Source organism: Uloborus diversus, chromosome 5 (assembly GCF_026930045.1).
Source record: "Uloborus diversus isolate 005 chromosome 5, Udiv.v.3.1, whole genome shotgun sequence".
Taxonomy (NCBI): domain Eukaryota; kingdom Metazoa; phylum Arthropoda; class Arachnida; order Araneae; family Uloboridae; genus Uloborus; species Uloborus diversus.
This window is the reverse complement of record NC_072735.1, coordinates 126,180,473-126,287,010: the sequence shown is the minus strand read 5'-3', so window position 1 is coordinate 126,287,010 and position 106,538 is coordinate 126,180,473. Positions and strand designations below refer to the sequence as shown.

The following is a 106,538-nucleotide window of genomic DNA, read 5'->3' as shown; positions in this document are numbered from 1 at the left end:
TTAAACGTACTATATAACAAGAATATACTTTACATTATAAAAATATTCTTTGTATTGGTTATTAGACTTATAAGATTTTTTCTTGTCGATCTATTGATTAGAACATGCTATGAAACGTTAAAATTTGAGAGTGAACATAGTTCTGTAATTCAGAAAAAAACATTTTCTTAATAAAAGCTACTGTGCAATTGAAACTGACAGTATAGGTTACAAGCCCTTGAATGTAATTAGTATATACGTATATGCTTCGTTGCAACGAATTTTTTGTTGAAATATGATGCTCGTCCTGCATTTTTCAATCGTGTTCACATGTGCCCCAAGCTTGTTCACATCTGCCCCCCTATAGAGGCACATGTGAACAACTGAAGAATTTTTTTTTTTTTTTTTGAACTCTCATAAAGTATAGAAATATTTTTTTAAAAAATCTGAAAAAATTCCATGGCACAAAAAAAAGACTATTCAATCATGGGGACTCTTTTTCTGTGAGAAATTGGAAATATTTTCTGAGAAATTAGGAAATGAAAAAAAAATTCACATGTGCCACCTTTACCCCTTCCTGTCTTTAAATACAAATTCTGCTCTTGAAGTTAAAATTTAAGTGTAGACTTGATTTTTTTTTTCTTTCAAAAACTTCATTAGGGCTGTTCGGAAAGGGTGTCCCAATTTTTTTCAACATTTTTGACCCCTTCCCCCTCATTCCCTTCGTTACAAGGTGTGACAAATCACCTTACCCCTTTCTATCCCATTGTCACTTGTCACGCTATTTTTATTCATATTCTCATTAAAAAATCCGTGATGTCACATTTCGTGTTGCCCCCCTCCCTTTCTCCCAAAATGTCATAATTGAACAATACCCGCATCCCTCAAAGCGTGACATCATTTGTGGGCAACCCCTTACTTGAAAATGTTAGAATGGCTTGCACCACTGCCATTTTAATTACGACAATTGTTGAAACATTAGTGCTAACTTTATTTAAGAGGAAACAACTTTGCTTCGGTGAGTTGAAAAAGTGAATGCGTGAAAAGCAGATCTTTTATTTTCGAAATTTTATTTTTGATTTGTCTTTGGCAAAACAATTCTTTTGTTGCGGCAGATAAGCTCATTTATTGTTCAGAAGTAACAACGAGCAAGAAAGACAATAATTACCATTTGTTCAAAATAATTAAGAAAGAAAGAAGACTATTAGGAATTATATTACGAATAATTGTCACAAAAATGCTGTTTCCGCAAAAATGCTAATTAAATTACCCCGTTACTTAGTCCTCGGAACCGTCGAATGTATAGTTAATGGGGTAAAAAATAGTTTACTTAACGTGAAAAAAAAATTAACACGAAAAATGGGAACAATTCCAACAGCGTAGCCTAACACAATTAGTCATAGAAATCTTTGAAATTCTAACTTTTAAACTTTTTGTGTAATTAAAACCTTTCATTGCTTTCCATTCGTCCAAAATGTACGGGTTATAGTATATCACATCTGAGAATCAGATTATTTTTAGTTATAGTTCCATTTAGGATAGGATTCTCAACTGCTGGACCAGTCGGAGAAGTTTGACCGGTCCTTGGTGATCTTTATCTGTCCGCGTTAAAAGTTATTCAATTGAAATAAATAAACAAATAAAATCCTCATGCATAATAGTGAATGATCAAGTAACTCTTGACGTCATCAACAATAAAACTCGCTCCACGGCATGATAATTTGATAATGTTTAACATGCAGGGAAAGGCATTATCGTGACAAGGCTGAACTGGATCCGGTATCTCAACTGTTTTACTAGAAAGACGCATTTTAGGAGAATAAAGAAATGAAAAAGTGGTCAAAAAGAATGCGATCTATTGAAGTTTAGGGTTAATAAACTGGAGTTAGGGTTAAAATTTCAACTATCAAAATATCATCAAGCAGGCAGTTGCTTCGTTCAAATGTTGAAGCAATTTTCACCCGTCATACCTTGACGGACGATTTTCTAGTAAAATAACAAAAATGATAATAATTTTGTTTCATAATTTTTAATTTTAATATTGTGACTATATGATCTACTTTTCTGTTATTTTCTGAATAGTACATTTACTTAAGTATAATAATTACTTATTTTTGTGTTTAAGATTTTTTTTTTTTTTAATTTGGACAACTTGTCATAATTAATGTCTTCAATTTTCGTAAAAATTTTAGGATGTATTAGATAGTACTATGATAAGGAAAAGAGACATTTCTTTTTTTTCTTAAATCAGATTGGTTTGTTCTTGAGTAGAGGTCAAAGTTTGAGGTCAAGAATATTTCACACCCTGGCAAAGAAAGCGACACAACTCAAAAAGACAGGACTGGGGAAAATCAGTTTTTCGAAATAGTGGTTTTAAGTGATTTAGTCTCAATTACTACAATACGCATAAAAAAGTTATGATGTTACGTTAACAGGTTAGTTTTGCTGTGTAAATTAATGAGGCACGCTTTAAGTTAAAAAATATTTCCAAGTATAAAAATTTAATGACGTATCACTATTGATTATATAGTTTTTAAGTCTCCACGCTCCTGTTATGTATGCAAGTTTTGTGGCAAGAAAAAGCATTAAATTTAGATTTTGAATCAACAGCTAATACCAAATTTTGAGTTTTGTCCTTTTCTTTGCCGGAGTGCAATACGGTGTTGGTTTATGATTGTTTGGCTTCTAAAGCAATGAGTGTCATCCCAATTTGTTAAGTACGGATACTGCGTGATACTAGGTACATGATATCATAAATAAATTGGTTAGCCACTCAGTGATTAAGGGCAAAGACTATTCGAAAATGCTGTTTTTATGGTCTTTACGCTATGTTCAGCTCGAATATTTGTTGATGGCATGAGCCGATCAGTTGAAGACATTGGCATCTAATCAACTTTTTCAATTAAATGGTCTCAATTGGAAAAAATTTAAAAAATACAGATCGATTAGTCTATAATTTATGAGTTAGTAACTTTGAGCAAAAGCTTTGATTATACTCCATGCGGTGTAATTTTCTATTCAGGTTGAAAACCCATGGGATGAAATCAATTTCCGTATTTAAACAGTCTCAAAATTGATAATTCGTTTTTTGAAGTTAAAGTTTCAAGATCAATTACTCTATAAGTCATGATTCAATAACATTGGGCAACAGCTGTAATTATACTTCATGTGGTGTAATTTAAGGTTCACGTTTTGAAATACACTCAGGTGACAAAAGTCATGGAATAGCAATATGTATTCAAATATACAGACGGTAATAGCGTCACGTAAAAATTTATATACATATATACAGTTCATTGCTAGAGTTTTCATTTGTACTTATGTGAAACGGTTTCTAACGTGATAATGGCCGAACGATGGGAATTAACAGACTTTGAACCAAATTGGTAGTAGGGTTCAGGTTCGTTGGATTTTTCACTTCCAAATTCGTTACTGAATTCAACAATCTGAGGTTCTCATTGTCAAAAGAAAGACGAAAGTTCTTAATTTCAGGCAAAATCTCCCCCTATGGGCAATACAGTGGCCAACCGCTTGCACTTAATGACCAAGACCGGCTAATTGTAAAGGTTAATGAACAAGCAATACTGCGTGAAATAACTATAAGAATCAACGTGGGGTATACGACGGGCATATCCGATAGAATAGGGCAGCAACATTTGGCTTAAATTAGCAATTACAGCGAAAGACTGACTTTAGTGCCTTCAAAACTTGCTCATTTCCTGTAACTCTTCTCCTCTGCTCGTGATCCGCCCTAGAGGACTGGAAAGACATGGCTTGGTCGCTGATCAGTTGAGTCCGGATTTCAGTTGATAATAACAGATGGTAAGGTTTGATGGATGCTTTACCATCCTGTCTTTGCCACCGTGCAACCTGATGTTGACTCCATAACGGTATGGGCTGCTTTGAAATGGCACAGACTGAGTCCTATGAATGACTAAAAAGGGTTATATCAGCTAATTACGACCACTTGGAGTCATTTATAGACTTTATTTACCCAAACAACGATGGAATTTTTATTGGAGGCAACGCGGAATGTTTCCCTGCCACAAACAATTGCAGTTGGCTAAGAAACATTCTGGAAAGATCCAGCAAATAATTTGACCCCTAAATCTCTCAACTTGAATTTTTCAATTATTTGGGACATAATCGAATGATCAATTTGCAGTAGAAATCCTAAAATGGCAACACTTTCACAATTATGGACATTTGTAGCAGCGGCATGGCTCAATATTTTTGTAGGGAGCTTCTAACAGCGTGTTGAGTCCTTTTCACATCGAATTATGTCATTTCTCCGAGCAAAATGAGGTCTGACACGATATAAGGAGTTGTCTCATCACCCTTATCGTCACTGTAAATAATAATAAAAGATTATAGTAGATAATAGTTTACTTACATAACGGAAATGCAATAGTTTAATTACATTTCCATTAAAAATCCTTTTCTAACTAAATTCAAACATACTGCACTAAAAAATTTGTATAAGGTAACTAGTATTAATGGGTACAACGTCACACGAATTCTAGAGTATGTAGTATCATTGTTTTAAAAACTCAAATTGTTAGAGAAACCTTGCACTATAGTTTGTGTAGAATTCAAAGCACATCCATAAAGATCAGCATCGGCGAAGAGCTGATAAACTCTTATTAGCGAAACGAAAATCGGCCCTTTGTGGTCGTGCTGTAAAAACGCTTGCTTTGAGACCTGTTCGTGAGACTCGCCATTCAGGTGTCCTGGGTGTTATTTTCTCTCTTAGGGCAATAAAAATGTCTTAATGATACAAAAAATTAATAAATAATTGGTATATATTGGTTGTGAAAAATCATGAACTTAATAATATTGAATAAACGAATGATTGAAAGCAGAGGCGGCAAATAGGGGGGAGGGCGAGAGGGGGTGGTTGCACCCCCAAATTTTTCACTCAGAATTTAAAAAAATGGTCAATTCAATTAAGATAACTTCGAAAATCATTTGCCTGCATTTTCAGAACAAAAAAAAAAACTGATAGAGAATAATTGTTTTCCTTAACTAAAGAATAGGGTGGGCCAAAAAAAGGAAATTTTTGATAAGGAACTTCTAATAGAAAAAAAAAGTTGTGTATTGCTAGCCTAAACATGAGAAAAACAATAAAAATAATAATATTTATGTCTTCAGATCGCGCATTAGCAGCAAAGTTTGAAAAAAAAAGGTAAAAAATGGTCAATTTTCAAATATTTTTAGAAAAATCCAAATGTTCAAAATTTTTGATCTAATTTCGTTTAAATGCTTCCATTTAACTGTCTTTTAGTATATCTTTGAAAATATTTACATTCCTTTACAGTTTTTAGTTCACGCATAAGCCGTGAAATCAATCAAAAATCTACGTTTTTAGCTTATTTTGTATATATTGCAGCATTTCTTCTTTTAGATCCCGGTCCCGGTTATATGTATTTTTACAGTAAAGGTGCACTATACAGTTCTTTGCTGGACCTGGAATTATTGTGTTGCATTAACAACCCAGAACCCACACCAAACTGGTGGTTGCACTTTGTGTTCTACCCTGCAGTTCCCAAAAAGAATAGTTATTGACAGGACTCATATATTTGTAAAGTAACTTACAATCATAATAACTACTTGGCTTTAAACAAATTTCTACGTTTCGATCAAGGTTTGAAAGTTGAACCTGTGACTCAATTTTTGCGTTGGGGATCGCGATTCGCGAGCATAAAGGTTTTCACATTAATCAATATCTTGTTTCATCCCAAAACACCCTACTCTTACCGACTCACTAACCAGTTTAATAACCCATTCCACAGCCGGAATGTAAAAGAGGAACATTTACTGATTTATGGGTAAAGCATAAACTGTTTTTGTAAATTGTTCACAGTGTATTAAATTTATTTTCCCCAGAAAAAAAGATAAAAGTGAAATGAGATTATTTCTCTGAGAGATGAAGGCACTAGAATCATAAGAAAACTGCTACCTTCACATCCATAAGCTCACAAAATTTTTGTGTTGCTCCTTGTAACCCAAAATTACGTGACAGCAAGGCTTTGTAAATTTCTGCTTTTTATTTTTAACTAAGTTTTTCTTTGTCTTTTTATGCGTTAATGTATTTATTTATTTTTAAAAGGAAATTACTTAGTAGTATACCCATATGTTAAGACGAAAATATGTTAAAATACATTATTAAATGAATAGGAGCAATGCTTTTCTTAAATCTTTAGTGTATCTAATAATTATAGGTTACATGGAAAATGATCAAATAAGCTTTGTGCTAAAATATGATTGAAGTGAAAAACCAACGTGAATAAAGCACACGTTTTCTTGATAATTTGCTTTATTCACGCTGGTTTTTCCATTCAATCGATAATAGATTACATTTTAAAAAAGTTCTTACTTTGATATAACAAAACACAAGGCAGTGTTAAAAAGCATCTATCAGCCGCGCTACTGTATCAACGCACCAATTAGAGCATTAAAGTTCCCCGTTAGTGTACATAAGTCATAATTGTTGTCATATTTTAGTCAAAGTGTGCACTTTTGCAAAGAAAATGATACGAACATATAAACCAATGACTGAAAAATCGAAAATAAATGAGCACAATGTCAACATGCAATATTAGAAGATGTAACAAAAAGACTGCCCGTGAGAAAGACAACACAAAAATAAGGCATCCTTGATTTGACATTGCAACACGGATTTGGGAAATTCTGAAAAATTAGAGAAGAAAATGAGACCTTGTCTTTTGCATCATACAACACAAAATGAACTGCCGCAAACAATGTAAACAATTCTTGCAATCTCCTAAAAACATGTCTCTCATATTAAAATTCAGTAAAATGCCCTTTGGATTAACCTTTCAGCAAGTCTTGATCTTAAAATACCAAATTTACAACGCTTATATTTACCGAAGTATAAATGTACATTGTCCGGGAAAAAATTGGAGATAGTAGTTTTTCTACATCAATCTTCCCTACTTCCACTATATATTTATATGCGTAATTATGCAATTAATAGAAGTCAAACACGTGTCAACACTGCATTTTAACGTGTATAACTAATTTTTGCTCTGCAGCACACAGTTTAATAATTCTTTACAGTTTTATTACTTACGAAGCGGCAGCTTAATGTTTTCCTTGGCAGATGAAATCGGAACTGAAAACATTTCATACTTTTGCAATGTCGTATGTTTAAGTTGAGAAATATCAATTAAAAAATTCAAAGCATGAAAAATATCTAAAACAATGATATATTTGTTTTATTTCTTATCATAAATATAAAACTTAATTTAGCGATATAGAATGAAAATGAACTAGTGCTTAATTTAAATGTTATTTCCAGAAATTCGTTGACATTACAAAAAAATAATTTCCACAAAGCCAAAAATCTTGAGTGCAATTTATAAGCTGTACACCCTCTTCTCTGATATGATTCCTATCATCAACGTTTGGATTTTAAATACTGGTCCTTGAGATTGAAGTAGAGATTTCTGCGCACATTTCCATGTTCCTGAAATAGAAATAAATACTTTTACCTTAATGTGATACAAAAGTAAAGGCTATGGAATAATAACGGTACTAATGCATAGAAACTTCGGTAGCTCGACATGCGGATAACTCGACTACCTCGGTAACTCGACATGTATTTCTCTTATGGTTAGCCCAGTGCTGATTCCGATGGGCGAAAACCTCTCTAACTTGACACACATTTCCAGGAATCAATGTAAGTCGACACACAATTTCTATTCAAGTCCAATATTTGCTACCAACAATCTTTCATATTAACTTTTTCTCAGAATTTTTAGCTACGTTTCCCTGGTCAGTTAGTCCTTTTCTGGAAAACTCTTTTAGAGAACTTTGTCTTTTATCCCGGAGAGTCAGCCACCACACTCTGTGCTGTTAATGTATTTCAAAAAGGGTAGGAAAAAGTTAAGATAAATGTACATCTCTTGAGAAAGAAGGCACCGTGACATGTTTTTCAAACAAGTGTGAGCAGGACTTTTTATCTTTAACAGATCTGACAGAAAAGAAGCTTTTATCTCTTTTCAAAACTTATGTATTAATTCCTGACGAGGTATCCAAATAATATTAGTGATTTTTGTATTTTTCAAAAAAAAAACGAAAAAGAAAGAAAATTAATTTGCTGGATATATTTATCATAATGTGAATGATAAGCATTAGTAAGTAAGTGATACAGAAACTCTTAAGGAATTAAAATTAAAGAACCTCAGTAAAAATCCACTTAAGTCGACATGCTTTCATGTTCCTTTGGGTGTCGAGTTATCGAGGTTCCACTATATATTATAATTATCTTTACTTAAACAAGAATCAGAAGTTTACATCAGAAAGTTTGTAAGTTTCACACTTTTACTCTTATTGCGCTACACATGTATAATTTAAATCAAAATTGGATTAGAAACGGAACTTTTCTTTTTTCAATCGCTGCAGTTGGAAGAAAAATGTGTGTGTGGAGGAGAAGAGGGGAATGCTCACCAAAAAAAAAGTAACCAATTTACATTCATATGTATTATTTTTACAATAAAAAACTCAATATTACCCCGCTTTAAACTACTGCACTGAATCAATGCAAATATAAATATCTAGAAGATTAGTTATGAGTTGCGAAACTCGTAGATCTATCTGAAGATTAAGAAATATGACCGCATAGTAGAGTCATAACTATTATTATATAGATAGAGTAGAATCAGTTGTTGCTGTAGTGTGCCAGATAGGCTGACAATTTGAGGTGCGCTGCTTCACTTTTCCAACTGTACAGTAAATTGGTGTGAAGTTCTATTTCTACAGCCCCAGCCATAAGGACCCGTTTATGGGTCATTCTTCAAAAAGTGTAACTTTTCCTTCACACGCTTTTTACTGTAAAAACGTTAAGGAACAATTCATTTAACAATGATTTTTAATTTCATCAAAAATATGCCGATTTAACCCTGCCAAGAAATTTTTTAATAATAATTTTTATTTTGGTATATTTTTGGTTTACAACATGCGAATTCTCACCTCCGTTGCATGTCACACTCCTTGCGAGACTGTTTATGCTGCTTAATAACTTATTTATTTAAAAGTATATACTTTTTTATTTATTATCCCTTTCACAAGTGTCTTAAAAACTTATTGTTTTGGTGTATTTAATTTTTTAATATTGTGTTTTAGTTCGTTTTAGTAGGATAAGGAGCCATTACACACAATAAATTCTCACCTCCGTTACCTAAACTTAAAATGCCGTTCCTCATTAACACGTGGCAGCAATGACATCAAATTTTATTTTCCATGATACAAGAGAGACCCCTTGTTTATTTTCAGCCATAAAAAATTGTGAGATTTTTGTTGAAAAACAAGAAGATAGATTTCGCTTTAAAAACTAATATAAGTGTAGTTACTGTGAATTCTCACCTCCGTGAACTTGATTTTCAGGGATGTAAATTAATGTAAAAAAAGAAGTGAACACGTTTTATATGCTTAACATGTGCAGATTGTAACAACGAAGAAAAAAAATCCCTGAAAAATGTATACATTAGGCCTATATTAATGGAAAATTCCTCACCTCCGTGACAGACCTTATCATTGCCATTATTTCTGAGGTGAAAATAAATGATGGAGGGAAAATACATCAATCTTAGGCACTGTACCAAAATTATAAACAGTCAGTATATTCTCAAATTTACTAAATACTATTTTTAACACAAATTTGAACAAAAAGGATAACTACTAACTAAGCCGTACTTTAGTTAAGGGATCTTAATATTAAATTCCCACTATTCATTAAAATAGCTCATTGTTTTCACAATTAACAAAAGTACTACTTCGATATTAAATTGGCCTCGATTTTTAAACATTAAAAGTTTTTTTTTCTTTTTTTTTTAATTTCCGTGAACAAGGCATTTTTTTATTTTTTTTATTTACGAGTAAAATAATTGGAACTTAGATGGGCCATTGTTTATGGTTGCTTCTAGTAGTTAACACTTTCATGTAAGAATGGAAAAAAAAAAAGGTTTCGAAATTGAAAAATATTGTAACGGATTCGGTGTGACTTCCCCTTTCTTGAAAGGACGACACAGTTCTTGAGTGAAACACAGGAGATTTATTTACACTAGGTACAGGAAAGATCGTTGACAACTGCTAAGTTAATCATCAGCAATTAAGCTAATAACAATCAACACCGTAAACTCAACGGTTACACATGTATTTTCATCCAAATACGAAAAACCAACACAGCGAAATGCCTTGCAAAAAACAGAGCTAGTACACTCTCAGAACAAATTCTCAATCGAAACTGACTCATTCACAAGACGCCCGGCGCTTTATACCGAGCGAAGAAATCTCTAGAAAATCCTACTAAGTTCTACACATTCATCATATCTTCTTTTTATTCATTCACGAATCTTATCAATGAAAAATAGGGTGACCGTATTATTCAGCCGAATGTACGGGAGCTATATATTCATTACAAGAAACTATTTACAGGTTACGTTACTACAATAATTTTAGATGAAAGATAACTTAATAAACGCCAAATTTAGCGAGATTACGACAAATTAATCACAAAAATAATTACTACTTACAGAATTTGTAACAATATTTACATTCAAAAGTTACATTTTCTGGAGAATGACCCTTATAGGCACATTCACACAAAGAAAGGACAAGGACAGGAGAAAGAAATTAAGTCCATGCCCGAGCCGAGATTCGAACCCGAACCATCCTATCGCTGTCAGACTTCACTGAACCCCAGACAAGACAGGTAGAATCAGTTGAAAGCAGATAATTAAACTGTGCGTCAATTATCATGATTTTCCGGGTAAAACTAAAAATTTTAAGGGGAAATGAAAATTTTAAAAAATTTAAAAATCTTCTTTCATGCCATTGAAAAACATTACAATTTAAACTTTGAAAACTGCTAAATTTATGAATGAATAAATGTTACAAGTGAAATATACTAATGTATTAATTTTTTATAATGTTTTGCTCTTAAAATATATGATTTAATTTACTAGCTTCCAGCTTTGGAGCAGAAAGCTAGCCCCCTCCTCATCTTTCCCCTTCTGGGAAAGATGAGGAGGGGGGTCGTAACAAGCAGGATGTTTGTCTAATTTGGTCATAACAGTCTTTACATGGTCTTTACATTACATAATAGAAAATATGACTTAAAATCAGGGGTTCTTATGTGAGTTTAACCTACGCTCGTTGTGCCCCTGTATTTACTCTCTCTCTTATTTTATAGTACTGTACGGATGTTATTGCACTTTCTATCCTATTAATCTAAAATTTATTCCAATTTCTAATTATTTCATATTAAGTAAGTTCTATTATATTACCCCATTTAATCCATTACAATGAATCAAGTATACAGAATATTAGATCCTTAGAGTTGGGATTTGGTTCATGGAACAGCTTTATTGACCCTCGCGTTAGAAGACATTCAAGTGGTGCGACAACCAGTTAACTTCTTTTCATTTAATGCAGAGGTCTGATTAAATTATTCACAAAACTCATACTCTGTGTGCAAAATCCATTGAGGAGGTCTGTGCCATCTTAACGCTCCAGAGAGACCACATCAAATGGGCTGCCATGGCGAAGAAGGTAATTTCGTTGAGTATCACATTCAGTTCTGACTGAAAATCCTTGCCTTTCAAATTGCCATCTTTTTTTCAATTGATTTAAATAGGTAGTGATGAACTCGATCTAGATGGAATGAATAAAAGTAACTAAATAAAAGAGTTTTAATTCACAAGGTATACATAATTTTGCACAACATTTTACTCGCACAATTTGCCACTATTAGTTAATGCAATCAGTAGATATTTTGAAGTGAAACTTTTTATGCGAGGACTTTGAAATTCTGATCCGCAAGATTTTTGTGTGACGGAAGTGGGCGTAGTTTTTTTTTTTTCAATTGTTGCCAAAAACAATGAAAAATAATAGATATCATAAAGTTGAATCACTTCCGCTTTTTAATTGTTGCCAAAAAATTTTTTAAAGATGATAGTAATTATGAGGTTAGTTTTGTTAATAAATTTAACAAATTAGTTTCAATGCTGAACGAAAGCAAGCACACATTTGTGGATTTCGGGCATAACTTTTCAAATAGAGCAGTTTTTTCTAAGATTTCTTGATTCAAGTCAGGTGATCAACATTTATAGCGTAATTCACATTGCTTAAGTTCAGCCTCGAAATTAGTTTGTAACCTTCATTAACTAATTAACTTTATAACTAAGTACTGTTATTTTTCATTGTTTTTGGCAACAATTACAAAGCTGATTTCGTGTTCAGTTTTCTCGTTGTCTAAAATCTATTTTCTTCATTAAAATGTACAATTTTATTGCAAATAGGCCTAAGTCAAGCTTATGTTCATACAAAATTTTATTAAAATCTGTCCAGTAATTCTGGAGATCGTAGATCAAATATGAAAATTCGCTTCATTTCTTACACCAATGTAGACATTTCTGTGCAACATTCTGAGAGTTCCGCGTGCTTTCAAACAATTGTTTAGGCGTCTTCATTGCTTGAAGGCGACACTGAAAAAAGTTATTTTAAGTTTATTGATCTAACATTTTCCTCTTCAACAGATCTACAAATGCTAGTTGCTGATTTCTGCTAGTTTTACTTCTCATGCATTGTTAAAAACTCAGGAAACGTTTGCGGTAAATATTACTGTAAAATGGAGTGTTTACAGTACATAAAAAAGTTACGGTAAATTGTACCGAACAAAATAAACGATTGCATTGCCAATTGATACACCACGTGACTTACAAAACAAAGATAACACTGTATTTCCCCTCACTCGATGTGTCCTAACTCACATGGTGAGCAGCAAGGCCACCTGCCAATCCAAAGGTCCCGAAATCGAACCTGCGACTCGTATTTTGCGTTTTTTAACTATCTTTTATTCTACCGTAAAATTTTACAGTAAAATCGGATTTTACGGTAAAGGTTACTCGCAACATGGATGCCAGTAACTTTCACCGAAATTTCAGGATTTTTTTAACAGTGTGTAGAAGGTTACTAAAAACGTTTATTTGTAGACTTCACCTCCCAACTAATTTCGATGTGCGGCTGAGGCGTTTCCAGCTGCCACATAAATCCTGTACTCTAGTGTAAATGAAAACAGCTAAGTTTTTCAGTCTTCCAAATTATTTGTAAGATTACATTTCGATGTAAATTACAACTTTGGGTGCATTTTACATTAATTCAGCACATAATTATTATTTATTTTTTTGTGTGGTTTTTCTTTTAAAACGGTGTCAGATTACATTTTGAAGATTCAACGTACCGCATGCGACGTACGGGCCACAGTTTGAATATTGTTGGTGCAGAAATTCTTAAGTTTCTGAACTGATTGTATAGTGCGATTATGAACCTATATCAACCTCATGAGGAAATAAATGGGTGTTTCCAATTACCCCATAATCTCTGGAGTAATGGGAAACATGATTTCAATCGCAAACAAACAGTCATAAAGCTGAATTTCTCATCCCCACTTACTCTCAGAGAGTTCTTAGTCGATTTTTTCATACCCACTTACTCTCAAAGAGTTTAAATCGATTTTTTATACCCATATACTCTCAGAGAGTTTAAAGTCGATTTTTTTCATACCCACATACTCTCAGAGAGTTTAAAGCCGATATTTTCATACTCACTCACTCTCAGAAAGTTAAAAATTTATTGTTTCATACCCACTTACTCTCAGAGAATTTAAAGTCGATTTTTTTTATATCACTTACTCCCTGAGAGTTAAAAGTCGATTTTCTCACACCCATACTCTCAGAGAGTTTAAAATTGATTCTTTTCACACCCACTTACTCTCACAGAGTATAGTTTTGGACACAATGCACGAAGCTTTACCCCTCAATTCATCCCCCAAAAAGGGAGGGTGTAGAATCTGAAGTAGAAACATTGAAATTCAGTTCCCTTATATCTACACTTACCTTACCTAAAAATAAGTTTTTAATGTAATTTTGTCCTTTCCGGACCTCATTACTGTGGCACCTTCTTACACCCCCGTGTGGGCATCATGATTGAAGTGCACGAGTATACCTGTATGGTTGATGAAAGAAAATTGAAATTCGTCAAAAACTAACATCTTTCGTCAATAAGGGTGGAGAAAGTTTTTGTCATAGATTTAAATTTATTTTAAACTAGTGGTATCCGCACGGCTTTGCCCGTAGTTGAAAATTAAAAGGTCATTCGGTTCGCCTGTATATTTACAAATAATGAATGACGAATTTCTCGCCAATTGGCTATGTTCATTCGTTCTCCCATTCCACGTCATGATAATTTCGTAATTTACTCGCCCATCTTACGATAATTTTGCTCCGGAAAATGTTCTTAAAATTGAAATAGAAAAAGAACAAAATCGAATTTTCAAAAAATCGCTTCGAGGTGCACGCTCCCATGCTACAAACTAACTTTGTGCCAAATTTCATGAAAATCGGCTGAACTGTCCTAGGCGCTATGCGCGTCACAGAGATCCAGACAACCTACAGACATCCTCCAGAGAGACTTTAAACTTTATTATTAGTTAAGATCATAACGAACTACATTTATATGAGTTATTTTTTTTTTCTTTACACTATCAATTTTAAAGGCATAACTCAAGCGTTAGAGAAAAAAGAAAGATAATCCTACCTGTTCCTCTCTATTCGGGAATAAGTTCCAATCAACTGTAAAGTAAGGGTACTTTTCTGTGTTGTAATCAAAACACCATTCACAAAAATGATTTGCTATGTCCGAAAGTTCTAAAAAACAGAAGATTTCTTTTAAATAAAAGCTGTTTTTAGCATTTTTTGTGTTATACAAAATGAATATCAGAGCATTGTCAGAGGATTTGAGACTAAGGTTTTAAAATAAAACATGCATATTTATTTTAAAACTTAGCTTTATGAATATGAAAATAAATCTTACTGCAAAGGAACAAATTTCAAGATTTTAAGGTCTTAAGAATTGAATCTTACGATTTGTTCATAACTGGTATCAAACCTATTGCGCAAAGGCTAGATGCGTCAAGCGGAGCTGACCCGTGTGGCCCGTTGTTTTGTTCAATATTACAAATCGAAAAATACGATTAGTGCCAATGTCACAAATTTGGAGCCAAATATTCAGAAATTGTTTTGTGGAAAATAAATCCAAATAATAAAATAAGCATCAAATAATGATAAAAAAATTCTTGTTTTGCAATTTTTCTATCCTTTCCCATTTTTTCCATGATATTTTAATTTTTTTTTCTTTTTTTTATATGTTTTTAAATTTTATTTTGTGTTCTGAACCACGTGAACTTTTTTAATGTGATGTTTTCTCCCACGAGTAAAATAATGTTGGACACCACTGAAGTAGACTAATCATTAGGGAGATGCAAAAAAAAATAGTTTTTCGAGTCGCTATAACGCGAAAAAGTTGCGTTTGAGAGAGAATTTTTAAAAAATTTTGAAGTTGGATAAGTCTTCCGACTGCGATAAGCTTCTAAAAAATTAGAAAAGTGTAGTATTACAACGTTTCTTTGGAATTTTTTCAAAATTTGACGTCAGTGATTTTTTTGATGCTATAGAATAAAAAGTTGCAGCGGGTACTACTATATCTGGAAAAGTTATTATTTTTTCTGTTTACAGATTACTTTTCGATTTACCAAATCCATTTGATAGAAAATGCTTTTTTTCTTTCTTATTTTTCCTAAATATTAAATCAAATTTGTCAGTTTTTAAGTTTATTCAATGACTCAAGTATCACAATAATTCAAAAGCTTTACTGTGAAAATGTTGTGATTGGTGATTGACTAAATTACCAACAGCATTTATTGAAATCGGATATCTTTCGACTGTACAACGCGCTTCAATATACAAAGTATATGCATATCTCACATGTACATCAATATACAAGTATGTGCATATCTGTAAATATCTGTAACTTTCTGCGGTCATAATTTTTTAATCCCTCCAAAAACCACGCAAAAGACATTAGTACTTAAGGAAAAGAAATATTTAGATGAGGGGGGGGGGATTAGAAGGCAATATTGAGCAGGTGTCTTCCAATCGCGAAAAACACATAAGCCTTATCGTTTTGATCTTTACTAGTTAGCCGGTTTTATAAAGAGGTGTGTTTTTTTTTAATCTCTCATATAATGCGTCTTTATTTTAATGTTGTTCACTGTACCTTGATTTAAATCCTCATCTGTCAAGCATATACGTTGGCATTCACAGCCAACGTTGACTTGTACTCATTATCGCTATCCGCGATGACTGAACAGTTTGAATTTATTTCATGTAAAAAAATCGCGTATAATGGGGTTGTTTCCTTTAGTCAAAAATAGTATTTTTAGTCACTGAAAGTGATAGAATAAGCAAAAAAATAACATGGACTCAAAAAATTCTTTCATTTTTCCAACAGTTATTTTTTTAATTATTTTTTTAAAAATGTCCGATTTTGCAAACAAGGCGTGGTCTTGATGACGTCACAAATGATGCTCTTTGGCGCATTTTGTACCGCGTTTCCACGTTATGATAATCAAGAAGCGAATTAAATATTGTGCTCTTACGCTTGCTATCAACCCTATCGTTGCCAATACACGTGAGTAAAGATGCGAATTAAATATTTTGCTCTGTGAATGGCAACACAGAATGGCATTTCATCATTTGTGAAGTCATCTGCAAGAAATGTAAACAATGAAAGCGCAACCGATTTTAGTAGTTTTTTAAAAATATTAAACTTAAACAAATTATTTAAAAAATGGTTAGATCCTATGTTTTTAAAGCATGTTCTTTCAGAAAAAAATACCTTTAAAATTTTGGAAACGACCCCATTGCTGGAATACGCTTAGGAACTTGTCGCTTTGAAAGTGTAGGTTTTATTTAAAATTTATTTTTAAAATATTTTGCTTCTTTTTTATCTGAAGTTCCTTTTTTCCTAATGAGAGTGAAAGGAATCGTTTATGGTTTTTTCACAGACGATAGTCATGTGAAGTGCTAGGCATATGCTTGGCATTGCCCATTTACTGACACAGTCCTGAAAGAGTTTACTTCCTTCCATTTCAAAATACCAGTCTTTTCTTCATCGTCGGGATTTTCTTTGCTTGGGTTATAACAGTGGTTCTCAAACTGGGTGTTGCGGCATCAAGGGGTGCCGTAAGAAGGGGTGAGGGGTGCCGCGCGAAGTGTCCGTTGTACTAATATATATGTAAGGTGAGTGCGCTTAATAATGACCGGTTGACCAGTAAGGAAATTCTCCATTTTTTGATACAGTACAACAAAAATTAACTAGATCCTGTTTCATCGTCATCAAAAAGCCTAACTGATGATAAAGCGTCGTCAACAACCCATTTTTAACTACCATGCAACAGTGCAAGTGCAATAGTGTAGCAAAAGTTGTTGCAGAAGAGTGACATCAAAACCAACTGATCTTAATTCACGGTAAATTTTGTACATGGTTCCCTGAAGTTTGACCAGAGTAAAAAAGTTGCGTACTGTTCTCAAGACCAAAATTATGACTGACGACTTCCAAAAATAATAATAATAATAACAATAATAATAATTAAATAAATAAATAAATAAAAATAAAATAAAGAAATAAATAAATGTCGTTGTGTGCTGTAATTCCCCCCCCCCCCCCAGATTTGATAACCTAGAAAAGTAGATTGTAGTGATTGCACCATATCAAAAATAAATTTTACGTTTTGTATACTTTCTTGCCCGTGAGTTTACCCCAGCTGAATGGTTTCAGGTATCTGGATATCCCTTCCCGTAAAATGATATTTGAAAAGAATTTGCTTTATGTTTACGAAAAATTTGAAAGAAAAGTGAATTATTCTTTAATTTTATAGCTTTAGGAAATCGAGAAGTAATCCGTAAAAAAATAATAATTTTCATTATAGTATTTTTCGTTGAAATGTTTTGGTTATTTTGCATTAAAAATATTGAAGCAAACGTTTTAAAATGTCACAATGAAAGGCTTGAAATTTTCCTCCTTTTCTTTTCGATTTTTCAGGCGCACTGGGCGATTGGAAAATATTATAATTTTTTTTTTCGTAAGCCTTTTCCAATAGCAACTTCTACGCGTTATATCAACTCAAAAATCGGAATTTATTTTACCCCCCCCCCCCCCCCCCCACCTTTTCCCTCTACTAATCATACAAAATGGCTGCAAATTTTCAGTTGAGTAAAATTAGTTTTAAAAAATCGAATACAAATCTTAACAAGCGTTTTGCAATTTGGACTCTCTTAATTTTAAATGTTCCTGAATTACCTGTAATTGTATCCACCAAATTCAAAGTCAATCAACATAATTTCTGGTTCTCCAGACTCCGCCGAATCTTCTCGAAGTAAAATGTTACCTGAAATCAAACAAGAACATATTTTCAACCATCGTTCATGTAACTGACCAGTAGCAAATTCGGATGAGGATTACATCCCTCTCCGAGAGTCAGAACTTTTCCTTTTTTTTTTTTTTTACCATACTACGCCCCTATGGTTCTGACTGCTTGGATTTCAAAGAAATGTTAAATCTTGAAAAATCTGAAACATTTTCAAGAACTTTTGGATGCGGACGCGCATGAGATTATAAACATGCTAATTGTAAGTGTTTGAACATAATTCAATTATAAAGTAAAATCAGAAGCAGTAATCGTAGCTTGTAACTGTCCTGAAAAAAAAGATACAAGGTAACACTTTTTAAATGCAAAGAAATGAGCTTAGGGGCTGTCCATAAATGATGTCACACTTTTTTTCAGCATATTGGGACCCCCTCCCTTTTTTGTCAAAAAGTGTCACACTTCATCATATCCCCCTCCCCCGTTGTCACACGTCCCACTATTTTTTATAAACATTCTTATAAAAACTGTGCGTCACACTTCTTGTTTCCCCTTTCCTCCCCCTCGTAACAAACTGTCACAATTTCCTTCCAACTGTCACAGAAACTTCTTCTGCAACGAAAGAGCGGTTTCTTGTAACCCCAAAATTCAGGTATGAAATGATTTTCAATTTTTTTATTTAATGGTATTGATGTTATCATTTATCTACTTTATAAAGTCAACGTATTCTAACTGCTGAATGCAAAAACTTCATTCGTTTTGGCTTTATTTCTGCGTCAATAGCAGTTACATGTGTTGTCTTTTTGATAATGAAGTAATTCCATTTCAATTCAACCAAAATCATAAAGAGAGAAAATCAAAAGATTTTCTACTACTTTTTTTTTCTTTTGCACAAGCTCTCATGAATTAATACTAATCGTTATATATTAATAGGCAAGCCGTTTTCTTTCGGTACCGATTTCTCCTCTGTTTGTTAACCGATTTCCTTCATTCTTCTTTTGTTCGGTAGCTATTGCCGAGTTTTAGTGTCATCAATAAAAAATTTTGAACTCGAACGCTAATTAAAGGAGATATTAATGAAAAAACGCATTTTCGTCCTAAATTGCTCTTTCTACGCGAACGGATGGTCCAATTTTTTCGAATTTGATACGGTTGGAAAGGTCTTTAAAAAATGCTCCTAACGAAGAAATTGTCAGGGCGCCCAAGGTCCAATAACCTAAATCCACTAGAAGAAAATTTATAAGCAATTTTTAGTTAGCAAAACTCAAAAATTTTAATTTTATCTCTTTTCCATTGCTGAAATTCATTGTTGGAAGCGTGAAACATTAAGTTTTAATTGGTTTTTTAAACAGCTCTTTCTACATGAAAAATGCATTTTAGCGCTTCGAGCTTGGTATGGTTGGAAAGCTCGTGCAAAATACTATAAAACACGTTCTACCCCGTTTACCGTTCAAAAATGCCAATCCGCTAAAATGGCTAGAAAACGCGCTAGAAGCAATTAAAAGTTAGTGAAAATCTATTTTTAATTGCTTTATCACGCGACATAGTTCCTATTCCTATTCAGAGTCACAACTGACTACAACTGTATTTATGTCGAGGACTGCATACTAAGTGCCTTGCCTCCATTATTTTATATACCGATAGATGGCAGCACCATCACCGGATCGAACTGTTAATGTGAATTTAGAACTAGTCCAGGAGCTAATAGCTACCTGGTGCTAGCACCCCCAGAGGTATCGTTTCACTTGGAGGACATTGAGACCACGAGCATATTTAACGTCGCTCAGTCCCCTTTAATGACGACGGTGGGTCTTCGACCATCGAGGTTCGAACGCAGGACCCTCCGGCCCCGAATCCGACACTCTACCGATCGGGCTACCACAGCCCCACGCGATATAGTTAGCGTGAAGAAATTGCTGGATAATATTGTGGTGTTGCCAATTCTCGCTTGAGCATAAAGAAATGAAATACTTGCATTTGTTTTTATTATTCAGGCTTTTTGGGTAACTTACGGGCATTTAAAATATTTTCATTTTGATTATGTTTTCGCGATTTTAATATTTAAATAAATAATTTTAGGGAGTGAGGGGCGGCTTTCAGTTCCAGCTCCCAATAATACCTGCATTTGCTATCACCACAAACAGATCTCAAGGTGAAACTTTTGATAAAATTGGCGTATTATTACGATGTCCAGTGCTTTCGCATGGACAATGGGGTTGTTTCCTTCAGTCAAAAGTAGTATATTTGTCACTGAAATTGATAGAATAAGCAAAAAAAAAAATATTAAAATTAATATTAATTTGAATTTTGGTCATCTGGAATTCAAATTATGTTTTTCGCAATCACGAGTGTGTATGTAGGCGTGTGTGCTTGTGTGTAGGGGGTATGTGTGTGTGTGTGTAGGCGTGTGTGTTTGTGTCTGTGTGCAGGCATGAGTGTTGGTAGTTGTGTGTATGAGTGTTTGTGTGCTTGGGGGCGGAGTATGTGTATGTGTGTGCAGGCATATGTGCTTGTGTCTGTGTGCAGGCATGAATGTGTGGGTAGTTGTGTGTATGTGTGTGTGTGTTTGTGTGTGTGTATGTGTGGTGTCTGTCTGTATGTATGCGTGTGCGTATGTGTTTGTGTGTGTGTATGTGTGCGTGTGTGTATGTGGTGGTGTATGTGTTTGTGTATGTGTGTGTGTGTGTGTGTGTGTGTGTGTGTAGTTGTGTATGCATGCGTGTAAGTGTAGGATATTGACGCAACCTGGAGACGGTTTTCGCTAGAGGAGCAGCATCGTGAGGACCCGGTCGACGGTGATGCTGCAGAGGGTGCTGGCGGGAAAATAAAATCAGCGTAACATCAAAAACAGTCAAATGAGAACAATAAGCAATCGTGATTGCTCAAAAAACAAGAACCCAGAAAATACTTTCATTTTCCCAACAGTTATTTTTTATTTATTTTTTTAAAATGTCAGATTTTTCAAACAAGGCGTGGTCTTGATGACGTCTCAAATGATGCTCTTTGGCGCATCTTTCTATCGCGTTTCCACGTTATGATAATCAAGAAGCGAATTAAAATTGTGCTCTACGCTTGCTATCAACCATATCGTTGCCAATACACGTGAGTAAAGATGCGAATTAAATATTTTTCTCTGTGAATTGCAACAATGAATGGCATTTCATCATTTGTGATGGCATCAGCAGAAGCGTAAATAATGAAAGCGCACCGATTTAAGTAATTTTTAAAATGTTAAACTTAAGCAAATTATTTAAAAAATGGTCAGATCCTATATTTTTAGGCATGCTCTTTCAGAAAAAAATACATTTGAAATTTTGGAAACGACTCCATTGTGAAAATGGCGAACTTTATCCATTTTGGCACCAATGCCAGGGCGAGAAATATTTTTCTTTTGCATTCTTAAAAAAGGAGTACAGAAATGTATATTTGCAAGGAACTGACTACGAATCAAGTCCCTCTTTAAGGTGGGGTTCATTAAATTATAACCGTTCGTGACAAGGCGGAGGAAATAAATGACTAGAGGAATATACAATGGGGAGAAAAAGACATCCAGGTCTTTTTTTTTTTTTTTTTTTTTTTTTATCAGAACGTCTATGAAAAACAGTATGACATGTTGCAAAGGGTTTATGGTGAAGTGTGAAACTTTGCGACAAAGGGTAGAGGGATCAAAAATTTTGAAAAGTGCATTTGTCAGTTTTCCCCTAAACCGTAAACAAATCAGAAACACGATTTTTTTAAAAATCGCACTTTTATTGCGACGTCCAGTGTTTCTGAATGGACAATTTTTAATGTAGCAAGTAGGATTCGTTTATTTGACTGTTTGGAACTTAATAATTCTAACGGCAGAGGTCAAGGCAACTTACTCAATAATATTAAACTTATTAAAAGAAGCATTGTTCGTGCAGAAGTTTGACGTATAATCTGAGTTTTGCGGGATCATTTCATTCGGGGAGATTTCGATAATTGTTAAATTGGCAGGCGCTCTTCATATATTGGAGTCAAATTTTTGGCACCAATTGCAGCTCGAGAAATGTTTTTACTTTGCATACGAAAACAAAGAGTAGGGAAATGTATACACTGTTATAACCAGGGGTTCCAGACGAGTGAATATATTCCCTCTAAGGTGAAAGCATGGTACCCTAAGGTGCAATACTGGCCAGGAAATAGAGCAGAGGAGCCAAAAGAACACACAATCACTGAAGGACTTGCTGCCGTAGACATGCATTCAACCACTTCAATATGGCGGACAAATGGTGGTCGCATCTATGTGTCTTTCACATTGAATGAAGTACACTATTGGATTGAAACACAACTTTTTCTAGGATTAATTATCCGAAATAATAAGTAAGTACAGCTTTTGATCACTTTGTATCTTTTAGGGCTTTCAAACATAGTTAAAAGTATTTAAAAGTGCATTTACTGCTTTTCAGTTACCGTTACTGTCGTTTAGGTTCAGTTTATTGTTACTGTCGTGAAATTTCCATTATTCAAAACGCTACCGAAAATATCTATCATTTTTTGCTTAAGTACTCTATAAGCAGCATTTAATCACCAAAATAACCAGCTAAAATTATCAATAATCAACAAATGAGGACCAGAACAAAAATGATTCTCGTGCTTCGTAGGATATAACAGACTTAGCATGCGAGAACGTAAACATGAAAAAAAAAATCTTTCTCCGTCTGGCTTTCTTTTTTTCCTTTTTCATTCAAGTTTTTGAATCAATAATCAGCAAGTGAAAACCTTAGTAAAAATGATTCTCGTGCTTCGTAGATTATAACAGAAAGCTAGCGAAAAAAAAAATCTCTCTCAGTCTAGCTCTTTTCTTTTTTTTTTTTTTTTAATTCAAGTGTTAGAATCTTTTCCTGTTAGCGGTTGATGTCTCGATAGCGTTAGAAGTTTTTTTTGGTTTTTAAACTATGGAAAAACTTCATGTGCGTTTTATTTTGTTACTCTTGATTAACGTTTATGAAACGATTTTGTTTTTCCGTAACTGTAATATCCCAGAATATTTTTGGTTCTTCGTGTAAATAATTCATAAGTACCTCTATACTTCATTTTCGACACGGTCATGTTTTAATAAATGTATAATTTCTCATATTATTTAAATAATTACTCGTCTTTAAATTATAACATATTTGTGACAGCTCTTTGATATCAAGTGAAGGGTAGATATTTATTGTTTTATTAATTTTTAACGTTACTTTGTAAAAAAAAAAAAAACTCATCAGAACGCCGAATTTTTTTCACACGTTTTTAACGGCCCCCGAATTATTACTATTATCTATTTTATGAATTTTTAAGAAAACGATTAAGATTTCATTGGTCCGAAGAGTTTTTCATTTGCTTTTACCGGCTCGTGGGTCAAAAGAGACCCACACCAGAAACACTGAGTTAGATTAATTAAATAAGATAAATTAAAGCAATGAGCATTTCTTAACTATGTTGAAAACTCTGAAACATGATCAAATGCTGTAATTACAAGTTTTAATCATTTCCAGTACTGAGTTCAATGTGAAAAATGTCCAAAACGTAGAATATCATGAATCAAAAGAAAACTATTAAAAAAAAAAAAATACACAACTGTATTCAAAAACGGGCGCAATACGGGGAAAGGGGGAAGAGGATCTACAGTAAGGGTACCATTTCTCTCTCGGAAGGTTCCTTTTTTTTTTCACCCCGGCTGCCTATTTTTTAAAAGGTGCCTGTTTTTCACCCTGTTTAGAGGTGCCAATTCGGCTCCGTATTGGGTACCGCTGGTGAACAAGCGTTTCTCCCCTGAAAGGTGCCGAATTGATCCTTTAGTTTTAACAGTGTATTTGCATACGGTTGCCACAAAATAGAGGCTGTCCACGAATGAAGTCCCGCTTTAAGGTGGGGTTCACGAAATGGTAACAGTTTGTGACAAGGGAGCGGAAAGACATGACAAGAGGGTCATACAATGGGGAGAATGTGACAACAAGCTTTTTTTAATAGGAACGTTTATGGAAAATAGCGTGACATGTGACTAAGGGAAGAAGGAGTATGGTGAAGTGCAAAATTTGTGACAAAAGGGGGAGAGGGTCGAAAGTGTTGAAAGGTGTGACATCAGTTATGCGCCGCCCTTAACCATAATCAAATCTCAAAGAAGACCTTTTTTTTAAATTGTACTTTTTTTGCGACGTCCAGTGTTTTCGAATGGACAGTTATATGTTGCCACGAGTAGAGTTCGTTCATTTCATACTTGGAAATCTATATTTCGAATGACGATGTCAAAGCAAATTACTCAATAATAGTAGAAGTTTTATAAGTAATATTGTTCACGCAGAAGTTTTACGTACAGTGGCTCCCAAAAGTGTTCGTAGACTTTGAAATTTTTTAGTAAAATCAAAATAACTCAAAACTGAATTCGAATATGAAGTCCAATAATTTTTCACATCATTCCTATGTCATTCTAAATATAACCTATTGGTTTTTATCAAAATATTGACGGATCTTCTTTTTGAAATGGGTCAGAAAACAAAGAGACAGAGAAATAACACGCCACAAAAGTCATCGTAAACTCAAATATTTTCGAATAAATTCATGATTAAAATTATCATATGCCGTTTTATTAATATTTTTGCATTGTGTTGACCCTTATAAGTCATTTGGCTTTAATGTTTTGTTTATTTATTCCTTAATATTGTGCTTATTATTGTAAAATGGCTGATATTCGTAATAAACCGCAAACACCATTCAAAATTTAAAAATTTTTCCCACAGTAGTGGTAAATTGGTTTGAAATGCCTCTAAATTAGCTAATTTATTTGTTTCTATAGTAAATTGCTTGATAAAATGCTTTAAAGAAAGGAATCGGACCGAAAACAAGGTAAGAAAAGGTCAACCGGCAAAGTTGACAAAATGTAATCGGAGATTTAAAGTTAAAAAGTTTATGAAAAATACACATTTGAGTGCTGTAAAAGTTTCTAAAGAGTTAAATGAAACATTTTACATTTAATTTTCACCTAAAATTGTTCGCCAAGTTCTCTGATTAGTTGCATTAAATGGTACTTCTTCCCGCAGAAATTTTCTTGGTCGTGCGAAAAACAGAAAGCTTACGCTTTTCGTCGCAAATTCAATGATAAATAAGCTAAAAACGTTTTAGAATCACGTCTTACTTACAGATAAAAATTAATTTAACATTTTTGGTTAAATTGGTGTAGAACTGTAAGTAGAAGAAAAAATTAGGAACTTAATCTTAAGAACTTATTTGGATCAGTTAATCAGGACGGTGGAGGTGTTCTAGTGTGAGGGTGCATATCAGCACCAGGACTAGGTAGTTTGTAATTTTTTGATGAAATAATGAATCATGCTGTTCCTTTAAATATTTTAAAAACAGACTTTGAACTCTTAGCCAAAAATTTGGTTATTGGAAACAATTTTGTTTTTATCAAGATAACGATAAGAAGCACACGGTTTTCAACGTTTGCATCTAGTGCCTCGAAAATTGTCGTAAAACAGAAAATACCCCCTCAATCTCCAGATTTTAACTGAATGTAACGTATTTAGAGATATCTGGAGGCTAGATTACGAAAATATGGCTTTAAAACGAAAATAGAGCTAGAAACAGTAAGACTAGAAGTGTGGTTGAACACTTACTCAGAAATTACGCAAAAAAAAAGAAAGAAAAAGAATGAAATTTATTCTCAGACGTTTAAAAGGTTTTTGAATACTGGATGATATTCTACTAATTAATAACTTAATCAAAAGTTAGATTATTCAATAATATAAAGACATTTTATAAAGTGTACGAAGACCTTTGTGAGATAAAATTTCCAGCATTTTTTGGTTTTTGATTTTTAAAAAAATTAAGTTTTAATATTGTTTAAAAACTTTTCATGAATTTTTGTCAAAAATTAATCATAGATCTTATAATTAAATACCTATTCCGAAATATTAATTCTAACCAATGGATTGGGGCCTATTTCGTTGAAAGTCGTAGGTGTACGAAGACTTTCGGGAGCCACTGTATAAACTGAGTTTTGCTGCTTCATTCCATTCTAAAATTGGATGATTGGCGATTTTTATCCATTGGCGTGAAATTTTTTGTTTCCAATGCCAGCGCGAAAAATGTTTTTCCTTTGCATACGTAAACAAAGAGTAGGGAAATGTTTATCTGTATAGGGTAAGCACAAAACAACATGGTATCCAAAATAAAATTATTCAAACCAGGAATTTGACGATTACACCAATTTCTTGATGGCGTTGTTTTCTTCAGTTAAAAGTACTACTTTTAGTCATTGAAATTGATAGAATAAGCAAAAAAAAAATAACGTGGAGCCAGAAAAAACTTTTATTTTCTCGACAGTTTTTATTATTTTTTTAATGTTTGATTTTGGAAATAAAGCGTGATCTTTATGACGTTACAAGTGATGTACTTTGGCGCGCTTCTCCGTAGCCGAGCAAAATTTTTACGCGTTGCTGTCAACCATGTTTCCAGGTTATGATAATTTGCGCTATGCGCTAATGACATCAGTGAATGGCATTTCATCGCTTTTGATGCTATGTGCAGAAGTGTAAAAACTGAGTTTTCTCAAATTGTATTCATTTATGAATATGGTCGAATTTCGACCACTGGGCGAACACTAGTAACCATTATTCAAAGATTGTGTATTGAAAACGAATGTCGTTCTCAAATTCGTTTGAAAAATCAAAGCATAATTGAATAAAGATTTACCTCCTTGAAGATCGTTATTGCAAAATGCTGGCGAGGATAATTGTTTTTTCATTTCACCCCTGGTAAGAAAGAAAAAAATACATTTGTGCTTTAATATTGATACTTGCTTCAATGTACTATAGTTGACTGCAAAGCATTCAAAGATAATATTAGTATTGCCTCGCTTTTGCAGTACGGACAGGGGAAAAGAGCAAACCGTACAAATAATAATAGTAAGAAGAAGAAGAAGATGCGTACAAAAATCTTTATGAATGTTAAAATAAAGAAACTCTTTCAATGCGCTGTAATTGTGTTTGTGTGATTTACATGGATTAAGTAAAGAATAGTTTTTACCCACCAATAGTAGAAAATAGCGAAAATTTTGATATGCCATCGCGTATTAAAACCTAAAAATGATAAAATACTTGGAATGATAAAATGTATTGAAAGGTAATCATCACAGAGAAGCAAATATGGTGATTGTGTATGAAATGTGGTTTATTCGCGGTAATCGGGCAATGACTTTCACATGTTTTGTATTGCAGCAGGATTTTTATGCAAATATTGCTTTGTTGCGTGAAATGCAAAGAAGCATTTGATTCCAAACTATATTTTAATTTAATTACTGCTTCACTAGTGAACAAAATGGTGTTTTTGTGACTATTTAATTGGCAAACGTGTGGATGAGAGACGATCAATATTTTTTTTTTTTTTTCAATGTTAACCTTTTAACTACAAATGGACATCGACATTTGAGTCCTTCCTGATAGAAGAATAGAAGAAAACAAGTCGTTTATGTATGTTCAATCTTTAGTTACCCAGATGCTCCAAACTTTTTTCTAATTTTGACAAATACAATACCGTTTAAATCAAATAGTTCTAACTGTAAAACTTTTAAACTAGCTTTGAAAAAGATCTAAGGCAAAGAACTTGTTTTTACTTTGCATAAGAAATTTACACAGAAAGCGGCATCCGTTATTGAGTAGCACAAGCTTATTTTTATATGATATGCATGGAATTTTTACGCAATACTTGTAAAATATTGAAAAAAGTGATATTTAGTTATTTAGGTAATGTTATTCATTTATTACATACGAGTATTTTACTTACGTTACAAAATCTATTTCTGTCCTGAAGATTTTTAACAGGTCCATTGTCGCAGTGTCATCTTTAGAAGCATTCTCTTGTATTTCGTTTAGCCATCTAAAATTTAACAAAAAGTGTGTTTCTACAAAAACTGAATATGATAAAATACAGGGTAATTCTAAATTGTTTTTACAAATTAAGAGGGGTGATAGTACCCGCATACAGACGGCCAATAATTATATAAGGAGAAATGGAAAGACGGATTATGAGAGATAAAGCTATACGTAAAGTGGGCCCTCGATATAAGTTCACACCGAGGGATTTCCCGAAAATAACCTTATAGGTGGGGTTATTAACCCCATTTTATAACGATCCTTACCTTATAACCACCTTATCGGTTGCCTTATAACCGATCCGTACGCATTTGTCAATAAATAAGGATGTACGTACATCAATAGTATTATTCTTTGCAAAATTTAAAACGTTCAAAAATATCAGTGGTTTAAACTTTTTACTTTTTTAAAGGTTAAAACATTTTACTGAAGTCAAACCGATTTAAATTAATGGAATCAATAAGACATTTTAAAATTGTCATTTTTTTATTTCAATTTGGAAAAAAGTTGGACGCAAATATGCTCAAGCAAAGTATGATGTACAACTAACCTTACTTAAAATAATCTTTAATAGGGGAATGTCGAAATTTTTCTTTCAATTTTTCGTGCAATGTTTTCTTCAAAAACATCCGTACCCCAACTAAACCCACTTGCCGGTTACTGGTTTATGGGGATTTTTTTTAAGGAATAATTACTTTAAAAACACACAAAAGTAACTCAAAAATTGTATAACCGGAGGGAGGGAGGGTCCAAAAGAGAATGAAAGTCCAACTCATGTTTAAAAAAAAAAAAGGTGCTATAGGTGTTTTTTAATGAGAAATAAAAAACACAGACAAAAATACTTGTGCATGATAGAAAACTAAGTTCTCCCCCTTCTACTAAGTATGAACTTTACCCGTTACGGCCAAATTAGTGACAAAAAACACCTGTTTTTTCATTAAAATACCAATATCTCAAAAATCCAATCTTCTCAATCCAATCTCAATCTTCCAATGGCCATACATATAGCCTCATAACTTTATTGATCAGAAGAATAAAAATCTCATTAAATTGAAATGTCATATCTTACTTCCAATAGTAAGGCCAAAGGCAGCCTGGAAATTTCGAAAAGGGTGTGTCCAGGCTAAAAACATAAAAAAAATGAGTTGTGATGATTTTTTTTTTTTAATGTAGATGCAAGTAGTATTTCGAACACGTTTGATTAAGCTCATAATGATTATTGTTCTTCAAAAGTTAAGATTTATAATATGAATACTATGAGAAATTTGAGCTCTTTTTACTATGCTCTTCTGTTTGCAAGTGGGACAACATTAAAACAAAAAATCTTACTTGTTCAGGCTCGTTTCCCATGTATCAGACACCTTTTTAATAGGAACATCTAAGGAATGAATTTTCGCCATTTCTTTAGCTATAGATGTCGACAAGATTCGGATATCTGTTCGTTTAAGACTTCTGGACTTGAAAGAGCAAAAAAAAAAGCATTGCTTTACAATGGATTCAACTCATGGGAAACACAGTTATTTGAACTGCAATAAAAGAATTTTTTTTTTTTTTAAAAGAGCAATATTATGTTTTAGCTGGTCTTAAATCTGAAGTATTTTCATGTTATAGGGAAAAAAATTTGACTAAAGTACAGATAACTAAAAAAAAACTTTAAACAATAAATTGCATTTCCTCAGTGACAGCAAATTAATATTAATTAAAAACTATTGCTTCGGTCACTCGTCTGGTCTGCTAATTCTATATTAGCTACCAGTTTGTTTCGCACTCTTGGCTTCCTTAAGAGGTTTTCCATCTCCAGCTCAGTCACTTTCCTATGCCGGGCTGATGAGTGCTAATAAGCACGAAACTGCAGTCCTCGGCTGGAAATGACTGAGCTGGCGGTGTATTTCACGTATTAATTAAATGCTTTAAATCTTTAAGATCTTGTAATTGTTTGGAAATTTTTGCAATAGCTATTTTGCTACTGATTTTTGAGCAGTCATTTAAGAAGTTTTTTTTATTTTTCCTCAGAAATGCCTGAAAAATCAAGAGGAATGATCTTAAGCTAAATTAATTTTAACTGGCTGACTAATTTTCAGATGCTAATTCTGGCAACATATGGTAATGAGCAGACATTTTAGCGGTTTCCCAATCGGAAACTTTTGACTAACAGAAAAAAAAAAAAGCTAATTATAAAATATTAAATTGAGAAAATGTTATGTGCATGTTTATATAATAATAGCAAAAACAGCATTTAAGTAACGATTGGAAAACAAATTTCTCACTTTTTCTAACCAATTATTTATTTATTTTATTTATTTATTTTTGTATTTATTTATTTTATTTTTATTTTTTTTTGATTTGAAGTTTGAAGTATTGATTTAAAAAATTTGGTCGTTATTAGTACACCCCGTTTCATTTATTTTATTTTATTTTTTAATATTTTTTTAGTTTATTTATTTTTATTTTATTTTTTTAATGTTTGAACTTTTTTTTTTAATTAACAAAGAAGCAAAGTCATTAACTAAGTGTTAGAAATTTTAGGACTGTTTCTTAATGGGGGCTCTGTGTACGTGGGCTTCATGCCCAGTGTCCAATGTCCGTGCAATAATCAGTTATAGTTACAGTCAAGCCCGCTTATTAGAATATCAGTTAAAAGAATATCTCGCTTTAATGTAATACCTTTTCCAAAAACCAAACCGTTGTTCTTTGTTATTTTGATCCCGGATAATGGAATATCCCGCTTATTAGAATATTTTTTCGTGGCAAATTGGCTATTCCTTGAGCGGACTCAACTGCAGTTCTAAAGTGGAAATGAACTTGATAGTTCTGTAGGCAGTCATTCGATAGACACAAGTATAAGTAAGTAGAAATATTACTGGTGTATGATAAACGAAGGTTGTTTCACGTAAGAATTAAGAGTGGGTTGCATTTATTTTCTTAAAAAAAGACTGATTTGTCTTCAAAATGAAGCTTCAGTTCAGGAGCAATAACAGTAGTCTACAAAAAAAAATTTTTTTTTTTTTTTGTTACACGGATATAAATACCTGATCTTAATGTAAAATGATGCGCTGAATTCAAATATGCAAACAGTTTTTCTCCATCACCCACAGATTTTTTGTAACACTAGACAGAAGTTTGAAAGAAATGCGCAAATTCACATGCATGACTAACACTAAAATAATGATCTAAAACTTAGCTATTGTTCTTTTCTTTCTATATTTGGCATCAGGAACATCCCTCTTAAGTGTCTATCCATTAATCAGCAAGAATTTATTCACTTTGAAAATGTGGGACTCTCCAAAGATGCGACTTTTAAACTTTACTTTAATGATACGTAGAATTTCTGGTTTTAAGTATATTCAAATTCTGCACTAGTGTTACAAAGTCTTAACAAAGTTTTAAAAAAGACCTAATCTTTATACATAAAGGGCTACTTCTGTCTGGATGTCCAGGGTAAACTTCAAAACTACTGGTCGGATTTTAATCATTTTTTCACCATAGATAGCTACATTATCAAGGAGAAACTTAGGCTATAATTTATTAATTAAAAACTTAGTTTAAAAAAGTTATGTTGGAAAACAGTAAATTTCATGTGATTTCCCCATGTTATGATTAAACATGGAGTAAAGAATTATACATAGAGAGGCCCCGTCTATGGTAAAAAGGAAATGAAATTGAAGCCGGATCTATGGGATACAGCGGTGCAATGATGAGCGGGGTTATGATAACATGATCGCTTCGCGAGTATAGTTTTCACCCATCTCGCAAAGAGACCGTATAAAGTATCTGGCGGATTAATTTGCATTTTAATTCATGTTTTAATGCAATTTCAAAAATGTGCTTCACAAACTTGCAACAATATATAAGTTTAAATTAAGAACCAATTGAGATTCAGTAATGGAATGTTTTCAATCAAGATGTATCTTAAAATACTTAGCAAGAAGCTAAGGATCTTGGGATACAGCGGTGCAACTTCCGGCTTCAATTTCTTAGTATAGCAGGGTCTCTCTATGTGATTTCTTTACTCTATATGATTAAATATAAAACCCATTGTTACAAAAATTCGTTGCCTAACAACAGCAATATTAAAAGTAATCATAATGAAAATTTTGAATGAAAGCTTCTCCGGAGCAAACATGAATTTAAAGTCATTTAAACATTTGGAAACTCTACTTTTCGCACCCTGAGGTAGAGAGCTTTTTTTTTTTGTGTGTGTGTGTGTGTGTGTGTGTGTGTGTGTGTACTATTTAATTAAATGAAGCAAGCGCACGGTTTTTTTTAGAGATCTTTGTTTTTGTTAGTTCATATTTTGGAAATTCTTCAAATTTTTATATGTTTAAATTTGTGCTTTTGTTTCTAAATGAATATTCGTTGGTTCTTTAAACTTATTGCTATTTTGCTCTTATGGGTAAGGAAAGAAGCTCGATTTTTAATTACGTCAAAGCGGTGTGTTTTGAGTTCTTTCAGTTAAAACAGAAAACGAAAGAATGTAGCGATTGTTTCTTACAATTATTACTGACCCAGGCAACGCCGGGTATTTTTGCTATTTAATATGAAAGGCCAGTAGAATAACAGGTCTAGTCTTTATTATTTTTTTTAAATTCTTCTTGCCATTGCTATCCCATATGCATAGGAGAAAGCAGCATTTGTGTTAATAAATTCAGCAGTTAGTAAAATTTGTTTAATTTAACCTTAAGCAAGAAATAATTGTCCCGTGATATGTGTTGCGCTAAATTTTATCTAAAAAACACTTACAAATCGCCATATGTTTCATTCATTTCGATTGAATATGCTAGTGATACCCAAGGCAAAGTGTTTCAATCATGCATTAGAATAGCTTTTAAACTGGTTTTGAAAGAGTTAATACCAAGTCTCATCTGCTTCATATTAAAATACAAACATATCCATTACAGAGTCAATACTATTTAAGTATACTAAATTATGTTCCTTAGAGTAAAATCTATGAAATCTTTATGTTTGCATTCAAATTTAAAAACACAGTAAATGATTCAATTCAGATAGCGTATACCCCAAAAATGGGATGTCATTAAGACTGACCATCATGTTTTTACTGTAGTACCAGAGAACCTGACTATCTTTTTCCACATTTCTTGTCTTAATGACAAAATTTTAGTTGTCAATTATGAGTTTTTATTATTACGTGACATATGGAAACACCGGGAAAAATATATCCCTTAAAACCTATGATTACACAAAAACTGTGGGTGGTGGAGAAAATCTAAGTAGATATTTGAAATCAGCGTTAAAAACTCCTCTAGGAACACTGTAACTGTTTCTTGTAACAAAACCTTTGTTTACCAGTGTAATTGGACTTACCGGTATGTACTCCTCAAGCCGTCCTTTTGGAAATATTCCATACACTTTGGGTCCCAGATTTCGTTCTGAGAGTAATAAAAAGATCGCCGATTCAGCCAGAATAACACCTATGTCATCTTGTATCGGCCCATAGATTCTTAAAAGAACTTCTCTAGGGATGTTTGATTCCAGGATTGTTTCCTCTGGCAAGGCACAATGGTACAGAGTATTCGATAGGCCGCCACTGAAAATGTATTTAAAATATTATGTGAGGTTTTCATTTTCGATTTGTAAAACTGAAATTTAAAAAAAAAAATTGAATCTGATTTTAACAATTAAATGTGTTGCAAGGATTGTCGCTTATATAGGAAAGGAAACAAAACAATTTTAACAGCTGTATAAGATGTTTCCATAACTGGAGCCGTGAAGTCTGCCAAAATTGATCTACTCGTCATCAATTGAGGCAGTGAGAAGCAAAGGTGTGTAAGTGCTAAAATAAAAAAAATTCAGATAACCAGTAAAAATGCCGTAAACTTCTCCGCTGTTTTAGAGCAAGAGATGAAGGGCATTTAAAAATAGAAATACTGGAATTATGTCCCCAAATTTGTCATATCATCAGACAAAATTTGCCGAATAAGGAAAACGCTTGGGAGGTTGCAGTGACGTCCCGTGACCCCCCATTGGGGCACCGCTGGTAGTACAGTGGATGCCGCTTATATGAATCAAGTTTCTTCGAAACAGTTTTGATTCCATAAAGCGGATGATTCAATAAAGCGGCTAGTTCAGTAAAGCTGGATTTTATTCTGTTTTTGACAGTTTGATTCATTACAGTGGTTGATTCAATAAACCATTGATTCAATTATTCGGTGCCCACTGTATTAGGTGTTTCTACTGCAATGCTGAACGCATCAAGAAGTACGTAGGCTTGATTTACGAGGGTTGGAATTTTATAGAGGTGACTGTTTTTTTTTTTTTCATCTAATACAAAACTTGTACCTGCTTTGAGTTTTACAGTCCTTCAATGTATAGTCACCTTGAACTGTGTGCAAGACGATTTTAGCAATGTGGAAGTCGTAGGACACTTTAGACGTCCCTGCTCTGTTGATAGTTCAAATAGAGCTGTCTATTGCGTTAAGAGACTCTGGAACGGTACTGAAGTGACTTCGTCGAAGTGGTTTTTTCATTTTTGAAATTAAGTCAGTCACAAAGTCACAATGTCTTTGTGAATGATTTTCTTCCTAAAACAAAGGAATCACTTCTTGTCGTTTGCTTTAGATCTTGTTCCGGAGATTTGTGTGGCAGTAGATTGTTCTATATGCATTATCAACAATAAATAGGCTTCTTCGGGTATTCTACGACTTCACGTGGTTAAAAACGGCATGAACACAATGATAGAATGACTATAAAACTTGAAACATATTCCACTTTTGTACTAGATGTAAATTAACAGTTGCCACTACTGAACATGAACTTTCGTGGCAAAAGCACTGCAAAACATTATGTAATATCTGTCACGTGAAGCAACGAATAAAGTAAGTAAATAAGGTTATCTGCACGTTGAAGGTTCACTGTACTCAGACAGACGAAATTGCAGTTGCTTGATGATAATCCATATCCAACATTTGCATTTGCTGTTATGTAGATTTCTATTTACGAGTTAAGTTCCAGCAGTGTCTTTTGAGTCGGGCAAGATAAGGGGTCTTTCAAAAACTAAGTCGCCCCAACATTTTTTTAGAGCGCTGAAACTCTCAACTGGCCGAATGGAACTCCAAATTTTGCCGAATAATGATAATTTTGCCGAACCGTCAGACAAAAGTTGCCGAATAAGGAAATGTTTTGGAGGTCCCAGTGACCTCCCATCGGGGCGCCCTAGTTCAAAAATCATACAAAGTCATTTAGAATTTTCACCTCTTTTTTAGGATCATGTGAGCTTTGGGACAGAATAAAGACATTTTTTATACATAATACTCTTAAATTTCAAGGTAAATAACATGAATGTAAGGTCTTTTGAAACTGTTCTGGCTCCCACCTAGGACCAAGGGGCAAAGTGAAACATGTATTTTTTTTACTTATTCAGTTATTTGCTAAATCATTTACATATTCATTTATACATTCATTGATTTTTTATTCATTTATTCTCTTGTTTTCTTATTCATTCACTATTTTATTCTATCAACAATTTCTTCCTCATATATTAAACATGGAAATTTATTTATTCGTTGATTGTTTCATTATTTATTTATTTAATCGCGTATTTATTCATTCATTTGATGAAATATATTTTAAATAATTAAGTAGAAAATAATCAGTTCTTTTTTCTTTTTTTTTCCTTTTTCCCCCATACAAAAGAAAAATCACTTTTTTTCTGAAAGTACAAATTTACTGCCAAAAATACATAATAATATGTAAATGCAAAATTTAATAATAAAATGCATTGTTCTTTCTTTATGCTCTGTAATTTTCAAACAAATTTCCAATTTGTTATTTTCGAAACAGCTGAGTTATGTTAACTGTTTCACTTCGCGTCATATTCCCCTACTTTGGACATACGAGAGCGTCAAACCAATTTAAATGGAAGGCAGTTTCAATACGTTCGGGTCACTCAAGATCTCGATTGTTCAACAAGACAAATCAATATTGCCCTCTCTGCGAATTTTCAAATACAAATGCACTTAGCATAAGAGAATCGATATTTACTGCTAAAATTACACCCAAGTAACCACACATATCCTTTGTCCTCATTGGTTTGCCCCATTAAATCAATATTGCCCTCTCGATATTTACTGCTTAAATTACACCCAAGTAACCACATATGCGATTTGCCCTTATTGGCTGGCCCCATTAAATCTGTATTGCCCTCTCTGTGAATTTTCAAATTAAAATGCATTAAAAATAAGAGTATCGATATTTACTGCTTAAATTACAGCCAAGCAACCACATCATTTGTCCTCATTAGTTTACCCCATTAAACCAATACATTGCCCTCTCTGCGAATGGCGATGTTTCCTTCAGTCAAAAGTACTACTTTTAATCACTGAAATTCGTAGAATATGCAAATAATAATAATTATAATAATAATGATAATAATAATAATAATAATAATAATAATAATGATAATAAAATGGTCCCAGAAAATACTTTTGTTTTCCCAACATTTCATTTTTAATTAGTAATTTTTTTAAATGTCTGATTTTTCAACCAAAATGTTTCAATCGTTAGACGTCACAAGTGATGAAAGGCATGTTGAATCAGAGCGTGTGGTTGTCTTTTCTGGCAAGATTTCGCCTTTTAATGATTTTTTTTCACCGCGAATAATTTATCAACGGAACGAGAATTGTTAGTTAAATAAAATACTCACTCTGCGAAGTTTGGCAGTGTCCTGAAAATTTATTCTGGTAATCCTGGAGATTTGCTCACTTGTGACGTCAGCAGCGAAAAGAAAAACAACGGCTGAATGTCGTTTCAAATTGCTTTTTTAAGCGAGAAAATAAGTCAAAATTAAGAAAAAAATAAGTAATTTACTCCGTGTTTTTGACCATGTTCTTTCAGAAAAAATTATTTTTTTTTTAAACTGGGAAACAACTCAATTTTTAAATTTAAATGCATTATAAATAAGGGTATCAATATTTACTGCTTAAATTACAGCCAAGCAACCACACATATACCGTTTCCCCTCTTATCTCTTCCCCAGCACTTACCTCACCGTAGAAAACTTAAAATGTTCTGACGACAGACTTGTCCATGGTCCTCCGAGAAAATCCCCACATAGTTTCAAAGCTTCATTTCTTAAGTCTTCGCTAATTCCATTTTCATTTGCGCCGTTCATTTTTGTCACGATATTATACAAGATATTAGGAAAGAAATTACTTCTTTTGAAGATGGGTACACCACACCACGTCAAAGGGCAGTGAGCAATTTCGTGTTTGAAATCCCAAAGAAAGTTGAAAGTGGACAATGTCTTCAAAGACTCGATCAGATATATCTTATCTTTCAAGTAGATGTGACGCGCTACAGATTGTTGATAACGCGACTTTTACTTCTTAGACATAAAAAGAGTTCTTGAACTCACTGATAAAGATAGTATGTTGTGATATTGCCCATCTCTGACGAAAACACTAATGCGTAATTTCTGATTGTTATGACCTAATTGTTGCTCGAGTTTCGTTTTGAAAGGGAATATTACTGTCTGACAGAACTCTAATTCACTAACAATTAAACGAAATCTTAAGTATATGTTCGATCGCACTGAAATATACTATATGAAGCAGAAGTAGAAAAGTAGATGCGAACTTGGTGTCATTGCAAAGGTATAGAATTTTTCCAAAGTGACATTTCAGTGAAAATAAACACTTTACAACGTGCCACAGGCTATTACCATCAGTGGCTTAGCCGAGGGGGAATAAGGGGTAACCCCCCCCCCCCGCCACTCCCATAAAGCAACAAAATTGTATGCATACACGCAATTTTTTGGGCCTGAAAGGGAAATTGCGCTTTTCAGCCTTTAATGTCTAAAAATTTCATATGAACCCCTCCGAGCCCCTACTTGAAAAAATTCTCTCTGCGCCACTAATTATTGTACAGTGGCATCTCGTTACACATAACAGAAGAACCGTGCTGTGTAATAGCAAAGAAACACACCATTCGCCATATTTGTCTGCGAATTTTCAAACGGTTCGTGGAAGCATGGCATATCTCATGAAACTTAATTTAAGTTGCTTCATTACAAGTCTGATGTAAACCCCCACACTATACATCCATATGAATATATATATTTATTTATTTATCTAAAAAAATAGTTATTTACATGCGAGTGCACCCCCTACGCGTGCAATTCTGCCGGCGCTCTTGAATCTTGACTACAGTATATTGTAAATTGCACGGATTACCTATACTAAAAAAATAATGTCTTTTATAAAAAATAATGTCTTTTCTTTTCTGATGCACTTTTTCTGTCTTGTATCAAATAATATTTCATTTTTTGAGTGTTGATCTACTTTTTGATCTTTTCAATACAATACGGTGGACTAGGACGAGCAGAAACCGGAAATGCGAAATTGCCTGAACTCGGAGCTCACAAATGCAAACTCCATTTTTATTAGAAAATTATGAAACTAAAATTTTACTGAAACAGTAATCAATTTATATGTGGCTATTTCCATGCCAAAGTACACGCAATGATCAAATTTCAAAAAAAGCTTTATTTAAAATGTTTCTTCTTTTTTATATCGTAAATAGATTGAATTTCACATTATCTACGCAAAAATTGCCTTTTATGTTTTGCATCTGGCAACAAACTGGCATCAAAAATACTTTTGTAAGCACGTGTTGCTGCACGCAAAGTTGATCATTTTTATAAGGATCTTTTTCACATATATGATAAGTTGATGCGTATTATACTAGTATTTTTTTAAAAGTGTTTTTGCAGTAATTTAAGGATGCGTACCAATTTTTTCCAATAATAACTTAAACATATTCGAATTTTGCATTTTTGAATAAGCCTAATGCCGGTAGTGTGAGTCACACAGAACATAGAAATTTTATTTTCATTAAACTAAGGCCACCTTTTCTAGGAAAATTGACCCTCATTCTGCTAAAGAGTTCACGCAAATGGCTGCAGAGATTTGTCCGAATATTCACTCCATATATGTTCCACAGAAACTGATAACATTCAAAATGTCTTATTATGATAAGCTGTGGGCACCAAATAGAACTGAAATAAAGTCGATTCCTGAAACAAGGAGGATGCATTGTTTTGAGAAAGTATCCCCATACAAGCTAAAAATTTTGTTAATATCCGGGGAGATAAATAAAAAAATATTCAATTTCACAAATGGGTGCTTTGAAGAACCAGAAGACGTAGAAAACATGTATGAAGAATCTTCAAATTTTAATGTTGGGGACTGGATTCTTGTTCCTCTTTCTGGCAAAAGACTAGTAGACTTTGTTGGTCAAGTTATTGGTAAGCCAAGCTGAGGTGTCGTGACCATAAAAATTTTAAGGTTGGATAAGGGCTCCAAGAATTTCTCTTGACCTTTGATGACATATATCTGGCGTGTAGATGCAACTTTTTCTCATAGTGCTACAAAAAAACTTCCATAGCAGTTTCATCAGCGCATGCATTACATATTTCAAAATTCTTTCTTTAATAATTATGTCATGGATTAGTTGAAATCTTGTAATTATATGCTTTAAAACATGTTCTTTAAGGTTTATGTTGTCTAAAATATATCAATGTTAAAAGATAAATGTGTAGGATTTGTTTTGTGTTTCGAAATTGGAAGCTGTATGAGTCACAATCTATATGTAATGAGAGTCACAAATGGAAAAGCTCCCTGGTTTTTTTTTAAAAATAGATTATATTAATAGATATTGCATATTTTTCTTAATTTTGAGCCTTCTGGATACATAAATAGAACAAGTTTTATTTTTAATTTTGCTAAAGAGGAAGATATCCAAAGATATAAAAATCACTAAAATATCACTTCCTTTTTGCATGTAGTGTGAGTCACATTTGTATTTTAATACTTCCAACAGACATGTTAAGCTTTCAGTCAATAATGATACGTTGAATAATTTGTTTCAATGCTGACTAGTAATGCTGAGAAAAAAAATAGGAGATACTTCAATAAGTTTGAGATAAAGAGAGATTTTGTGTCTTGAAATTCTCAATTTGTAGTGTGAGTCACGCATGGAATAAACCATTATTTGTTCCAGGCCCGTCATTTAGGGAGAGTCACGCCGTCCTGGCTACCTGTCTTTTAGAAGTCAATAAACGTTCATATATATATGAACGTTTATTATAATCATTTAATCATTTAATCATTAGTTAGTACTTAATCATTGAAAACTAATGAAAATCACGCCACATATATGTGGGCGTGATTTTCATTAGTTTACAATGATTAAATACTCTTTAACCCCCCCCCCTTTCCCCCTTAGAATAATTTGAAATCACGGGCTGGATTTGTTCATTGCCGGACAGGGGTGGCCATCCCCCTAAGAGTAAAGGCGCAGCCCCCCCCCCCCCCCAAATATCTTGAAGACCCCTCCCCTTAAAAGCAAGAGCCCCCCCCCCCCCTACACCCTGGTGGGCACTGAGCACTCCTATTGTCTAGCTAAGTCGCATCTTTAATTCAAAAAAGTGTAAGGATGTTGTGTATGACTCCAATATTTACGTGTAGATGGCAGCACCAGATACTGCGTGTATATTAAAAGCACGTAAAAGTTTATCCAAAAACCCAATGTGGGACAAAAGTATAATTCAGAAATCAAAACGTAGCAAACTATTAGAATTCCTGCTCTGTTTACATTACCTCATCGGAGTCCATGAATTCCATCTAATACTCACACTTCTCATTATTTCACAGTGTGTTCTCATCATAGCGTTGGCAACATAGCACGTACGTGACGTCATTTCCAGGTCTCATTGGATTGTAAACAAAAATAGATTCACATGGTCCAGAGTGAACTCGGCATTCGTCGTGTGCTCTAAAATATAGTTATTAAATCTGAAATTAGTTACATTTTGCATTTGGAACAAAAATGATAGATTTTTCAATTTTTCCTCTGTAAAAAAAGATGAGTATCTCCTTTTGTAAACGTATATTTCCCTCAGGAGTTCATGTTATTAATTCTATTCGTTTTTGTCAACTGAATGGTGAATATGCTCAGTTAAAACTCCGAAGCATCAGTGCAGCAGCATTTAGACTTTATAGATCTCATCGTTCACGTTTCAGGTATATTAAAATTTTCTGAGTGTTTAATTGTTATTGTAAACCATATGACTTTCCATCGTTAGTGAAGGTCATCGACAAGGATGTCTTTTCGTCAACAATTCAACAGTAGAGTCTCGAAAATCCGAGTCTCAGAAGTTCAACGTTTTACTTAATCCGAGGTGCTTTGTTGATATTTTGAAGGTATACATTTTATAGACAAAAAATGCTTTAATCTGAAAACTTAAATATTTTGCTATGTAGAACTTCCCTAACAATATACGATAAGGTAATAAATATTGAAAGAAAGAAATTGAAAGGTTTATGTCAATAACACTTTCCAAGTGGAGGGCCGCCATTTGGGAGGGGATACCGAACCTATCGTACCGGGCCCGGAGCTTTGGCGGGGGCCCGTAAGATCATGAAACTCTTTTTCCAAAATTAATGTTAATAATTTCAACAAGAGAAAAAAAAACTGAGAATCAAAATAAGTAGTTTTTACTTGATATCTCCACTAAATATTATCGGAGAATCATGTTAAATAGCTAAACATAAAGACTGGAAAATTACGAATCTATCGATACCTGGTTCGATGGTCAGTTCGCTTAGTCAGTTATATATATATATATTATATATATATATATATATATATATATATATATATATATATATATATATATATATATATATATATATATACATAGATACGTTCAGTTTTTAACCATATGAGATGAATTTAAAAGCTGATGTTCCGGAGAGATTAAGTTAGAGGTATAAGTTATTCTTGATTATTAATTTATATTTGCTCTGGAAACTCAATAATTTTTCCTGGCGGTTGATTATCTAAGTCAAATATAATGTGTATTTGTGATGTTCAACACTAAATTCAATGATATTTTGACTTATACTATGCATACCATTGTTCTGCTTTAACTTTTACTGACAGAACTTTTTGTTTCGAAGTTCAAACGTTTTTCCTTGGTTCATCCAACTTTTTCCTTACTGAAAATTCATAGTATATCAGGTTACCTCACTTATCTCAGACATGACAAATTCTACAATTTTTACTCTACGAAAATACTGTATTTAAAAATATTTTTTTATGCAAACTTCAAATTACAGTTTTTTAATTTACAATAAAATTTAAAAATTCAATTTATAAGCACAATTTAACATCATATATGGATGCAATTTTAAACTATTCATTTTAAAGTTAGTAAGTGTGTGAATGAGAGGAAAGGAAGCGATGGCATAAAATATGCATTGGGGTTGGGTAATGGGGGCTCAGCATTAAAATTGGTACCGGGTCCCATTGCCAGTAACAGCAGCCCTGTCCAAGTGACATGAAATATTCTTTGACTGTTAGAGATGGATTAGGAAGTAGGTTGCTACAAAAAAATAACTTGAAATTAAAACATTGTTTTGCCCCAAATGACGAACAAACAGCTCTTTTGGAATATCAGAATGCAATTTAAAAGGGAAGTGTAAAACTTGATGCCGTATAAAGCGTATATATGAAATTTTATCCTTGACACGTTTTTGTATTATGTCAGGTACATATGTGTACACTTACACATAACAACAAATGTCACGACAAAATTCATCGAAGCATATTCGAGGATAATCAAAGGGCAGTTTTTGTTTGCCTGCAAGTTTAGACACAAGTACCTGTAGACATCAAGAAAAAAAAACTAATCAAAACTCATTTAGGGTTAATTAAAGCATAAATTTGTGTTGATATTTCAGTGATAAATTTTTAGAGGAGCTAATATTTCCTTTTCATAGTGACTAAGGTAGTAAGACTAAGGAAGTAAACAGCGCATGTCTTTATGTAGTCCAAAGAATTTTTTGGATAATCGGAGTTTTCAGTAATCCGAGGTGGAGCAAGGTCCAATTACCTCAGATTTTCGAGACTCTACTGTGTTTAAGCTCACTTCTTTCTTCTTATGCGTTTAAAATTAGTTCTTTGTCACACCGGGTACACGTGTATTTCAGTTATCTACAATTTTTGCTAATTGGCATTTTTTTACCTTTATGCACTAAGCTATTTAGAAAAGCTTATGGTTTAAAAACATGTAGGAAATTATTCCTTAAGAAAAAGTTATATTCGAGAAGTGATATCATTGATTAGATATGTAAAAATGAGGAAAAAATGCATTGTGATGGCAGTTGTTTTGAAGGTAAAGTTGTTGCAAACATTGTTTGTGATGTGACACGAAAACTTTTTGAGTGCACAGTATTGCGAACAGCAGTAAAATCATTTTTAAATGCTAAAATAACAATTATGTTAATTCTTTTTCTAATAATCTCACGTATAATAAATTATTGTAACTAGATTTTTGTGAAAATCAACAATCAATTTATGCCTCCAGCCTTGGGATCTTTAAACATTTTGGCCACTGGCGGTATTTTAAAATTTCTCGAGACTCACAGACCAATGCCCCCCCATTTACCACCAGATAGCTATAACTTATACAAATTGTACTTTAATATCACTGGCATATTTTTGTGAAAAAATGAATTTTGTTTAAGTTTTTTGAATTTTTAATTAAGTCAGGGTTCGTACACTCCGGGAAACCCTGGAATTGTCAGGGAAAATGACATAGTTAAAAATGTTAGTGAAATTTCCAATTTTGCACCCAAAAATTGCTTTTTCTAATTTTTTTCCCTTGGAATTTTGTACCATGAGATCTAATCTTTGTTTTTATTGATGTTTCCTGAAAAAAAATTGTAAAAGTTTTGAGGCAAAATGACGCTGGCAATTAAAAAAAAAAAAAGAGGTGACTCAAAAAAAAACTTTTACAGACGCAATTTTTGCCCCTCAATAGTTCTCAAGAAAAAAAATTCCTAGGGTGAGCAAAAATTATGCACAAACTCAACAGAGGAAGAGGCAATTTACTGCTTCTGAAGCACAAGCTTGCGGATGTTACAGTCGATCGATAAAATCGTTTTTTTTTTTTTTTAAATCCAAAAGTCTTTTTATATACGTGTGTAACGTAGTCGCCATTTTTGGTCATTCATAAGATGGAAGTAGACACGATGTTTAAATGCCTAAGTTTCCAAAAACAAAGCAGAATTGGACTTTTCTTTAACTGCAAACTAATGAAAATAACACAACATGTTCTGCAAATTTTTTTTTTTCTTTTGGAATTTTGTTTTAAATGTGTAATTTTCTTGAGAAATGAAAACTTTTGTTCCTAAAACCTCCTCTCACGAAAATTTTTACTTTTTAAATTATTTTCATGCTATAAATTCAAGGAATTATTTCTTACTTTTTGTAGTAGCCGCCATATGTGGTCATTCCCAAGATGGCAGTACACAAGACTTTTAAAGTGCCTAAGCTTCTGAAAATGGCATTGGATGTTTATTGCAATGCAAACTAGTGATAACAACGCAAAATGTGCCCTTTTTTCCGGATAATTCGTTACTATTATCTGAAAAAATGCGAAATTTTATCTCCGTAACATTTTTTTTATTCTAATTGATTTAGACGCTTATGTACTAAAAACTGGCTATTTTGTCTTAATCATGGGCGGATTTATGATTGGGCGAAGGGGGTCAACGCCCCCCCCCCCAGTCTTATTAGGACTTTATGTATAATAACACACTTTCCAAAACTGAAAAAGAAAAAAATCATGTTTTTTTTTTCTTTTTTGAATAGTTCAGAAGTGAAAATGAAGAGAATAGCGAATGTCCTTTTCTAATGAGGGGGGGGGGGGGTGCTGTATTGTACACTGTATTACGAGTAGTAAAGCTATCACTGGATTGCTGAGAATGTGTTGAAAACTATTATTTTGAACCCATTAGGGCAAGTATATAAGTGAAAATAACGAGCTATGTACTCAGCTGCAGTGCTTAAAGTAATTGATGATTATTTCAACACATTAGAAACAAAAATTTAAAAAAAAAAGTGTGCTTCATTTTTTTTTTAATCAATTGTATATGTTACGGATAAAGTAAGAAGAGCGGGTAACCCTAGCATTAACCGGTTAAAGCGGGGATTAGCAACGCCTTGTGGCTAAAGCCCGAAGAGCTCCTAATGTTTCCCGCTTTAACCGGGTAAAACTGGGTCTAACCAACATCAGTCGGTTAAAGTCCGAAGTTACGTTTTAAATTTTTATGAAGCAATTTTTTATAGTTATAGGTAGTACACAAATGAAAGTAAATCGTTAATAAAGATATTAAGTTATCAATAAAATATAAAATAAAAGTAATCAATAAATAAGGACATTAAGTTATATATTAAGTTTTTTTATACGTGTAGGTATAGGTAGTACACAAATAAAAGTAAATCAAGTTATCAATAAAAATAAAAGTTAAAAGTAATCGATGAATAAGGACATTAAGTTATTAATACGAATACAAATTAAAATAATCAGAGATATTTTTAACTTCTATTTGTTGTTACAAGATAAACTTGAATGGCATTTAGAGTTACATAAAATATTTGCCGCTTTGCAAAGACATTTTTTTGGTTCCATATTTTGTTTTACAGTGGCATTTTTTGAATCCTTGACCACCAGAAGTTGATTGTAGGTTTGCAAGTTGCCGTAAAGATTTGTTCTCATCTGAAACATTCCCAATGTTTACAAATTGGGATTCACATACAGTAAATTGATTTCTTGAAAACATTTCAATAATTGTTCCTTTCTCATTACCCAATTTATACAACCCGTTCTCATTACATTCAAGAGCTGTTAAAATAATATTTCTAAAGTCACCCCACCTCTATCTACGTCAGGAATTTTAACTCTTTTACGTTATCACAAACTTTGCAGGGTGGATACTTAGTATTGGACAAAGATATCATTTTTTTAGCCTGTTCTTCTAAGTTTGCTTTCGCTTCGTTTCTATTATTAATTATGTTATCTTTTTTAGAACATAAATCACGTAATCCATTTATGTTTTCGCACAGTTCACACTCAGCACTGAATACCATTTCTTCTTCACTTTCAGTTTCTTTGAGGCTTTCTTCCTGTTCTTTCATGTTCTTAATTAGTTCCTCTAAGTGCTCTTCGCTAAGGACAGTATCAATTATTTCATTCGGGAGACCAGATGACTTCAAACCAACTTTCATATCACAGCCGAACATTGCTTTATATGGTGAACGTTTTATGCCATCATGGTAGGCTCTGTTTTTCGTTAGCTGAACAAATTGAAGTCCTTGCAAGTAATTTTTCACCCCCATATTCGGGAATTTATGTGAAATTTGGGCCTTAATTGGAATAAAAAAAACTATTCATCGATTTTTTTTCGAACTGATCTGCAAACCCTTTCAGGACTTAAAGGAACAAACTGTAAAACTTTCAGCAAAATCGGCCGGGTAGTTCTCGAGTTTTGCGGGTTCAAACACACAGACGCTTTTGGGAGACTTCATTTTATACTATGTAAAGATTCGTCTACGTATAACCATCTGAAAATTTACTAACAACATATCTCTTACGAAGAAGCGAGTTCCATAAATTTTGAAAATATCAACAACAGAACGTGCAAGAAAATAATTACATTTTTGGCAAGGCTGAAATCAATTTGAATGCCCCATTCAGCGCTGAATTTATACCATTCCGGACGGCATTAAAATAATTTTCAATATTGCAGCATATTATGAAAAACAATCTTAATATATAAAAATCAATGTCCTGAGATAACATATATATATATATATATATATATATATAATATCACGCTATGGCTTGATTTCATCCATGCTCAATAGATGGCGCCACTACTTTTTCATGATTTTTTTTGCTTTATTTTTAAAAATGTCTTGTGTCTTTTGAAGTTTTAACCATGGATAGCTTATCATCCGGCTTTACTTATTCAAATATTAATATTACAAACGATCAAAACGAAAATTTAACTTACAGAGTAAAAGAAATCACTGATGAAAATGCTGCAAATGTAAGTTTTAAATTTTTTTTTCTTAATTTAATTGCGGATAATCCCGGAAAAAAAAATGTTATTAAAGGGACAGAACAGCCGATTTAAATTATTGGAATTTAAGAAAAAATGTGAAAATTCATGTGCCTAAAGGTTTAACGTTGTAATTAATAATTTAATCAACGGTCTAATTGATACAACTATATAATTAGATAACATTATATGCAGTATTCGGGGGGGGGGAGTACATGTATATAGTGTGAAATATAAGTCAGAACAGCTCTTTTACAAAAGTACTCCAATAGGCTTTCTAGTTTTTTATTTATTATTATTATTATTATTTTTTTTGAAAAACACAAAGACACACACATATATATATATATATATATATATATATATATATATATATATATATATATATATATATATATATATATATATATATATATATATATATATATGTGCCAATGATTTTTTTTGGTGGTGGTGGGGGGGTGATCGCTTCCTTTTGGGGGGGGGGACACATTCACCCTTAGTTTTATTTACCCATGTTTTGTAGCATTTTTTAAAATTAATTTTCTGTTTAGTTTGTTCTTTAAGTTTTGTTGTTTTTTCCACCAGTACTTACATGTTCTTAACGTAATTGCTATATTGGGCCTTTTTTGGTTAAAGATTTTTTAGATTGTATTTGTGTTTAAATAAAAATTGAATTAACTTCTCTTTTGATTGGCTTATACAGATTTAACTTAAATATGCTGGCGTGTTGCAACAACATATCCGAAATCAGGGAGATTTAATAAATACAAAATCAGCTATCGCTGTGTGCATGACAGACAGATTAGTTTCTGGGGATGGTCCTTCAAAGCATACAGGATGCACTGCTAAATTGACAATCACAATACAAAGGCAAGTTACTTTCAATTAAATGTATATATAACAGGGTTTGAAATAAGGTTCAATTTCTAGAAGGGGAATGTCCCCCGTTACTTCAGATTCCAGGGGGGATTTTTTGAATTTCGGGGAGAATTTTTATAAGTTCTGAAAATTTGTTTACAATTTTTTTTTATAATTCATTTTTATTTCATTTTTAAATTATAATTTTTTTGGTGTAATATCAGTCCCATTTTCAAATAATTATTCCTTAATTTTGCAATTTTACTTTATTATTTCATTTTCAATAAAATATTTTACAACTAAGTAACATCACATACACTCAATTATTTTTTTTCAATAGAACATTTTTTGGTTCTAATTATCCGAATGGGGTTCAGTCCCGATTGTTTAGAAAAATATTTCTACTGAACAAAGACTTTTTTTTCTGGCGATCAAAAAGTTCAAGTAAAAAATTGCCTATAATTTTCCAAAACGGACTGTCGTTTCCAGCAGTTTTCGGATCGCATTTCGACCGGCGGATCGGAATTAGTTGATATTGGCGGATCGGAATCGGTTAATGTAACCAGTTCTGTGTATAAAATTAACAAGCATATTTAAGTTAAATCTGTATAAGCCATTCAAAAGAGAAATTAATTCAATTTTTATTGAAACACAAATACAATCTAAAAAATCTTTAACCAAAAAAGGCCCAACATAGCAATTTAGTAAAGAACATGTAAGTACTGGTGGAAAAAACAACAAAAGTTAAAGAACAAACTAAACAGAAAATTAATTTTAAAAAATGCTACAAAACATGGGTAAATAAAACTAAGGGTGAATGTGTCCCCCCCCAAAAGGAAGCGATCACACCCCCCCCCCCCCACCACCAAAAAAAAATCATTGGCATATATTATATATGTGTGTCTTTGTGTTTTTCAAAAAAATAAATAAATAAATAAATAAATAAATAAATAAAAAACTAGAAAGCCTATTGGAGTACTTTTGTAAAAGAGCTGTTCTGGCTTACATTTCACACTATCTATATATATGTACTCCCCCCCCCCCCCCCGAATACTGCATATGACGTTTTCTAATTGATATAGTTGTATCAATTAGACCGTTGATTAAATTATTAATTACAACGTTAAACCTTTAGGCACATGAATTTTCACATTTTTTCTTAAATTCCAATAATTTAAATCGGCTGTTCTGTCCCTTTAATAACATTTTTTTTCCGGGATTATCCGCAATTAAATTCAGAAAAAAAAATTTAAAACTTACATTTGCAGCATTTTCATCAGTGATTTCTTTTACTCTGTAAGTTCAATTTTCGTTTTGATCGTAAGACATTTTTGAAAAGAAAGCAAAAAAAAAATTCATGAAAAAGTAGTGGCGCCATCTATCGAGCATAGAAGAAACCAAGCCATAGCGGGGATTACAGAATTACCGCTTGGGATCGGTCGATATGCGGGAGAAATTAACTAAAACCCCTTAATTTCTGCGAAATTAAAAACCTGTCATTGAATTTCAAATCCCTTATTTTCGAAGGCTTTCCTCCATTCAAATCATTATTCAGTACTTCATCTCAACTTTTGGTCGATAGCGAATTTTGAATTTGATATTGTTTTTGTTTCTCACGTGATTCTTCGAGGCTTTTCTCAAGTCAAATAATAATGTTTCTGTCTTTTGCTTTTATTTTTTCAAAACTAGAAACGAAGTTTTTAAGAACATCATCACAGGCGGACTATTTTTTTGAATTTAGAAGAGTGCAGTTTCCTGTTAAAGTTTGCTTTGCAATAACCATTAATAAGTCAGAAGGACAGACATTAAAAGTAGCAGGGATCGATTTAAGAGAAGACTTTTTTTCACACGACCAATGTTATGTAGCTTGCTCCAAAGCCAGTTCATCAAGCAGTTTAATAATTTTAGCACCAGAAAAAAAAAACTAAAAATGTTGCATACAAAGAAGTTCTAGCTTAAACATAGGTATAACAATAAAATGTGGATGACCTGTGTTTGCAATGATAATCAATACTTTAAAAGGATCGTTAATAACAGTTAAAGATCGGTTAAGGACAAGGGCATATATATATATAAGGAGTCCAGGGGCCCCGGGATCCTCCCCAAATTAGAAAAAGTTATAGGTAATTAGTAATTATTATGGGGGATTTTCGAAACTAGGTGCATCAAGCACTGTTAACCCCTGCTAATTCCATTACCCGAGCAATGCCGGGTACGGGTATACTAGTACGGGTATAAAGTATTTTTAAATAAGTCTAAGCTACTATACTTTTTAAACACATAAAACGTTCAAAACCACCTGGATCCTTATAAGTGGAGAAAACGTTCAGATTTGAATTAGAATGAGGGTTTCAGTTTTAAAATATCGTCAACAGTCCCTCTAAAAATATCTCTCTGAATAAGGAAAGTAGTCATCCCCCCCCCTCCCTTCGGAATAAGAAAAACTTTCAAAATAACATCAACATTCTGTTTTTGATTTTGGTTTATCCCCAGTTTTGCCGACACTTCAAACTCCCCCTCCCCCCTTTAATATTTTAATATATCAACAAGAAGTTCTATCTAGAACTAAACGAGCCTACTTCCCGTATACCCATACTACTTTCTAATACCTGATCAATATTCTCAAAAATAGCTAAAATCGCAAATGTTTTCAAACATAATTTTAAAATACTTTAAGCTGATCTCTAGGAATAAAATATTCCTAACTCATCTAAAGAAAAATTAGATTATTTTTTCCCATCTCAATACCCTACTTTCCAATTTTTAATTTTTCGATATTTATTTAATTATTTTATTTATTTTTGACTTTTTTTTGTTTTTCGCGATATTTTTAAGATGCATTAAGCCTTCTTTCATGCTTTTTTCTTCTTTTTCTGACTTTTACTGGGAAAGTAGGCTAAAAAGTATGATTAAATCAGAAAACGGGGGGAGGGGGACGAAATGTCGGCTAAACTGGGGAGACACCATTTTTTAACCCCAACAGAATTGGCACAATAGCTTCAAAAAAACTCCCTTTTTAGTGATCGACGTCATCAAAATCAACATCAGCATCAACCATTCTGAAATAACGATAACGGCTCATCTAAAAATCTCCATTACATTAAAATTAATAGTAAACACCTTCATTAATACAGCTAAAATCCATGTCTTCGGCCGGCAAACAAAAATTGTAAAACGGTCTGTTACTCATTTTCGTCAAAAAGATATTGTCGCCAAATCCTGAAATACTTCTAGTCACCATAACATGGAGTTAAACATTTTCATCCAAAATGTTTCCAAAATGAGTAGTAAAATTTGGCGATTGTTTGAAAATGTGCAAAAAGAAAAATTTATGGAAGTTTTTGTACTTTTCAATAGATTTGCCTAATTTAGTTTATGGTGGATTATTTTACATCTTTTAAAAAGTTTTAATAATTCTTTTAATGGCGATACTTTGTTTTTTTTTTTTTTTTTTTTTTTTTTTTTTTTTTTTTTTTTTTTTTTTGACTTATCTCGGGCATGTTTAGCAATGCTAAACAACCCCCATGAATCCAAATATCTGCAAAAAATCCAAGAACAGCAATGGGTCACTAAGAACCTCGTCCTTCGTAAAACCCAAACAAGATAGAATGTGCTCAGGTGAAACCTCTCCAGCAGAGCACCAGTGACACTCCGGAAAAGTCTTGATATTCCCAGAGAATCTAAGAGCTTTTGTGTGGCCACTCAGGAATCTCGAATATGTTGTCTGGAGGAGTCTACCCTTGAGTCTAAAGGACTCACCAGGACATTTTGCAAAATACCAGGCGTGTCTGGGAGGTGTTTTAAATTGGCGATTGAGCTCCATTTTTGAAATTGTGGAGATCTCACTGAAAGTAAGATCTCCACAAGGGCTCACACCCTCCGCAGCAGCAGATCTAGCCAAAAAGTCAGCCCTTTCATTACCCTCAACTCCAACGTGGGAAGGGATCCATTGAAAGTGAATTGTATGTCCTGATGAAAGAGTATGTAGTAGACTCAGAATGTCCAGGCTGGTCTTGTCGCCCACATTACTCCAATTAGCGAGGTGCTGTATTGAGGCACGACTGTCAGTCAAAATCCAGATTTCCTGAAAACACTCCTCCCGCTGAACAGCACACTGCAGACCCTTCCTGATAGCAATCAGTTCTGATCTAAATACTGAACAGAAATTCGGGTTTCTGATTTTAAATTCCAAGGCCCCAGAGGGAGTAGGAATGAATACTCCACTGCCCGAAACGCCATCTTCTCCCCTGCTTCCATCTGTATAGATTTTCAAGGAGAAATGTGGTATATTATGTATAGTTTCCAGGGCCATTTGTTTAACTAGGTCCGGTGGGTCTGAACTCTTGATCACACTAGTCAGGAGCTCGTCATGGAAATAAATTCCCTCAAGCTCCAATCCAGCTCCTGCGTAACCCAGGAAATGTGTTTCCACATCGGAGGGAGGTAAGTTCAATGACCTTGCATAGGAGAAGGGGCTATGTTTCTTCAAACGAGTATTATCATTCCATGCAAGAAGGTAGGCTGAAGTCCGGTGTTGTTCTCTATAACTATATAATTTGCTAAAATACCTTGTAAGGCCACACTGTCTTCTTTTTGCAAGGGTAGGCAAGTTGCTCTCAAAGAGCACTATATCATTTCGACAACTATGTCTAAGTCCGGCAATAATTCTAGCTGCGCTAAGCTGTACTCTTTCATGTTTATTGAGATTGGTCTCTGAAGCACAGGAGTAAACTGGGAAGCCGAACTCCAGTACTGGTCTAATGATAGAAATATAGGTAGTACGGAGGGTACTGGCCTCCGCACCCCAGTTTCGTCCAGAAATAAATTTGAGAATATTGAGCCTCTTCCTTGCCTTAATTGCTTGGCCTTCAATATGTTTATTACTTGTAATCTCTTGATCTAATGTGTATCCAAGATACTTAGCATGTTTAACGTAACTCAACTGGGTTCCGTTTATGGAGATCTTAGGTTGGTACCCATATAGATGTCTATTAGTAGTGAAAAAAGTTGTCAAAGATTTTGTAGCATTAAAGATTAATTTGTGCCTTTCAGCAAAGGCATGGGCTTTTTCCATGGCACGGTTGAGTCTGAGCTCACTCTCTCCGACATCCGAGCCGGAGCTCCAGACAATGATATCATCAGCAAAAATTCCGATTTCACAGTGTTTAACTAATTCTTTTTCAATGCCAGTAATGTACAGAGAAAACAGGACGGGACTCAACTCTGATCCCTGAGGTACACCCTGCCCGAGGCCCAAAGGTTCGGACAGGTGATTGTTGTATTTAACTCTAATGGATCTGTTCCAGAGGAAATCAGAGATCCAGGGAAGGGCTTTTCCTCTTATATTAAAAAGATTGTGGAGTTTGGTGATCAAGAGCTGGCGCCAAACCCTGTCAAATGCACTAGACATATCCAACAGTGTGGCAACAGTGTTGTTAGTAGGTTTCTTGTTCTGCGCGTCCCGTATTCTCTGGGTGACATACAAAATCTGATCTATTACTCCATGGCCTTTTCTGTACCCATACTGCTCACTCGGAATCAGGTTATTGTTGTATAAGTGAATGTTTAGTCTGGCAAGAATGAGCCTCTCCATAAGCTTACAGACAAAGGATGTTAGCGCGATAGGTCTGTAGCTCCCGGAGATACCAGTGTCTTTTCCTGGTTTTATACTTTGTTTACATGGTATAGATACTTTGTTTACATGGTGGAAGCTGAGAAGAAACATGGCTTCAAAAACAGCGATAGTTGAAAAAATTGCACAAATGTATTCGCATAAGCTACTGAAATCTTTGCAAAGAGCTTGGCGAGATTTCTATTGGTAGATTGGATTATGAGTAGGTGTCTGATCAGCACAAATAATAAAAATATAACAATCATTTCATTAAAGTTCCATTTAAATGAAAAATACTCAGCCAAATCCATTTATTATCAGCCAATCTTGTGAAAAAAACGTTACTTTAAGATTTGACTTGACAAAAGCCTCGAACAGTCACACGAAACGCAAAAATATTGAACAATACAACAATTCTAGCTATCAACTGAGAGTTGAGATGATACACTAAATAATGAATTGAGTTGATGAGAGCCTTCGAACATGGAACTAAAAAGCTCATAATTCGTTTTTTATACAACTAAGAACTTTCTAACAGATGCCATCTTCGGCAGAAAAATTAGCGATTTCGATGGACACATAATGTTAATATGTGCACGTTTTTTTCCACCCCCATATTGGGGCATTTATGCGAAAATTGGAATAAAAAAGGAACTATCAATCGGATTTTTTTCGAACCGATCTATAAACCTTCCCAGTACCAAAATGAACAAACGGTGAAAGTTTCAGCCAAATCTGCCGGGTAGTTTCTGAGATCTTAGGGAACAAATTTACCAACATTCATTTTTATATATATAGATTTAAAAACAAGTTTCAAATTTTTCTTTAAATCTTCAGTTCGCATCCACCAAATGTGAAAAAAAATGAGCATGGGAAGTCAAACAATTTTGTGTTTACTAGAGTCAAAACTAATTCTCTACTATCATCAAAACCTTAAGTAGCTAGAGCCATAGTTTGGGGACCCTTGCTCTAAACATATTTTATTTCTTTCATTTTTACAAGGATCCTGTGTTTTGACATTTAACCCTGTTTTGTACGTTTCTCCTATTTTCGTCATTGAGCATCAGCTCTCTGCTCTGCTTATTTTTAAAACGGGCATCACAATCAACTTTCTCAATTCTTGGTTTAAAAAAAAATTATGGCCCTAAAGGAGATAGAACTTGCTTAGAGATCAATGCATCCATAAGTTTTTAAGTTTACCATTTATTTCTGAAAGTATAAAACATTTACTACATGATTTATGAATGTTTTCTAAGCTAAAAAACAGTTTGGTGCATGTAATAGTAGATACTTTACAATTCAGCGTAATGGAGCATTCCAGATACCAAAAAATCTGAATAAGACGGAGCTCCATTTGCAACTCCTTAAAGGCCATTACAACAAGTTTCAAGGGACTACAAATTTTGTTCGTTGTTTCAAGAATTTTGTTGCAATGGAATTCAAACAATATAAAAACAGCAAGCGCTGAAGCAGATATTTCTTATTTTTTGTATTGCTATAATGAGATGTTATGGTAATTAAAAATACATTTTAAGATTGAAAAGCAAGAAATGAAATGATAATAGTGATTACGAGAACACTTTCTGTTAACCCAAATGCTATGTTTAAAAAGTGTAAGTGTGCAGTTTTTAAGCATTTTTCCCCCTTGCTGGGTCCCCCTCCCCCCACCCTCCTTTTCTTTCTTTATGTGCTTTTTTTATGCTTCTAACTTAACCAGGAGGCTTTTCATCTTCTGCCTCCTACAACAAGATATCGAAATGGCTGAAAAAACTTTCCTAATTTTTTAGTAAACCGTATAGTTTCGAGCCTACTGTAAATCAAAGGCTCATGAAATTGAATTCGTGATCATTGTTAAGGTTTTAGATGTTATTCTACTCAAAGAGTGTAAAAAAAAGTTCTTGATATCATTGTTATAAAGCGTAGGCACAGATATAGAACACTTAGGGGGAATTTTTACATTTGCATAAATCAGCTTCTCAGTTAAAACTGGAAATAATTTTTTGTCAACCGCATTTTAAAATACATTTTAAGTGCAATATTCTTGTAAAATGATAGAAGTACACAATTAAAAAAATTTCATAATGATCACACAATCTGCATTCTTATAAAAATTTATGAGCTTTATACGAAGTGTGATGCCCTTCACAAAGTTTATTAATTTTTGTGCTAGAGTTCATCAATTACTGTAATGAATTTGTTTTCTTGGATGTTTCTTTCATCTGGAAGGTAATTTTTTTCCATATAAAAAGAGTTCCTTGTAGGTACATTTAAACTAATGCTTTACAAAAAAAAAATTATACTACCAATTAAACCATTCTCTGTTATTATATGTGTTCACGTTGACAAAAAAGAGTTTCTTGTAACTTCAAAACGTATATTCGACAATTGTATCTGTACGTTGTTGATTTTTCGCAACTTCTGAGTGCATCTGCTGATTTGTTTATTGTTTTTGTACCTAGCTATTACTTAATGTTTGTTCATAAATTAGCACAATCTTATTTTACAGACCTAGCCAGAGAGAGTTGTTGTTTGCTGGAATCCTTACATGGCTTGGATTCAAAGAAGAAAAAGAAGATACCTTGATAACAATCATGAAGAGAGGAATTTTATGCTTACAAAGAGAAGAATATGACAAAGCTGAGAACATACTTCACTTAGCTCTCAAAATCGCCCAAGAAAGAAAAGATATGGATGCTCAAAGGTACGTTTTTGATCTTCTTGCCAATGTCGCATTTGAGAAAGGTGATTATCCTAAAGCTGAAAAACTTTTTCTGCAAGTTTTGAAAGAGCTGCTTGCTATTGGCAAACAGCAAACTGACAACGCTGTTATTGAAATTTCCCTTAAACTAGCTAAAATATATAGCCTTACAAGTCAGTCAGAGAAAGCACTGTCCGGCTTTAAGTTTTGTATGGATACACAGGCAAATAAAGTGAAGGATATTGACATGTCTGATGCACAAGAACTGTCTGATATAGACAAAGATACTGTGCTATTACATGCTTGGAGCATGGAATGGTATGCTAAATATGTTTTAGTTGCTGCTGGTTTGCTGAAAGATGCTCTTCAATATTATGAAAAAGCCATTGACATATCTGAAAAAATCAATGGAACTAATCATCCACAAACAATAACTCTTCTCAATGATATAGGTACTGTACTTACTTCGATGAAAGATTATGAATCAGCTATTACAAAATTTGAGAAAGCTATTCACAGTTCAAAAGAACTTGATGACAAAAGTGATGTTCCTGTCTATTATTTTAATTTGGGATGCTTATTTACAAATATAGGTGAAATAGACAAGGGAGAAAAGGCATGCAAAATGGCTCTGAAATTAGCGAAGAAAATGAAAATTGATAAAGCTATTAAAGAAGCTGAAATTTGTCTTGAGGACATCAAAGAAAAGAGATATTTATAATTTTGATCCTTCTGTGATAATTTTATGCATTACTTAAACTTAGACTTGTACTTTGTCCAATAAAAGTAACATTATTCAATTTTTATCCGGTTACTCAACATTATTTTATTCATCTAGTTGTTTATTTAGCGAAATGAAAAAGAATAATTAAATTGACTGCCTGTTTAATAGTAACTTAATAAATTTCCATAGATGTTCTTTCAACAAGCCTTATCATTTGATGAAATATTTATTTTATAATAAAATAAAAAATATTTATGGTAAAATTTATTCAGCAAATTTAATTGATAACGTAAAAGTATGTGTTAAGAAAAATTCAAATTGAACCAGCAAAACTGAACTACATAGCCTGATATCTATCTACAGTACTTTAAAAATTGGCTATTGTACCGCTAAAAGCATTACACTACTTGCTTTTGCCATTGAGGAAATGTTTTCAGTGCTACTCCTTTTTTTTTTTTTTTTTTTTTTTGGCATTTTATGGTAAAAAAACTTGAATTGTTCACCATGTTTTTTTGGCAGACATCCATTCTTAAAGGTACTATTTAATCTTTTTAAATACAGCTTGCTTCGATGCATCATTTAATGGTTATTCTTCTCCTGTAACTTATTTAATAAGTTTCTTTATCAAGAAAACGTTCTTGAGTTGCAGCATATGTATAGCAGCAAAAAATTCCAATTCTGAAAAAGCAACAGCTGCTAAACTCTTTTGTCTATGCATCTGTTCTCTCCTTATTCAACTTACATTTAGCATTTTCCAGGATTTTAGATCAGTTTCACCATTGTGCTTGGACCAATTTTCAAAGAAAAGGTATGAAACCATGAATAAACATTTCATGTGCTAAGCAGATATGTAGACCCAACTCTTCTTTTTTATTTCGGGGGCAGGGGGGAGAGAGAAAAGCTTTCCGTCATTAATGTCATCTTTTTTTTTTGGTTACATTCGGATGTTCCAAAAGGGGTCTTTTATACCTTTTCGGGGGGAAATCAGTTAATTTCAATTCAACCCCTAAGTGATGTGAAAATTTGGCGATATATGGCCAAGTTGGCGACAAATTAGGCAAAAAGAATTATTATTCGAATTTGGTTTAAATTTGGCGATATTTAAAGAGATTACCATTGAAGTTCGTTAAAATTGCCGATATTGGGAAAATTAATCTCTGTAAAACGCTGTTTTGAATCGGTTCGCTACAAAATGGCGGTGAAAATATTTAAAGTGTTTCCTTGCTTACTCCAAGGCACTATTATCATTAAATTGACGTAAAAGGAAGTCATGTGATGCACACACCAGCTCGTTTGTTTACAATATCGTGTAAAATACAGCATATAAGATGTGTCTGTTAGTTTGGTACTTACCCATAGCAATAGACAAATCAATAGTATGGCTGTCATGGTTGGTGGAAAATCCGCATATGTAGTTCATGAGCATCAAATCAACTTTTAAAAACCACAATGTAGTTGTTTTTAACTGTCCACTACTAAAATTATGATTACAGGTGTCGGATTATGAAACAATCAAAAACAGGTTATATTTTGGTGATAATAAAATTATATTTGAATCAAATTTATTGTTGAGCATTCTTCGTTCCCAAAAAGGGGGGGGGGGCTCAAAATGAAACAGCTGAAGAACCTAGAAAAATCAACTTTAATTTTATTAACGTTTAATTATGAGTGAATTTAAAACTTAATTATCTTAGGAGAAGGGTGACCGAGCAATATGTGCATGATGTTGAATCTTTGACAAAAATAATTTTGGATATGTCCAATGTCCATGCATATAGATTTTACTGAATAATGATAAAACTACAAAAAAAAAGTTAATAACTGTTTGTAAACATTTTTAGGAAATAACATACAAGATTCATTTTTATTTTATGTATTTATTCTTTAAGATAGAAAAGGCAAAGTGAGTCATCTGTTGATTAATAGTTTATGCTGATAAATAAGTCAAAAGTATGATTTCTTCATTCTGATTTTATTTTTCTGCTGCAAATCCTGGTAGTGCTTTATATGGACTATGTCTTATTCCAAAAGTGATTCTTGGTGTACTGTATTTGTCATACTTGACCTAAAAATTCATTAGTTATTATCAATTTTTTGTGTAAGAAAAATACATTTTTCTTTAAAGCAAAACCACAGAATTCAAACAGTTTTGACTGATGTGATAAAGAGTATAAAAAAAGAGTGAAAAAAATTTAAGCTGTATCATTCTAAAATCAAAATATACAAAAGTAATATTACAAAGTACAAAATCTTCCACAACGTATACTTACGTATTTACCAACCGCATTACTATCAACTCTCAATAACTCGAACGTCCCGAAGGACTAGCTGAAACCTTTGAGTTATGTAAAATTTACGCAGCTTTCTCAAAAGTTTGGGACCCAATGAAAACTTTAAATTAAATTAATATTTGAGTTGTAAGGCTTCTAGTTATCGTGAACGTGAGTAGACTGTATAAATGTTCAAGCATGGCCCCACTGAATACTTAAAGGCCGTGGCAGTCGCTGAAACTCATGGCAACAAAGAGGGCGCCACTGGCTACCCCTGTTTTTGTTTCCACTTGGCGTGATTGTGAGCGTTGGCGCTTTGGCATCTGTGAATACGTGATTTCTCGACTTATTATCGGGCGTACGTCATTTGACGAAAATTTTAATTTCAAAAGAAGGAATGAAGAGAAAAAGTGCTGAATGACCATTGTATTACAAAGGTGAAGAGCATTTCTTATTGCTATTTTAATATCATATCAAAAATTACGCGTAATAAAAAATTTAAACTAAACACAGAAAACATATGATTTTTTTAAAAATATTAATGCGCAATTCTTAATGTATTTCTTCAAACGCTTTTTTTTTTTTTTTTTTTTTTGAAAGTTTTGCAAATAATTTTCAAATTTTTTATTGAAAATCCCCTGGGGTTTCCTTTTTAGATACAACAGTTCTAAAATTGATGATATATGGCAGGCAGCCCTCATTTCTAATTTTACATGCTCATTTACATGCGAATTTTTTCTGCTCAATAAATTACATCGAAAAAAAAAAACACGCTCCACAATCTGTAAATACATTCATTTCTCAAAACTTGAGAGGGTCATTCATTGCCCCTTTTGACCCTGATGGGGATTAGAGGAGGGGGGTAGAGGAATTTACGTTAACAATTGCCATTCTTTTTACTCGTAATATAGTGTATATTTTACAACGAAGAGAATTTAATTAAAAATGTACGCTTCGGAACAGGCCCGACATTTAAAAATTTTCCGGGGGGGGGGGAGGTTTTGTGTTCGGGAAAAAACAACAAAACACGAGCAAAATGCCTAATTTTAGCATGTTTGTAAAATTTAGGGGTGTCATAATTGCCCCCCTCCCCCCGTGATGTCCCCACTTGACAGGCCTGTGGTTAGGAATATTCTTTTTCAAATGCAGAAGAACAATAGAAAAGTTAAAAATATGATGGCAGTTTAAGAAAATGAACCATTAACATAATTTTAAAAAACATTTAATATCAGAGTGCGACTAATACATGGTTCTACAACAGGTCCGTGGTTCTCGCACCAATATTTTACGAACACCAAAACAATGTCATTTATCTTTTTCCCCTTCCATTTTTAGCACATCTCATGTTATAATAACTTTAGTGTAGATTTTAGTAGTATATTAGTGCACAATACGCATAGAAATGCACAAACGTTTAGTGCACAAGAGTTATTTCGAAAAAGTGCAGATTTTTTTTTCCTTACGAAAGGAAATTCATAGCATAATCAAAAAATAAATAAAAATAACATGGAGCTAGAAAAAACTTTCATTTTTCCCAAAGCTTAGTTTTTAATTAATTTTTTTAAATGTCCGATTTTGAAAATAAGGCGTGGTCTTTATGACGTCACAAATGATGTACTTTGGCGCATCTGTCTACTGCGTTTCTACGTTATGATGATCAAGAAGCGAACTACATATTGCACTCTACGCTTACTATCAATCATATAATTGCCAACACATGTGAGTAAAGAAACTAATTGAATATTGTGCTCTGTGAGTGACATCAGTGAATGGCATTTCATCATTTGTGATGTCATCGGCAGAAGCGTAAACTATGAAAGCGCACCGATTAATGCATTTTTTTTTTTTTAAATATTAAACTTAGTCAAGTTATTTAAAAAAATGGTCAGACCCTATGATTTTAAAAATGTTCTTTCAAAAAAAAAAAAAAAAAACCCTTAAAATTTCGGAAACGACCCTGTTGCTTCACTCGCTTTGAGCATTAAAAAAATGTATACATATACATCCAATTCTCTTTTTATACGGTGAATAGGGACCGCATAAAAAATCTTGTAAAAAAAAATGCTTGAAACTTCACCAGTAGCTTTAAAAAGTTTTCGCAACTGAGTTAAAAAATATTTTTTTATGCAGTGGATAGGGACTGCGTAAAAAAAGTCTCACGTAGAAAATACCTAAAATGTTATATTTAAACGAAATAAAAAAAAACCAAGCGATGATAATTTTGCCGACTCCCGAAAAATTTCCCGAATTAAGAAATTTTTGGAAGGTCACAGTGACTTCCCATCGGATCTCCCTGTCGACCCTTGATGATACTACCACGCACTCGTTAAATAAATAATTTCCGCTCGTTTTATAAATAATTTTTATAAACTACACAAAAAAAGACCGCACAAAAACAGGTTTGGTTGTACACACACACATCGGAAGGTGCACAGACCAGAGAGCATTCACTTTAGCTCAGATTCTATCCCCATCCCCAGGCTCCCACCTTACCTATAGCATCCCAGGTGCCATTACTTCAATATGTTTTTCAATTGTTATAAAGTGTTCACGCAGTAAATAATCTTTATGATAAAGGTCAGATTCGGCCATAAAATATGTATCTTATTTACGGCCTCGTATTACCTATTCTTGAAAATCAACAATCATATTATGACGGGTGCGAATTTCTTGGTCATTTCCATTTCATTCCATTTGTAGAAACAAGAAACCCAACGAGTAGGATCCTATAGGCAATTCATGATCGTGAATAACTTAATTCGAACTCAAGCAGCCAAAATTCAAATTATTAGTATTTTTAAAAATTTATTTTTAACATTTAACAAATACATGCAATATGGAAAGAAACTCCTCAAATTTCTACACATGAATTTGTGAAACTATTTTTTTTTTTTTTTTAAATGGGGAACAGATTATTTTACAAAATATCAACAGTGTTGATATTTTGTAAAAACCTAGCAGGGGAGAGTTCCGCACAAAATTTATTTTGTCCTTGCAAAAGCAAAACAATGATATGAATTTTTTTACTTCCCATTTTTAAGATAATTTTAAACATAAATTCAATTTGCGATAACTCGAATGTAAAAAGACCGACGGTAAACTTCGACTTATCGAAAGTTTGTCTTAACGCCAGTTTTGGTTTTTGATATTTTAATATTAAAAATCATCGAATACTTTAATTAATATGTACATATAACAGACAAAATTACAGAACTTAAGTTTTTTAGCACAATATGCACAGTTTAATCAAATATATTGATAGAAAAAAAAAAAAAAGCATGCTGGAACCACTTGAATAGAGCTGATTCTACTTCAGGAAAGGTGCACATCTTCATTCGTTTCAAATTCTGATTGCAAGTGAAGGTGAAATAATTATTCTCCCATAGTCACTTCTTTCTTTCTTTCTTTTCTTTTTTTTTTTTTTTTTTTCGTTCTTTCAAAATAAATTTCGAGTAATCTTGGAAAAAACTTCGAGTTGAAGGAAGTTAACTTCGAGTTATTTAGAATAATTAGAATGGAATTAAAGACAAAAGAGTCAGGACTTAATAGAAACTTCGAGTTATAGTAATATTTGAGTTATCGGACTTCGAGTTATCGCAAATTGACTGTATTTTTAAGAAAATTAAAATATTTAGCGATGTAAAATCCTGTATACATTGAATTCTAGTCATAAAAAAATTTTCTACACTTGAAAAATGAATGAGAATGAGCTTCGAACTAAAAACTTTGTATGAAATTTGATCGCCAAGTTTGGCGAAAATTAGGATATGAATTTTCTGTTGGAAAAATAAAATACACACACACAGTAAGTAGACCGTCAAGTATCCGCAGGAGTCTAAGATCTGCTTATAAATTTTTGTAATCTTGTTCTAATTGTATAGCATAAGGAGCAGCTCTAAATATCTAGCTTTTCTTAAAATAAAAAAGGGGTCGGGAGGGGGGTAATTTTCCGTTATAGGTACGTAGCGGTGCATTTTTTAAGCTGGCGATTAGTTTCAATTTTATTTATTGTCAGGGACTATTTCAAGTTACATATAAAGTACTTATTTGGCGATACCGTAAACTATTTTGTCTTTTTAAAGACTTATAAGCGAAGAAAGCCTAGAAACAAGATCAAAAAGTCCATTAAAATAAAAAATAATCCTCTGAATAATTAAGTTTCTCCATTAAGCGTAAAATAATCCAACAAATGAAACTCAAACTATAAATAAGCATGTAAAATTAAATTAAAAGAAATTGCCAAACCAACTTTAGATGCTCCATTTACGCATTAAATAATCAGCTGAATAACATTACTAATTCGATTCGAATTGGTTGATTCGGTATATTTCTGAGCATCTTGAGAAATATTGATGTTTGTTTTTTGTTTCATTTATTAATTAAAATAAACAAGCTTTGAAGCTTGTCGTTGATTGGTTGATGCAACCGTGGCTTGTGGCGCCTCCTTGCGGTCAGAATGGGCAAATATGAAATTTTGAAGTTTTTCCATCTAGTGTGGCCATGTTCAAGTGCAGAAATAGTTGCCCCGGTTTAACACAGGAAAGTCAAAAATTGTCAAGGCCTGGTAAGCGCCAGCGCATTCAGTGGGGCCATGGTTCAAGATAGCCACATGTAACAGGAAAATGGTTGAGAAATTCATCAACATTACCCTTTTAGAGATTTCTCCTGGCTCATCATTGGTACTCTTACAAATCAGGGGTGCCCATTCTCCCCCCCCCCCCAAGCTCAATGGCGCAAATTCCACTCCCCCCACCAAAAAAAAAATTTTTTTTTTCTCGCTTTCGAAAGGGGTTAACATAACAGTTTTTTAGAATGTCTAATTTCCAGTCAAATTCACGGTGGCTGGGGTGGGTAGTGCTGTAACAAATAACATTTGAACTGAAATATTGTTGGATTGTTCACCCGCCTCGTCTTCCCAAAATTTACAACGCGGACCTTGAATAAACATGTTTTGGAGACCCCTGAGTTTTGCTACACCTCTTTTTTTTTTCTTTTAAACGTATGAATAATTACAAGGAGAGTGATTTGGGATGGAGTCATTACTAGATGTATACAATATAAACCTTGAAACGGAAATATAATAGTCAGATAGGGGGTTTCTCCCCTGGAAAATTTTCGAAATTGTAGTTTTAAAACCACTGGTTTTGACTATCTCTGGTGATATTAGTGGGATAAAAGATTCGTGGCTCCTTCCCGGTAGGTTTTCAATATTGAAACTTCAAAAACGCAATTGTAGATAGTCTACTGCTGTGTTAGGAAGAGGGGACTTGTTCCTGGACTCTCCCCATATTAAGCTTTCGAAATTGTAGTTCTAAAAACGCAGTTTTAGACTATGTGTGGTAATGCTAGGTAAAAGAAGAGATTCGGGGGCTGGCCCCCGGAAAAGTTTCGCGATTTAAGTCTTAAAAACGGTATTTTAGGCATCTATGATTAGGAGACGGGCAGTTTTCTGAAATTGAAGCTCTAAAATAGCAATTGTAGCCGATCTTTGTGACTTAAATAAGTTTTGGAAGCTCTGCTGGAATTTTCTCGAAATTGAAGACCTGAAAACCAACTTTAAGACGATCTTTAATAATGTTGACTAGAATAGGGGAAGAGAATGTGGCGCTTCACTTAAATTTTTGAACTTGTTTTAAAAAGCAGGTTTGATAGATCTTGTTGACGTTAGTGAAAGGTTAATTTCGGTGCCATTCCTCCGGAAATTTTTCAAAATTGAAACTCCAAAAACGATTCTAGGATTGTCTTTGATTGTGTTGAGGAGACAGAGTGGAATCGGGGGCTCTTTTCTATAATTTTTTCAAAACTGCAGTTCTAGAAACGCAGCTTTGGATTACTCTTGACGATAAAGAGGTTGTTATTCGGGCATTACGTGGAGCATATCTCCTGGAAGTTTTCAAAAACTGAAGTCGTATGGCCGAAAAAGATAGATTACACAGAAACCCTGTGACAGATATTTTTCAGAAATCCTTAAAAATGGATTCAGCTATTCAGTAAGGCTGGGCGATGCATCGATGCTTCGCTAAAAACCGATGTGTAAACCAATGCATCGCATCTATATTGCTCCGATGTACAGACACCGGTCCAGGGTTGCTGCCATTTTGACTTCTAATTTTTCACACTAATGTTAATTAGCAGAGTGTCAATCTAATCTGGTTTAACAATGAAAGTTCGAAGGGTTAGAACTTCATTTTCCCCAAAATATGTGAAAATTGCCCATGTGTTCTTAGTTATAGACGAAGACGAAAGATATGTTGATGAACTAGTAAGTTTATCATGTCACTTACCAAAAAGAAAGAGCAAAATAGCAACAAAAAAGGCAACATGTATTTTGGTGTTACTAGAAGTGGAGCTCCTAGCACAGGTGTCACACGGGTCGGTAATTCATAGTGTAGCCGACCCTCCAAAAAATCTTTATAAATGTTTTATGTTAATATGAAATTTATATAATTTTCAAAAACAGCTAAGTTCTATTTCTGTGGCATAACAAATGTTTGGAAGTAAAATATAAACTGCGAATGTATTTTATGCAAAATTTGTCCTAGATGATACGTATATGCAACCTCCACATCCAACTGCAATATTAGGCACTCTATTTTTGTTAAATTTGTTAGATTGAATATAATTTAAGATATATTGGTGTAAAATGAAATCGTCTTTGAACTGTTACTCGGTTCGACCTCCTCTCCCGCTACTGATTACAAGACTATCCCTTTTTAATGCTAGAATATGTGAGCTTTTGAATGGAATGCATGACTATGCATTTATTTACTCACATCTTTTTGCATTGAAAAAATAGGCTCATTGTCATCTCAAAATTTGTCAAGAAATTGATAAAGGTAAAAACAGTTCTCTGAATAAGCGAAGATCACTCATCCTTCCTTCCCCTTCCCGATATAAAATAAGCACATTCTTCGACTAAAATGACTAAAAACTCTTTAAAAACGAAAAACAATTATTTCCAATTTTAAATATTTCACCAAATAAACAAAAAATACAATAAATTACATTAACAGTAGCTTTAAAATGTAAACAAATGATCACGCAACTCTATTGTTTATAGCCAAAGTCGCCAAGTCACCACGTTACTGTAATCCAGCCGATCAGTGAGAGAAGCCAACTCCGATCGCCGATTAGCGGTCCGATCTTTTGAACGAAAACTTTTAAAACTTCATAAATTGCCTAATTTATTCTTTCCACCAAAGATGAAGATCTTCCACTGCACTGATCTTTTGTGTACAAAACTACCCTGTAGTAATAATGTACTGATTAGTTTGATAATCCTTAAAGTATTCTTGACATTGGTGCCAAAACTCAGATGGATTTGAGCCGAGAAACAAACGCTGCTAGGTACGGTACTTTCTGATCATTTGGTTAGGAAACCTAAAGCGCCGATCCGGTCACATGGTTCAACTATCTTTGGTTCAACTACGACGACAGAACACACGCGTTTTGCTTGAACCTTCCTGTACTTTACTTTAAAATAAATCTCGTTACCTAAAATCAATGCTTTCAAGAGAGAGAGAAATGAAGGCTTCACTCTCTCTCTCTCTACGTTTTATCTTTTCCCAAGTGACATACGTATATCACAGTAGGAAATTTCAGTACAAATAAAATAATATTTTAAAAAACTAAAAAAACACGTTTTCGTAGCAAGATGAACTAAAAAGTGAAAAATAATCTTTGGATGATAGTACACTGGTGTGCAAAAATTAAGGACGAGACGGTTTTTTCAATATAAATTTGTACAAAAGCTTTCCAAATCAACACATTTAATACCATAAGATCCCCAATACGTAAGGACATGTGTAATGTAAGCAACACTTACTAAAAGAGAAATCAGAGGGATAAAAAGAAGCTTTATTGAAAAAGTAGCATGGAGCGCAATGCGACTGAAGGCCGAAACATCCCTGTGATGGTGTTCAGCAAGAAATATCCGGTCTTTAGTAGGGGATATGATCTCTCCCGACTGCAAGGCAGGTTTCACAGCGTCTGCCCATGCTGAGAATGAGGGTGTCAATGAGTTGTGGAGGTATTGCTGCCCATTTGTCTTGCAGCGCCAATCGAAGCTCCCGAATCGTTACTGGTGGTAAGGTACGAGCTGCCAAGCGTCTGCCTAGAAAATCCCATACATGCTCGATGGGATTGAGATCCGGAGATCGTGCCGGCCAATCCATACGTTCAATATCCTCACTCTCTAAGAGCTGTTCGGCAGCTACTGTGCGATGACATGGTGCATTGTCGTCCAAGAAAAGGAACTGCGGACCCATAGCGCCTCTAAAAAGAAGCACATATGGAAGAAGAATCTCGTTTCAATAACGGGTCCCGTTGACTGAACCTGCGTCGCAGATGTGAAGGTCTGTACGACTACCAAGCATGATGCATCCCCAAACGAGAACACCGCGACCTCCATACCTGTCCCTTTCAATGATGTTCGAGGGATGATTGCGGCTTCCCCGCTCTCTCCAAATGAGTATGCGATGAGAATCGCTACTTAGACTGAATCTGCTCTCATCTGTAAAGAGTACTCGTCCCCATTCATTGTCTCTCCAATTCCGGTGTTCCCGGCACCACAGAGAACGCCTTCTCCGATGGGCAGGCGTTAGAGGTACACACCGTATAGGGCGTCGTGCAAACAGACCACCACCGTGCAGTCTTCTGGCCATCGTAAAACGCGATATCGGTCGTCCAGTCACCTGTGTCGTGTGTCTAGCGATTTCTCCCGCTGTCTGCCGCCTGTTTCTTCTGGCCTGTAAGACAATATACCTGTCATCTGCGGGTGTGGTTCCTCGTGGACGACCACTACTGAACCCCCGGATAGCTGTTCCTGTAGTTTGAAATTGTCTCCAAAGTCGTGAAACGATGCTGGAGCAATTCCGAACTCTGCAGCCACACTTGTCACACTGCGGCCTTCCTCCAACTTCCCAATGATTCGACCTCAGGTAAAAGCATCCAGATGTCGTCTAACAGATTGATTATTCGCCCTTTCTCGCTGAGGCAGCAACTCGGTGTGATTTTAACTGCTATACGGCGTGCAATCTCTTTGCCAGAAATATTGATCTTACACCGACAACATGCTTTATACTACTCAGACACTCCCCCATTACGTCTGCCTGTATATCTGCGCATGTGCTACCGTACATCACCTTACTTAATCTCCTGATTGGTCTTTCTGTCCGCTCTGCCTCTTCGTTCAGCTGATATGCTAATTTTTCGACTTCGTCCTTAATTTTTGCACATCAGTGTAGTTCACCAATCACTTAATTTTAATGTAACACAAAAAAGCGTGGGGTGCTGTCTATTTACATTTTTGCTTGGACAACAAATGGAAGAAATTCAAGACAACTGATAAGAAGCCCCCCCCCCCACGCTTTTTTGTATTACGTTAAAATTAAGTGATTGGTTAACTACTATTATCCAAAGATTTTAATAATTTTCACTTTTTAGTTCATTTTGCTACGAAAGCGTGTTTTTTTAGTTTTTTAAACTATTATTTTATTTTTTCTGTTTTTTAGTCTTATGATGGAGAATTATCAGGTGACGAAATTATCTTACTACTATTATATATGCGAAAGTTTGTCTGTATGGATGTATGGATGTTTGTTACTCTTTCACGCAAAAACTATTGAACGGATTTTGATGCAACTTTACAATAATATAGCTTATGCCTCAGAATAACACCTAGGGTAGTTTTCGTCCTGTTATGGGGGGCAAAACCCCCTTAGGAGGACAATATAACACAATTTTGGTATAAATTCTCTAATATGGGGATGAAAAAATACTTGCACATATTTACATTATATGTCTATCGAAAGCTCTGATTTTTCTGATGAAGATAGCACCTGTTCGAAATTTCTAAGTAGAATAAAAAACGACTTATGAGCTTTTTAGTTCCATGTTCGAAGGCTTTCCTCAACTCAATACAGTATTTAGTGTATCATCTCAACTCCCTGTCGATAGCGACAATTGTTGTATTGTTGACTATCATTGCTTTTCGTGACTGTTCAAGGCTTTTCTCAAGTCAAATCTTGAAGTAAGATTTTTGCACAAGATTGGCAAATAATACATGATTTGGCTGATCATTTTTCACTTAAACGGAACTTTAATGTAATGAATGGTTTTTATTGTTATTTATGCTAATTGAACACTTACTCATTATCTAATCAACCAGCAGATCGCCAAAATTTTTGCAGAAAGATTTCCGTAGCTGATACATTTGGCAGTTTTTTCAACGTCGCTGTTTTTGAAGCCGAAGACTACACGTCATAATGTTTCTCAGCTTTCACCATGTGAACAAAATATCGCCAATCAAAGAATTTTCAAAATACTTTTTTTACTGTGTTAAATAATCCAGCAACTAAATTAGGCAAATCCATAAACAGCACAAAAACTTCCATTAATTTTCCTTTTTGCACAATTTCAAACAATCATCAAATTTTACTACTTATTTTGGAAACATTTCGGATGAAACTGTTTAGCGCCATTTTATAGTGACCAAAAGTATCTCAGCATCTGGCGACGATATCTCTGTAACAAAAATTAATATCACATCGTTTTACAAAGTAAGGAAAGAAAGGGGGAGCATCATCGAAGTTACCCCAAAACGACTTTCGCAAATTCGGTAAAATCGCACCAAGAGCCCAATGATTGAAATTTTCCAAAATAATTAAAGCAAGTATAAGGGGATTACGAGCGCAGCTACTTTTTTTTTAATCACTTCGTACTTCATTAGCCATACAGAGAAGGTTTTAAACTCCATGTTTAAAAAAAGTATCAACAGATTAATCTTTTTAAACATGAGAAGATTATTTTCATGTTTTGGAAATTTGTATATGCTTAAATATAGTGCTTTCGTTTCTAAATCAATACTATTTTCTTCTTTATACTTATTGCTATTTTAGTTTTATGGGTAATGAAGAAACTCGATTTTTAATCACGTCAAAAAGATGTGTTTTAAATTCTTTCACTTAAAACAGAAAACAAAAGCAAAAAAACGATTTTTTCTCATAATTATTACTGACCCAGGCAACGCCGGGTATTTTTGCTAGTTTATAATACGAGTGCGAGATAATATCTTAAAAGTTAAAACAAGGGCACCCCAATGGGAAGCTACTGTGAGTCATCGATGTATGTTTCCGAAAATAATATTTATATTACTTTGAAAATTTGAGATGCATTTGAATAAAAGTTTTGTTCAACAATGGTCTGATCAGCAATGAATTTCAAATTGAAGGCTCACCTAAATTTTGGCCTGAAATTAGTTAAAAGCATTTATATTTCATGTTCTAATTACCTTGGAACATTGGAACAAATTTCGTCTGATGCAGAAAAATTAAAGGTTTTTGTAGATATTTTTAAATAATTTTTGCGAGCATTTTTTAATGTTTTTCCTTTTTCACATTGTTGGATTTATGCCAAAATATTGATTAAAATTGGAGGAAACTAACAATTAAAAGAGTTAATTAATTAATTTGATTATAGAATATTGCATTGTCATCGGGTCTGAGGGTGCGTGCAAAATTTCAAAAGAATCCGACGCAGGAAGTTGGCGAAATTTGAGCTGCAAGATTCCGTTACAAGATACATACATACATACATACATACAAGTGAAGCTAATAAAAACGTGTTAATAAAAAGCAGAGCTAGCTTTCTTATTGTCCTTTCGTAACGGGTTAAATATTTATTTCTATTCTCGCTCAACAAAGGGGTCCTTTCCAAAATTTTAAAAGTATTTTTTTCTGAAAGAACATGTTTAAAAACATAGGATCTAACCATTTTTTTAAATAATTTGTTTAAGTTGAATATTTTTAAAAAATTACTGAAATCATTGCGCTTTTATTGTTTACATTTCTTGTCGATGACATCACAAATGATGAAATGCCATTCTGTGTTGCCATTCAGAGAGCAAAATATTTAATTCGCCTTTTTACTCACGTGTATTGGCAACGATATGGTTGATAGCAAGCTTAGAGAGCAATTTTAATTCGCTTCTGATTATCATATCGTGGAAACGCGGTACAAAATACGCCAAAGAGCATCATTTGTGACGTCATCAAGGCCACGCCTTGTTTGCGAAATCGGACATTTTAAAAAAATTAATTAAAAATAACTGTTGGGAAAATTAAAGGATTTTCTGGGTCCATGGTTTTTTTTTTTTTTCTTTCTTTCTTGTTCTATCAATTTCAGTAACTAAAAGTAGCTTTTTTGACTGAAGGAAACAACCACATTGGTTAAAATAAATATCAATCATTTGGAGATATAACCATCCAATGTTTAAATTAATTAATTAACAAAAACGTTTCCGATTCGATCCATCGCGATTCGAAACCATGCTCGCCAGAACTTAATTACACACAAAAATAATTGATCAAAATCGGTCCAACCGTTTAAAAGACTTATGGTGACAAACGTCCGCACAGAATGTTCGGACCTCCATATATCGAAGTAGCAAATTGTCGGGAAAAAAAATCGATATATAGAAATTTTGATGTATAGAAACGATCTTATTTTATCATAAAAATCTCCTAAAACATTAAAATTCAAGCTAATTTTCGTGCGTGAAACCCAATTTCTAATTTATACGCGCATCGGATTAAACGAAAATTAATAACTGAAAAACTAACAGAAATTACATTTTTGTGCCTTCATACATTTTCATTCTTCGGCAGTTCAACTTGATTCGTAACATGAGGGGATTTTCGTTTTGACAATGTAATCGAGAGAAAAGTAAAAAAGAAAAACATATTACTTAACTTGAATGATTTTTACTGAAGCTAAAAAGACTAGGAATGATAATCAACAGATAAAAAGGATAACTTGAAACTGATTTTACAGTGTTACTGGTTAAACTAAAATTTGAAATAAACTTGAAGGAATTTAAGAACTCCAGAACGGAACAACGACCTATCTACACACCCCTCAAACCCAGATTTCTTATGAGTTTCTTAGCAACCTTTAGTAAACATAATTTTCTCCCCTAACCTTCATTTTTCATGGGACAAACAGTCTAAAGTGGGGGGGGGAAAATCTACGAATGTCTCGAAAAAAATTTCGATATATGGAGATTTCTTCGATATATAGAAACAATTTTTCAATGTAACGAACATTGAAATTTGCTGGGATTTCGATACATAGAAAATTTCGATATGTGGAAGTTCGATATATGGAGGCTCGACTGTATTAAGATGGTTATGATACTCTAGCCAGAATGGCGAAAGTTGGCAACAAAGCGAACTACATCAGAAAGGCACATGAAGATCACTATTTGAAACAAATCTGACCTGGCAATGTCGTAATTCTGCGATTAAGATCTACTTAGCCTTCACAATGCTGCCTGCCAGGTTAGGTTTGCCCCAGCTGTACTTTCTTTCACTTATCCTGAACCCTCGCATCTAAAGTTTATGTACGTGAATTAAGGACATTAAATTGATTCGTAAGTGTTTATTTTAGTATTTCTTACTTCCAAATTAATATAAACCTCCCTATCATCCGCCAATTTAACTTGTCCGCCTTTCCACCGGCCGGTCTATGGCGAATATTTGGGACTCTACTGTAGCAAGATTTGGAAACAAAAAGAGTTAGATGTTTCTTGCTAGAGAGATGTTCCTTACATGTTTTTGTTCTCCCCCTGCTACTCCTGCTCACTTTCTATAGCATTGGTGCCACATTAAAACAGTTTCCGTGATTCGAATTTGCCGCGTAGTCTTTTAATCTTGGTGTGGGTTTTCTTAGAGTTAGTATAGGAGTTCTAGACTTTCCTGCACCAGAAGGTGGGGTGAAGAACAATAAGAACAATGTCAGGAGTGAGATGTCGAGTTTTCTGTAACCCCAACGCAGGAGCGCCAACTTGCAAAAATTATTGAGGAAGCTGGACATCTCCGGGGTTTTAGGGTGTTATGTAATCCCTCAGAGGTCCCCCACCCCAAATAAAGGTCAGATTTTTGAACCTTGTTAATGCCATATTTTCTGGTGTGTATAATTTTAACAAACAGTATATGACACGGCGTTTTCGAAGTAAAAGAATCTAAAAATTGGTTTACAAATTTTCTGGTTCAACTTTTAAATCATATCACTTGTCTTAGTAAGAGATTTTTTTGTTCTATTTTATGGGGAGCCGTGCAGTTCCGTAGCTAAGCATTGATGTTATAAGGTAGGAAGGACACTTGACTTGAATGGAAAGGCACTCCCAGAGACGGCGACTTTTTTAAAAAATGGGGGGGGGGGGACCGGGGGAAATTTTCTAAATTTGAGATGAAAAACAGTGAGTTTTAAAGTTTTTTTTAAGCATTGTAAAGTCATATAATCAACATTAGAACCCCCAAAACTCGACAAGCCTGACACATAGCTTTTGGCTTTGAAAAAAGGAAAAAATAAATACAAACACACACAGTATTTTCGTAAAAAGGTAATTTAATTTACTCATGTTTTTTTAAGACCAGTTGTTTTTTCATTAGTTATACCGGCTAACATATTCAAGTGTAAACGCAGTCCCTCAATGTCTAGGTTGTTTTTGAAAACTCGATTTTTCAAAATTTGTTTCACCTCTGTTAAATAAAAGCAAAGCACTTTAGTTCAACTGCAATGATCTGTGTGAGTCCAGTTGATGTAAAGAGCCCAATAATGCAAGATTGCACCATTTCACAAACCTCAATATAAATTGCCTTTGGGATTTTGAAAGCGTGCGGTGAGCTGGCTTCGTTGTTTTTATACTTTGGTATACGTAGACTCCGAGGAAGCGAAGGATCATCATTTTGTGAAGGTTTTTCTTTTAAACACAATTCCCAAAATTATTCAAAACTATCACGCCTCCCATTTAATATACAAATCAAACCCTCATATATTTTTTCCAGATCAGCAACACTTAGATGAGCTCGCCGCAGCGCTGCCCACCGGCAACAGATTTGACCCGTATGTTCGCACACTGGGACAAATTCTAAGTGTGCTTGCAGCGCTATAACACAATCATTATTCGCACTACTCGTTTTCAGTTAACCTGCTTATTACCGTAATAATTATTTGTTTTAACTCATTACTGAATGTATTTTACAAGGTAAACTATCTTCAAACAAGGAAAATAAAAGATAAATTTATGAGTTTAGAAAACATAATATAACTAATACTTTTCTTGATTTATTGAGGGGGCTCTGCCCCCTCAAAAATATTTTTGAGGGGGCTCGGGCCCCCTCAGGCCCCATGGAGTCGGCGCCACTGCCCCAACGATTAATTCCTATTCCTATTCAGAGTCACAACTGACTTCAACAGTATTTATGTCAAGGACTGCATACTAAGTGCCTTGCCTCCATTATTTTATATACCGATAGATGGCAGCACCATCACCGGATCGAACAGTTAATGAGAATTTAGAACTAGTCCAAGAGCTAATAGCTACCTGATGCTAGCACCCCCAGAGGTATCGTTTCACTTGGAGGACATTGAGACCACGAGCATATTTAACGTCGCCCAGTCCCCTTTAATGACGACGGTGGGTCTTCGACCAGCGAGGATCGAACCCGAGACCCTCCGGCCCCGAGTCCAATGCCTTACCGATCAGGCTACCACGGCCCCTACGATTAATTAATGTTATTTCTTAAAAAGGGTAGAATTACGGTTACCGGGTCGCGGCGATAAATATTTCATTCTGGCAACCCGCTACCTTACTTGGCGACGGAGCAATTTTGGTAACCCTACACCAAAGCTGATTTGCTATTTGTTTGACCAATCAACCATTTCAAAATTCACATTTACAAAATTGTAATTTATTTGTCCAATAAATCTCTTTTATTATTCCATGGAACATTTTTAATTTTCTCAAAGATGATTTTTTTCTGAAAATTGGCAACATATTTTTTAGATCTTCGAAACATTTTATGAAATTTTATATCGCGAAATGTTTGTCACTTGTAACTTTTCTAAGTTATAGATTTAAAAATTAATTATTCGTACCTTTTGGATACCTTTTTGGAAGTAGGGAGGAAAGGAGAGTTCACCAACAGGAGGGGCAATCGGGCAATGCATTGCCCCTCCACCCCCTGCCGACCCCCCCTCCACCTCCTCCCGACCTTGGGGTTGACCTTGGGTTGCGCGTGAAACTTGAAGAAGATGACGGGGTTTTCCCGAGATTTCGCTCTTCCTCGTTTTCGCTCTTCCTCGCTTCCGCTCGCGTTTTTACCGTGAAAGGTTATGAAGGTATTTTTTTAACGCGCTTTTTTTAGTTTCGGTTTTCGGTTGGCAACACTTGTTGTCATGACAACCAGAGTTTTTAGTTTTCGGTTGGCAACACCTGTTGCTATGCTTTAACTTATGCGGTGTTTAACGTTCATGGCGCCATCTATTGAGAGGTTGATTTTTATTTTTTTTATTTCTACGAATTTAATTATTTTTATTTTACAGAGTGTCGGGAATCGAACACCCAAACTTTGAGTTAGCAAAAACGTATGCTAACCACTATGCTATATTTTCCATTACACTTTCAGTCTTAATGTGAATCTGTACCATGACAACGAATATTACAATTAAATTAATTTTAAAACCATCAGTTAATTCACTCTTTAGTACTAATCATGGCATATCATTAACTGTATTTCAGCTCATAATTGAAACTATCATCATTATTATTATTTTTCATAATAACAAAGTTTTCACTTAAGTAAAGATTTATTTAAATACAACCCATTCGAGATTTTAGATTTGGTTCAATGCTTTGTGGACTTGAAATATATTTTAAACTTTGATTTTTCTTTTTCATGCATTTCAAACTTTATCATTTTTATTTTTTCTAACTTGTTAAATTTTCTTAACTAATTTCTTTTTTCTTTGTCAAATTGACAAATATTTTTTCTAACTTGTAAAAATTTCGAAGAAATAATTTTCTTAACTAATTTTTTTTTGACTTTCATACAACAAAATATTTTTTCTTACTTGTTAAATTTTCGAAGAAATAATTAACTTAAATATTCTTTCACACATTTTGAACTTTAACGTTTTTTCCTGTCATTTAGCACTTTGATTTTTTTTTTCACTATTTTAGCGTTTTTCAATTATTTTCAGTCTTTAACTATTTTCTTAACTTTTTAGTCTTTAACTAATTTCAAGCATTTCAGACTTAGATTATTTTTTCGTGATTTCGATTTTTTTTAGTATATTTTAGAGTTTGATCATTTTCTCGCTTGTTTTTACTTTATCGTTTTTTTCCGATATTTTTAAACTTAGAAATTTTTCACAAGTAGTGACAGGAATCGAACCTTCAAATTTTTCAAAACGTTATCATGTCTTCAATTTTTGCAATCATGTCAAACTTGCAATCAATTTACTCGTAGTAGTAATTAACACTTATCATTAACAAATTTTCTCAGATTTTAAAAAATCAACTTAATTATTTTTTTCCAGTAAGCAAATTGTGCACTCAAGTTACATTCCAACACTGCATATACGTTTCAAGAGTTTCATTGAATTTATCACATTCCATTTAATTAACTCTAATAATTACTTTTTCATTAATACTTAACTTAATCATTTTATCATACATTTATTCCAGTTACAAAATTATGCTTAAAAGTTATTTATTTTTTCTTAGCACAAGAGATTTTAACATGTTCCTACTAAAATGCTTTTCACTCTAGTTTGAGTTTACTAAAATAGCAACTCATTTACGATTTAGATTCATTTAATCGTCTTTGATTCTTTTTCATTGTTAATATTTTAAATTATCACTTACGTTATTATTTTTATACATTTATCCATTTAATTTTCCAAAATCTACAATCAATTTACTTTTCGTATTAATTAACACTTATCACTATCAAATATTTTCATGAATTTTAAAAATTATCTTCTTAAATAATTTTTTACTGCAACCAAATTTCCCACTCAAGTTATATTTTATCACTACATATGCTTTTCATGAGTTTCACTTAATTTATCGCATTTCATTTAATTAACTCTAATAATTATTTTTTATCATCGATATTTAAGTTAATCATATTTTCCTTTCTTTATTATTTTTTTTTTTTCATGCAAACACTCTTGATGGAATAAAACAAAATTTTCAACTTTCATGAATTAAATCCCCTCTGAATATTTTATTTTACTTTACGATACTTTACTATTTTACTTACTGCGTTTTACTATTTATCATTCATTACAGCTTTTCCAAAATATTACTTTACAACCAACCAATTTCATTAACAGAATTTTCATTACAATTTATAAATTTCACTTTTATTTAATTATTTTTACCTACGGTAAAATAAAACACATAACACAAAAATGTTAAACATCAATGAAGTACCCAAGAAATGTTAAAATTATAAGTCGAGTATCAAAACTTCATGTCAGCAAATTTTAAAAATAGACTTACCGAAAAATAACTTCTACTGAAATTCATTTCAAAACTTGGAATCAATTTACTCTTAGCATTAATAAACACTTATCATTAAGAAATTTTCATGGATTTTAAAAATCAACTTATTTAATTTTTTTCCAGTAAGCAAATTTCGCACTCAAGTCACATTTTATCACTACATATGCTTTTCAAGAGTTTTATTGAATTTATCACATTTTATTTATTTTTTTTTTGATTATTTAATTTTTTTCCAGTAAGCAAATTTCGCACTCAAGTCACATTTTATCACTACATATGCTTTTCAAGAGTTTTATTGAATTTATCACATTTTATTTATTTTTTTTTTGATTAGTATTAAACTTAGTCATTTTATCGCTTAGTATTTAACTTAATCATTTTCTTGCTTGTTTTTACTTTATCGTTTTTTTCCCCGTTATTTTTAAACTTAGAAATTTTTCACAATTAGTAACAGGAATCGAACACACAAATTTTTCGAAACATTATCAAGTCTACAATTTTCATCCAACTAAGTTAATTTAAAAACTTGCAATCAATTTACTCTTAGTAGTAATTAACACTTATCATTAACAAATTTTCACGATTTTAAAAAAATTAACTTATTTAATTTTTTTCCAGTAAGCAAATTTCGCACTCAAGTTACATTTCATCACTTTATATGCTTTTCAAGAGTTTCATTTAATTTATCACATTTTATTTAATCAACTCTATTAATTATTTTTTGATTAGTATTTAACTTAGTCATTTTATCGCATAGTGGTTTACTTTATTATTATTTTTTTTTTCATACAAGCACTCTTGTTAGAATAAAACAAAATTTTCAACCTTCATGAATTAGAATCACTTTGACTATTTCATTTTCCCAATAATATTTTACTTTAACAACTAATTTCTTTAACAAAATCGATATCATTTATTTTAGTCTTTATCCTTTTCGAACGATACATTCAAATGGACAGCTATACGTTAGATTAAGAAACTTAATCTAAAATTTGACAAATTAAGTTAAAGCTAAATACTGACTAAAATTAAGTACAAAAGACTAACCTTTTTGGGGTGAAATCTCTCAAGTACCAGCTATCGCGAAGTTATTTAAAAACAGTGAATGAAGTTGTAATAAGTGGATTGTTAATTATAACTCAATCTCACAAATTACAACTACACGCATGTTTTATTTGAAATCGCTGCATACGGCTGTTTGCCCATCGTCGATTTGCAGAAGGCATGCCGTAAAATCGCAAATCAACTCGGCTGTTGAAAAAAACTACCGTAATCCTACAGCACTTCGGATGGTCCACACACAACGGTGCGAATTGAGGAAATGACTTTATCAATATTTCTATCTACCCTTTACCGATAACAGATAACAAACCCCACGTGCGAGTATGATTCACCCCTTAGCAAGTACGTCTTGTAAGTGATGTCACTGTTTCTGACCAATTAAAATTAGTTCACGTTTCTCAAATATCAAGCACATAGATCGACAATAGCCTGATGTCAGGTTTTCCAAACAAAATTTTAGATTTTAATTCGTAGTTTCGAATTAATTTCTTTTTCATTTCAAACTTATAAAAAAAATTTCCAGCTTGTAAGAATATTTCTTTCAAAAACAGATTTTTGATTCAAAACAGTATTTTTTCAAACTTGTAATATTTTTCTACTTAGAAAATGAAATCAAAAATTTTTGTTTTCTTTAATCATATAAAATGTTTTTAAGAAATAATTTCTCAAACTTGTAATATTTTTCCACTAATTAAAAAAAATCAATTTTTTTTTCAATCATATAAAAATAAATTTTTAATCTTACAACAATAAATTTTTCCGAAAAAATATTTTTTTCAAATCAAAATAATAATAATAATAATATTTTTGTGACATATTATTTTTTTTCTTTTCAATCTTTTTTTTTTTTTTTCGCAAAACTATTTTCTTTTTTTTTTTTTTTTTTTCAAAAATTTTCAAACTTACAAAATAAAATTTTTTCAACTGAATCTTTAAACGAAATGCTTTAATTAAATTTAAAACTCAATATCACTTTACTCTTAGTATTAATAACCAATAGCACTTAACCATTTACTCTTTGCACTCTAAGTATTAATTAACACACATGCATTAGAAATAATAATAATAATGTTTAAGATACTTACAAATCATTCACTCAAGCTTTCAAATATCCATCTAGCATGTTATTGTTCATTCGTGTGAGGGAACTTGTAATAAAACTTTACACATCAACCGAAATTATAAGCGAAAATATCACATTTTTAGCACTTAATATAATCCTACAATAAACAAATTGGTTTTAACTTTGAATTTAAGAAAAATAAAAACTATTACACACTTAGTAACATATCTATCGATGTATATTATTTCATGGCAAATCACAAATAGGTGAGGATCTTTTATCGATCATGTGACCAACTAAGTTAAGGAAGAGCTTTCTTATCTCATATGAGAATTTATAAGTCTTTAATATTTCTTTTTAATGTAAGTGTATTGATACGTACGAGTTTGTGTATGTGAATATAACTGTGTATTGTTTTCAAACCATTGACATGTTTAAGCTTTACGGTTCTAATTTTGACTTTCCACTTAGCATTAGTCGAAGTCCTTCGCATGCATTAAACTATAGAAATATTACAAAAATTATATTTTCATTCAGTCTTAATTACAAAACCATACAATAAGATGAAGACAACACCGATAGTATAAAGATTACTTACAATAAAGTGCATATAAAAAATATATGTAAGAGTGATTTCAAAGTATAATCCATCAACCATATTCAACAACTCAATCAAAACACAAGTCTCTTTTAAAATGATAAACACAATTTATTCACACACACAGTAAAAGACAATTAAAAAAACTTTCATCTTTAAGTAAAACTCTTCAAAACTTTCAAGCGTATTTTTAACATCGATTGCATCAAATAAATCAGACACATGACATTTTAAACATGGACTATCAACATTCAAAGTAACGAAGTCACGAGTCAAGTTTTCCCAATTAACATTAAAAAGAGCCTGTTCGAAAAAAGTGTCGAACTTTCGACCCCTTGTTAATGATTCACATTCATGCACTCTCTCTCATGTAAAAAATGAATCCATTTTTACAATCCACACATTCTTTTTTAGAAAGGTAGTTTATGTTGCATATGAGCTCATCAAATAGTCACTTACGTAGAGAATCAGCCAGTTTACGAACTTCTTGTGATGTATATGTGCTGATTTTATCACATCGACAATCACAGGGATATTTTTTTCTCAATTTCCGAAAGGATGTACTCTTTTAGAGTATAAGTCATAAGTTTGTCTTTGACACTACGTGAGATACAAGGGGACGTGTAGCACAATTTGTCAATCTGGCTTTCCAAAAGTAGAACTCTATCAGGCATCAACTGGAACACTTCTCGTTTCAGTTTGAACAATCTTTGCACACTAACACAGATGTTACCATTCGCACTCGACTCTCCTTTTTTATAACAAAAGCGAAATCACGGTCTTCGATTAATTTTTGATTTATATTTTTACGTTGGCTTGAAATAAGTGATCTCCACACATCTGGTTCTAAGGAAATACCATCCTTAGTTGGTCGAAGAATACCATCTTTCCCACACGTATATCTTCTAATATGCACGCATGTACGTTTCCGAAAAGTATTCACCTAAAGTGAAAATACAATCACCCAAGTGTATCATATCATCAGGCTGTGGAGAAGCCTCAGTGTTCATTTTCATGTTCGTTGCATCCCATCTGTTCATCTTCAGGCTTCAAAGTTTCAGAATGATTTTCACCAGCCTTTGTCATTCTTAACTCTCATAGGATTAAGAGTCACAATACTAAAACAACTTCCTGTGAACTTAAAAAATAAATCAAACTAGGTTTTAACATTAGCGAGTGAAGAAAAATCCTAAGTACATGGAATAAAATTTCACGACGTCTTTCAAAGCTCAGAATCACTCTGAAAATGATTCTCCAAACATCCACTATAAACCAATGAATATTCACTTTAACCAATGAGATGTGTACATAAATCCCTTGCTACTGACGTCATAGAATATCACACGAACTTTTGAGCAGAATTGAGTTGTTTTACACAGTATTCAGATTTTTAGAAAATGCCAACACTTTGACTTCCAAATTCATCCTGACCTACTACGAGTAATTTTAAGATGGTAGCAGGTTTTCACATCACACCGAATGTCGATGACGGTTTCGCATCATGACATGGTCAATCACGTGTGATTGATCATGTCAATTTGCATGAGATGCGAAACCGTCATCGACATTCGGTGTGATGTGAAAACCTGCTACCATCTTAAAATTACTCGTAGTAGGTCAGGATGAATTTGGAAGTCAAAGTGTTGGCATTTTCTAAAAATCTGAATACTGTGTAAAACAACTCAATTCTGCTCAAAAGTTCGTGTGATATTCTATGACGTCAGTAGCAAGAGATTTATGTACACTTCTCATTGGTTAAAGTGAATATTCATTGGTTTATAGTGGATGTTTGGAGAATCATTTTCAGAGTGATTCTGAGTTTTGAAAGACGTCGTGAAATTTTATTCCATGTACTTAGGATTTTTCTTCACCCGCTAGTGTTAAAACCTAGTTTGATTTATTTTTTAAGTTCACAGGAAGTTGTTTTAGTATTGTGACTCTTAATCCTATGAGAGTTAAGAATGACTAAGGCTGGTGAAAATCATTCTGAAACTTTGAAGCCTGAAGATGAACAGATGGGATGCAACGAACATGAAAATGAACACTGAGGCTTCTCCACAGCCTGATGATATGATACACTTGGGTGATTGTATTTTCACTTTAGGTGAATACTTTTCGGAAACGTACATGCGTGCATATTAGAAGATATACGTGTGGGAAAGATGGTATTCTTCGACCAACTAAGGATGGTATTTCCTTAGAACCAGATGTGTGGAGATCACTTATTTCAAGCCTACGAAAAAATATAAATCAAAAATTAATCGAAGACCGTGATTTCGCTTTTGTTATAAAAAAGGAGAGTCGAGTGCGAATGGTAACATCTGTGTTAGTGTGCAAAGATTGTTCAAACTGAAACGAGAAGTGTTCCAGTTGATGCCTGATAGAGTTCTACTTTTGGAAAGCCAGATTGACAAATTGTGCTACACGTCCCCTTGTATCTCACGTAGTGTCAAAGACAAACTTATGACTTATACTCTAAAAGAGTACATCCTTTCGGAAATTGAGAAAAAAATATCCCTGTGATTGTCGATGTGATAAAATCAGCACATATACATCACAAGAAGTTCGTAAACTGACTGATTCTCTACGTAAGTGACTATTTGATGAGCTCATATGCAACATAAACTACCTTTCTAAAAAAGAATGTGTGGATTGTAAAAATGGATTCATTTTTTACATGAGAGAGAGTGCATGAATGTGAATCATTAACAAGGGGTCGAAAGTTCGACACTTTTTTCGAACAGGCTCTTTTTAATGTTAATTGGGAAAACTTGACTCGTGACTTCGTTACTTTGAATGTTGATAGTCCATGTTTAAAACGTCATGTGTCTGATTTATTTGATGCAATCGATGTTAAAAATACGCTTGAAAGTTTTGAAGAGTTTTACTTAAAGATGAAAGTTTTTTTTAATTGTCTTTTACTGTGTGTGTGAATAAATTGTGTTTATCATTTTAAAAGAGACTTGTGTTTTGATTGAGTTGTTGAATATGGTTGATGGATTATACTTTGAAATCACTCTTACATATATTTTTTATATGCACTTTATTGTAAGTAATCTTTATACTATCGGTGTTGTCTTCATCTTATTGTATGGTTTTGTAATTAAGACTGAATGAAAATATAATTTTTGTAATATTTCTATAGTTTAATGCATGCGAAGGACTTCGACTAATGCTAAGTGGAAAGTCAAAATTAGAACCGTAAAGCTTAAACATGTCAATGGTTTGAAAACAATACACAGTTATATTCACATACACAAACTCGTACGTATCAATACACTTACATTAAAGAGAAATATTAAAGACTTATAAATTCTCATATGAGATAAGAAAGCTCTTCTTAACTTAGTTGGTCACATGATCGATAAAAGATCCTCACCTATTTGTGATTTGCCATGAAATAATATACATCGATAGATATGTTACTAAGTGTGTAGTAGTTTTTATTTTTCTTAAATTCAAAGTTAAAACCAATTTGTTAATTGTAGGATTATATTAAGTGCTAAAACTGTGATATTTTCGCTTATAATTTCGGTTGATGTGTAAAGTTTTATTACAAGTTCCCTCACACGAATGAACAATAACATGCTAGATGGATATTTGAAAGCTTGAGTGAATGATTTGTAAGTATCTTAAACATTATTATTATTATTTCTAATGCATGTGTGTTAATTAATACTTAGAGTGCAAAGAGTAAATGGTTAAGTGCTATTGGTTATTAATACTAAGAGTAAAGTGATATTGAGTTTTAAATTTAATTAAAGCATTTCGTTTAAAGATTCAGTTGAAAAAATTTTATTTTGTAAGTTTGAAAATTTTTGAAAAAAAAAAAAAGAAAATAGTTTTGCGAAAAAAAAAAAAGATTGAAAAGAAAAAAAAATAATATGTCACAAAAATATTATTATTATTATTATTTTGATTTGAAAAAAATATTTTTGCGGAAAAATTTATTGTTGTAAGATTAAAAATTTTTTTTTATATGATTGAAAAAAAATTGATTTTTTTTAATTAGTGGAAAAATATTACTAGTTTGAGAAATTATTTCTTAAAAACATTTTATATGATTAAAGAAAACAAAAATTTTTGATTTCATTTTCTAAGTAGAAAAATATTACAAGTTTGAAAAAATACTGTTTTGAATCAAAAATCTGTTTTTGAAAGAAATATTCTTACAAGCTGGAAATTTTTTTTATAAGTTTGAAATGAAAAAGAAATTAATTCGAAACTACGAATTAAAATCTAAAATTTTGTTTGGAAAACCTGACATCAGGCTATTGTCGATCTATGTGCTTGATATTTGAGAAACGTGAACTAATTTTAATTGGTCAGAAACAGTGACATCACTTACAAGACGTACTTGCTAAGGGGTGAACCATACTCGCACGTGGGGTTTGTTATCTGTTATCGGTAAAGGGTAGATAGAAATATTGATAAAGTCATTTCCTCAATTCGCACCGTTGTGTGTGGACCATCCGAAGTGCTGTAGGATTACGGTAGTTTTTTTCAACAGCCGAGTTGATTTGCGATTTTACGGCATGCCTTCTGCAAATCGACGATGGGCAAACAGCCGTATGCAGCGATTTCAAATAAAACATGCGTGTAGTTGTAATTTGTGAGATTGAGTTATAATTAACAATCCACTTATTACAATTTCATTCACTGTTTTTAAATAACTTCGCGATAACTGGTACTTGAGAGATTTCACCCCAAAAAGGTTAGTCTTTTGTACTTAATTTTAGTCAGTATTTAGCTTTAACTTAATTTGTCAAATTTTAGATTAAGTTTCTTAATCTAACGTATAGCTGTCCATTTGAATGTATCGTTCGAAAAGGATAAAGACTAAAATAAATGATATCGATTTTGTTAAAGAAATTAGTTGTTAAAGTAAAATATTATTGGGAAAATGAAATAGTCAAAGTGATTCTAATTCATGAAGGTTGAAAATTTTGTTTTATTCTAACAAGAGTGCTTGTATGAAAAAAAAAATAATAATAATAAAGTAAACCACTATGCGATAAAATGACTAAGTTTAATACTAATCAAAAAATAATTAATAGAGTTGATTAAATAAAATGTGATAAATTAAATGAAACTCTTGAAAAGCATATAAAGTGATGAAATGTAACTTGAGTGCGAAATTTGCTTACTGGAAAAAAATTAAATAAGTTGATTTTTTTAAAATCGTGAAAATTTGTTAATGATAAGTGTTAATTACTACTAAGAGTAAATTGATTGCAAGTTTTTAAATTAACTTAGTTGGATGAAAATTGTAGACTTGATAATGTTTCGAAAAATTTGTGTGTTCGATTCCTGTTACTAATTGTGAAAAATTTCTAAGTTTAAAAATAACGGGGAAAAAAACGATAAAGTAAAAACAAGCAAGAAAATGATTAAGTTAAATACTAAGCGATAAAATGACTAAGTTTAATACTAATCAAAAAATCTTATACATATAAAATCTGAGTATCTATCTATCTATCTATCTATCTATCTATGTCCAAGCTTCTTCTCCCGAACGACAGTGAACTGACCATCGAACCAGGTATCGATGGATTCGTAATCCTCCCGTCTTCATGTTTGGCTATTTAACATAATTCTCCGATAATAATTAGCGAAGATATCAATTAAAAACTTTTAATTATGACTCTTAGATTTCAAAATCAAATCACTATTTTTCGAAGGCTTTCCTCCATTCAAATTATTATTCAGTGCTTCATCTCAACTTTCCGGATGAACGCTTTTATTAAAATTTACAGCGTGAAGAAAATCATTGAGATGAAAGATCTGTTGCCATTTCTTTTTCTCGAATATGAACAGGTAAAATTCTTGTTTTTGTTTTAAGGCTTTTCCTGTAATCAGGGTGTTTAAGTTGTTTACTTTTCGATTATTTTGCCGTAATCTGCAGCAAAATTTTGCTGTTTTTTTTTTTTTTTTTTTTCCAAGCCTGATTGTTAAATACGCGTCACATGACATAACTTTCATTTTCGAGGAGGACCGTGCACGTCGTAAAGTAAATGAGTGATTTACAAGTTATTTGAGTTCTTTGAGGGTTTGTACCTGGAAAACGGATTGATGTAATTCTTGTACGACCATGTGGATAGAATCCATCCAAATATTTATCTGTGTGGTATGTTGCATTAATAAACACCCGAGCAACGCCGGGTAGTAGACTATTTTATGTAAAAAGCGGATTGTTATTGTGCATAAATATTTCCGATATAGTCTATCAGATGTAATTCAGTTTAACGTGAGCAAAGATTATAGTTGATAATGCATATATTTTCCCCTTTTGTGCTGACTGAAAATGTACTCATAACTTGTATCATTGATAACGATTATTAACGTTAATGAGGTGTTTTGGCAAAAATATGTTTTACTGGTGTTTTGCAAACCTTGCTTTACGCGCATTTATTTATTCCTTAACGCGTTAGAAACTAGTGTCAGTGTACTACAAAAGCATCAACTGGACTGCTCTTACATTTTTTAGGTAGCCCGTGCAACGCCGGGCACGCAGCTAGTCTTATACATATAAAATCTGAGTATCTATCTATCTATCTATCTATCTATGTCCAAGCTTCTTCTCCCGAACGACAGTGAACTGACCATCGAACCAGGTATCGATGGATTCGTAATCCTCCCGTCTTCATGTTTGGCTATTTAACATAATCCTCCGATAATAATTAGCGGAGATATCAATTAAAAACTATTAATTATGACTCTTAGATTTCAAAATAAAATCCATATTTTTCGAAGGCTTTCCTCCATTCAAATTATTATTCAGTGCTTCAACTCAACTTTCCGGATGAACGCTTTTATTAAAATTTACAGCGTGAAGAAAATCATTGAGATGAAAGATCTGTTGCCATTTCTTTTTCTCGAATATGAACAGGTAAAATTCTTGTTTTTGTTTTGAGGCTTTTCCTGTAATCAGGAGATTTAAATTGTTTACTTTTTTGGGGGGTTTTCCGCAATCTGCCGCAAAACTACACTGACTTCTTTTTTTGTTTCAAGCCTGAGTGTTAAATACGCGTCACATGACATAACTTTCATTTTCGAGGAGGACCGTGCACGTCGTAAAGTAAATGAGTGATTTACAAGTTATTTGAGTTCTTTGAGGGTTTGTACCTGGAAAACGGATTGATGTAATTCTTGTACTACCATGTGGATAGAATCCATCCAAATATTTATCTGAGTGGTATGTTGCATTAATAAACACCCGGGCAACGCCGGGTAGTAGACTATTTTATGTAAAAAGCGGATTGTTATTGTGCATAAATATTTCCGATATAGTCTATCAGATGTAATTCAGTTTAACGTGAGTAAAGATTATAGTTGATAATGCATATATTTTCCCCTTTTGTGCTGACTGAAAATGTACTCATAACTTGTATCATTGATAACGATTATTAACGTTGATGAGGTGTTTTGGCAAAAATATGTTTTACTGGTGTTTTGCAAACCTTGCTTTACGCGCATTTATTTATTCCTTAACGCGTTAGAAACTAGTGTCAGTGTACTACAAAAGCATCAACTGGACTGCTCTTACATTGTTTAGGTAGCCCGTGCAACGCCGGGCACGCAGCTAGTAATTAAATAAAATGTGATAAATTCAATAAAACTCTTGAAAAGCATATGTAGTGATAAAATGTAACTTGAGTGCGAAATTTGCTTACTGGAAAAAAATTAAATAAGTTGATTTTTAAAATCCATGAAAATTTCTTAATGATAAGTGTTTATTAATGCTAAGAGTAAATTGATTCCAAGTTTTGAAATGAATTTCAGTAGAAGTTATTTTTCGGTAAGTCTATTTTTAAAATTTGCTGACATGAAGTTTTGATACTCGACTTATAATTTTAACATTTCTTGGGTACTTCATTGATGTTTAACATTTTTGTGTTATGTGTTTTATTTTACCGTAGGTAAAAATAATTAAATAAAAGTGAAATTTATAAATTGTAATGAAAATTCTGTTAATGAAATTGGTTGGTTGTAAAGTAATATTTTGGAAAAGCTGTAATGAATGATAAATAATAAAACGCAGTAAGTAAAATAGTAAAGTATGGTAAAGTAAAATAAAATATTCAGAGGGGATTTGATTCATGAAAGTTGAAAATTTTGTTTTATTCCATCAAGAGTGTTTGCATGAAAAAAAAAATAATAAAGAAAGGAAAATATGATTAACTTAAATATCGATGATAAAAAATAATTATTAGAGTTAATTAAATGAAATGCGATAAATTAAGTGAAACTCATGAAAAGCATATGTAGTGATAAAATATAACTTGAGTGGGAAATTTGGTTACAGTAAAAAATTATTTAATAAGATAATTTTTAAAATTCATGAAAATATTTGATAGTGATAAGTGTTAATTAATACGAAAAGTAAATTGATTGTAGATTTTGGAAAATTAAATGGATAAATGTATAAAAATAATAACGTATGTGATAATTTAAAATATTAACAATGAAAAAGAATCAAAGACGATTAAATGAATCTAAATCGTAAATGAGTTGCTATTTTAGTAAACTCAAACTAGAGTGAAAAGCATTTTAGTAGGAACATGTTAAAATCTCTTGTGCTAAGAAAAATAAATAACTTTTAAGCATAATTTTGTAACTGGAATAAATGTATGATAAAATGATTAAGTTAAGTATTAATGAAAAAGTAATTATTAGAGTTAATTAAATGGAATGTGATAAATTCAATGAAACTCTTGAAACGTATATGCAGTGTTGGAATGTAACTTGAGTGCACAATTTGCTTACTGGAAAAAATTAATTAAGTTGATTTTTTAAAATCTGAGAAAATTTGTTAATGATAAGTGTTAATTACTACTACGAGTAAATTGATTGCAAGTTTGACATGATTGCAAAAATTGAAGACATGATAAAGTTTTGAAAAATTTGAAGGTTCGATTCCTGTCACTACTTGTGAAAAATTTCTAAGTTTAAAAATATCGGAAAAAAACGATAAAGTAAAAACAAGCGAGAAAATGATCAAACTCTAAAATATACTAAAAAAAATCGAAATCACGAAAAAATAATCTAAGTCTGAAATGCTTGAAATTAGTTAAAGACTAAAAAGTTAAGAAAATAGTTAAAGACTGAAAATAATTGAAAAACGCTAAAATAGTGAAAAAAAAAATCAAAGTACTAAATGACAGGAAAAAACGTTAAAGTTCAAAATGTGTGAAAGAATATTTAAGTTAATTATTTCTTCGAAAATTTAACAAGTAAGAAAAAATATTTTGTTGTATGAAAGTCAAAAAAAAATTAGTTAAGAAAATTATTTCTTCGAAATTTTTACAAGTTAGAAAAAATATTTGTCAATTTGACAAAGAAAAAAGAAATTAGTTAAGAAAATTTAACAAGTTAGAAAAAATAAAAATGATAAAGTTTGAAATGCATGAAAAAGAAAAATCAAAGTTTAAAATATATTTCAAGTCCACAAAGCATTGAACCAAATCTAAAATCTCGAATGGGTTGTATTTAAATAAATCTTTACTTAAGTGAAAACTTTGTTATTATGAAAAATAATAATAATGATGATAGTTTCAATTATGAGCTGAAATACAGTTAATGATATGCCATGATTAGTACTAAAGAGTGAATTAACTAATGGTTTTAAAATTAATTTAATTGTAATATTCGTTGTCATGGTACAGATTCACATTAAGACTGAAAGTGTAATGGAAAATATAGCATAGTGGTTAGCATACGTTTTTGCTAACTCAAAGTTTGGGTGTTCGATTCCCGACACTCTGTAAAATAAAAATGATTAAATTCGTAGAAATAAAAAAAATAAAAATCAACCTCTCAATAGATGGCGCCATGAACGTTAAACACCGCATAAGTTAAAGCATAGCAACAGGTGTTGCCAACCGAAAACTAAAAACTCTGGTTGTCATGACAACAAGTGTTGCCAACCGAAAACCGAAACTAAAAAAAGCGCGTTAAAAAAATACCTTCATAACCTTTCACGGTAAAAACGCGAGCGGAAGCGAGGAAGAGCGAAAACGAGGAAGAGCGAAATCTCGGGAAAACCCCGTCATCTTCTTCAAGTTTCACGCGCAACCCAAGGTCAACCCCAAGGTCGGGAGGAGGTGGAGGGGGGGTCGGCAGGGGGTGGAGGGGCAATGCATTGCCCGATTGCCCCTCCTGTTGGTGAACTCTCCTTTCCTCCCTACTTCCAAAAAGGTATCCAAAAGGTACGAATAATTAATTTTTAAATCTATAACTTAGAAAAGTTACAAGTGACAAACATTTCGCGATATAAAATTTCATAAAATGTTTCGAAGATCTAAAAAATATGTTGCCAATTTTCAGAAAAAAATCATCTTTGAGAAAATTAAAAATGTTCCATGGAATAATAAAAGAGATTTATTGGACAAATAAATTACAATTTTGTAAATGTGAATTTTGAAATGGTTGATTGGTCAAACAAATAGCAAATCAGCTTTGGTGTAGGGTTACCAAAATTGCTCCGTCGCCAAGTAAGGTAGCGGGTTGCCAGAATGAAATATTTATCGCCGCGACCCGGTAACCGTAATTCTACCCTTTTTAAGAAATAACATTAATTAATCGTAGGGGCCGTGGTAGCCTGATCGGTAAGGCATTGGACTCGGGGCCGGAGGGTCTCGGGTTCGATCCTCGCTGGTCGAAGACCCACCGTCGTCATTAAAGGGGACTGGGCGACGTTAAATATGCTCGTGGTCTCAATGTCCTCCAAGTGAAACGATACCTCTGGGGGTGCTAGCATCAGGTAGCTATTAGCTCTTGGACTAGTTCTAAATTCTCATTAACTGTTCGATCCGGTGATGGTGCTGCCATCTATCGGTATATAAAATAATGGAGGCAAGGCACTTAGTATGCAGTCCTTGACATAAATACTGTTGAAGTCAGTTGTGACTCTGAATAGGAATAGGAATTAATCGTTGGGGCAGTGGCGCCGACTCCATGGGGCCTGAGGGGGCCCGAGCCCCCTCAAAAATATTTTTGAGGGGGCAGAGCCCCCTCAATAAATCAAGAAAAGTATTAGTTATATTATGTTTTCTAAACTCATAAATTTATCTTTTATTTTCCTTGTTTGAAGATAGTTTACCTTGTAAAATACATTCAGTAATGAGTTAAAACAAATAATTATTACGGTAATAAGCAGGTTAACTGAAAACGAGTAGTGCGAATAATGATTGTGTTATAGCGCTGCAAGCACACTTAGAATTTGTCCCAGTGTGCGAACATACGGGTCAAATCTGTTGCCGGTGGGCAGCGCTGCGGCGAGCTCATCTAAGTGTTGCTGATCTGGAAAAAATATATGAGGGTTTGATTTGTATATTAAATGGGAGGCGTGATAGTTTTGAATAATTTTGGGAATTGTGTTTAAAAGAAAAACCTTCACAAAATGATGATCCTTCGCTTCCTCGGAGTCTACGTATACCAAAGTATAAAAACAACGAAGCCAGCTCACCGCACGCTTTCAAAATCCCAAAGGCAATTTATATTGAGGTTTGTGAAATGGTGCAATCTTGCATTATTGGGCTCTTTACATCAACTGGACTCACACAGATCATTGCAGTTGAACTAAAGTGCTTTGCTTTTATTTAACAGAGGTGAAACAAATTTTGAAAAATCGAGTTTTCAAAAACAACCTAGACATTGAGGGACTGCGTTTACACTTGAATATGTTAGCCGGTATAACTAATGAAAAAACAACTGGTCTTAAAAAAACATGAGTAAATTAAATTACCTTTTTACGAAAATACTGTGTGTGTTTGTATTTATTTTTTCCTTTTTTCAAAGCCAAAAGCTATGTGTCAGGCTTGTCGAGTTTTGGGGGTTCTAATGTTGATTATATGACTTTACAATGCTTAAAAAAAACTTTAAAACTCACTGTTTTTCATCTCAAATTTAGAAAATTTCCCCCGGTCCCCCCCCCCCCATTTTTTAAAAAAGTCGCCGTCTCTGGGAGTGCCTTTCCATTCAAGTCAAGTGTCCTTCCTACCTTATAACATCAATGCTTAGCTACGGAACTGCACGGCTCCCCATAAAATAGAACAAAAAAATCTCTTACTAAGACAAGTGATATGATTTAAAAGTTGAACCAGAAAATTTGTAAACCAATTTTTAGATTCTTTTACTTCGAAAACGCCGTGTCATATACTGTTTGTTAAAATTATACACACCAGAAAATATGGCATTAACAAGGTTCAAAAATCTGACCTTTATTTGGGGTGGGGGACCTCTGAGGGATTACATAACACCCTAAAACCCCGGAGATGTCCAGCTTCCTCAATAATTTTTGCAAGTTGGCGCTCCTGCGTTGGGGTTACAGAAAACTCGACATCTCACTCCTGACATTGTTCTTATTGTTCTTCACCCCACCTTCTGGTGCAGGAAAGTCTAGAACTCCTATACTAACTCTAAGAAAACCCACACCAAGATTAAAAGACTACGCGGCAAATTCGAATCACGGAAACTGTTTTAATGTGGCACCAATGCTATAGAAAGTGAGCAGGAGTAGCAGGGGGAGAACAAAAACATGTAAGGAACATCTCTCTAGCAAGAAACATCTAACTCTTTTTGTTTCCAAATCTTGCTACAGTAGAGTCCCAAATATTCGCCATAGACCGGCCGGTGGAAAGGCGGACAAGTTAAATTGGCGGATGATAGGGAGGTTTATATTAATTTGGAAGTAAGAAATACTAAAATAAACACTTACGAATCAATTTAATGTCCTTAATTCACGTACATAAACTTTAGATGCGAGGGTTCAGGATAAGTGAAAGAAAGTACAGCTGGGAAAAACCTAACCTGGCAGGCAGCATTGTGAAGGCTAAGTAGATCTTAATCGCAGAATTACGACATTGCCAGGTCAGATTTGTTTCAAATAGTGATCTTCATGTGCCTTTCTGATGTAGTTCGCTTTGTTGCCAACTTTCGCCATTCTGGCTAGAGTATCATAACCATCTTAATACAGTCGAGCCTCCATATATCGAACTTCCACATATCGAAATTTTCTATGTATCGAAATCCCAGCAAATTTCAATGTTCGTTACATTGAAAAATTGTTTCTATATATCGAAGAAATCTCCATATATCGAAATTTTTTTCGAGACATTCGTAGATTTCCCCCCCCCCCCCCCCACTTTAGACTGTTTGTCCCATGAAAAATGAAGGTTAGGGGAGAAAATTATGTTTACTAAAGGTTGCTAAGAAACTCATAAGAAATCTGGGTTTGAGGGGTGTGTAGATAGGTCGTTGTTCCGTTCTGGAGTTCTTAAATTCCTTCAAGTTTATTTCAAATTTTAGTTTAACCAGTAACACTGTAAAATCAGTTTCAAGTTATCCTTTTTATCTGTTGATTATCATTCCTAGTCTTTTTAGCTTCAGTAAAAATCATTCAAGTTAAGTAATATGTTTTTCTTTTTTACTTTTCTCTCGATTACATTGTCAAAACGAAAATCCCCTCATGTTACGAATCAAGTTGAACTGCCGAAGAATGAAAATGTATGAAGGCACAAAAATGTAATTTCTGTTAGTTTTTCAGTTATTAATTTTCGTTTAATCCGATGCGCGTATAAATTAGAAATTGGGTTTCACGCACGAAAATTAGCTTGAATTTTAATGTTTTAGGAGATTTTTATGATAAAATAAGATCGTTTCTATACATCAAAATTTCTATATATCGATTTTTTTTCCCGACAATTTGCTACTTCGATATATGGAGGTCCGAACATTCTGTGCGGACGTTTGTCACCATAAGTCTTTTAAACGGTTGGACCGATTTTGATCAATTATTTTTGTGTGTAATTAAGTTCTGGCGAGCATGGTTTCGAATCGCGATGGATCGAATCGGAAACGTTTTTGTTAATTAATTAATTTAAACATTGGATGGTTATATCTCCAAATGATTGATATTTATTTTAACCAATGTGGTTGTTTCCTTCAGTCAAAAAAGCTACTTTTAGTTACTGAAATTGATAGAACAAGAAAGAAAGAAAAAAAAAAAAAAAAAACCATGGACCCAGAAAATCCTTTAATTTTCCCAACAGTTATTTTTAATTAATTTTTTTAAAATGTCCGATTTCGCAAACAAGGCGTGGCCTTGATGACGTCACAAATGATGCTCTTTGGCGTATTTTGTACCGCGTTTCCACGATATGATAATCAGAAGCGAATTAAAATTGCTCTCTAAGCTTGCTATCAACCATATCGTTGCCAATACACGTGAGTAAAAAGGCGAATTAAATATTTTGCTCTCTGAATGGCAACACAGAATGGCATTTCATCATTTGTGATGTCATCGACAAGAAATGTAAACAATAAAAATATACGCTAAAATAGTGAAAAAAAAAATCAAAGTGCTAAATGACAGGAAAAAACGTTAAAGTTCAAAATGTGTGAAAGAATATTTAAGTTAATTATTTCTTCGAAAATTTAACAAGTAAGAAAAAATATTTTGTTGTATGAAAGTCAAAAAAAAAATTAGTTAAGAAAATTATTTCTTCGAAATTTTTACAAGTTAGAAAAAATATTTGTCAATTTGACAAAGAAAAAAGAAATTAGTTAAGAAAATTTAACAAGTTAGAAAAAATAAAAATGATAAAGTTTGAAATGCATGAAAAAGAAAAATCAAAGTGTAAAATATATTTCAAGTCCACAAAGCATTGAACCAAATCTAAAATCTCGAATGGGTTGTATTTAAATAAATCTTTACTTAAGTGAAAACTTTGTTATTATGAAAAATAATAATAATGATGATAGTTTCAATTATGAGCTGAAATACAGTTAATGATATGCCATGATTAGTACTAAAGAGTGAATTAACTGATGGTTTTAAAATTAATTTAATTGTAATATTCGTTGTCATGGTACAGATTCACATTAAGACTGAAAGTGTAATGGAAAATATAGCATAGTGGTTAGCATACGTTTTTGCTAACTCAAAGTTTGGGTGTTCGATTCCCGACACTCTGTAAAATAAAAATGATTAAATTCGTAGAAATAAAAAAAATAAAAATCAACCTCTCAATAGATGGCGCCATGAACGTTAAACACCGCATAAGTTAAAGCATAGCAACAGGTGTTGCCAACCGAAAACTAAAAACTCTGGTTGTCATGACAACAAGTGTTGCCAACCGAAAACCGAAACTAAAAAAAGCGCGTTAAAAAAATACCTTCATAACCTTTCACGGTAAAAACGCGAGCGGAAGCGAGGAAGAGCGAAAACGAGGAAGAGCGAAATCTCGGGAAAACCCCGTCATCTTCTTCAAGTTTCACGCGCAACCCAAGGTCAACCCCAAGGTCGGGAGGAGGTGGAGGGGGGTCGGCAGGGGGTGGAGGGGCAATGCATTGCCCGATTGCCCCTCCTGTTGGTGAACTCTCCTTTCCTCCCTACTTCCAAAAAGGTATCCAAAAAGTACGAATAATTAATTTTTAAATCTATAACTTAGAAAAGTTACAAGTGACAAACATTTCGCGATATAAAATTTCATAAAATGTTTCGAAGATCTAAAAAATATGTTGCCAATTTTCAGAAAAAAATCATCTTTGAGAAAATTAAAAATGTTCCATGGAATAATAAAAGAGATTTATTGGACAAATAAATTACAATTTTGTAAATGTGAATTTTGAAATGGTTGATTGGTCAAACAAATAGCAAATCAGCTTTGGTGTAGGGTTACCAAAATTGCTCCGTCGCCAAGTAAGGTAGCGGGTTGCCAGAATGAAATATTTATCGCCGCGACCCGGTAACCGTAATTCTACCCTTTTTAAGAAATAACATTAATTAATCGTAGGGGCCGTGGTAGCCTGATCGGTAAGGCATTGGACTCGGGGCCGGAGGGTCTCGGGTTCGATCCTCGCTGGTCGAAGACCCACCGTCGTCATTAAAGGGGACTGGGCGACGTTAAATATGCTCGTGGTCTCAATGTCCTCCAAGTGAAACGATACCTCTGGGGGTGCTAGCATCAGGTAGCTATTAGCTCTTGGACTAGTTCTAAATTCTCATTAACTGTTCGATCCGGTGATGGTGCTGCCATCTATCGGTATATAAAATAATGGAGGTTAAGTTAAAGCATAGCAACAGGTGTTGCCAACCGAAAACTAAAAACTCTGGTTGTCATGACAACAAGTGTTGCCAACCGAAAACCGAAACTAAAAAAAGCTCGTTAAAAAAATACCTTCATAACCTTTCACGGTAAAAACGCGAGCGGAAGCGAGGAAGAGCGAAAACGAGGAAGGGCGAAATCTCGGGAAAACCCCGTCATCTTCTTCAAGTTTCACGCGCAACCCAAGGTCAACCCCAAGGTCGGGAGGAGGTGGAGGGGGGGTCGGCAGGGGGTGGAGGGGCAATGCATTGCCCGATTGCCCCTCCTGTTGGTGAACTCTCCTTTCCTCCCTACTTTTGGAATGTGTTCTCAGTAAGTTATTTCCTTCACGTTTTATTGTTCTATCTTAAATTTAAAATTTATTAATTATAGTAATAACTTATTCAGTAAGTTTGAATTATAATTTTAGTTATGATAACGTTCTCTGAAAGGATCTTTTGATGTGATTTAACTTATTTCGTAGATCGTTTTAAGTCTTAATTAAACAGTAAGTACTTTTAATGGCTTTTCTCAGATTATTTCAGACTAATGTCGTGTTCTATCAAACTTTTACTATTGTTAAATTTCGGTAGAAATTTATGTTTCATTTTAATGTTCCTTAGGAAATTAAACATGTTGATAAAAAGTGTAACACCATATATGTACGTCATGAACCTTTTCGTTCACATACATCATGAATTATGATATTTTATTTCTTTTCCTACACCTCCGCTTCTAAATATTTTTTTTATTTAAAACAATCATCAAATTACCGGAAAAAATGAGTTCAATATTACTGCAATGGGAACGTAAAGAGCAGTATCGGCAAACTTTTATTTTAAAAAATTTTTCGCATTTTGACAGGCGTTGTACTTTTGCTTTCTTGTACAAGCTTACTTATTTGCTTTCCACTAAAAAAAAAAGGTCAAATTCCATCATTTCGCCATTGTTAGTATCGAATCCAAAACTCGTTTCTTCTAATGTCTCAAAAATTCATCTCTGTAAATACTGCGCTTTATCTTCCCATGTTTATGTTCACATCTTAAAAAAAGTTACCTTTCATTTGTCTTTTCTGCAAACTTAATTTCAAACTAAGTAAAATAACATAGTTATATTTAAAAAAAAATTAAAATAGGCTTACTCATCTGTTTCTTTCCATATTTTACAATATTTTGAAAAGAAAAAAGAATTTTAATGTTTTTTTTTTTTTCTTTACAGTTGCGATCAGAGAAAGAAAAAGGTTACTAAACAGTTGTAGTTACCAAGGTGATAGTTTGAGCAATCCGAAGCTCCGTCCCTTTTCTTTGGGGCTACTCTCATTGGATGATTTCCTTTGTCTACATTGTATTACTTTGTTTACATTGAGTCGTAGGTGCCAAATTTGGCAGTTTTTGAAAAAATACGCCAACGCGACCAGGTTACCGTAATTCTACCCAATTAAATAGTTTTCCTCTTAGACAAAGCCATCACTGTAATGACCCGATGAGATATTTTACACTCGTTCAAATATTTGACGAGTTTCATTCGCCGAAGCATGCTCAACTAGTTCCTGTTTGGACGGATCGTATTTATGTATTAATTTTTGCCATTCTTCGTATGAAAAATAAATTCTTACCAGATGCGAACTGTGGGCTGCTGGACCAGGCGTGATTGTACCAACAGTTGGAGGGTACGATTTTGTCCCCATGGAATAGGCAGGTGATTTGCCCATATGAACATCACTAGAAGGCAACAAATATGCGGCTGGTCCCGGACTCTGAAAAATGAATCAAGTATTTTTGTCAGGCAGATTCTGTTGATGCTGTAACAGAAATAATATGCTATCGATGTAAAGAGTCGAAAAGGTACACGAAACTAGTAATAGTTAAACACTGGCAATGCTTGTTTATGTATCCCTTTCTTCTTTTGAAAACGTCTTTGGATATTTAATGACTGATTTTATTCATCCACTTTTTATTTTTGTTTATTGTTTTACTTTTATTTTTCTCCTTTATTGAGCAACCATGAATTGGCTTACAATCCTCACTTGGCCAAAGTTGATGTCGCTCTGATTTCTCAGTTTACCATGACAACGGTTTCATTTTAATATTTATTTAGAGAGCGAAATTTTTGTCGTCATAGTTGCCAATCATCTGCGGTTTGATTTTATTCATATTTTTCGAGGGCTCAACGGTTGCTGACTATACAGTAAAAAAAAAGGCTTTTTTGCGTAAGTATACGTTTTTTCAGGGAAAAAAAGCTATATAGATGAACTTAAACAGCAAAACTTCATCTAAATATAAAATTTCCACATTACTTATTTCCGCCATTTAAGAGTGATAAGAAATAAAAATACATAACATTTACGCTGAAAATAAGCTTTGTGACAAGTGCACTGGTGGATATCGGCCATAAAATCTTCATTCTAATCACCATTTCTTTTTTTACGGATATGCTTCATATATTACCTATTCTGGAAAATCGCTAGTCATAATATGACGGAAACGAATTTCTTGACCATTTCCATTTCATTACTAGAAACGAGAAACCCAACAAATAGGGTCCTATCATAATTCGTGATTACGAAAAACAATTTGAATTTAAGGCCCTCAAAATTCAAATGATTTTAATTCTTTTTTTCTCGGTGGGTAAAACTTTGTTTGACAAATCGCCAAGTCACCTTTTAAAATTCAGAATTCGGGGAAAAAAAAGAAAGCTAGTTCTTGGATTGACATTGTTGCGAAAATAAATATAGGATTGTTATAAGGGGGGTGGTGGGGGTTTCAAACTTAGTTCGCAAAATATTATGTCCTTTTACCTCTCAAAATTCCTGGGTTTTTGAATATCTAACAATAAACCTTAGAAAGCTACTAGCAAAAAATACCCGGCGTTGCCTGGGTCAGTAGTAATTATGAGAAACAACAATTATTTGCATTTGTTTTCTGTTTTAAGTGAAAGAATTTAAAAACACACTTCTTTGACATGATAAAAAAAAATCGAGCTTCTTCCTTACTCACAAAACTGAAATAGCAATAAGTATAAAGAACAAAATGCATTCATTTAGAAACAAAAGCACGACATCTAAACATATGCAAATTTGAAGAATTTCCAAAATTTGAAATTAATCTTCACACGTTTTAAAAAGATTTATCTGTTAATACCTTTTTTTCAACATGAAGTTTAAAACCTTCTCTGTATGACTATTGAAGTACGAACTGTTTACAAAGATGTAGCCGCGCCCGTAATCCCCTTATACTTGCTTTAGTTATTGTTGATTTTGGGAAAGTTTATTCATTGTGGGCTCTTGATGCGATTTTACCAGACTTGAGGGAATCGTTTTGAGATACCTTCGATAGTACTCCCTCCCCCCTTACTTAGTAAAACGATATGTTGCTAATTTTCGTTACAGAGATATTATCGCCAGATGCTGAGATACTTTTGATCATAATAAAATGGCGCAGTTTCATCCAAAAATTTTCCAAAATAAGTAGCTAAAATTTGGTGATTGTTTGAAATTGTGCAAACAGAAAAATTAATGGAAGTTTTTGTACTGTTTATGGATTCTGCCTAATTTAGTTGATGGAATATTTTACACATTAAAAAAAGTTTCTTAAAGATTCTTTGATTGGCTATATTTTGTTTACATGGTGAAAGTTGAGAAACATTATTACGTAGAATTTGGCTTCAAAAAACAGCGACAGTTGAAAAAACTTCCAAATGCATCAGCTACTGAAATCTTTCTCCAAAAATTTTGGAGAGATTTCTGCTGGTTGATTGGATAATGAGTAAGTGTCCAAACAGCACAAATAATAACAAAAAACCTCTAATTACATTCAAGTTCTGTTTAAATGGAAAATGATCAGTTAAATCCATTTAATATTAGCCAATCTTGTAGAAAAACAGTTACTTTAAGATTTGACTTGAGAAAAGTCTCGAACAGTCATACGAAACACAAAATTATTCAACAATATAACAATGGGGTCCCAAGTAGCATCAACTCATCGGATTTTGCTCGGCCGATCATCGACTCCTCCTAAACTCATCGTGTAATGCTGCACGCTGATATCGTTGCGATCAGAATCCAAGAACGGTTTTCGATGAGCTGTTTTTTATCGGAAAACTATATCCTTACGATCAAATTTTCCGATGAAAATTTGCCGAGCTGCATTTCATCGGAAAAAGAGATCGTAATGATCAAATTTTCCGATGAAAATTTGCCGAGTTACATTTCATCGGAAAAAGAGATCGTAACGATCAAATTTTCCGATGAAAATTTGCCGAACTGTATTTCATCGGAAAAAAAGATCGTAACGATCAAAATTTTCCGATGAAAATTAGCCGAGCTGCATTTCATAGGAAAAAGAGATCGTAACGATCAAATTTTCCGATGAAAATTTACCGAGCTACATTTCATCGGAAAAAGAGATCGTACCGATCAAATTTTCCGAGCGAAATTTCATCGAAAAAACGAAATCGTAACGATCAAATTTTCCGATGAAAATTTGCTGAGCTACATTTCATTGGAAAAGAAGATCTTAACAATCAAATTTTCCGATGAAAATTTGCCCGAGCTACAATTTCATCGGAAAAAGAGATCGTAACGATCAAATTTTCCGATGAAAAATTTGCCGAGTTACATTTTATCGGGAAAAAAGTAGGTCCTTTAAATTTTCCGATAAAAATTTTCCCAATCTAAAATTTTTGGAAATCTCTCAACTGTTAAAATAGGATAAGATTTATTATTCAAATAACATGATTTCTTTAGATATGAAAGACGTCGTCTGCTACGATCAACACTTGCCTTTGCTAGGATACCCACTAGTCACATGGTTTGGTTTGTGAGCAGCAAAAGGGTTGCCATAGCTCTGTCTACTCTTATTATTAGTCTATGGTTTCAATATAAAACCCATTGTTACAAATTTTGTTGCCTTGCAACAGTAATGTTAAAAGCAATCATAATGAAAATTTTAAATCAAGGCTTTTCTGAAGCAAGCATGGAATTAACAAGCATAAATCCTAGTGAGGAACAAGGATTAAATTTTAGTGTCAACTGCTTAAGATTTTAGACACATATATAGGTTTTTTTCTTTTTTAGTACCGAGTATTTATATGAAAAAAGAAGGTGAAGTTTTGTGATGGTAAAATTATTCTTTTTCTGAAATACATCATTTACACTAAAAAGAATAAAATAACAGAATTTTGTAAAAAATACTAAGCCACTTTTTATAATGCACTCAAAAGAACAAAATAAACTTTTCTGGGTCAGAAAGGAATATTTAAGAATTCCTGTAGTTTTCGAAAATTCCAAGAAAATGACACCAACAAACGAAGAAAAGTGCGGCTCAAGTCATTTCAAACCAAACTTTCCCAATAAGAAAAATATGCATGTTTCAACACTCAAAGTTATGATTGAAAGCTAGATAATGATGAGAGAGAGAAATTCTCCTCATGACTTGAGCCTCACTTTTCTTCGTTTGTGGTGTCATTTTCTTGGAATTTTCGAAAACTACAGGAATTCTTAAATTGTCCTTTCTGACCCCAGAAAAGTTGTTTTGTCCTTTTGAGTGCATTATGAAAAGTGCTTAGTATTTTTTACAAAAATTCTGTTATTATATAATTAGATTAAGTGATAATTGTTGAGCAAATACGCAGTTTAATATAGATTTGTTGAACTTAGTGAGAAATTAACTCCCACTGTTGAAAATGGGAAATAATTCCCCCCCTTTTATAGCGTGGGTACCGCCCTGCCAGTATTTAACTATTTCCCTGTTGTAAAAAGTTAACTAGTGAAAAACATTTGATTTTTTTTTTTTTTTTTCAGGAACTAGATGACAGTTCTTGAGTGTCCGTTAAGTAGTTCATGACTGAAATTTTTCTGTTTGTGCCTTTTACACCAAATATTCGTTTAAAAGCAGTAATGAACGAAAAATACGAAATTGAAACCAGAATGGACTTAATTTGATCTACACTTAATGGTTGTGTCCCATCCTTCATTACATCTAGTGATTTTAAAGATTTTGCTTCACAATCTATACGTAGAAGTGAGATTCCAAATTAGTTTTAATATGAGGACATATGATACACTCTAAGGGAAAATATTTATTCTCATTTTTTACCTGGACAGCTTTTCCATATGTAGATCGCTCGGCTTTTCCTACTGAATACGACGGTCCCGTGACGAGGGGCGTCTTCCCCAGCCCGAGAACAGGTGGTAGTGTGTACGCGTTAGGTGCTGAAAAATATATATTGCGATTATTAGATTTTACATTACAATAGACCCTCGTTTTTACGCGAGGGTTACGTTCCACGGAAATGCCGCGTAAATTGAGACCTAATACTAGTGTTAAAATAGGGGTTTGGTTCTGTAGATAACAAAATACTTCATTCTAGTGATGGCTAATTGTACAATAAGTTTAATGTGTACTTGTATTGATTTTATGCACAACATGCATAAAGAAAGCATAAATTGATTTCGTATCCTGTTTATAAAGAGGAGCTTGCTATTATAGTCTGTTGGCAGTCATTAAGAACTTTTCTCTGTGATTCTTTGCTAAGCATTAACGCATCCATGATCACTTGCGTCATTTCCATGATAGAATCTTCTTTCACTAACAAATCAGAAAGATCATTTCTATTGTCTAGGTATGGCTCAAAATTTTCAATGTGAACGTTTTTGGTTGTGTGTCACCGAAGTATCCTCGTTGGTTTTGGCCTCCTTTGTCACTCCTGAAAGTTCTTCTTCCAGTGAGTTCTGAACTGTGTGCGTGTAATGACTTTACTTCGGGAAAGAGCTCTGGAACCAATCGCAATAAAATGTCTCCATGAGCCCAAGTTCGGTTATTAGCACGCCAAAATGCAGTGTTATTACGTGTAATCTGCAGTCTTTAGGAGTCTGAATTTTGAAAGAGAGGAAAATGTTATCTGTTTGGATTGCCGCATCCGTGTAAAACCGAAACTTATCCGCGTAAAATAAAATAAAAGTGTCAAATCTTAAACCGCGTATAATCGAAACCGCGCAAAATAAACCCACGTAAAACGAGGATCTAGTCTGCTGTACATGAACGTCATAAAAGAGCGGCAAAAGTGACGCTCCTTGGTGACGGCTAAGTATTATGACCCTATTTGCCGAACCTCGTATGTCAGTTGTGCCCAACCTACGACCCGTAGGCTACATGCGGCCCGTGAAGCTAGACATCGCAGAAATCGAAAACCACTATTATTCACAATGTTATAAATTTGGAGCCAACAGTAGGAAATGGATTTTTTGAAAACGGATACAATTGATGAAATAAGCATCAAGTAATTGACCAATTACTAAATACACCAATTCCTCATCTGTAATTCTTTTGCCTTTTCTACATTTTTCCTTGTCATTCAGAAATTTTTTAAATTAGTTTGAAATTTAATATATCCTGCACAGCGTGAATCATCTTATTATGAGGTGTGGTTCTCGGGTGAAAAAAGGTTGGGCATATCTGTGGGGTGTTTAATGTAGCAAACTTAAGTCGCTCCCTCCACTTGGTTGCCTTTGATTGACGACAGGTTGCCTTTGACTGACATTTTGAGGACGACAAGAACTTTGATTATGACTTCAGTTTCATTGAATTAAACTGCGTCCTTCATGAAACTAAACAAGAAGTTCCGTCTAGAACTAAGCGAGCTTACTTTCCTGTATACCAGCATCGATTTTCTAGCTTAAGAACAACATTTCCTATATTAGTTAAGGTTGAAAATTATGTCAAAAATAGCTTTTTTTTTTCCAACATTTAAAACTGATTTCAAACTCCAAAATATGCACCTCTTATGCAAAAAATAAAATAAATAACATTTGAGTATATACTCGTTGAATAAGCACTACTGAATTCAGTTTCTAAAATTGAAAGCGTTAAATTATTAAAGTTTTTATTCTTCAGTAAATTTTAACCGTTAATGATTTTTTTTATAGGAACAATTTAAATAAAGCTATTGTGGCAAACTTTGGAGCATATAATTTTACGAGAGGCAAATTGAAGAGCTGAATTACAAAAAAAAAAAAAAAAATAAATGAATAAATAAATAAATAATAATAATAATAAATAGAGAAGTAAAATAACAGCAGCAATACAAAGGCAGCTAACATATCAGCTTTTCTATTTAAAAAAAACGTTTTAGTCGTTTGCAAAACTTTTAAGAAAGTTTTTTTTAAAAAGTGTTTCAAAATAAATAATTTTTATCAAAAGTGAAATCGATAGCAGCTCTTTCTTTAGAGTAAAAAAGCATTTATCACCTCGGATTTTTCTTCTTTTTCCCTTCTGGATTAAGTTTAGCAATAAAATTTTGAAAAAATAATTGGTACTATGAAAGTAAACCTAAAAAAAACTAAAAAAAAACCGTCTGCAGCTCTTTCTTTCTGGTAAATAATAAAGCATTCTGAATTTCTGTTTTTTTTTTTCCATTGCCAAAATAAAATAAACAAATTCTCTCATAGGCGTTAGAGTAAAAAAGAATAATAATTGCTCATTTTCAAGATTTGTTTTTGAGTAGGTTCTTCGTCAAGAGCTTTATTTAAAAAAATTTGTTTTCAAGCAAATCCGCTCTAAGTTCTGCCTCTATATTTGCCTTAAATTTCTTCGTAGACGTCCAAACTAAATTTGTTTCAAATGTTCGGTTTGAACGTTTTGTTTATGAATATGTTCATCGTCAAGAGCTTTTTCCAACTGAGTTTGTTTCAAGCAAATCCGTCTTTCAGCGGGATCTACATGCATATTTGCCTTGAACTTCCCGAAGGCGTTAATGTTAATGAATTTTTAAATTGTTCATTTTGAATTTGTTTTTCTAGTTCATTTTGAAGCTCCTGTCCGGCTGTTCTACTGGGAACTTTGAACTTTAATCATTTTTAGTAAGTCCTTGTCTTCAGGACAAACACTTTTCTGTTGCTAACTTTTTTAACGTTGCTGATTTATATTGGGCCGATCGTGGGGGAGTTATGATCCTTGGATTCTTCCCTGACGTAGGAAAAATAATAATAAAGAGCGGAATCACAAAATGAACGCCTGTCCCCCTCCCTCCCTCCGAAAAAAAAAAGGCAAAACAAATTGGGAGAAAAGCTTTCTTTTACGGACGGACACAATGGTTTTAATTGCTCTTTTAGCTCGAAAAATAAAATACCAAAGTATCAGCACTGAAATAAATTATGGTCTCAATCGTCCAAGATCAAATCCTCCCCCCCCCCCAACAACCGCCCCTACTTCTATTTTTTAAAATCTCTCGCTGTTGTTTTTGAAACTCAGGTCGTACTCGATATAAATACTAAATGTTTTTGCCTTTTACAAAAACAAAAGATACGAATTGGCTGCCTTTCGCAAAAAAAAAAAAAAAATTGGTTTGCAACACTTCTTAACTTTTTTTTGCACTTACGAGAACACATGAAAATTAGATTGTCAGGAAAATAATAAATGCGGAGCGGTTGGAATACAAGGGGGTTGAGATGTTTGCTAAGGGAAAAATAATTCTATGATTACGAAGTATGATTTATCTCACAAGCTGCCTCACAATTTCTTCTGTGCAATTTTTGCTATACAACATTTGGCTCTGATTTTTTGAAAAGGAGTTTTGCGCATGACCTTGGATTGAATCAAAAAAAATACGTAGTTTTAAGCAGAAAAAAAGTCATATATCCCAAGATACATGCTACGCGTTCATGAATAAGGAACAAGAGAAGAATGTACAAGTGAAATATACAAGATGTTCCCGTTTTAACTTGCAAGACCTTTATTTTCGCAACCGTTTAGTCCTAGATGTATACTTCCGATTGCAAAAAATGTTCAAACTCGGATGCAGAGTTAAAATATTGAAAGTTTGAAGTGAAAATAATAATGAGTCAAAAATACAAAATTTAACTTTTTATACGGGCCCCAGGCTCTCTACTTATGTTTAGGGAAATAATCTAATCAGTACGACCAATATTCACCGAGATATGAAACGCAGAGTTTTGTGACTTACACCAGTTTTACTCGCCGTCAATAACACCTTCGGGGGAAAATATAGCGGTTAACAAGTGTTTAAAATTATGTGTGTGCATAGAGTGTGGTTTTTGAAATTGTTCGAGGTTTTGTGGTGTGTTTTTGCGTATCACGGTCCAACATTTGCATTTATTTTTGAATAACAATGAAAAATATAATACC

The 106,538-nt window shown here is 33.2% G+C and overlaps 1 protein-coding gene and 1 pseudogene across 1 annotated transcript; one reads left to right on the top strand and one right to left on the bottom strand.

Moving 5' to 3' along the window:
* Positions 1 to 7,204: 7,204 nt before the first annotated feature.
* Positions 7,205 to 37,388, bottom strand: LOC129222495 (choline/ethanolamine kinase-like; annotated as a pseudogene).
* Positions 37,389 to 40,863: 3,475 nt separating this feature from the next.
* On the top strand, positions 40,864 to 57,066 carry LOC129222079 (tetratricopeptide repeat protein 19 homolog, mitochondrial-like). The gene is made up of 2 exons (XM_054856508.1): positions 40,864 to 41,177; positions 56,045 to 57,066. The coding sequence occupies exons 1-2, from the start codon at positions 41,020 to 41,022 to the stop codon at positions 56,955 to 56,957; spliced, it is 1,071 nt and encodes a 356-aa protein (XP_054712483.1). The 5' UTR covers positions 40,864 to 41,019; the 3' UTR covers positions 56,958 to 57,066.
* Positions 57,067 to 106,538: the final 49,472 nt, after the last annotated feature.

Bases quoted from the DNA above. Each gene is read 5' to 3' on its own strand.
- LOC129222079 (XM_054856508.1), top strand. From the start codon at position 41,020: ATGAGTATCTCCTTTTGTAAACGTATATTTCCCTCAGGAGTTCATGTT. The intron at 41,178-56,044 runs GTATATTAAAAT...CTTATTTTACAG, and splicing joins TCTCATCGTTCACGTTTCAG to ACCTAGCCAGAGAGAGTTGT.